Below are 130,284 nucleotides of genomic sequence, written 5' to 3' on the forward strand. Positions count from 1 at the left end.
TTAAAAAGGTTGATAATCATTGGTCAACCTGCCAAAATCCCTAGTAATGCTCACTTATTACTACCAGAGGTTGGCAACCTTTTGGACATGAAGTGCCATGTTTTAATTCAATTTTGTCAGTGTGCCATATCAACACTAAGACACCACATTGAAATTAAATATTTCCAACTGATTTTGTGTAAGGAAAAGTAAAACAAAAAAATTGAAACGACCAAACATTTTGTTTGATTGTGTTTGATACGCGTGTGAGGCCCCAGAGTTAAGAGTTTGAATGAATTATGTGCAGGATAGATGTGAGGGGGACTTCAAAATGACAAAATCTTATTGAAATCTAAATTTTAAAAGAAAAAGCCTCTCTCTCACACTTATGCCAGTGATCACCCTCCACTGTGCCAATGTTGGCACCCATGCCTACCCCAATATATCCTACCAGTATCCTTCATACTGCACTGTCCTACCAAGATGGCTCTGTCTAATCAGAAACCATATAGATCTTGGATATTGCTGGTTCGGCAATCGGCATTGTGCAACTTCACATTAATGATGCCCTCTACTACTCTCACAATTAAATGCATCTGTCCATTGCAAATTCTATACTAAAGACAATCAAAATCTTTGAGGGTGGCAGTTTCATATGCTGCTATGCAGGTGCTCTACACCTTGATTTTGATTGTACAACACGTGTCTATATTTGCAGTTATAGAGTGAGCAGAGGACATTGGGTGAAATTAAGTATGAATGTTTTCATTGTCTTTTGTTTTTGTTAACAATGACGATCAGTTGATCTTTTACAATCACATTTGAGGAGCTATTCTGATGCTCTAGTGAGTCTAGTCATTTGAATACCTTTCGTTTAATGGATTAAATTATTGCGTTCAATTGTGTTGTGTTGTCTTGTATTAACTTCTATTTAAATGTTAAACACAATAATTTAATTAATTAAACGAAAGGTATTCAAATGACTAGAGTCTAGTCATTTGAATACCTTTCGTTTAATGAATTAAATTATTGCGTTTAATTGTGTTGTCTTGTCTTGTATTAACTTCTTTTTCATTCTGTGGTTGTTTTTTCTTCCTTTATAATTTCAATCTTCATTAAATAATTCCTTTAATCGAAAAGTGTTACACTTAAAAAACGAAGTAAATCAGATTGATGTTGAGAACCTCACAGGCCTAGTACTGGGAAATCTATGCTTTTGCCTCTCCCTGGTGGACAGTATGACTAAATACACTGTTCTACATTTTCAACACTCCATTGCCCTTTACTACTTGAAGCCTAACATCCTTATTCTGGAGGGAACATTACCTGAAAATATCTGATCTACAAGCTTACAACGGAACATGTTGTGAGCTTGAAGGGTAAAAGTACAGTGCCGGATCTGTTCAACTAATATTAGCAGTTTAATAAAAGGGTTTAAGTTGACAAAACAATCGTGCTTTTGGGAGGTTATGCTGCAATAAAGCTTATAAAGGTAAAGTCGTCCTTTTTTCCTCCACACTACAAAAGCTATGTAGCATTTTATGTAACATTGTTCAAATGACTGAACAGGATTATCCAAATAAATAAATAAATAAATACACATCATTCTCAACACAGAGCAATGGTAGCTTTGTTTGTTAACTTCATAAACACAATATCACACAATATCCACGCAGTATTGTTGTTGGAATTCCAGTATGTCATTAAATCACCATAGTGCCTCTGGGATCCACTCAAAATCCAAGGTAGATGACTCATTCTTCTCTTCTACCAGCTACTTAGCAATTGGTTCTCAACTCTGGTCCTGGGAAGTTGGGACCAAGACTACAGCTACAGTAGTATTCAACTCAAGTACTCAACCAGATTTTATATTATTTTATTTTTATTTTATTTATTTATTTTATTAATCTAATAATCTTAATCTAAAAGGGTCCCTTTTTAGGTACTCCAGGCCAGAGTAGGGGTATTTGAAGGTTTGTGGAAGGAGATACATTTAATGGAGCGTATCTTCATATATGTTTTGTATAGGTTGATGACACAACTAATATGACACTAACAATATTTAGCAGAGTTCTGAGTAAAGTTCAACTGGGGCATCTGTGCTTAAACTATATACATTCTACATGCATGCTAAGGGACACATTCACATTTCCATCCATTTATATAGAAAAAAAATCACACCTGTATGAAGTGAGGGGCGCTCTTATCATCATACATCATCATCGCAGACTTCTTACCGACAGTTGAAAGCCTATACAAGATATCAATGTTTGTGTTACGCAATGTTTGTGTAATGTAACTAAAAGCTGGACATAGGAGTGGCTAGAGCCCCTCAAGGCCATCAAGCAGACCAGAGGTAGAAAACTGTCATTCCCTGATGTCATCGCTAGGGACGCATGCATCAGTAAGCAGGAACTGGGGAAGGCAATGAAGGACCGGGAAGTCTGGCGTGGCATTGTGAAATCCATGATCTCGACCGCGGTCGAAAAATGATGAGCGGCCCTCAAAAAACAACACACAAACTGTTGACGTCATGAATAGATCAGTGTCTCTCAAACGTTTTCAGGAGAGCCCCACCAGCCTCAGTTAAATGTTGCATTTGAATGGGCATCTAACGGAGTTCCCTTATCTCTGTGATCTTTCAGTCCACAGTGCTACATTACGTTTTTAAATCCGAACGGGTGGAACATCACAGGTTCCAATCCATTCAACGCAAGGACAGGTTGCATCGGGTGTGAACCCAGTACTGTGTATGATGTATCCTCTGTGTTCCACGTGATGCTGGGCAGCTCTCTTTTGGGTACATTAATTCTCGAATGAAATGTTGAACATAAAAAAGGACAGCCGATGACATGGAGTGCTGAGTAGATTGGTGTCTCTCTTACCAAGGAAAACAAATAAAACGAGAACCGCAGGGTGTTTTTTGGGCAGGCACACAGACAGCTCGCATCCTGGATTGGCACTGTGCTTTTAAATCTCTCTTTTTAAAAACGTTTTAAATAAATCCAGCCAAAAGCAAGTTTTTGGTGTGTGTGCGTTTTACTTGGTGGCTGCAGGATCAGCGTCGGACCGCATGCTGAAGGGTTCCAGGCGTTCGCTCTCGGGCAGCATGTTGTTGAGGCGCTCCATCAGAGGGACGGTCTGGTCGATGCCCATCTGGATGCGCCGCAGGATCATGGACATTTCGTTGACTTTCTGGATCTGCTCTGCATACTTGGCATAGCGCTTCTGCCGCTCCTGCATGATGCTGAACAGGGTCTCGACCGAAAGGTCCATCTGGGGGCGAGGGGAGGAAGTGGGAGGAATACAAATGCATGAAAGTGAAAAACGAGTAGGGACCAGAGAGAAAATAAAGACGAGAGAGGGGTCAGAGATGAAGAGAAAAAGAGGAAGGGACAGAGAGAGATGGGATTCATCGCCGTATAGGCATGAAATATAACTACCGTAGTCTAATTATTTTCATTCATCATCTCATTAGTTATACAGTGCCAGGAATAAAAACAACAGGAAAAATGGATAGCTGGTAAAGAGATGTATTTACCTCTTTGATCCTCTTGACCAGGGCGTTCTGGTCAAAGGCCACAGCCTCAGCACACTGGTGGAGGTGGTCCTGGTAGCGGACACACAGCTGCAGAACCTGACCTGAGTCCAGCCTCTCCAGGCATACACTACTTGGGGATGTCTGACCACTGAGCACCCCTGCAGAACAACCAAGATCAAATGAAGTCTCAGAACACTGAAATACACATGCCCCGCAGGCAGCTATTCCCAGTTCACCTATTCAGTATTTAAGTCCGACGTCATTTTGTAGTGCTAAAAGTCCGGGTCCAAGTGGCACCAGCTCCCGTCCGCATCTCATTGTAAATAGCATATCTAAACGCGTGAATCTTTTTACAATGGCATTATTTTTCAGAAAGGAAGCCATTGAGGGTTAAAATGGGTCTTAATGCTTCCAACTCGAGTAGAATTATTAATATTTTGTACAAGTGTCAATGACAACAAAAATATATGATGTGGAGACAATAAAGACTATTATTATCATTATTATTGAAGGCATTTGCTCTGTAAAATATTTCGGGGGCATATTTAGAATGTGTGCAGGCTTGAGTATGTTAAATCTAGTTTGCATTAATGAGGATTTAGTTGACACAATAAAATAAAATGGCGATAGTATTCCATGTGGGGCAGACGGCCAGATTTGGGAGAGCAGCGGAGCTTTGTTGTTGCGAGGAAAGCGGTAAAATGAGACTTTCGTGGTTGTTTTCGTCTCAGATTTAGTCCGACGTAGCGTCACAGTATAACTCTATGGGGACACAAAAGCGACACAAAAGTAGGACCCTGAAGTATCTTAGGAGGGGGCGCTCACGTCACAGCTAAAATACTGAATAGAGAATAGCAATGGGCGTGGTCTTCTGGACAGAGTGAAAAATCTCTCATAAAATTTTCCCCGTAGAGATTTACAAAAATATTTATATCTCGGTGCCATGTCATTAGTCAGAAGGTTCATTGTTCCGAAATTACTATCCCTACCTCTAACCCTAACCTAAACCTAACCGCAAGCACGGGAGGAAACCTAAACCTAACCGCAAGCACGGGAGCAGTGCATGTTCGGACTAACGGTACTTCGGATCTATGGGCGGTTCCCATTATTTTAAGCGTAGAATCAAGCCATCCAGGATCCTGGTGAGTCATGAGCATAAAAACTTTGATTCTGTGGAAGAAAATGTTTGAATAATTAATGGTGATATACTACGTGCATTTAATAAATACCCTTTGTTTAGCCGAGCAGATTTCATATTTATTTTGTCACAGAATCAAAGGTGTTATGGTTATGATTCACCAGTTCTTGTCGCCTCCAGCGAGGCGGACCACTCGGCCCACTTGGTGAGAACTTTGTTAGGAAGTAGTTAGGCAAAAAAACTGTTACGACGACGGATGGAGGCACGTCATCTCAAGCGTTCTTGAGCAACGAGAAGCACTGCAGAGCGAACCGCAGGCGAGCAATTTCCCGTGCTGAAGTCCGTTTGAGCCGACTCAGCACAAGTTCAAATCACAAGACCAGTGTGTAAAGTAAATGACTCTTTCTAAGCCATTTAGACCTGAGGACGCATCTGTGTCACATTAGCTTTTAACCACTTTAACCATTAACTTATAGCTGTTGAAAAATGGCAGATCTCACAAGCTTGTACTGTAGATCTGCTATTATTGAAAAATCTTTGAATCTATATTCTTACACAGCAAACGTTTTTAACTCAAGATGGGGGTCGGCTGCTAATATCGTTGCTGTCCGGAGGAAACCTCACAACTCCATTTTTGAGGTTTTTGTTCTCCATAAATCAGTGCCATTGAACACCCTTTACGCATTAGACAAAACCTCTTAACTCCATTGGACCCTCAAACTGTCTGCTAAAACAGCTAACTCCACCAACTCTCTCCTTCTAATGTAAGTATTGACAATATCTTAATTCACAATACCAACTTTGATGGGGCAGTATTGCATCGTTTCAAAAATATATGGTTTAATTAATTTCCTTAAAAGATTATATTTTTCATTTCCTGAAAAATTTACATTTTGTAGTTACGATGTTTCCTCTGGACAGCAGAGATATATAATTGTGGCGCTCCCTGGCATGAAAAGGTTTCACTGATAGAAACACACATTTTTCAGAAAACTGTCTCAGGTCTCAATGGGTTAAACACTCCACTGTTCCAAGTGACATTGCTCAGTGACTAAACAGTTTAATGTGACTGTACTGGGAAGTGAGAAAATTACTACACATGCAGTCTCTAAAGAAGTAAAGATAAAACAATTCAACAGACTTGGACATATCAAGCTACCTTTTAGAAGTGGCTGAAATGTGGGGATCTCCTGGAGTTTGATGACATCTGGGTCATTGTGTATGTTCCGCATGGACTGTGTCCCCTGAGCCACCACCACTATGTCATCCATCTTGGCCTTATGTTTGGCCGGTGAGGGCACCACTGCAAAGAGCACATTCATACAGTCCATCAGCATAGTTTACTATGAAAAGCTGAATCTCCCGTCAGTCGGTCGGTTGGTGGTCGACTACGTCTCCATATACTGTATGCCGAGTGGAATAGTAAGAGAGTGGCGACACGCTTTGATCTCGCCGAAAAGCGGGTGCCCATGGGCTATAGTTCCAAACATTGGCACTATTCCATTGAGATAGAATGAGCACTTCCGCATTCCGACACTGACCTCGTCAAACCCTGGATGTCCTGCCATACATGGAGAAGACTAGATCATCACCTAGATCTGCATAGCTGGCCAGCAACTTTACATCTGACCTCAAACCCTTAGATCTCCATATATGGAGCTGACCTGTTCTGACATTCCATATGTTGATCCTTCCTCTTTTCGATGTCTCCCTTTTGACTGACTAAACCTGTACTCCTACTTGAGAACGATGCAGCTAATGAACCTAATGATATAGGTTGTCATAGCAGTAATAGCACCCGTTTTAACTGCGTTTGTGCCTGTGGGAAGACTGCAAACTGCCCACTGGCAGAGCCTGATTGGTTGAGCCTCAATTGGCTGAGGCAGAGGCTGGAAATGGTGAAAGGAGTTGGCCTCATTAGGCCCACTGGCAGAGCCAGCGCCTGGCCCAGGTTAGCCCCACAAGCAGAACCCAATGGTAGTAAAGTTTCTGACATTTTTAAGACTTTATACCATGGGGTCCTGTTCCTGCGCCGGCTGCCACCTGGTATGCACACATAAATACATGTAAACACGTTCGGATAAATGAATCTGCATAGTTCGCACATTCAGAAGCCATCACAAGAAAAACAAAATCGTCAGAGTGCGCAGATCGACTTAATGCAGAGTTTGTTTATGTCCGCGTTCCAACAATCGCATTCGAAAAATGAAGTAATGTACAGGAACCCTACGTAAAGCCAAAATAAGTCCACATTTCATAAAAGCTTTATGGAGGGTTCCGAGAGGGGCTATAGGCCCAGGTGAAAGGAGTCTATATAGACTATTGGACCAGGGCTAATAGACTATATGACTATAGCTCTGATCCATAGCTCTAATGCGTGCAACGCATTAGACCTATGGACCAGAGCTAATATGACTATAGTCTAAATCTTAGGCTATATAGTCATGATCATGAAGTATACGAGCCGCGTCATCTGAAGTTGTGAACCATGGCCAGCAAGTACCCTGCCTCGCAGGCAGGATACAGGTACCGAAACATAAACGACGTTTTCTGCTTTTTATTACATATTTCTTAATTTTTATTTCTTTGCTTAAGTAATCAACAAAATAACAGCACTGGTAGGAAAATTCACCTGATGAGCTGTAATCGGAATGCTTGTGTTCCGACTCCCCGCTTTGTTCCGCTCCCATTGTTGTGACTTCTACTTCAGACGGTCAGCAGACAGACGGATGGATTATTTCCGTGCCTTGCAAAAATAGTTTTACTGCAAATATTTTAAACAGCAGAACCGAATCAAAATGTGGCCCAATGTAGACATAGCCCTCTGTACTTTATTGTCAAATACCCGACAAGCGCAGACAGTTGTTGTAGCCCTCATAGATGTCTTGTCTATGGTGCTGCTGCTGGGCAGGCTGCACACACTTCCGTACACAGTGGTCACGTGGAAGGCCAGTGCAAGCTTCACGCATGCTTCTTCTTCTTCTTCTTCATGGGGTTTTATGGCGGTTGGCATCCAAAAAGTTGCATTACCGCCCCCTTCTGTTACTCTTGCTTACTTATAGTCTATCCCATAACCCAGTTTCTTTAATAAACCTGGTCACCGTGCCTCTCCCCGTATTATCCTCTGCTGCACCAATTAGCTTATTAAAAGTGATTTCTTCAACTCCCCACCTTCTCAGCTCTTCCACCATTCTCTCTCTTTCTCTCTGATACTGTCTACAGTCCATATGCTCCACCGACTCCGACTCCTGACAATGTTCACATAGGCCTGTAGGATATCTTTGCCCATCACCTTCAGTGTTTTGTTTAACGCACTATGTCCCAACTTTAGCCGTGTTAATACTACCTCCTTTCTCCTGCAACCATTACTGTACTTTCTGCTTCCACCCACTTTATTTTGAATTCTGTCTCACGCATGCTCATGGCAATGGTTGAATTAAAGTCTTGAGAAAATATGCTGCTATATTTGTCCCAAAGTTTAATACTGCAAAAAAACCTACTTGTTTAAAACATGTGATATACATGTTTACAAAATGCTGTAGTGTACATACAAAATGCTATATTTTGACACTTGCTTTGTCAATGTGAGTGTATGTTTTCTAACTAAGTAACTAGTAAACTACATATATTTACCTGATATTTAAGCACTTAACTTAAGTATAATTTTGAGGTACTTACACTTTACTGGAGTATTTCCAATGTTTTACTCCACTACATACATATTACATAATAGAGACTAATATTGTAATTTTACTCCAGTCTCCACTCCAATTATCTGAAAACAGGCTATTTTGGCACGTTTGTGGGATTGTTTCAAATGTAGTTTCCCTGGTATGAAATTTGCGATATAAATGGTGTAGCCTACATGTACATCTGTAGTGTACACATGTCAAATTTGATGGTAAGTTTCTTAAAATTGATTCAGATCACCACGGCATGAGGCGAAAAAGAAACAATGCTGCCATCTTGTGGCCTTGGTTTCAAAACTTCAATTCTGAGTGAACACATGCGAGTTCACCTGCCAATCTGTGGAGTCAGGAAAGACACTGTTCGCTTTTTACCTCCCTTCTGATGATGAGTTCCTGTTTTGGCTATATAGAAGTGTATATTTGTATGTCTCTAAATGTTATGATGAATTGAACATGGTTGACCCTCTTGTAAACAAGCATAGTGCTTTATTAAATTATTGGTCATCCAATCACAGTTGAAAGTTTTTGTATTGAGTTGTGCTTGAAATGTACTGTAATTCTGGAAACTGTTAATAAATAATTCAATGTTTTCTTTGAAGATGCCATGGGCTTGAGTGAGATGGTCCACTGGCAGTTAGCAGTATTTCTTTAAGTACATTTTGATGCCAATACTTGTGTACATTTACCCAAGTAGATTTTGGGGGAAAAAAAATTAGTACTTTTTTCACCACTGCCCAGAATACACCTTTTTGTTTTTTAATCTTTATTGCTTCAATTTAAATCATTCAATAGGGATGATCATGTATTATCATACATTAGGTTTTAGATGCTTCAATATGGATGGTCGCGGACATGTTCCATGAGGTGTTTCAGGGCCAGCCAAGTCTCGCTGGCGGTGGGAATAATCTGATTGGCTGGCAGGATGAAACCATAGCGTCCGGTGTCTCTCAGCTCAAAGGCATAGGAGTACTTGATGCCCAGGTTGTAAGACCAGTCAATACTGCCACCACTGGCTTGATCTGAAATAATGGAGGAGAGAAAGGAAGAGAAGGATTAGACGTTTCTATTGCAGGGTACGTTTGGAGATTCCCACTGAGCGCACTGGTGTGGCCTCTTGTCGTCCGTTTATTCAGTGCACTCTGTGCGTTGTCGTTTGAAAGTCTAGTGCGCTGTGCCCCGGGTTGTGCTGAGTGCCCGCACTGACCGACCCTATACTCAGAAGTTGGGGTTGTTCAGTGTGAGTGCGTCACTGTGGTGTCTCGAGCGCTCCCTGGGAACCATACAACAAGTGTTCATTTAACACATTAATTTAAAACGCCCAGATTTAACTGGTCGTTCGTAAATAAGCCACACTTGCGACGGTGCGCTCTGTGACGTGACCGGCCACATTCCCGGTGCGCATATCAGAACGCACCCTTAATGTCCTATGAGGTACATTGAGAGTTTCCCTGCTTATGAGATGTCATGTGATGTGATCTAGCTTGCCCACTTAGCATATTGATTGATCTAATTATCTACGCACCTTCTGTACCTGTACCTGTACCTATACCTACCCATCTGACTATGTATTTACACTGTACCTATCTAGCTATAATTTTCTTTGTTTAGTTTTTGCAGTGACTTTGGAGCAGAGTCTTCAACTCTTCGTGATTTGAGTAACTCAATGCGGTATAAAGTTCCATCTATTCTAGACAGAAACTACTTACAGATGATGTTGCAGATGCTTCCAACCTTGTATCGGGTGCCATAGAGGGAAGTGAGTTTCTGAACTGCTGCCCTGCCAACGGAGTCCTACAGGAGAACAATAAGGTTTGGGAGGAATGCATTGCAGAGGACATTAGAATGTATATTTTCGTTTGTTGGAAGCCAAATGGCCATAGCTTGGTCACAATGTTCATGAACATTCATTCAGCAGGCATGCAGTATATGCAACCTGTACCCAAGCAGTAGCGGCTTAGTGACAAATGGAGAAGCAAAGAACAATAGCTAGGTGAAAGCTACTGTACAATGACAATGATGTCCATCTTTAAAAACAGGCTGCCATACATTACAGTGGAGAAGATGTACATTGTACAGTATGTTGTTCTTACCAGCTCAGGCTGGTCAGGCACAGCTTTGCAGGAGTAACCATAGGGGTACATGAGCAGCTGGGAGTAGGCATGGACAGAGATGAAGGCCTTGAAGTTTCCATGGTTCTTTACCAGGTTGACCATATTTTTCACCTCGATCTCAGAGTGGGCAGATGGGCCGTGGTAAGCCTCGGAGCAGGGGTTCCGACTGGCACCGGGACCTGGTTGCGGCGAACCAGAATCGGGATCACAATATGAACTGGATTCAGAATCATAAAACATTGCCTGTGCCATGTATGAGTTCACAAAAGGAATTTAATTTGTGTCTCATTTAAATTGTGCATGTTGGATTATTGAAGTAGACTATACCACTGGTTCCCAAACACTGAGTCTGGACCCATTTGTGGGTCGCGGACACATTTTAACCTTTAATTATTCTTATTTCAAAACATTTTCAAAAAACATTTACAAAAAAGCAAATATGTTCATGAATTCAATGATTTTCTTTACAGTAATTTCATGAAGAAATACAAGAAAAATCAAAGCAATAAATTTGAAAACAAAATAATGTCTAAGAAAATAGCCGATGCATTCTGAGCTTGTAGATCTGCTATTTTCACTAGTTTGGGTCACGGGCAAACGTCTAATTTCTCTTTTGGGTCTCCAGCTAAAAGGTTTGGGAAACAAAAAATGCACACTAAGTGGTTGGGGCAATATTGATAAATGAATGAAGCCTATTCAGTGTGGTAATAATTTTTAAACCACCTTTTCAAATTTGGTATAAATGTAATTTTCAGCTCATTTTATGTAAGTGATTGTGTTGTACCAACCACCAAAGCCTGCATCCCAGTTCCTGTTGGGATCCACTCCAACGCAATAGGAGCCAGAGTTCTTGGAGCGGGTCTTGCGCCACATGCGGTCCTACACATCACATGACACGTTTTCATTAGTCAAGTTCTACATCTTCTCTGGCATGTAAATTCCCTGTTCACCTCTTGAACCCTAGTGACACTACCAGCAAGACGCCTACGGGCGAGAAGAAGCGTGCAAGCATCCGCCTCGTTGACGGCAGACTGCTGGGCGAGCTCTGGCGCTTTGGCATGGGGGGTCAGATCAACATGGAATTAATTCTGTACTGGCCATATAAGGAGAATGTCTTGAGTGTAAAAGGTTTGATGAGGTCAGATCAACATATGGAATGTCAGAACAGGTCAGCTCCACTCAAGACATTCTCTTGAGTGTACAGGGTTAGATGAGGGCCGGGCCTTAATTTTCGGGCCTGTTGAGAACTCTAATTTTTGCCGGCTGCCAGGCGCAGCTGCACTAATAACTTTGGGGCAGGCCTGTCTAGAGTTTGAATGGACAGGTATCAGTCAAAAGAGGAAGGATCGGAATGTCAGAACAGGTACACATATCCATATATGGAGATCTAAGGGTTTGAGGTTTGAGATCAGATGTAGAGTTGCTGGCCAACATTGATGACATCAGGGATCTCCATATATGGGCTTAATTGCGACATACTATGACATAAGGGATCTCCATCCCTGATGATGTCACATGATGTCATGAGACCTGGCAGTGGGCACCATATGGGAGCATTCCCATGTATGGGGATTTTGAGTGACTGACTGACGGGAAATGTCGCAATTAAATACATGGTGGTTGAAGGTGGTTGCACACTGGGTGTGTTTTTCGGAAAACCGACGGAAAAACGCCACTAAAAGTCCGAAATCGCGTCCGGTGTGCAGGGACCTTTAGGTAATAATCTTTTGGAAAAACAGTCTTGAGTGAATAAAGGCCTATTCATAGTCCAGTTTTCGGTGACCGAAACGGTGCTTAGAAAAAACAGAGAGATGTGTTGTGTGAGCGGTGACCTCTGCGGCTCAGTGACGTCATATTGTAGTTTTCGGTGGTCACCTCTTCACCTAAAACTGGACTATGAATAGGCCTTAAGTAACACCAAATACCGTAGTACTGGTGCATTGTCGATTCGGCCAATAAGTCTGAATGAGTCATCATAGTGTTGGAGTGCCCATTGGCCATTGCACCCGTCCCTTTCATGCCCATATATGGAGATCCCTGCCCGCCCTCCCATAAACCAATTTCACTATAGGTCCTAGGATATATATTCTTTCTTTTATTGCGAACGCAGTGATTGCGAATGCAGTGAGCACTTACTATGAGACCTAGCAGATCATGTCTGTCTGTCTGTCTGTCTGTCTGTCTGTCTGTCTGTCTGTCTGTCTGTCTGTCTGTCTGTCTGTCTGTCTGTCTGTTGTCTGTGTGTGTCCCCCCTTTGTGCCCATATATGGAGCTGAGTGATTTGTTTGTGATTGATGCAACACACTCCATATTTCGACGTATAGCTGCTTTGGGGACTCCTTATATGGTTATGGCTAAGTTAAAAACGTAACTTAAAAATAACTTAACTTAAATATGTACGAGCTGCGTTCGCTTCCCGCGTTTGCGCGTCTTACTGGTTGCGAACGCAGAGAGCACTTACTATGAGACCTAGCAGATCATGTCTGTCTGTCTGTCTGTCTGTGTCCCCCCCCTTTGTGCCCATATATGGAGCTGAGTGATTTGTTTGTGATTGATGCAACACACTCCATATTTGGACGTATAGCTGCGTTCGCTTCCCGCGTTTGCGCGTCATACTTGTGTAACCTACGTTGCTGTGCGTGTAAGCATATCCATCAGGATTAGCGAAGATGAGAAGGTAGATGTCCATGTTGTTCAACAGAGAGGTGATGGAGGAGTCACTGCTGTAGTCAGTGGCAATCTGGATGGAAACATCATGGGTGGTTATTCTATTTTCGTTTGTTAGTGATCATTGTGAATTATTTTACAATACATTCTCAAGCCCAAATTACACTACACTTGGACATGTAGAAACCTAAACTAGAAAAGGAAAAGATTACATAATCTGTAGCTACCAGTAGATATAATATTTCTGCTGTCGGGAAGAAACCGCCTAACTCCAAAATGTTCATTTTTCTGAAAATTATTTATTTGTCAGGAAACAAAGCAATACTGCCTCATCTAAGTTGGTGTTGTGACTTGACTTTATATATTAAATTACTTGCATGAGAGGGGGAGAGGTGGATACCTTTGTTTTGTTTTAACCAACACACACAGAAGTAAAGGGTGTTTTCTTTGTTTTCTTTTTTATAAATCAGTGCTGATTTATATGCTGAGTTAGGTGGTTTCCTACCGCTATAATATTTTATGACTGTGAAAGTGCGAGGGAACATTTACACCATTTGGGCCCTACATAACCATATTTTCCATAGTGTCAATTTGGGGTGCATACTTAGTTTAGACTAGTCATTGGTTAGACATGGGTTAAGGTTAGGTTTAGGTGTGGTTTAGGGTTTGAGACAGGTTGTAGTTGTAGGACTAATGACTGGTCTAACCAATGACTAGTCTAAACCAAAAACTGTCTAAACTAAGTACTGCACCCGTCAATTTGAGTGAATAAAACACTGTAAACACCCCAAGGTTCCCAGTTCGAACACGGTGTGTGAATGTGTGTGTGAATGGGTGAATGTCATGCTCAATCTATGTAAAGCGCCCAAGGCACTATATAAATGCACCATTTACCATTTACCCTAAAAGCATCATGTATTATATGAGTTATATTTACTTAAGTATTTCCTGTTTATTGAATTGGTCCTCCCATTCACCTTGTTGGCAGTCCAGATCCCAGTAGCCTGAGACACCCACTCCCTGGCGTGGATTCCAGTGTCAATCCAAATGGCAGGACGCTTTGTGCCACCAGTGCTGAACTGTACAGACAGAGAGAGATTGTACTGAGAGTTTGAGTGTGTGTGTGTGTGTGTGTGTGTGTGTGTGTGTGTGTGTGTGTGTGTGTGTGTGTGTGCGTGTGCGTGTGCGTGTGCGTGTGCATGTGCGTGTGTGTACGTGTGTGTATGTATGTGTACAATTCTGGGGCTGGAATTAAAATCAAATCAAAACAATTTCCCTCGATGATACATAATGTATCTTTATACGCGTAAGTACATATGTTTAACATACACATATTTATTTTGTGCACGCAGTTTACTGGTGCTCTATCTCTCTATCTCACACACACACACACACACACACACACACAGTCTCATGCAGACATGCACCCATAGACGTAAGCACACACGCATGCATACACAGAAGTTACAGTTCAGGCAGTAGACAAACACACACAACATTTTCTCTAGTCTAGCCCAGCATAGATCTGTGGTCATCTCCTACCTTAAGCACACACATAGGCCAGTAGATGTGTAGTGGTCTCCAAACCTTAAGCACACACATAGGCCAGTAGATGTGTAGTGGTCTCCTACCTTAAGCACATACATAGGCCAGTAGATGTGTAGTGGTCTCCTACCTTAAGCACATACATAGGCCAGTAGATGTGTAGTGGTCTCCTACCTTAAGCACATACATAGGCCAGTAGATGTGTAGTGGTCTCCTACCTTAAGCACATACATAGGCCTGTTCTCGTAGCTTCTCCCGATCTCCTCCTTGGTCACAAGGTTAGGATGCTCAGCCACCAGCGTGTCCATCCAACTGTAGATCTGCATGGGACAAGCCCGGGGGAGGAGGTATTACAGAGAGACGGTCTTCAACAGGGCGTCTGGGACTAGGACGTTTTTTTTTCTTTTTACATGAACCACTTGAAACTTCCGTATTCTGAGGAGAACTTTAGCCAACAATTGCTGATCTACAAGCTCACAGTGCTTGGCGCTGTGAGGCGTTGTGAGCTTGTAAATCGGCCATCTTCAGCAAAGAGGTTAGGTGCGTGCGTGTGTGCGTTAGTGTGCGTGTAGAAGTGCACGTGTGTACATGCATGTGTGTTGACATACAGTCTCCAGAGGGTGGTATGCTCCAAAGTTCAAGCTGCGGGAGCTGCGTTCCATCATCTGGTTCTTCTCCATCTCTGCCCTCTCCTCATCGAGCACCTCCTACACGTCACACATACAGTCACCAACATATTCATATTGACTCTGTTGTCTAACTCCACACACCTAACTTGGTGTGTGGAGTAAATTAACGGGCTTACTGTAATAGTGGAATTCACCCCTTGTCAAGTCCCGCCCGTGGTTCTGCCCCTCTTCGCACACATTGGTTGCCGTTTTGTGTTTTGACAAAAATCCTTTCTCTCCATCCACTACTATTGAAATAACGTGTATTTCAGTTGCTTCGTATTGATAGTCTGTGCATTCTGCATTATATTAAACTTGGTGTCAGTAAAAAGGAACACCACAGGGGAAGCATGGTGACTGTGCATGTCATGTTTGTTTTTTCCCCAAAAATATGTTTTAGCAAATTCAATATAAACAAGGCGGAACCAGGGCGGAACAAGGCAGAAAGAGCCTGCTGGTTAGTCAGTCAGGGACCAATCAGAAGGCTGACAAATGGTGAATTAGGAACGTTCCACAACAGTTTTTTGAACATTGATCACTAAGTAACACAGGGCAGGGTGTAACATTTTGTTTTATTCACGCATAAATCAGTAGCCTGTGGTCTGTGATAAATATATAAAAGATGTGTAAAAATCTAACCCTCATGTGATAGCACAATGCACTATATAGAAATAGAACGTGACGTCAGTCACACCATTGAAAGTAATAGCTGAAAACCTCATTCTTGATAGCAAATAATATTTGTCTCTACTGCAGTTGTTGCAGTAGTTACCAGCTAAGTGAAAATACAGGTAGCCTAAAAACATAAAATGGAACATAATGAAAGACCTGAAGGTTGCTGATGACAACAGAGAAGGGAATGTTGTGGGCATTCAGGTAAGCCTTGACAGCACTCAGACTGGAGTAGGGCACACGGATGTCAACTGGCAGCTCGGTGGAGACGGGATCCAGCCAAAAGTCCAGCTGGAAGAACAACAGGATCACAGAGGGTCACAGCTTTGGCTGGATCAAATATATATATACACAGTTTAAAGTTTGGCATTCAAACATGGGGCTAAATACGTCTTTTCTTTTTGCATAGTTGTGTCTGTACAAGTTCTGTGTATTCCTGGTTGTGTTAACCTGACTCCACCAGATGGGGGCGGTTGAGTTCACAAGTTTGTGAAACAAGTGTGAAGCAAGCTTCTTCCATAAGTGTGAGTGTGACTGTGACTGTGAGTGTGAGTGTGAGTGTGAGTGTGAGTGTGAGTGTGAGTGTGAGTGTGAGTGTGAGTGTGAGTGTGAGTGCGTGCAAACACACAAGTCCGATTTCAATAATAGCGAAGAAAATAATCTACAAGCTGCTGCGAGCTTGATGTGGACATCTTGAAAGTCTGTAAAGAAAATTGAGAAATTGCAGCGTAGGCCTACTGTACCTCCCAGTAGTGATCATCCTCCATAGCTTGCAGCAGTTTGATGTGTTCCTCTGTCTCCACATTGACCCTGAGAACCTGGTCCCTGGGGAACACACACATACAGCAGTGGTTCTCAGACTTTTTCATATCAAGGACCCCACAATTGACATTTGAAAAGATACGCCAGGGACCCACAGAAGAGAAGATTTTTACGGCTCTAGGAGTGATTCTCAACCAAAGGACCGATCAGTTTGACATGCATTTAGGCTACAGAGTATGGACCCCCTTTTAATGGCATGTCTATCTCTGGGAAAATAACTCATACTAAAATCACTAAAATCAATGTTAATTGAACTCTGAGAGGGTCCATTTGGTTCCATTCGTACACTCTCAGAGTTATAGAGACCCATAAGGGTCCATTTGGTCCCAAACTATCATTTAGCTGGGGTCCCTCTGGAACTCCCTCAAAGACCCCTGGGGGTCCCCGAATCCCACTTTGAGAACCACTGGACTACAGCATCACATATATGCCTTCAAAGGGACAACTAGGAACTCACTTTAACTTGACAATGACATATCCAGGGGTCATCAACATGTCCGTACACGGACAAAATGTGTCCGTAGCAAATTTTTGATTTTCTTTTTTACACACCATTATAATGTTCTTATTTTGATCATAAGACCCAATTAGTGAATGACTGTCAAGTCTCCAGGTTTTCTTCAAGGTATGACACTGATTTACTATGATATTGGTTCCCAAAGTGGGGTCCGGGGTACTTGAGGGAGTTCCAGGGGGGACCCAGCTAAATGATAATTTGCAACCAAATGGACCCTTATGGGTCTGTAACTCAGACAGTGTACAAATGGAACCATTTGTACAATCTCACTCTCAGAGTTAAATTAACAGTGGTTTTACAATATAAATTGGGTTACCAGAGATAGAAATGCCATTAAATCAGGGGTCCGTGGCATAATGTGTGTGAATTTGGGGGTCCATGAAATTAATGTGTTTCGGAATCACTGCTAGAGCCGTAAAATGTTTTCAAATTGGGGGTCCGTGGCCTAATAAATGTTCATTTGGGGGTCCTTGACACAAAAAAGTTTGGGAACCACTGTACTACGACACTATGTATGGCACATTAGGAGTCCAACTATAGTACTAGTGGTTCTCAAATGTCTTATTTGCAAAGACTTTACAGACCTGTTATGGTCCATCAGGACTATAGCTGTTTATGTGTTTCTGCTAATATTGTGTTTGTCCGTGGCAATAAAATGTCCACCACAAGCCAGCATGGTGATGACCCTCATTTGTTTTGGCGTGGTTGCATTATTTTTGATACATCAAGCAAAGAGAAAGGTGCGATACAGAAAATAGGATCAGATGTGAACCTGGATCAGATGGACTATGCCCTTAATTTAATACAGTTTGCACTCTTAGCTCTGAGCCACTGCGGGGGTAGTGAGCCACTGCGGGGGTAGTGAGCCACTGCGGGGGTAGTGAGCCACTGCGGGGGTAGTGAGCCACTGCGGGGGTAGTGAGCCACTGCGGGGGTAGTGAGCCACTGCGGGGGTAGTGAGCCACTGCGGGGGTAGTGAGCCACTGCAGGGCATCCATCAAAACTGATTATCGTCCTGACACGTCACATGCTACTGTACTTAAAGTATAATGAAATGTAGTACATTTGGCCTTATATTGGTTCTTAATGGTACCCCAACATTTAGCAGCTGTCAAAAATTCCCCTAGGGTGGCTGAATACTAGAAACCAATGTAGGATGTGTTAGTTAGACACCATTACAAACACATTGGTGAAGACATTTCTTGGTAAGAAATGTATTCCCAGATTGTATTAATTAATATCCTCTGACAGGATAACCACATCAATCAAATACCTGAAACAAATAACTTACCCAAAGAAGACCCTCTCACACTGGGCAGCCAGCAGAAATGCACACAACACCACAAGGCCTTTCATGTTGCCTCGTAGAATGTCCAGCCTGTTTGGGAGCCCCCGGCAAGCCAAGCAGTGCCTCTTATACTGGAGTTTCCAGTGGTGGAAAGTACAATGTACAATGTTGAGGTATTTGTACTTTTCTGGAGTAGGCCTATTTCCAATTGCCAGTACTTTTGCTTCTACTCCACTACATCCGCAGAGGCAAATATTGCACGTTTACTCCACTACATTTATTTGAAAACTTTATAGTTACTTTGTAGATTTTGATTTTGATTATTGTTACAAAACACACATTCCATTCCCTGAAGAAGGCAACTTGTTGCCAAAACGTTGGAAAAATAAAAGTTTTGATGGCATCGTGACTACGAGCTGTAGCGGCCTCTCTCCTTTCTCAGACAAAACACACATTAACCACTTCAGCTCTATATACATGTACATTTGAAAATATCCGATCTACAAGCTCACAATGTGTCGCGATTCGTGAGCTTGTAGATCGGCTATTTTCAAAAGATTTTTATTCACTCGAAAACTTGAAATGGGACATTCTGCATATAGTGAGTACTTTCTGCTTTTGGTACTTTAGGTACATGCCAATATGTTTTACTCAAGTACATTTTGAATTCTGGACCTTTACTTGTAATGGAGTATTCTGTAAGTTCCACATTGAAGTATTGATACTTTTACTTAATAAGTAAAACTATTGAGTACTTTTTCCATCACTGGTAGTTTCTTAACACCATGTGGTCCCTTTCCCAGGGCAGCACCTTCATTCTGCTGATAGTGACAATGACACAACTCTCCTGTCCAGTGGAACCTTTCATTCTGCTGATAAGGACAATGACACAACTCTCCTGTCCAGTGGAACTATATGTGAAATTAGGGAACGAACGTACCGTTTTCGGCTCTATTTGTCTTTCCAATTGCCAGCTGCAGATAGTGGCGTTCTCCCATGCATGCAGACATCATGTGGGCAGACACAGCAGATATCTGTCCCTACGTTCACCAAGGGACACGAGACATCATTATTAGATTAGATACAGCAGATATCTATTCTTCACTTGTGCAAAGGACGAGGGACACGAGACATATTTATTTTCAAATGGCCAAAGTATAAAGGGCTGAAGTGGTTTAAACCCATTATCCCATTTTAACAGTTTTCTGAAAACCCTGTCAGTGGTGCTCAACCTTCTTCATGTCAAGGGCCCCCAGAATTATCTGTATTTGGCTGCAGACCCCCATCTGAAATTATTTTTGTTCCACTTTTATTTGATTAGTTGATTTGACCCCAGAGTCCAACCCATTGATGCTGAGTTCCAAGCAGGGAGGCATTGGATCTGGCCAGGGATCGAACCCCAACCTCCCAGTTTCAGGACAGACACTCTAACCACAAAGCCACTGTCTGGTAATTTAGACATAATATACTCAGTTCCGTTCGCTTATTCAGTAACCCACATGCATACATAACTAATGTATAACATAACTAGCATCCATAAAAACAAATAACTACAATTATACTTCATACTATAAGATTTCAAAGTAAGACCATATGGAAGAACGTGGTTTGATGGCTCTTGACTGCAAGTGGAGAGCCACATGGTGGCACTCCAGTACAGCATGAATGAACACCTACAGTGCTATAGAAATTATTCATGTGGGCTTTTCTTATCTGTATTTATTTTTTGCTATTGTTAATGTCGATGTTGCACAGTATTTTTAAGGACCTCACACACTTGCATTGCGCTGCTTGTTGTACCTGCATGTAAAATGGGCTCATGGGCCAGCTCAACGGAGCAAAGGAAGGCATTTGCATGGAGGGCACTGAACCAATGTATGGAACTCCGACCTCCCCCGTCAAACCAAACTCAGCTTCTTCTATGCAACGGTAGAGTCTGTTCTCACTTCTCCTATACGGCAGTGAATGCTAGACCCTGAAGCCAACCCTGCAGTAGTCTCTAGGTGGGTGCTACACCAGAATGCTGTGTGCAGTACTTAAATACAACGGCTATCATGACATTACTATGCTTCAGATGATGCATAACGTTTTATATGTCAGTATTCCAGTGGGTAAGTGGAACGGTCGCCTAAAAACACACACGCCCCCATTGTTTCCGCGGAACGCTCGCCCCCCAGAGACGGAACACTTGCCTTCTGTTGTTGCCATCTGTGTCACCTTATAGCTTTTGACCACTTTAACCATTATTTAAAACTTTAGCTGTTGAAAAATAGCAGATCTTTAGCTAGCTGTTGAAAAATAGCAGATCTACATGCCCCTACAAGCTATGAGTTTGTAGATCTGCTATTTTTGAAAAATTGTGAAAATGTACCGCAGATTCAACTCACAAAATTTGAGAACAAAGGTTTTTTCAGAAAACTGTCAAGATTTAGAAGGTTTTTTTTTAGAATCAGCCCCCTGCAGGTCTCAAGAATGGGCTTAGGCCTTAGGGCAAACAAACAATTGTTACAACGATGGAGGCACACCGTTGGACTTGAGAGCCATGACTCACCACGGAGCATTCCGCCTGATCATGAATTACCTCGCTTAAATGCATGGCAAAATAATGTACCCCTATACAGTACCATCCACCAAGGTTTTGAAAACAGAAAATGCATAGCTTATGTGTCACCTCTCTTCTTCCTATTTAATAACATATTTGTACCAGACAAGTGTTTAGTGGGAAGGTTAGATGGGGACATACAGTAGGAGTTGAGTGAGGCCTCGATCTCCACTTTTCTTCTTCCTCCGTCCTACTGCATTTAGTGAAACTTTAATGGCCTCGATGAAAGTGACTTTACATGCAAATATGGCTTTTGGAGTGCGTGTGTGTGTATGTGTAATTTTTCCTCTAAAAGCTACATGAACAAGGCAACCTCCAAGAAGCCTGTTCCACATGGCTTCCTTGGACTCTATAAATAGACCCATTTACATTGCATTTCATGGCTGAGCTTACTCTCAATATTTCAGAGACCCACAATGGCAAATTGACTATTAATCATTTATCGCTCACTTGTTCGTCTCATTTCGCCCACAGCATATGCTTAGACATCACAATCGATCAATCAAAAAATAAAATAAAATAACAACTTTATAATTTGGTATGTTACAGATGTAAGTTTTAAAACATTGTTTTTTTTTTGCTTTGAAAGAGACTTGCACGTACATCTATAACAAGGTTGCTGTGTCTGTGTGTGTGTCTGTTCCTGGTTTTTAGACAGCTGGTGGATGGAAATGACGCTAGTACGTGGCTTCAACTTGCATTCAAAGTCACATACTATCATTTCCATCCACCAGCTGTCTAAAAACCCATAAAAGACGCCTGGACTAGACATTTTCTGACACTTTAAGTGTGCTTACAGCGACAAGCTTTGTATGCCGCACCCTGCCAGTAGGTTATGGAAGTTCTTTAATGGCTGTTTTTCTCCATCATCCATACATCATTTTATGATAGAAGTAAATGGGGTCGAACGTTGCTCAAATTAGGAGTCTGAGTCAGGCCTGAGGATGAGGAGGAATGAGGAGACATGCACAGAGCATGAACAGATCAGGTCTTTGATAGTGTTTGAGGAGACACTGGCCAGGTGTCTCCCCTTCCTCTGATTGCCTCTGGCTCCACCCTACAATCCAGCACTGTGATAGAAACTGGTTTAATAGGCGGTAATCACTCAAACACAGAATCCTGACAAAAGGCCCAGGCGGGGCCGGGCCGTCACATACATTATCAATTAGACAATATATGACTGATGACTCTCTGTGGCTTCAGTGCTGTACCTCATGAACTTCACCCCCTCACCTGCAAGTTTTTTTCTTTCTTTCTTTTTGGCTGAGTGTAGATAGACAGGGAGAGAGAGAAGGGGAGAGACATGCAGCAAAGGTTAATGGGACTCAAACACGTGACACAGTGTCAGGCCAGCGCCTACAGTATGTGGCATGCACCTGGACCACTAGGCCAGCGGGCAAACCAAGTTTTTAGTTTTACCTCATGTAAATAATAAATACATACCTGCTACGTACGGTAACATTTTATGACAATAGAGGGTATGCATCTGACATCATCATACCTGGAAGTTATGCAGCAAAAACTACTTTCTGGCCTTGACAGCACATACATCCACACAGAAAAGTCCTATCTGATTGCATTAAACGACGCTAAACTCACTTTACCATTCACTTTATGCATGCGCATACCCTCTATAAAGTTAATCTGATTGTTGACTGTAGTCCGAAAAAGAAGGTGTAACGCAGAAACCTGTGGCCTGTAGAATGATGTTACCATAGGTGCGCGTCGCTGTTTGATGACGATGCGTATAGTGGTCCTAATGGGCAAAAGAGGTGGCTGAAATGTGCCCGAATAATGGTATTTTATATTAACTCCTTTAACTGTACAATATGTGAAGACATTGAGGGCGGGATAATAAGCCCAGACAAGGCCGAGTACTTTAATCTGTCTGTGGAACTTAAGTGTCGAGGCAAATGGAGTGCTGGTAAGCTAGACCCTACAACCAGACACGACGTCGACCCTATTCTGATTCTGGTAGTGGGATTCTGATTCTGTACAAGCTGGTCACATGAAGTCCGAGATCCACAAATTGGAGCTAAGTCTACACTGGACTCTGGAGCCACGGCAAGTCTACAGTATGTGCATTGCAAGATCTGCATTATTTACTTGTTTTTACATGGAAGAAGAAGAAAACCCCCTCTTTTTTGGTGTGTCAGTGTGTATTATCGGACTTCAAAGCATGAACAGCATACAGCACAGCCAAGTAGAAAAATACACAAAAGAAGCTTGACAAACAATTATTTTACTATGTCTTGAAAATCCCGTAAGGTACAGTATAACTAGGAGGCAGCATATGCTATACAATGATGCAATTGCAACTGTCAGCGCTGCTAGTGCAGTGAGTGCACACACTGGAAAGTGGGAACAATTAAAACCAAACAACACAGGTCAATGTGACATGACAGGTCGAGTACCTGCAGTGATTATTAGCTGCTGCCAACTAGTGGTAAGTGGACATACAGGATGAGGCCGAACAATTGACAAGGCTGATTGGAAGGCTGCGATGCAATGCAATATTACTACTACTACTACTACGTTTTTACATTTTTTTGGGGGGGGAGGCCCCTAGAGGCTCGAGGCCTGTTTCAATTGAAACTATTGAAACATATCTAAGGCCGCCACTGCATACAGCACATGCATCTAAAAACCTTTCTGTTTGCCGCTGCGTTTTATTGAGTTGATTCTTTATTCTTCCGTGTTGCAATTTTTTATTTATTTTTAAACTCCTTTAGTTTGCATGGTATTCAAATGTTCTTTTATAGTGTTTGTTGCTCTGTGTCCTGAATAAAGTGTTTTGTTTAACCTTTTTATGTAGTTTTATGTAAATCCCATTGCATTGCGTTGTTGTTAAAATGTGCTACAGTATACAGTACAAATAAACGTTCCTTGTCTTGCATGTATGTATGTATGTATGTGTCAGTGTGTGTGTGTGTGTGTGTGTGTGTGTGCGTACATGCTTGTAGTATGCATTAGCAAGCGGGACGGCACACTTTCATGTGGGTCACTTGGATATGCCTCGCTCAGCTGACCCTGCCTTCTGTCCACTCCGTTAGGACAATCAGTGAGGACAGGGCTGCTAAACCATCTGCGTGTCCTCCTAAATGCTATTTAGACGAATATTGAATTCTACCGTGCCCCTCACTCACTGGCTGGCATCTATAATGTAATATCGCAACGGTGGAAGAGAGACATTTTGTTTAAGAATTCCTACCGAGGAGTCCAGAGGACAGTCCAGTCAATAGTTGTAAACATGACCTCACTTATGATTATATCGAAATGGAAGAAAGTTATTGTAACGGAAATTCAATTATATATTCCTTTTAGGTTATTGATTTATTATTCATAGAGTATTCATCTTAGTTCAGTTATCTTTTAAGTAAATGACTGTGATAATTTGTCTTATTTAGTAGTTTAGTAGACTGTGTAGTACTTAAGCAGCTATCCGTTGGTAAGCAAGCAGCATGCTCATACAAGGTCAAGTAGCTATATGTGGGCAAGCAGCAGATCGACCCAGACAGCAAGACAACAAGTTACAAAGGTTTTATGAACGCAAGGAGAATGTTTCATCAGTATTCTGAACTATGGCCTCAGCATATAGCAGTGGGCCTTTCAACTCAAGCCAACACGCTGAGGAAGGCTTGACACTGAAACGAGTCTGTGTTTTGTCTGTCCGCGCTGCACAATGAAATAAATGTACCAGAAGGACTTCAGAGTGCTGGCTGTTTCTCTATTACAGTGATTCTTGGTGTGCCGTGCACCCGGTGAACTGCATTATTTAGACTGAGAGTGCTCGTTTTTCTATTATTTTATGGGCCTTTCAAGCCGCCTGGTATCAGACCTATGCTGGCCGTAGAATGAACTCTTGTTATGGGCCGTGCCCGCTAAGAATTATTTTGTGAACATCTGTTTTGAGCCACGTGTTCTCGTGCAGTTTTATTTGGGCATCCAGAGTTGAAATATTTTTAAAGCATTTTTAGCAGAATGCATTGCATTTTAGCTGGGAAAACAAAAAAGCTTTGTTGGATTTTGAGATATAATTTAGTGCAAGTATACAATCTGTAGGGGTTTATCCTATGTGGAGCATGAAGGTTGAACACAAATAAAATAAATAAATAATAATATATATATATATATATTAGTGGAGTTGTACACGTTGCAGTGACATCATCTGTGTTACGCTCGTCTTTGGGAAATAAAAGTCGACTCTCCCAGGACAATTATTATAAGATATTTCAGTAAGTACAAGTCAGCACTTTAATCATCAATGTTATGTTGCGTAGGCATTCATTCAAGGTGATCCGCCTTAATTCCATTAAGATAAGCTCGGAAACAAAATAAAATAACCATGCAATGAGTTCCTCTTTAAGCTGTTCCACCACCCACTCAATGCTAAATCTTTTTTATTTTTTGTATTATTATTATTTTTTGTGCCAATTATCTAATGTAATCCTGGGCGCTATTACCGCCAACCTGGGGGGACAGCGGACTGACCTCATGCCTCTTTCTATGCATGAGGAGTCCAAGCTGCTTCTACATTATGCAAATTTGACACTTTTATACACTGCTTAATTAATTATTAATTAATGAATTAATTATTAATTAATTCCTTCACATCCCCATAGCCAAAACCTTTTAGAAAAAAGTCAGCCTTTCTGTCTCTCATCCCATGAATATTACTCAGGCTAAATGGATTAGCATTTTGTCTTGGGTAATGGAATACATTATCCTTCATATTTCTCTCTCTCTCTCCACTGTCCATATCATCCCATAGGATATCTGTATTACATAACGGTCAAAGAAAATATTACAACATGCCAGGGAGGCCTCATGGGTCCAGCGCAAAAAATAGCAAGCGAGGCGCAGCTATATTTAGCCACATCTCTCTAAGAATAGTGTTTCCACACGCCTCCAAAGTATCCCTGCATGTTCTTGCTAGCGTTGCTCCTTCCCTGCTGTTTCTGAGGGGAATAGACAGAAGCAGAAATAAACCCATTAAGACCGATTCTACAAATGCCTTCTAAATCAGTAGTTCTCACGTCACACAGTGCGACTAATGACGGTTGCCACATTGCACACATGCACATGTTCTAGAACTGTGGCTAGGAAAATGTGCTCAGTAGAGCGTGAATTACAGTGCCTCCCTCCGTCTGTCTGGGGCATGCCTTGACACTGTTTGGGGGTTGTTTGTTGTGTATGACCATTCACAGGGGCAATGGGGGGGGAAGGTATATGATAAAGGATATGTCAATTATGCAACCAGAATGCCAGGCTGTATATGGAGACAAATCTGTGGGCAATTCAATTTTCATTATAGTGCCAAATCCAAATCACAAGTTGTCTCAAGACTACATACAGTACATGCATTACGTATAGAGCAAAGACCAGACATTGTCCCACACTGGGTAAAACGTTCTGCGACATTGGCAATGACAAAGCTGGTAGAAACGTCAAGCAGACCCCGGCTCTAGGAAGGGCGGCCATCTGCCTTGACCGTGGAGAGAGAGAGAGAGAGAGAGAGAGAGAGAGAGAGAGAGAGAGAGAGAGACAGAGACAGAGACAGAGACAGAGACAGAGACAGAGAGACAGACAGACATACATGTATAGCCTATCCTGTAGCCTGGAGGGATGGTTGGTCTTGACAACGTTGGGGAGGACACTTAAAAACCCTCTGTTCCCTCTGGACAAACATGAGTTCCTGGGCCTGCTGGCATGATGCGCACGCACGCACACAGGCCTGCTGGCATGATGTAAAAGAAATGTGACACTAATTGGCCTAGTAGTTTTCAAGATTAGCCATGGACAGGTACACACACGCAGGCACGCACACACACACACACACACACACACACACACACACACACACACACAGACACACACACACACACACACACACACACACACACACACACACACACACACACACACACACACACAGTACACACACACACAGTACACACACAGTACACACACACACGGGTGAAAACCCAACTGCATTAATTTCTACCCCTGCCTCATCAGATTTAGCTTTTTATTTGACACAAACATGGGGGCTTTGATTTCAGTGTCTACATCTATCATCTATCTCCCCGTTTTGTGTCAGTCTCTACTTTTTCTTTCGTGTATCGTCGTCACATGTCCAGCTCAAGGGCTACACACACCGTCTGCGAACGCCGCGCGTCAAAACAGCCGCCTCCGTTATTTTCAATTAACCTATCCCACACCGGCTCCGTCCGACGCGCGTTCACGCCTCGCCTGATGCTCCGATACGCCACCGTTCTATTTTCCAGGCATTGCCGCGCGGCAACGCCTGTGCCGCGTCACTGCGCACCCGATGTGTGTAGGGCTTCAGTGTCGCAGAGCCACGCTCTTGTCTCTGGTCCCACATGGAAGAGGCCAGCCTTTGAAGGAGGTCTGTACAGAGGACAGGTGGTGATTATGTGGTCGGCAGGCAGTCTGCTCAGGCTCACCACACTCACATGCTGGTCTGCCACTCCTTGATGGACGATTTGAAGCGACCAACCCCAGTATGGAGGACAAATGAAGACAGGGCAGAATTGCTTTGATATGAATATTTATTTAAGAATTGACATTTGTTGCAGAAATAATCATCAACAGTCAATCTTTGTGACTTCCCACACAGTAAAAACCTGTGCTGACCTGTGACAAACCTCAGAGTGCAATACAGGTATCACCAAAAATAAATGTATTTAAGAGTACTTTGCTAAAACAATCACTTCCAAACGAAGTCAAAATGACACAACCTTCCAATCACACTGACTGATCACTAGCTTTGCTTTAGTTTATTGACGGTCCACTCAACACTCAAATGCTGATATTTTTGATAAGTGAAAAACATGCCAATTTTGCCTTACTTGCGAGTCATTGTAGCATGAGCTAAATAGTGGTACTGTAATTGTGATAATTACAAAGTTACACAGTTTAAATGTAAGTTTTAGACATTAACGTTTACTCTGTACTTTAGTGGCAGTTTTAGGAATGCTCTTATGAGTATCTGTCTCATAAGAGAGTTGAGTTGCTACTGTAGCATCAACCAGGTCTCACAAAAACAAGAGGAAATAGCAGAGATTGGCAATTCCGTACATACTAGTGAAAGCCACGCCTCCGGTCAAAACAGTAGTAGTGTAATATGTGCGGATTTTGAGGTTTTCTAGGCGTGTATTTACGGAATTGCCAATCCGTGCTATTTCACTGTGTTTGGGTGAGACCGGGCTGGCAGCATTACTGTTTTGATATCCAAAGTGTTGGCTTAGAAAACAAATTGATTTGAAATGAGGTAATTAAAATGACTGGCGTACCAGCTTCCACTTCCAAAGTACGACACTATTCATTCCAACAGGGGTAAGGTTGTCTACCCAGTGTGCCCACCACTGTGGAGAATCCTCCAGTTTGATTCACCCTCCCCAGACCAAACAGTATAGGGTTGGGGACTATAAAAAGATGGGGGAATTTGGAAACAAAATAAACCAAACCAAAAAAATTATGATTTAACACTATGCCAGTCAAAAGAACATTTTTTATAAAGGAATATTGTTATAAAACAATATTCTTCTGCTCCATATAATATTATTAAGCCCCATATTGAAATGTGTCTTGGAGCCACTGACCTCAAGGGCAGTAAGCTTTCTTTGAAGAACTAGGATGGTGACTGAATGAGGCATTAATCCCGTCTGGCTGGCTCGGCAGCTTGTTCTGTGTAGCTGGGAGCTCACATTATTTCAACCAGTGGAGCCACTCCTCACACTGTAGTGTATACTGTAAATTATAACTCGTGTTTCAAAGAATACAAATACAAATAACAACCTAAATATTTCTTATTTTATTATGAAAACTGAAGGATGTAATAGTCTGATAAAGCTGAATACACATTTATAGGGACCAAAATATAGATTTGTAAAATATAGATTTGGGACAATGTTTTGTATACTGTAATTTGTAAGATATGCATGAAATATATGATTTTGTGGGAATGTAGTAGTTGCAAAATATAATAATAATAATAATTCCAAGGCATTGCACAATTCTGAGATTGATCTGTAAAATAGTTTTAAGGCAGAAATGACCTTTCCTAGTACTCTGAAAGAAATACACAATAATGTCATACAGTACAATTTGTTTCCACTGGTGCATCGTTCATTTAGAATAAACGATACATGCAAACATGATGCATGCTATATTTATATATATGGTATCTATATATATTTAAAAATAACAAGTAGGATATTCATCATCATGAGCAAAATCACATTTGAATATTGTAAACAACTGGTGATGACAATGTGGGCGTGCCAAGGTGCTCATTTATCCAGTGTTGATTTCGTCGACAAAACTATGACGAAAAATGTTTGTCGACTACCTTTTTTCACTGACGAAAACAATATAAAAACTAAGCTACGATGACTAAAACTGAGACTAAATATATTGACAATATAGACTAAAAGTCATTGTGTATTTGGTTGCAGGCTCAAAATAGCTGATATACAAGCTCACAGCGCGTTGCGCTGCAACGCATTGTGAGCTTGTAGATCAGCTATTTTCAGCATGCAAAAATCAGGCATTACGACACCATCAAGGTCTGCAAAAAAGCATTTTTGTCGACAAAAACCAACTGTAGATTTAGTCGACTAAAATCATATGATATTTAGTCAACTAAAACTAGACTAAGTTTCATTCCAAAGACTATGACTGTCTAAAACTAAAATCAAAATGTGCTGTCAAAATCAACACTGCATTTATCCAGGAGGAGCGAGTGCATTCTCCGGCACCGGCCAATCAGCCGTGGTGCTGCCGGGGGAGGGGGAGGGCCGGTAAATGGTAAATGGTAAATGGTGCATTTATATAGCGCCTTTATCCAAGGCGCTTTACATAGATTGTGCATTACATTCACCCATTCACACACCGATGGCAGCGAAAACCATGCAAGGCACCAACTAGCACATCGTAGCAATTAGGGGTTCAGTGTCTTGCTCAAGGACACTTCGACAGTAACTCTGGGGGAGCCCGGGTTCGAACTGGCAACCTTGCGGTTCCCATCCAGGCACTCTACCCCTGAGCCACCGCCGCCCAGGGCGGCACCTGCCGGGGAAGGTGGGGGGGGGATTATGACGCTCCGTTCCGCGACAGTGCCGGTCCATTTGGTGGCCGACACCACAACTGCAGAGACATGCGCTGCCGGTTGAAAATCACCCGTGTCTTCCCTGTGAGGTTAGGGTTAGGGTCTGGGTTAGTGTGTTGGACTGATTCCGCCGACAAACACTGCCTGTTGTCGGTAATTGGCGGCGACTCCGCGGTTGATGCCCCTGCCGGAAAATGCACTCGCTCTCCATCCATTTATAGACGAATCCATGGAGGGGTGCCCTGGGCGCGTCCATAGCTGTGGTTAAGTGCAGCTTTACAAAGCAGCACTGATTGCCTACACCTGGCCTACAGGGCACTGCTCCATGGATTTGTCTATAGAGCATAGCAGTGGCGGGGCCATTATGTGGTCTTTCCACTGAGTCCATTTTATGCTTTCATGCTTATATTTTTGTCATTTTTTATTGTGTTTTCTTATTTATATTCTGTGTTCTCTTGCCTGTTCTCTGTTTTGCCACTGATGTACAGCACTTTGGTCAACCTTGGTTGTTTTAAAACGTGCTCTATAAATAAAGTTTGATTTGATTTGATTTCCACAGATAAAAAGAAACATATTTCTTTCCCATAGAGATCAGGGAGGAGAAAGGAACTGGTTGGAATAACGTGTTCCTTCCACACGTTAAGTCCTACCGGGGAAACTCCCCCTGTCAGGTGATAAGAAGCGGCCTGCTCACTCCTCATGCATTGAAGGAAGCATTGCAGGAGCTCAGTTCGGGGCTCTCCCCAGGTTGGTAGAGGGAGAGTAGCGCCCAGGATTACAGCTTAGGCAATTGGCACTAGGTTACAAAATGGTGGGATAAAAATGTATAGAGGAGGGGAAAAAAAGAGATTTCCGAAAATATGTATATGAATTATTTTAGCCTGGAACCAAAAGATATTTGAAAACTGCAAAAAAAAAGAAGATATTCATTGAATATAGTGTATAATATAATTTAATATTCAAGTATTTTTGGATATATAATCAAATGCTGCAGATGGCTTGGTTCCAGTCTTAAAATAATTCATACAAATATATTCGGAAATCTCTATGGAAAAATGAATGGGGTTTCCATCTGTGGCACAACAAAATGGACGTCACTGCTATGCCCTATACGCTACAACATGCCAACACACACCCTCGCCTCGTAGTTCCCTCCACTACAAATAGTTACTCCTACACTACAGCGAACAAGTGGGGATGGCTGTTACAAGCCACATTGCAATTACATGTGACAAAATATCTGTCTACTGTATATATACAGTATGAACCCCTTTCCTCGCGCGCAACTTCACAGGCTTTCTCTGCGATGAGCATTTATTTATTTCTCCCTGAGGGCGAATCCACACACGCCAGAGATTAGTTCATGTGTCTCCATAATATACACCATAATGAGCACACGAGTATGACTTGGATTTTTAATAGTGAGTGTGGGGGTATTTCATAAAAGATGAATGTTCTGTTTGCCTAAAACATACTCTCTTTACTGCCAAACACTGTCTCCCCATCCCCTAGCTTCTCTTTGTTATATAAGTTTCATGCATGTTTCATATACAGAATGTATACACCGTACAAGCGAGTGGGTGTGAGATGGGGTTGACATCTTGTTGTGATAAATAAATTAAGCAGTATTTTTTTCAGCAGGACCACAAAGTCCCTGAAGTTGACTGCACTTCATCCTGACAAGCAGAATGATCCAGTTTGATCCGCCACAAACTAGTTTGATCTGCTACTACCATCCAGTGGTCAAACCAGTGCTACACTGTGCAAACCATCTGTACCAGAAACCCAACAGTTTTTAAGTTGCTTGATTCAGTATAATTTAGATATTTGATATTCACTTTACACATTCCTATACAAACCCATCATAACATTATAACGTAATAGCTGTGTTTTTGAGGGGCGCTATCCCCTCCTATATTCACCCCTGAATTTACCATGATCCACTATTTATTGTAATTAAATAAAATTCAGGCCTGTCGTTCATGATTTAAATATGATTAACTCAGATATAAACACGTATAAGGCCTGTTAGTCATGATTTAAATATGATTACAGGCCCTCTCATAAAAAGACAAGTAATGGCACGCTAAATATCTGGCCAAAGGTAAGCAGCATTACAACATGTATACATGTACAAAGACACCCATAAAATGCAAATAACTGTATACAGTGTATAAATGTGTAAGAAAGGCTTTTGTTTCTTCACCTCAATTAAGCAACACCAATAAATAGAATATACTTTTGAGGCGTACATAAAAAAAAATGTAAACGTTCCCTTGCATTGGCTACTTGACAGTATAAAATACTGCTGTGGTTTTGTAGCTCACAGATGCATTGTACAATGAGTAGAAAAGTACGGGGCTGTCAGGTTACAGTGGTCATATCTGTTCTTAAAATGAAATGGTTTGTGCTTTGTTTGATGTATAATGTAATGTTACATCTTGTTGTACAGTTTGTGTTTTGTACATGTTCGCGTCCACAGGGGTCAGTTGCATTCAGTGTCTCACCCTGGAACTTATTGGCTAAAAGTGACAGTGCTTAGTTTGGGTACTACAACTTCAACTGTAAAAACAAGAAAGGAAATGGAAAGAAGCTACAGTACTGTATATATGCTAATTAAATTGCGAAATTTCACGTCCATTAAGCTACAATTACAGGACTACTGGAACAAAGAAATAAAACAGTGCATGGAAAAGAAATTCAACTTAGCAATGATTTCACATTGATCTGAAGTGACTCATATGCATTTACAAAAAGGTTATAAGACCAGCCATTCTTCCTCGGTCCCATGGTTAACCTTTTTTTAGGTTAGCACAAAGTACTATATTTCTCCAGAATCTCCACATAATAGTTGGGCACTATTTTGTATGATGCGAGAATACGTGAATGTCATGTTGTGAGAAATAAAATAACACGCCACTGACATGTCGTCAGTTCCAACAATTTTTGGCAACTCTGACACATGGAGTGAGAGGTAGAGACTCAACTAAGCTAAATGAAATGCTTCTTGAAACAAGTGTTGATTTCGTCGACTAATACTATGACAAATTCGTCGACTACCTTTTTCCACTGACGAAAACTAAATGGAAACTAAATGAAAACTAAGACTAAATATATTTAGTCTTACAATTTGGCCAACAAAGAAAACATTTTACACTTGGTTACATGCTGAAAATAGCAGATCTACAAGATCGACGCGTTGTGAGCTTGTAGATCGGCCATTTACAGCAAGTGTAAAACCAGTAATTACGACGGCATTAAGGCCCGCCAAAATAAATTTTAGTCGACTAAATCAATTAATTAGACTAAAATCTGATATTTAGTCGACTAAAACTAGACTAACTAACTAGTCACCTGGAACTAACATTCCAGGTGACTAAAATGTGACGAAAACTAAATGAAAACTATTCAAAAGACTATGTAATAATAAATAATAATAAATAAATAATAAAAATGTACTATCAAAATCAACACGGCTTGAAACAGCATTATTAAAGCAATGCCAAGAAAACAACACAACACACAGTCATTGGTGGTGTAGAGACTAGAAACTTGGTGTTTTTGACTCATGGGCTTGGAGATCTGTGTTCCAGAACCTCTGGTGGAGACCAACGGTATACTGTGTTAAAAAGAGAATATAAGGCTGGTGGAGTCCCTGCTGTAATAATAATGATCCGACAAGACTGCTGCTCTCCCAAGTCCCGTTTGGGAGAGCAGAAAATGACCAGGAAATGGTTCGTACATGGTGGGGATACAGTTATGGTCTTAGTTAGGAGGGGCGTGGTCTGGGTTTAAATGCAAGGTGGCAGTGCGTGTGTGTGTGTGGATGGGGGGTGTTGGGGGGTTGATGACACAGCCCTGAGTGCAGGACAAGAGTGCATGCTTTATAAAAAAACTATCATGCTCCATTTAGAAATAACAACAACAACAACAACACACTGCACACGCCATTAGGAAGGATGATGTGGCTTCCGGTGGAAATGACCTCTTCTTTACAAGCTCAACCACCAGTCACCAAAACATTTTTTGATTCTGACAGCTTCCCATTCCCATCAAGCGGCACAAAAATGCCAGAAAAAAATGCTCATTTCAGTCCTCAAGTTTGTAAACATTTAGAGAGAGAGAGAGAGAGAGAGAGAGAGAGAGAGAGAGAGTGTGACCTGGGGCAGAGAAGAAGACTGAAATAGAAACGACTGATGTACAGTCTCTCAAGTAAGGTTTTTACATTGCTTCTAACCACGGGTCCATTTGGTTGAACTTGGACCGCTGGCTGACCTTTGAGAGGACGTCCCGGTCCCACCTCCATAAACCAGCCAAGCAGCCACTTCAGTCAAGAGTGTCCACTTCATAACGTAACCCACAGTAACCCACACGACCAGGTGGAACGTGGAGAGAGAGAGAGAGCGAGTCAAAGGTTCTGCTCCTCCCAGATCCACTAGGCAAAGAGAAGGAAGAAGTAGCAGAGCAGAGTACGGCCACACGGGGAGGATAGGACTTGTTGGCGTTCAGATACGGCTTACCCGTCTGGTGAGGAGGGGGTGCACGGCGGGGGTGTAGGGAGGTGGCAACAGGCCTGGTTTGATCCCCCTGGTCCTCATGTAGGACAGGAACTGGTCAGGGATCTCGGCCAGGACCTCCTTGGCCAGACGGGCCATGCTCAGGATGTGATTACCCCGCCGGTCGACGTAATCCCTGAACGGTACGAACTGGGGGGAGGTGGGGGGGGGGAGGGGGGGGGGGGCGGAGGAGAGGAGAGGAGAGGAGAGGAGAGGAGAGGAGAGGAGAGGAGAGGAGAGGAGAGGAGAGGAGAGGAGAGGAGAGGAGAGGAGAGGAGAGGAGAGGAGAGGAGAGGAGAGGAGGAAGTTTTGGATTTGATTGATTGATTGAAACTTTTATTTCATAGTATGCAGAATGTGTACATTTCAAACAAAAGCACAAGTCAAAACAAAAACAATCCATGATTAAGCATTACACAGTTTACAACAGGGTCCACCATTTTCAATTAATCAGAACATTTAGAGACGTACAAATATACACTTCTATAAAAAACAAGAAATCATCAGATAAAGAAAGTAAAAATGGGAAAAACATGTACAGTATGGGGAGAAAGGGGTGGGGGACTCAGACTTTATTTACGGGGGCAAATTTCGATTTGCAGCCGTCCGTAGGTGCCCTTTGAGAGCGGTTTTGAAGGAGTCAAGCGATTCACATGTCTAAATGGCTGTTGGTAGGGCGTTCCACATTTTAGTGGCATAGGAAGCTAAATGAATTCAATCCCTTGTTTGGGCCGAATCTGGGTTGCACGTGGTTTGCTGAACTCCCTCTGGATTGGAGAACAGGAAAGGAGTTGCGGGAAAGAGAATGCGGAGATAGAAAATGTAATGAACACTCAGGGTTTTAACAGTGCAACAGACGGTACGTAGTCCTTGAATGTGACCTTTTCTCCTCATTAATCACAGCACTTCTGCTGTGTTCTCTGCAGACGTAGCATTCTGCTGACTGAGCAACCACACTGTCATCAGCCCAATTTGAGCATGCCTGCATGGCACTGTGCCAAAAAAAGTGGAAAAAGTACTCAATTGTTTTGCTTAAGGAAAAGTATCAATACCGTAATTTAGAAACACTCAAAAAAAGTCGTCTCATTATGCAGAATGTCTCATTTCAAGTTTTCAAACGTATAAAATCTTTTTGAAAATATGTGTCGCATCGTGACGCATTGTGAGCTTGTAGATCGGCTATTTTCAAATGGCAGAAATGTATATAGGGCTGAAGTGGCTAATGTATGTTTTGTAATAATAATCAAAGTAACTAGTAACTAAAGTACAAGTATTGGAAATTGGAAATACTCATTTTCAACACAGAATGGGGGGACTTTTTTTCCACACAACAGCTCTAAGGTATATTAATGTCATAGTAAAATGTTGAAAAAAGCACATACTTAAGTAAATGTACTTAGTTATTTTACACCACTGACTTTTACCTTAACGATGTCCCTCTCCACGTATATCTTCCCTGGGTCTATTTACCTGAACGATGTCCCTCTCCGCGTATCGCCCCTGGGTCTATTTACCTGAACGATGTCCCTCTCCGCGTATCGCCCCTGGGTCTATTTACCTGAACGATGTCCCACTCCGCGTATCGCCCCTGGGCCTATTTACCTGAACGATGTCCCTCTCTGCGTATCGCCCCTGGGCCTATTTACCTGAACAATGTCCCGCTCTGCATATCGCCCCTGGGACGAGATCCTCTCCTCGTCGCCGTCCAGCTCAATCATCTCTGAGGGAGAGAGACAGAAAGAGTCATCGGTCATATAGAGCACACACTCACAGTAAAGAGTCATTGGTCATATAGAGCACACACTCACAGCAGTGTTGAGTACGTCGACTAATACTATGACGAAAAAACTTCGTCGACTACCTTTTTTCACGGACGAAAACTAAATGGAAACTAAGGCAAGCTGATGATGACTAAAACTAAGACTAAATATACGAACAATTTTGTCAACAAATAAAAACTAGACTAAAATATTAGGGAGGGACTAGTGGACAAGAGATCATTTTAAGCTAATTTAAGATCATTATCAAGCTCACAACGCGTTGACAAAATCAACTGTAGATTTAGTCGACTAAAATCTTATGATATTTAGTTGACTAAAACTAGACAAAAACATTCCAGGTGACTAAAATGTGACTAAAACTATTCAAAAGACAGACTAAAACAAAAAATTTGCTGTCAAAATCAACACTGCCCGCACGCACGCACGCACACACACACACACACACACACACACACACACACACACACACACACACACACACACACAGCAACTCTGTCACTGCGTAAACATGACACAAGGTTAACAGGCCATATGATTAAAGCTTAGAATCGCTGAAGCTTGCATGCTATTTGAAGGGGGTGGTAGAGAGAGAGAGAGAGAGAGGGAGCGTCGAGTGAGCATTACATTTCCACATTTCTGTGCAATGTTGTCAAAGCCATTGATGTGAACGAACACGCAGGATGTCGCCAAGCGTGAAGAAGGGTTGTAAGCCGGCATGCTATTGGACAGGCAAGGCAAGCTGGGTTGTAAACCGGCATGCTATTGGACAGGCAGGCAAGCGAGCAGTGATGGGCAGAGGGAAAACACGCTAGAGTCTGTGTAGTGTATGCTAGTGGGGTGTATGAGCGGAACGGCAGCATGCAAGCGTGCACATTGGTCCTGTAGGCATGCATGATGAACACTGCATGGGGCCTGACTTTAACAGGCTAATTACTTAATGAGTGTAGTCTTCGTCCCCATAACAGAATGGATTCACAATTGGGGAATTGTTCCTATTCAGTCAACACATTCAAGGGCAGGTGTGTGAGGTCACAACAATGGAAGGAAGCATAATGGAAGAGGGGTCAAGGAAAGAAGGATAGAAGAAGAACCTAGCCATGTGTGAGAAGAGATAGCAGACTCAGAGAGAGAAGTTGTGGGATTACCAGATGCAAATACATGTACTGTTTGCACACAAACACATGCTCGCACTTAGCATGTGTACATGTGTACATGTGTACATAAACCCACACAAACACACGTGCTCATGCCCAAACATATTTATAAATGGAGGCGGATGCATATTTGCGCACGCACGCACGCACGCACACACACACACACACACACACACACACACACAAGCACATGCATGCTGTGCATGCAGCACACACTTCACATACCATCAAATTCTGCTGGTCCAACCCCAACAATTATAATCGACATAGGCAGGGAGGCAGCCTTTAAAAGAGAGGGGAAATAATGAATGCCATGGAAGATCCACTGGGGAGGCATGAGGCCTACTCACTCTCCTCCTTATCTAACCTATGGCAGGAGGACATACAATACAGAGAGCTAACCCAACACATTACCACAACTTAACGCATTTAGGACGGGAACGCATCCGTGTCACTACATAGCGTTTAACCACTTTAACCATAATCTTTAACTTTAAACCTACAAGTTGATAGTGCGGCACCGAGTGCCGAGCTACAAGCTTGTAGATCTGCTATTTTTTTTAAAGATTGTGAAAATGTGGCACAAATCTTTGAATATATGCTTTCACAGCAAACGTTTTTGACTAAAATCTTTGCTTCTGGGGAACAAAATGCCTCAAATCATACAATTGCCATCCAAGGCGTAAGAAGAAATGGCACCTTTTTCACATTGGCCTATTATAGCGCCACCAGGAGGCCACAACCTGCCCTGGTGGAGACCTGTGCCTGAGGGGCACTTTATCTAGTTCTAACTAGTTCTGGAAGCAGCCCCGCACTTCTACAGTACAGTAACAGTGTCTGCATAGCAGCCCCGTGTTTAAATCTACCCATAGTTGTTGTTGCCGGTTTTATAATAAATGATTCAAATTTCCCTCGTGCCCTGAGCTGCGGCCTTCTTCCACTGCCTTGTAATATCGTTTTTATTAGATCCACAGCCGAGAGGGGACAGAAATACGACAGTAGGTGGTGGAAGGGAAATAAATGACTTTTTTTTTTTACATTTCATAAACTGTGTCATTATTAGATGGAGGCACGAAGTGAAGAGATGCAAAGGGTGAGTCTCCTCGGGCTATAGTACACGATCACTTTTTACATTTAAAATGATTGGACAGTATTTCAGATGAAATGGGGGAGGGGGGGTTGGTGATTTCACGCTGGTCCAACTCACAGCGGCATCCACACATAAATATCATTAGATGCAATAACTTTGATCACTCCAATTAAAACAGAGAGTCATTAAGGCGTTAAGTCGTCAGCATAAGTGGCAGAGATAGATAGAGAGAGAGACAGAGAGAGAGAGAGACAGAGAGAGAGAGAGAGAGAGAGAGAGAGAGAGAGAGAGAATTGGAAGAAAGTGAAAGCAAATGAAACAAGCATTTCCTACGTTGACGATGGACTCCTTGGTCTGTGCCATGTCTGTGATGACGCCGTCTGAGATGATGAGGAGGATGAAGTATTGGGAGCCGTCCGTCACTGCTGACGCATACCTGACATGGACAATATGGTGAGAGGTTAAAGGTGAAAGGTCAAGGGCTGACCCAGTACCTGGGAAGCATCAAAGTGTCATTTTAGATCTTTAGCAGCACATTAGTTCTCAAAATGTACTTTGGCTATTCAAAAATCACACCCGTGTGAAGTAAGGGGTGCTCTTATCATCATCATCAGCCATTCGATTTTTGTTAAAAGTTCATAGACTTGGCTGCCATGATGTAATTTCAAAAGCCAGGCAACTATATATTTCTATGGTTCAAATCTACTGTACATGTAGAAATATCAAAGGTATGCTAATATATTATTTAGATACGTACATGTGATAGAAGAAGTAGACAAAATATGTTATATATTTTAAATTAATTTAATAAATTAAAGGTGTCAGAATACAAAGACTGGACATCTACTGTTGCACAAACTTGGACACATCATCAGTGTTGTAATCTGGAATCATGTTGGTGTTTCTGGGTCTTGCAACAGACAACCTCCTCCAGGCAACCTGACCTGTGTCCAAGTGGCATGCTACAGCCCCCACTTGTCTCTGTCCTGTGTCCTAGTGGCATGCTACATGGCCCCCACTTGTCTCTGTCCTGTGTCCTAGTGGCATGCTACAGCCCCCACTGTCTCTGTCCTGTGTCCTAGTGGCATGCTACATGGCCCCCACTTGTCTCTGTCCTGTGTCCTAGTGGCATGCTACAGCCCCCACGGTCTCTGTCCTGTGTCCTAGTGGCATACTACAGCCCCCACTTGTCTCTGTCCTGTGTCCTAGTGGCATGCTACAGCCCCCACTGTCTCTGTCCTGTGTCCAAGGGGCATGCTACACTACAGCCCCCACTGTGTCTGTCCTGTGTCCTAGTGGCATGCTACAGCCCCCCCCCCCCCGTCTCTGTCCTGTGTCCAAGGGGCGTGCTACAGCCCCCACTGTCTCTGTCCTGTGTCCTAGTGGCATGCTACAGCCCCCACTGTCTCTGTCCTGTGTCCTAGTGGCGTGCTACAGCCCCCACTTGTCTCTGTCCTGTGTCCTAGTGGCATGCTACAGCCCCCACTGTCTCTGTCCTGTGTCCTAGTGGCATGCTACAGCCCCCACTGTCTCTGTCCTGTGTCCTAGTGGCGTGCTACAGCCCCCACTTGTCTCTGTCCTGTGTCCAAGGGGCGTGCTACAGCCCCCACTGTGACTGTCTCTTGGAGGTTCAGAGACAGTGCAGTCTCAAAAATAATTTGTACAATATATTTTAGACCCTGGAATTTTGCCATGTACAGTATATATTCTAGGGTCACAGACAGGTCATTTTCAGTGAGCAACTGAAGCATTACGGCCTGAGCTACTATAATGTGCTTAAATAATAAAATAAAATAAAGATTTTTGTAATGACCCCCCTCCCCTGTTTAACACTAAAGAAATTAGTGTACAATAATGGAGCTATTTTGTACAGCGTGGGTGGCAGTCAAGCAAGTGAGAAAGACAGAAAGGATTTGAAGTGTGATAAGGGGTGTCAGAAAGTGCTTGTTGTTAAGATTTTATGGAACGCAGCATTTATGAGGAAAAACTAAATTATGGAATAAAATAGGGAAAATAAAATAATAAATCAAGTAAAAACAAATACGCACTGCCTGAAAGAAGATGTTGAGCAATTTAGTAAGTAAAATAAAATGTCAAGCATTGTGCCCATCCCCCAAAAAAGGCCAAAGTGACATGCCTGAACGACTGGAGACCTGCCGCTCTCACCCGAGAGTCAGCTTTGAGATGCTGGTGAGGGAACACATCTGCTCCACGCTATACCTGCCTCACTAGACACGTAGCAGTTTGGTGGCCGAAAGTGGTATTGCAGCATTGAGCGGCACCATACGTGAGTCGTGAACACACGCTATGCTCCATACGTGAACGATATGTTCCATACGTGAACACACCAATAATGCATTTACACAGGATTCATTCTCCACATCACAGGGCAGACGTTTCAGCTATCCAGCCTTCATCAGTGTCTGATGAAGGACAAGCACTTTCATCAGGGTGACATCAGTGTCACACTGATGAAGGACAAGCACCTTCATCAGGGTGACATCAGTGTCACACTGATGAAGGGGCTAACGCTCCGGTTCGGTCTCTATCCTTTTATTATTGCTCTATGGTGTGACCCCGTCGGACCTGTTCTACAATGTTGATTTAAGCTGGTAACGCACCATAAATCGGAGCACGGTGGTCATAAGAAGGTTATGTGGATTATGTGGTCGTCATACACTGACATTACACCATGTAAATAATGTAGTTGTTTCTTGTTTGATCTCCTTTCCCCCCTTTTGCTCCCCATTCTTCTTCTGTTTCTTACTTCTATGACATTGGTTTTCAACCAGTGGTCCTTGAGGACTAAATGATGGAGAGTTGGAAACCAAATGGACCCATATAGATCTTTAACTCTTGAGAGCATAAAATGAAACCCATACGGGTCCATTTGGTTTAATTTTACGCTATCAAGATTTACATTATTCTGCATCGACTGCATTACTGAATCTACAAGAAGTCTACACACAATTAGAGAATATAAAATAATTGTTATCTCTCCGAATGGTACCAACATCAATACAGCATGGAATTGTGAACAAAATCTTATCCAACAACAACACAATATTATTTAGTTTTGGGCCTGAGAGGATAAATGTGAAAACCACTGGGCACACACCTGTGATGTGACAATATAGCAGAGTTACCCTGTAGAAGTGTACAATACTGTAATATACACGAACTATCCACGCTTTAGCAACATTACATAACGTATAAAAGGGTGTACAGACTGAGACTACTGATGTTGGCAGGTCATCATTCCACTGAGATTGCAATCACAGTGTCTGTCTGGGAGACAGAAATGTATCACTCTAATCATATCCAGGGTCTAACCTTTTCTCATAATGCTGAGGCACTGCTGCAAATTTCTTCTAATCTCACACTCAATGAGTCGTTTTTTTTTCCATTTCTCTGCAAATAACAGTGGGAGGAAGGTGTGACATTTAACTGTTGTTTTGTGTGTTGCTATTTCTTCCACCGAGCGTGGGAACTTCGTTCTATTTTTTCCCTACTCTCGGATCAGGCAGCAGCACCTCAAGGCGAGCACATCAATCAGCGTGGCAGACTTTGGGTCATACACAAAGACATCAATGATCCCCCCCCCCAAGGGGGGTGGTGGTGATTGTAGTCTACTGTGTGAGTCCACACGGACCAGAGTTTGTATCGATTCCTCCTCGGGGGCTGCAGAGCTATTAGCACATTTATTTCAATCTCCGTCTCATTGCCTGTGGGCTCGTGGGGGTCGGCGTTGGAGTATAGCTCGGTCACATGGCTGGGTGGTATCTAATGAGACCCTATTGATCTGCTAGAGTGTTACGGGTGGGATTGGTCTGGTGTTTTTCTACTGTGAATTTATTACACCTCTGTGTAGTGTTGTTTAACACATTTTTGAGTGGTGCAACGTACCACTCCTATAGGGAGCTTTTGAGTGGTGCGTGTCTCTGTTGCGCAGTCTAACACACACACACACACACACACACAACCTCACCACGCCTCTCAGACATTATAAAATACAAGGTAACCTCATCACGTCTCTCAGACATTATAAAATACAAGGTAACCTCACCATGCCTCTCAGCCATTATAAATACTGTAATATACTGTATAAAATATACATGCTAAAATCTATAGATGCTTTTCGGTTTTAATGGGTTAAGTGTGCATGTTTAGTCTCATGTCAGTTTTATGGCATATCTACCTGGATACATGGTTGATGGCAGGAGAGAAGTGATATCTACCTGGATACATGGTTGATGGCAGGAGAGAAGTGATATCTACCTGGATACATGGTTGATGGCAGGAGAGAAGTGATATCTACCTGGCTACATGGTTGATGACAGGAGAGAAGTAATATCTACCTGGCTACATGGTTGATGACAGGAGAGAAGTGATATCTACCTGGATACATGGTTGATGGCAGGAGAGAAGTGATATCTACCTGGCTACATGGTTGATGACAGGAGAGAAGTGATATCTACCTGGCTACATGGTTGATGACAGGAGAGAAGTGATATCTACCTGGCTACATGGTTGATGACAGGAGAGAAGTGATATCTACCTGGCTACATGGTTGATGACAGGAGAGAAGTGATATCTACCTGGCTACATGGTTGATGACAGGAGAGAAGTGATATCTACCTGGCTACATGGTTGATGGCAGGAGAGAAGTGATATCTACCTGGCTACATGGTTGATGACAGGAGAGAAGTGATATCTACCTGGCTACATGGTTGATGACAGGAGAGAAGTGATATCTACCTGGCTACATGGTTGATGGCAGGAGAGAAGTGATATCTACCTGGCTACATGGTTGATGACAGGAGAGAAGTGATATCTACCTGGCTACATGGTTGATGACAGGAGAGAAGTGATATCTACCTGGCTACATGGTTGATGACAGGAGAGAAGTGATATCTACCTGGCTACATGGTTGATGACAGGAGAGAAGTGCGTGGGTCCATAGAGACGTACAGACTTCAGACTCTGGTAATAAGCCTCCATCACCCCCTCAATCCCACTGCAGTACGGGTTCTGGGGATTCCCATTCTAAAATGAAGAGCACAACCAATGTTCACCATGCAAGCATTTGCACTATACTGCGCTGGAAAAGTTCATTTGGCCAAGCATTAGGTAAAAAAAAAGGAAAAAAAGGAAATCAGTGTACATAACTAAATATCCAGACAGATCTTTTCACTGAAATGAAACACAATTCATTTACTATTTTGTTGTTTTTAAAGATGAGCTGAAATGGTATATTGAGAGTATTTCATTTCCGTATCCTAGTAAAACAAGGGCTGTGTCTCAGTCAATCACGCAGATGACGGATGCGACCTATAGCTTCTTTTTCTTTTCAGTAATCAAATATCTCAAATTACAATACACAATTTAATAACAGTGCAAACATGCCTCAACAACAATACAAAAGTAAGGAAATACACACAAACATTAAATATTATTAGTACAAAAAGAGAACTCAACACCAGAATATGTGAGCATAGAAGCATCACCAGAAATCCCCAGTAGCTATAGGCATTTTAATGCCACAAGGGCATTAAAGGGTCTGTAGGTTAATACGAAGCAACTGAAAAACACCTTTGGTAGTGAATGGAGAGGAAGGATTTTTGTCCAACCACGAAACGGCAACCAATGGGTGCGAAGAGGGGCACAACCACAGGCAGGACTTGACAAAGGGTGAATTGGTGAATCTTATAAAAGGAGGAGGTGATAGAGAATGTTTACTCTTAAGGTGACTCCACACCAAACAGTATGTTCAGACTAGTCAAAGACTACTTAAAACTGTCAGATTGAAACAAACAAGCCTTTTTAATCAGCACAAACCAGTCAGCCCATGCAAATTAGCCTGCAGCGCTGCTTCGCAGTGTTGCCAGTTCTGCTTCTCTGTGACTTTGGTTTTCCTGCACCATCATAAAGCATGAAGCATAAAATGAACCAGAAATGGACACGTACGGGTCCATTTGGTTTCATGTTACGCTCTCAAGAGTTAAAGATCTATAAGGGTCCATTTGGTTGCCAACTCTCCCATCATTTAGCTGGGGACCACCTGGAACCCCCTCAAGGACCACCGGTGGTCCCCGGACCGCTGGTTGAAAACCACTGCCATAAGGGCGATTTCCACTGCAGACATTTTTACATTTTGATTGTGAACAGCTTCAACAGCTTAAGGTAACAACATTGATTGTGGATCTGTTTGATTCAGGTGTTACTGTATGCCAGCACAGACAGCTGCTGCACAGTTAACTTCATGCTAGCAACCTGGCACACACTAACACCTAAATGAAACTTAACACACCCACAATTACTGCTATTGAATTCAGCTGTAACATAACATGTCCATTCTTTGACTTTTACACACACATTTTTATTCATGCAGTCCGGGGAAATGCTTTCTTCTTCTTATCAAGATGAGTGCTTGTCTGCTTGAGCTATACTTTCAAGACAGAAGCTAACACAGCGTGGACACAAACATCTCATTTGAGGCTCCCAGATGCTTTTATCCATTATAATTACCCCACAAAGGACTCAAGAAGACATCGTCTCGAATGGCTCCAAGTGAGTCTGTGTGTGTGTGTGTGTGTGTGTGTGTGTGTGTGTGTGTTTATGTATGTGTGTATGTATGTGCATGCTTTCCAAGGAGAACGGCTCAGCTACACACATGCACGCACACACACACACAGACGGAAGCTCAGACAAATACAGACACACACGCGCACACACGGCCTGTTTTCAGAAACTTTTCACAGCAGACTGTGCCCTCTCTTCCTCAAGCACAGTAGCACACATTCTTTCGCACACACTCCTCACTCTAGTGCTGCGTGGCTGCAACTGTACTGTAGATTAGATGGCCTTTACACTGTGGGAGCTGACTCCGTTAAAAGCTTAATGCTTAGCTTAGTGCATATGCAGCTTGTCTCTTTGGAGGACCCTCTGGGGAGGCTGTTACCCGATGCAGAGCAGCTGGAGCGCTTACAGCCAGTGCCTACGGCATAACATCTGGACACAGGGAGAGGTATGGAGCTGGGGGACAGGGCTGTGGGTGGATGGGACACGACAGCAACAAGACAACATGGTTTTGGGCGGGAACCCTTTTTGGTGTTTCAAGCATTAGCTATTGAAAAATATCAGATCTACAAGCTCAGTGCCGTGCTACGAGTTGTATAACTGCTGTAACTGCAATCTTTGAATATATAACGTTTTTGACTCAAATTTTGGCTTCTGGGAGGTCCCTGGAACAACATATTTTCAGATGGGGGTCGGCGGCCAATTACATATAATTCTGGGGGTCCTTGACATGAAATAGTTTGAGAACCACTGACAGGTTTTTCAGAAAACTGTCACACACACACACACACACACACACACACACACACACACACACACACACGCATCCAGGCGCACGCACACACGCAGACACAACAGACCTACCTACCTACTAAAACAATATAAAACAAGGCTCTGACCTTCAGTAGCTATGTGGAACTGGGCAGCTGGACTAGCCAGGTTTGCATAATGTATGAGTCATTAGTGTATGAAGATGGCCAGTTGGATTGAGCCATAAATGATGGATGGACTGATGATTAGGCCAATCAAGGAAATAAAAGGATTTTCCGACAGTATAACAGAACTGGTTGGATGTATGGAAGATACTGAACATCCAACCGTGGTGGATGGATGCTGGCATACGGATGGATGGATAACTAGCGAGGGGAAGTGGGTGGCAGAATACGTAGTTGATAAATAGTAGCAAGAGAAGGGTATCTGCTGCGCAGTGTTGATTTCGACAGCTCATTTTTAGTTTTAGTCATATAATCTTGAATAGTTTTCATTTAGTTTTAGTCACATGTTAGTCACCTGGAATGTTTTAGTGTTAGTCTAGTTGTAGTCGACTAAATATCATAAGATGTTATGTAAGTAAGACTAAATAAATAAATATGTAAATAAATCAAATGTAAATCAACAACACTGCTGCTCTGCTGCGTGCTCCAAAAACCTATCCGGGTTGGACAAGGATGCACTGTCATTGGCCAGTAGCCACTTTGAGTGGCTGTCGAGGCAAACGCTCTCGCCAGAACATGATTTACTATTCTGTCCTTTATCAGGTCGCAACTCCAACGGTCGGCTCAAGCGAACTTTAAAATGCTCGACGTGGAAACTCGCTCGCTTTAGCTCGCTCTGTGGTATCTCACATGGCTTACTGTATCTATTTATACAAGTGAGAAGTGGTACCCATACTCATTCTTTGTGCTCTATCTCCGACCGAACCACACTTTCACCACACATCTCTATATGCAAAATAAATTCGCCACGCTCCCCGAACTGACATAGGCTATTTTTTCGCCGTTCAAGTGTCTCATTTACTCTGCAAATATTACTTTTATGAAACACGCTGTTATTGCTCAACGTCAACAGCCTACGTCACAATCGTCATGTTGGCGTCTACCAAAATCGTCATGTTGGCGTCTACTACGCCAACTACGTTCACTTAACGGGGCCAGTCTTTCACAGTGACACACATGTTACATGAACCACGCGCCCGGGATGGTTTCTACCCCTCAATGTCGTATTTGCTGCGCCCTTGGCTGTTGCCACAACACGCGAGAAACAAGGACTTTAACCACGCTACTTGCATACACTGCAACTCGCTTACAATTCGCAAACCTGGCAACACTGCCCTCTCTTACCAGCCCCGCCCCCACACTAGCTTGACTATGTCATCTCGCGCAGCACAGAATCTGCTCTCGCGCAGGACATTGATGAGAGACAGAAGGAACAGGAGAGATTATACGATCGCTATTTCGCTTATTCCATCTAAATCTCTTTATTTACAAAATAAATGACTCGACGATTCCCTTAGTTACATCAACATTGTTCTTTGGCATTCATCGGATTGTGCCCAAATATCACCCTTACACCGATCACTTTGCCTATTTTCGCCACACAGCCAATTTACTTCCGCGAGCGGCCGGCCCATTCCGCCCATGCGAATGCATGGAGAGAAAAAAAAGACGAAAATCCAGCTGTATCGGAGCAGTGCCACACACACACACAGTCAGTCACACACACACACACACACACACACACACACACACACACAGAGAGGAGTTGACAAGTGAGAGAACGAGACGGCTGTTGCGTTTCACCATGGCCAGTGCTGTTGTAGACAGCGACGACGATGATACACGGAAATAAGTGTGGAAAAGAAAACGAGTGCCGTATCCCAAAGGCAACACGTCAAATATGGGCCAGCATCTTAGCAGACATCACAAAGAAATCGATCTGTCCAACGACGATGGTACAAAGACAACAACACAGCCAACTATATTCTTATAGAGAAAAGCTCTCAGCTAATTCGCCCCGTGCAAAACAATTAACGCACGGAGTTGCGGTCTGCATAGCTGCAGACATGCGACCACTATCAGTGGTGGAAAACGCTGGCTTTCAATATTTAATGAGAGTTGCAGAACAGCAGAACCACGTTACAAAATGCCATGCAGGTCACACATGTTTTCACTCCTAAAATGTATAAAACTAATAATACATGTGAAACGTTGCCCGTTAAAATCGTTTTGTGTAAAAGATCGTCAAATATATGGCCGTTAGTACTGTTAATTCAACATCCGGTGAGGGGAGGATACGGATTGTGTATGGAAATCAGCGCATACAGTGGGTGGGCTTTAGACCGGATGTAAGCCACATCCACTAAATGTACACTAAATAGAAATAGTATAAAATACTGCATCAAATGGTGTAGCCTACTGCAGCTATTTATAACCAGGTAGTGTATAAGTGAAATTGAACACTTAAATTAGTATTTAATACTTGAACTAACAACAGATGGGTCTATATACTATTTGTCTTTTTTTTTTTTTCTTTCTTTTACTTACTTAGAGCTTAACAAGAATATTACAAGTCATCTCATCTTAAAGAAACATTTAAAAAATGTTAGGGCATAAAACCCAAAGTTGTTAAACCTTTTATTATTCTCATTCTGATTTGTTATTTATAGAAAATAAATGTGACTTATTGGGAAACAAGTGTTTTTCTTTACAAACCAAGATATTGGCCTAAATTATAATGAACTAGAATTTCGCCCCCCTTCGGGGGGCTCAATCCTAGTGTCGTTGCAGCGCAATATGGGAAGAAGGAAATTGCGGGAATTGACAGACTCCACTTCATGTTTCAGCTGTGGTTTTAAACTCAGTAGTGTGCCCTGCACACAGCGCACACTCGCAATTGCAGCTGGAGGGCGACGCGACACACACACACACACACACACACACACACACACACACACACACACACACACAGAGCGATGTGTGGATAAATCACTGAGATTTGGGAAATGTGTTCAGAAGTACAACGATTAAGCACGCACAGGCAAATGTCAGAAGCATCTGTTTCGGTTTCCAAACAGGAAGTTGTAAATGTGCTTATTAGACGGAGGCAGCGTGATGCTGGCATCTATTGTGATGCCAGCATCACCACATTTCACATAGAAATATAAGCACCCATTTACTCGCTTAGCGGAGACTGTGGGGTGGTAGAGGACATCTCCCCGGACGCGTGGGTATGTCCAGATAGTTGCCTCGCGGAGGCCTCTTTGTCCAGTGTCCATTCTGGGTCTGGAAACGGCACTTTTTTGAGTGTTGACCCCAATAGAAGGTCTGCTGCTCTGAATTTTACACCTCTCCCGCTTAGCGGAGACTGTGGGGTGGTAGAGGACATCTCCCCGGACGCGTGGGTATGTCCAGATAGTTGCCTCGCGGAGCCGTCTTTTGTCCAGTGTCCAGTCTGGGTCCGGAAACGGTAATTTATTTTGCATTGACCCCAGTAGAAGCTCTGCTGCTCTGAATTTTACACCTCTCTCGCTTAGCGGAGACTGTGGGGTGGTAGAGGACATCTCCCCGGACGCGTGGGTATGTCCAGATAGTTGCCTCGCGGAGGCCTCTTTGTCCAGTGTCCATTCTGGGTCTGGAAACGGCACTTTTTTGAGTGTTGACCCCAATAGAAGGTCTGCTGCTCTGAATTTTACACCTCTCCCGCTTAGCGGAGACTGTGGGGTGGTAGAGGACATCTCCCCGGACGCGTGGGTATGTCCAGATAGTTGCCTCGCGGAGGCCTCTTTGTCCAGTGTCCATTCTGGGTCCGGAAACGGTACATTTTTTTGCATTGACCCCAGTAGAAGCTCTGCTGCTGTGAATTTTACACCTCTCCCGCTTAGCGGAGACTGTGGGGTGGTAGAGGACATCTTCCCAAACGCGTGGGTATGTCCAGATAGTTGCCTGGCGGAGCCGTCTTTTGTCCAGTGTCCACTTTATAAAGTCCATGCACTCCAGTGAATAGCATTTATCCATTTAGATAACTTTTTTATGTTATTTAATTACTTATTTTTACACAGAAACATAATGTGTGTCTTTACAATAACTGTAATGTAATAATAATACTAATAATGTAATGTAAAAATTATTTAATTAACGAATTAAATAATCTTATTTTATTCTGAAAGCAACCGGATGTCTTAAATCTGCTAGCTGTCAGACCGGAAGTTCTAAATTTGCTCATAAGACGGAGCCTTAGACGGAGCCAACTCGCAGGCAGTGCGAGAGGCTGGTTACAGGATTCTATAGGTCAGCCGTTTTGGTGTGACACACACGGCTTCCACATTTAGCTTCATACTGGGTGAAAGTGTCCTTCCAAAAATTATTATTTCGCTCGAAATTCTTATTCACAATGACATCGAGTTGAGGTGTTTGTGTTTTAGGGTAATTGTTGCATAAGCGCTATTTCGCACTATTTCTCCCTCCCCTCCCCTGTGTCTGAAGCAGCTAGCATGGAAGCTATATGGATTATGGAAGCTTTCCCTCCGATTGCACACAACCATGCCGTTATCCACGCGTCCATCCGATTGCTTTTAATGTAAATGTCCCATCCACTGAGCAATAGCGATATAAGCGCCTTATTCATTCATTCGATTCATTTGGGTGTGGGGCTGTGCAGTGCTGTGGGCAGCCTTTCTGACGGAGGCTCGGAGCTGCTGCTGCTGACGCTGTTCGAGTCGCATGGAGCAGTATAGAGTAGGCGTGGCGCAGCATTAGAAGGGCGCAGCAAATGCACGACATTGAGGGGTAGAAACCATCCCGGTCGCGTGGTTCATCTAACGCGTGTGTCACTGTGAAGGACTGGCCCCAATAAGTGAACGTAGTTGGCGTAGTAGACGCCAACATGACGATTCTGACGTAGGCTGGTGATGTTGAGCAACAATGGCGTGGTTGACAAAAGTAATATTTATTCAGTAATTAAGACATTTCTTTCAATGAAATGTAGCCTATATGTATTCTGGGAGTGTGCCGAATTTATTTTGCATATAGAGATGTGTGGTGAAAGTGTGGTTGGGTCGGAGAAAGCTGTTGGATAAACGGCCATGTGCTTATGTACCCCTGTCTATTAGGGTAGCAGGATTATTATGATTATTATTATTAGTATTGTTATTGTGATTATTACATGGATTATTGTTGTGATGTGAGCTTGTGGCTGACTCACTATCTAGAAAATAAAAACATGGCACTTCATTTAAAATAGGTTACAGACCCCTGTTATATGCGCTTGTTTTGGGATTCTTTTTAAAGACCTATTTACTTGTTTCTATGAGACATGGCAACGCCAACAGCGCAGCGAAAGGCATCCACGTCTTTCTCTTGTGAAATGCTGAGATTAGAAACGACCATAATTATTTCATTTCTCAACCTTAAAAAAAAAATAAAGACATCTCCATAATCCTTGGGAAGTGTGTGTAGCAAAAGTAGTCGGCATTGTCATGGTTGAAAGTATTCATGCAACACTGACGCTGTAAGCTGTGTGATGCTAACGCGCTAACACCGTTAGCATGGTCTGTGTTGGTCAAAGGAAAAAGGATAGATATGAAACTACTGGCCAAAGTGTCATACAAAACACAACACCTAAAATCGGAATGTGATGGTGACCTATTGAGCACAAACAGACAATCATGATTTGCTTGCTGGACCTATAATTAATTTATGTGCATTACATTTCCACCTCGCACATATAAATGAAAAGCAAGATGGATGCTAACGCGCTAACACCGTTAGCATGTTCTGTGTTGGTCGGAAAAAGGATAGATATGAAACTACTGGCCCAAATAAATGTCATAGAAAACACAACACCTAAAATCGGAATGTGATGGTGACCTATTGAGCACAAACAGACAATCATGATTTGCTTGCTGGACCTATAATTAATTTATGTGCATTACATTTCAACCTCGCACATATAAATCAAGCCACAGTGCAGTCAGAGAGTAGTTCACAGGTCACACACAGGAGCAGTGAAAGGGGGAGGGGCCTTCGGATGGCAGTGTAGAGTAGGCACGACATTGAGGGGTAGAAACCATCCCGGTCGCGTGGTTGATCTAACGCGTGTGTCACTGTGAAGGACTGGCCCCATTAAGTGAACGTAGTTGGCGTAGTAGACGCCAACATGACGATTCTGACGTAGGCTGTTGAGGTTGAGCAAGAATAGCGTGTTTCAGAAAAGTAATATTTAAACAGTAAAGAAGACATTTTTGGCGAATGCAATGTAGTCTATGTCTTTTGTGGGAGTGTGCAGGTTTTATTTTGCATAGAGAGATGTGTGGTGGAAGTGTGGCTTGGTCGGAGATAGAGCACGAATGAACGGCCAGGTGCTCATGTACCCCTGTCTATTAGGGTAGCAGGATATAGCCCTCAATGCTGAAAAAGAAGGTTTTAAAAAAATAGATTGCAAAAATTTAATCGAACATCGAAGCAAATCGTGAGCTTCAAATCGAAAATTGAATTGAATCGTGGACTAGGCGAATCGTGATAGCGAATCGAACATCCAATCGAATCGTGAGCTGCAAATCGAAAATTGAATTGAATCGTGGACTAGGCGAATCGTGACAGCCCTAATGTATACATACGCCTGCACGCACACACACGCACATGCACGCCTGTAAGGCCCCCCCCCCCACACACACACACACCAACATGCGATTCATTAAATAACTATTTCTCCGCACGCGCGCACACAACATTATTCACGTGAAGCCTACAGGGAATTACCGACGGAATGTATATACACACACACACACACACACACACACACACACAGTCCCGGCTCACACGCTTAGAATTTATAGATGCGCGATTACATAACAGCTGGGCGTCATTATAGCCACACACGTCTCTAACTTGCGGTCACAGTCGCGAAACTTTTCAGTTGTGTGGTACTTTTATATTGATTTAACTGCAACAGAAAGTTCCCATCTCCCAGCCACGGAGCTGAAACAAAAAGCAACACTGTTTGTTTCTGGCCAGTGTTGCCAAATAAGCGATTAGTAAGTAATGTAATTTAATTTATCAGCGATTTTGGGATTATTTTTGTAGATTGAAAAAATATTGGGGGTCCTTTGCTCTTGCCATGACAATGTTTGAGAACCACTGCTCTAAAACAATATTAGACAAAGTTTCAGACACAAACACATTGCTCTCTCTCTCTCTCTTCTCCTTTTGTATAAATTAAATAGGCCTATTCATGATTCTGCTTATAGAGAAGTAGCCTATGTTAGTTTGTTTTATGGACTTGAGAGCTACTTTCAAAACCACCAGCTCAACATACCCACCAAATAAAACTATCATCCCATTGCTGCAAATAGTGACAAAATGTAATTGAGGGGCCTTTCATATAAACGCACATGGAATGGGAAATAGAGGGGGAAAAATGCAAATCGTAGGCTTTTATTTTTGTTGGTATTTCACTTTGCTACTGATGATTGTAAGCAAGTATTGCATTGTGTGTTTGAGCTGACAGGCCCTTTTTGATGTCAATCAATCAAGTCATCTCAGGTCATCTAAAGCGGCAGATGCAAAAATCGTTTTTTATATTAAAATTAAATATATTTTTAGTGCCATGTCATGTGGTCTACCTGCAAAGCCTTTGTAGATCCTGATCTACCATTTGGGCACTTAACGTCAGATCAGGGGTTTTTCTCGGCCAGCGCCAAAAATGCTCCCCGAAAGCATAATCGCAGCAAATACCGGCCACTGTGTACGAGCCTTAACATGTTGACTACACTACACTACACATAATAACTAATAACCCGTTTTCAGCTTAAAGCAATTATATTTCATTGAAGCAACTCCTTAGCATTGTTTTCATACCATGGATGTGATAAGAAAATGTATCAAACATAAGGGAAATATTAAATAGTATCGGGTGTACCAGTTTGGCCTTTTCTTTTTTTTCAATGGGGCAATACATTGATTAAACAAACGTTTGTTTGATTGATTGAGTTGTACAATGTTATACAACCCTAAACTACTTTTACAATACACTACACAATACAATACAATTTCAGAACATAGAATATTGGCCAATATGTCAAATATGTAAATATTACATATCGCATTGAATGGAAGCGGACCATTTCTAACACATGTTACAAATGACCCGCTTTTGCAAGTTTTCTTTGCAGTTGCTTACAGACCAGAATGAATGAGTCTATTATACATGGGAGAAGTGGTACCCATACTCATTCTTTGTGCTCTATCTCCGACCGAACCACACTTTTACCACACATCTCTATATGCAAAATCAATTCGGCACGCTCCCCGAACTGACATAGGCTATTTTTGAGCCGTTCAAGTGTCTTATTTACTCTGCAAATATTACTTTTATGAAACACGCTGTTATTGCTCAACGTCACCAGCCTACGTCAACATCGTCATGTTGGCGTCTACCAAAATCGTCATGTTGGCGTCTACTACGCCAACTACGTTCACTTAATGGGGCCAGTCTTTCACAGTGACACACATGTTACATGAACCACGCGCCCGGGATGGTTTCTACCCCTCAATGTCGTATTTGCTGCGCCCTTCTAATGCTGCGCCACGCCTACTCTACACTCACTGCTTGCAGCAGCAGCACTCGCTGGGAGCTGGGTCTGCAGGCGACCGTGTGTGTGCGTGCGTGCATGTGTGTGTGTGTGTGTGTGTGTGTGTGTGTGTGTGTGTGTGTGTGTGTGTGTGTGTGTGTGTGTGCGTGTACACGTGTGTGTGTGGTGTGTGTGTGTGTGTGTGTGTGTGTGTGTGTGTTGCATCTTGGAGCTGTTAATTACCCATGACCGTGCCCCCCCCTTGCGCAGCAGGCTGGGTGTCCTCGGGGGCCAGTGATAGTAGTGGTGGGACGGGACTCCAGTGCGAAATAGCGCTTATGCAACAATTACCCTAAAAACACATACACCTCAACTTCATGTCATTGTGAATAACAATTTCGAGCGAAAAAATAATTCTTGGAATGACACTTTCACCCAGTATGAAGCTAAATGTGGAAGCCGTTTGTGTCATACCAAAACTGGTGTCCTATAGAATCCTGTAACCGAACGATCCTCTTGCATCTGGGCTGAGGGAGGCACTGCCTGCGAGTTGGCTCCGTCTAATAAGCACATTTACAACGTCCTGTTTGAGAGCTAGCTAATTTAAGACATCCGGTTGCCTTCAGAATAAAATAAGGTTATTTAATTCGTTAATTACATAATTATTACATTACATTATTAGTATTATTGTTACATTACAGTTATTGTAAAGACACATTATGTTCCTGTGTAAAAATAAGTAATTAAATATATCTAAATGGATAAATGCTATTCACTAGAGTGCATGGACTTTATAAAGTAATATTCACACTACTTTTGGATTTGCAGGCCTGCCGCCACGGGGGGGGGGGGGTAAAGGGGTGTTTGCCCCCCTAAATCAACCTCTTTGCCCCCTTAGATCAAAAGTAGAAAAAACTCTATAGTTACAGACAAAACAATGGTACATTTCCAGCCATTCAATTAAATTCCCTTGCTTGAAAGGAAGGAAGTAAGGATGCATCTTAATACAGGATCCAGCAGCATCTTAATGATCTCCCATCTAGAACTGGAAAAACAACATTCCTCACCTATAGGCCATCCTTGGGGTGGGGAGGGGTGCTACTGTAATTGTTGCAGTGGTCAGGGTGCTTAAGTGGGCAGATACTGTAACTAGCCAGGGGTGCTAATGTCATTGTGCTGGGTGTGGTCAGGGTGCTTAAGTGGGCAGCTTAGCTACTGTAACTAGCCTATTTATTTGTTTCTAAAAATGTCAAAAATTAAATATATATTTTTTAGATTTGCCAATTTTGGCAGTGCCATTGATTGATAAGTTGCAGCATTTGATGTGTGTAGTTCTTTATCCCTTTCTCAAAATTTATACAAGTGAAAACATGTGAGCAAAAAGATGTGATCACCTGTAAACTCACTCATTTACAAACAAGCTCACATCACAACAATAATCCATGTAATAATCACAATAACAATACTAATAATAATAATCATAATAATAACAATAAGCTTCTTTGTAAACTCACTCATTTACAAACAAGCTCACATCAGAACAATAATGCATGTAATAATAATAACAATAATAATAATAATCATTATAAGAAAAACAACAATAACACTAACAACAGTACAGTACAGTACAGTAAAGTACAGTACAGAGGACAACATTACAGTACAGTGCCATACTAAGGAGTGCAGTACAGTATTATAATAACAACTCCCGCAATTTCTTTCTTCCCATATTGCGCTGCAACGACACTGGGATGAGGCCCCCGAAGGGGGCCGAAATTCTAGTATATATACAGTAGAGTTATGTATTTAGGTCTAGTCCGCAGTTGTTGTAGGCGAGAGGCCGAGAGGCACTTTGTTGGCCACAGAAGCGGGGCGCTGTTATAAGTGGCGGCAGTGGCTCAGGGGTAGAGTTGCCGGATGGCAACCGCAAGGCTCCCAGTTCGAACCCGAGCTCCCCCAGAGTGTCGAAGTGTCCTTGAGCAAGACTCTGAACCCCTAATTGCTCTCGATGTGCCTTGCATGGTTTCCTCTGCCATCATTGAATGTATGAATGTGTGAGTGAATGGGTGAATGTAATGCACAATCTACTGTATGTAAAGCGCCTTGGATAAAGGCGATATATAAAATATATAAAGAATTTTGAATGTCGCGTATCTGCTCAGTCCAGTGAGACAGTGGACAGATACATGGACAGATAGATCGATATATCGATTCATAGATAGATAGGATGGACGACACAGCGAACAACAACAAAAAACAGGCATCTCCTCACCAAGGCGAACTCATGTGACACGCGTCCGTCAGGTGGTAGTTTGGCACCAAAGCCCAGAGCTGGGAACATCTTGTCGCTGTCATAGTCCTGGATTATCTCGCCCACGGCCCTCAGAGCCATGGCATACGCATTCAGCTGGTACGGGCTCATGTAATGCAGCGACGTGGGTTGTGATGGGTTGCCTGGCATGGGGACAATATATTATTTATTTTATATTCATCTTTTTTTGCTGAAGAAGAAAATGTGGCACTGATCAAATCAGTCCAGCGGTTTACATCAGTGGTGGTCTGTGGCTCAAATGCTGAATAAATGAGGGGCCTTGATATGAAATAAGTTGAAAACCACTGAGGGCAAACACTTATAGATGACGGCTAGCCTCCGGCATCACAGAGATATTACACAAAAATGATAGAACATTACAGTCATTACTCATCTCGAATGGTGACAGTTCTCTCAGAAGCTGTACTATAACTGCAAACTACAAAATTGCCTCACCCACCTGCATTGAGCAGAGGAACTCCTGTGTGTGAGTATTACATCTCAGCATTCAACCCCATAGTCCCCCCCGAGAATCAAAACACAATGCTTTTGAGCACGGCTAACACATAGGGCTGTAGGGCTAGGCAGGGGGGTGCAGTGCCCGGTGTCAAGTCGGTCGGACCCACAGTTGTCCAGAACCGACCGGGCTCTGGACAGGGTCCCTGCCCAGGGTCCATATATGGAGCTGGCTTGTTCTGACATCATTCTGACATCTGCATAGACTCTATATGGGCATAATAGGGACACAGGTATAATATCTGGGTGGGGCATTCATTTCCAACTTGCATCGATCCAAGTAGGCCAGTACCCAACGGGCACCGCTGTAGAGGCCCTACGGGCACCACTCTAGTAACTATAATTAAAGGCAATTGAAAGGCATTTGAAATTAAATAAAAATGTAACTTTTCAGGATTCAAATTCAAAAATAGCAAAACAAATCAGGATTTCAATTCAAATAATAGCAAAAATAGCCAATCTACAAGCTCAAAACGCATCGCACTGCGACGCGTTTTGAGCCCCAGGGGCCAGCTATTGATGTATTGATTTTATTTGATTGTATTGTTGATGCTATACGTTTTCTTGACTTGTACAGCACTTTGGTCGATGACAGTCGTTATTAAATGTGGTTTATAAATAAAGTTTGATTTGATTTGATGTCTCGTGACCCCCGCCCCGGCTACAATAACCTTAATAAAAGAGAAAATACATCATACAGTACATAAATTCTGAAACACTCTTAAGGGTTAGTTCCAATTTTTCGACTTAAAGCTGTAGGAAGTATAGCCATTATAGTGGTTGCAAAGATATTAATGTATTATTGACCTATTTCTGCCATATAGCAAAACTTTAGTTCAACATTGAACCCACTGTCACATGGAACTATGGTATTGTGCTGCTGCTGGCGTAGTGATACTAGACACAAAATATAGTTCCACGTGAGAGGGGTCAAACAGTTGCACTAGAAATAGGTCAACAATACATATGACGCTAGTTTTGTGGATTAATTTATTTCCTATGGGTGGCCCCCAGACCCTCACCAAATGACCGGAACTACAGCTATTTAAGTCCAAAAATCTATTTCCATTTTCCAGCCATTCAGTTGCAAAAAACTAAAAACAAAATAATCTGGCGACCCCCCCAAAATAATTTGGCGTAAATACGCATACGCCTGTAAGAGTAGCTCTTGCCCATGTAGTTAATGGGGTTCAATTACCACCAAGCTCAGGAACCTATAGTCGAGTGCAGCCTGTGCAGCGCCATGTGACTGTCTGTCTGGTCAGTGCCAGGTGGTGAGGACAGGCTCCAACAGCCCAGCTCCACTGACCTATAACACAGGACCCAGGGCTGTGTTCTTCTGATCCCCCCCCCTGCTCTACTCCCTGTACACCCATGACAGCATGGCCACGCACAGCTCCAGCCTGGCCATTGAGTTCGCAGACGACATAACAGTCATAGGCCTGATTACCAACAATGATGGGACTATCTTGGCGTTCGGCTCTGCTACATTTTTCTTAGATATACAATCAGTAAGACGAGAAGCGACTTGGTCCCGTGCACGCATCCTGACGGCAGACTGCTGGGCGAGCGCTGGCACTTTGGAATGGGGGGTCAAATCAACATATCCTCCTGGGTGACAGCTAGGCCGGATTAACAATGGAATTTACTGGAGCTTAAGCGACAGGGCCCGCAGGAGGGCCCTATGTGTGCGAGACTATTTCAAATAGGTACATCTGTTGCTTCCGTCGAAACCGTATTCATAGGTCACCGATTGCCACATCAGAGTATGGGTCTTTCATAACAGTGTATACACCTACATAGAATGCAGTGTGCTGAGTATACAGTATATGCTAATAGTCCACGGCGAATTTTCTTTAGGAAAATTAATGTGAATCAACTGCAGAACAAACATAATAAGAGACATAATAAGTGAGGCATTACATGAATGTTCTCACAAGCGTATAGCTGTAAAGAAATTGTGTTCCTGACTTTATGATAACAAAAAAATTCAACAATCAGACAAAATTGAGATTGATGAGAAACATATAGATTGCTCATCAAGGACATCTTGTAATTAAATCACGAAAGCTTCTGCGCTGGTGTAATTCACTCTAAACATAATGTCAGACACAAGGGCAGAAATTGCTGCTCAAGTCACTCACCATTTGATGCTGTGAAATCAATTGCCACTGTGAAATTAATCTGAGTCCTGTAAGACAAAATCAAGCACAAAAGCAGTGGGGAGTGTGTGTGTGTGTGTGTGTGTGTGTGTGTGTGTGTGTGTGTGTGTGTGTGTGTTCGGTGTGCACATGCGTGCGTGCGTGTGTGCATGTGTGTGAGAGAAAGAGCGACAGAGAGAGAGAGAGAGAGAGAGAGAGAGACAGACATGGAATTATCAATCAAGATAAATTACAGTGCACACAGCGGGCGGTGGCATGGCAATTAAACCGCAGGGTTAATGTCAGCTGACATCCTGCCAATATCAGAGCTACAGTAGACATGATGTAAACATGATAATCCTCTGTATCAATATCAGAGCTACAGCAGACATGATGTAAACATGATAATCCTCTGTATCAATATCAGAGCTACAGCAGACATGATGTAAACATGACCAGTAAGACGCGCAAACGCGGGAAGCGAACGCAGCTCGTACATATTTGGGTTTTGGACGTATAGCTGCTTTGGGGACTCCTTATATGGTTATGGCTGAGTCATGGTGACACAAATCACTCAGCTCCATATATGGGCACAAAAGCGGGACAGACAGACAGAAAGACAGACATACATGATCTGCTAGGTCTCATAGTAAGTGCTCAATGCTTTCGCAATAATCCTCTCCATCATCTCCACTACATTAGCACTATAACACCTCATCTACACTGCCAGCGATGCGAGCGAGCGATGAAATCTCATTAGAAGTCGCAATTTTCACTGCGACTGTCCTGGCGTACCACGAGTGACAACGCGCCGTGCAGCGACGTCGTCCACACCTCCTATATTCGCTCGCAGGGTCTCTATTTGAGCGAGGTTTCGCGGCCCCAAATACTTTTATTGGTTGAGATCTACACGCTACTATTTATTGGTTATTTGACCGACGCTCCATATCAGGACAGTTTTTCGCACGTCGGAACGCTCGCTCCTTGCCTGTGTAGATGAGGTGTTAGCAGTGATGTACCCAGGGGTGGTCTTTTAGATGGGTCCCACAGGGACATTTTGAGTCCTACTTCAACGATGTTACAGTACAGTACTGAGTACAGTATTGCATCCCAGGACCCCTGGGTTTCCTACAACTGGAGGTCTGAAGAAATGGTGAATCACATCTGGATGATGTCATCAAGATGTGATTCACCATGTTGATGATTTTTGTTAAACATTTTTTTCAAACAAACACAGAATGGTGGGACTTTTTTATTATTATATTATATATATATATTATATATATTATTATATATAAGGTATATTAATGACATAGTAAAATGTTGAAAATGAGTGGAATGCCCCGGATTGAAAATGTCCCGGATTGAAAATGTCCCGGATTGAAAATGTACTCAGATAAAAGTACACAAGTTCAAATGGGTACAAAAACTTGAGTTTAGAACATAGCAGATCTACAAGCTCACAATGCGGCAACATATCGCGACACATTGTGAGCTTGTAGATCTGCAATTATCAAATGGCCTAAATGTATATACTGTAGGTTTGAAGTGGTTAATGTATGTTTTCAAATAATTGTAGTAGAGTAAAAGTCTTATACTCAAGTAAAGTACCTCAAAATACTACTTGAGTAGTACTTGAGTAAATGTACTTAGTTACCACTGATGGAAGGGAACACATAACTGTAGATACTGTAGCACTGGTGGGGTTGTGAAAGTTCATATCGAAAATGTGATAAAGTGCTTGATAACATTTTAATAAAATGAATGGATTCAAGTAAAGGTCAATGAAATCTAATTAAATTTCCACGGTACCAGAGAAGAACAGACAGACATACAGCTCATGCTGAACTAACTTACCCGCCTTTGATGTAGTCTAGAAAGGAAAGCTCTGTATCCACTAAGCAGGACAGAAGTGTGACCTGTGAGACACATTGATATATATATATTATTGTTCATGTGTCTTCTTTTTTCCTAGGCTATATTCAGCTATTAGTGTAGATCTTTGTCTTAAACAAACATTAAATTCCCATTGACAATCAATGGAGAATTTACGTCATGATGTACGGAGTTATGGAGATTTGTGGCCTAATGCATAGGAAACTGGCTGGGTCCTTGAAATGAATAAATGAATTACTGCCCTGAGTTACATGTAAATGCCCTAATCTGCAATGGTATTATTGGGATGCTAAATTGCAATCTATTACAGTATATATTATTTTGCATCTGAAATGTCACCTGCTTGGTTGGATTTAGAATCCTGTCCTGTTATATATATCTGTGTGGCTTTCACACTAAACGGTTGACATTTCACACACATGCAGGATGCCGTGTATGCGAGCGAGACCGACACAGGATGCCTCTCTCTCTCCCTCTCTCTGCGTGCACGCCACACAGACAGTAGCCTCGGTACCCAGGCTTTCATTTTCGTCGGCGCACACACACAGGAATAGCCAGGCTACACAGGGCGAAATGTTTGTGATAGCGTATAGCCTACGTGCGCTATAGCGAGACAGGACGTTATAAATCTTGATTTTTATTAAATAACTGTCTCTCTCCGTATGTGCGCACGCACGCACACAAACACACAGAGTGCACAAGGTGCTAGATATTCAGAAACGGTCGGGAGCGCTTTTATCGGCACTACTGTATATCTTCTCGCAGAGACATTACAGATTGGACAGAGAGGGATAACACATTCCTCCGCTAAGACCAACAAGTAGGGGTTTCAGTGACAGGGACGATAAACATGGGGGGAATGGAAAAATAAACTGGTATCAGAACTCTTGAGTATGTTTAAATTGGTACACACAAATCAATTTAACTGTGAGATATTGTGGAGCTGCTAGCTACAGTAATAGCTCACCGTTCCTGAGTTTTGGTACTTTTTCTTCTTCTTTCTGTTCTTCCTTGGATTTAGCACCTGTGAATAGAGCAAGACCTCAAGGTCAATCCATTGATCAATAGTCGAAGATAGTGTAACCAAACCCACAGACTATTCACTCTTTTCTTTTTGTCACATTGATGGCGTGATGCCAGGCGATAAAGGTAGATCATGGGAACTCAACATACAAAATGGAAAGTTTTTCCTTTGTGCGTGCGTGTGTCATTCAATCACAAATTTACACAGAATGTTTATTTTTTCTGCATTTTTCTGCATTTCCCTGTGCGAAACTGTCTCACTGTATCATTCCCAATTACCCAGTTTCAATCTGACATCCCTTTTGGGCATATGTCATTATAGGCAAAACATTTCAAAAGAACATTTTCAAAAATGCTAATAATAGCAGATTGTTCTGATCTGGGGCATTACAGGAGCAGAGCCACTCTACCAAATACAACACAATAGCATTGCAATTAATGGTTTTCAGATTGAAATGATAGGATGTTCTAGTTACAGTACTGTACTGTATATACTGTATAATATATACTGTACAGTATGTATGATGGAGTGCACCACAGACCGTTGTAAGCTGTGTGTGTGTGTGTGTGTGTGTGTGTGTGTGTGTGTGTGTGTGTGTGTGTGTGCGCGTGCGTGCATGCATGTGTGCGTGCGTGCGTGAGTGTATGTCCTTTGTACAAGGTGTTCTAGTACTTCTGTTTATACAGACATAAATACATATTTCAAATGTGTGTGTGTGTGTGTGTGTGTGTGTGTGTGTGTGTGCGACAGTCAGAACATCACCTCGTACACGTGGAACTGTGATTGACAGCTGGCTATCTCTCTGTAGCTGGTGCTGAACTGTCCGATAAAGTCGTGACTGGGAAAGCGAACAGACACAAGCAAACGAACACAAGCATACACGCACACAAACACACCCACACACACACACACACACACACACACACACACACACACACACACACACACACACACACACACACACACACACACACACACACACACACACACACACACACTATATCAGCCCTTCAGCCCTATATACATTTCGGCCATTTGAAAATAGTCAATCTACAAGCTCACAATGCGTCGCAAGTCTTGTATAGAGCTGCTATTTTCAAAAGATATTTATACATTTGAAAACTTTAAATGGGACATTCTGCACAATTTATACTTTTACTTTTGGTACTTTAAATACATATTGAAACCAATTATTTTGTACTTTTACTCAAATACATTTTTAATTCCGGACATTTACTTGTTGTAAACAGAATAGTTCTACATTGCAGTATTTATACCTTTACTTAAGGAAAACAATTGAGTAATTTTTCCACCACATGGAACCTATAGAGGGTAAGGGTATGCGTGTGACACCATCATACCCGGAAGTTATGCGGGAATGCTTCCTGAGTGTCAAAAAACTACTTTTCTAGCCTTGATAGCCCATACATCCAAACAGAAAAGTCCTATCTGATTGCATTAAACGACATTAAACTCACTTTGCCAAGTCACTTTGCCACTCGATTTCCCATTCACTTTATGCATGCGCATACTCTCTATAGACAGAAGACGAGACTATGAACGAGAGAAAGGGAATTAACACTGCCTCACCCTCCGTCTCTGTCCCAGTCATAGACCTCCACCTTTATACTCCTAGAGAGAGAGAGAGAGAGAGAGAGAGAGAGAGAGAGAGAGAGAGAGAGAGAGAGAGAGAGAGAGAGAGAGAGAGAGAGAGAGAGAGAGAGAGAGAGAGAGAGAGAGAGAGAGAGAGAGAGAGCGTGGGTGATTCCATTAAAAACCCAATTATCACCCCCAATTTAGAATCTGCGCTTAAAAAAGGCTAGTCGCTCATCTGTGGAGAAGAATGATTGGGTGCTCTGAAATGGCCACCGCCACACATTAAAAGGGCCGTCTGATATTGGGGGATTTTACAAGCACATGGGATGGAAGAGATCCGGAGACACAGATCTGGATAACTTTGTCGAGTGACATCGTCGCACCACCACAAAGTATATATTAGACAAAAACTGAGTTTTTGTCTGTCATGTTACTCATGAGTTTAGTTTTTGTTTGTGGTGCCATCGCCTTGGGTTGTCTCCTTTATTTTATATCAGGACCAAATAGCGCTGGTTCTAACCCTGCAAACAGGATGTTTTACATGCTACACAAAAACATATAGTTAATGCCACCATATTGAGGAGCAGAGGTGACAAAAACATATAGTTAATGCCACCATGGGGTCAAGAGCCTTCAGCCGCTCTGCCCCTCACCTCTGGAACTCCCTCCCCCCTGACATCAGAAACATGGACTCTATCACCACTTTCCAAACCCACCTCAAAACCCACCTGTTTAGGCAGACCTGTCTGCTGCAAGCTGTGTTTTTGTTCTGCTTTTAACTGTTCTGCTTTTAACTTGTACTGTTTTAACCTGTATGTACGGCGACCTTGAGTGCCTTGAAAGGCGCCTTATAAATAAAATGTATTATTATTATTATTATATTGAGGAGCAGAGGTGACAAAAACATATAGTTAATGCCACCATATTGAGGAGCAGAGGTGTCAGAAAGCGCTACAGAGGTACAATAATATCCCTGCCAACTGAATGTTCGCCATGCTAAAATAAGAACGCTTGAACTAACGCAATACTCATCGTAAGTCATTCTGGATAAGAGTCTGGTGAGTATCTTGCATATCTTGCATCGGACATTTCAATATTGACTCAGTGGGTTCCAAGTCCAACTTGCATCTGTGTTTTGCCGCAGACCCTGACACACAAAATGTTCCTGCCACACTGTTGTGCTCATTGTAAATCTGGAGACAAACACGGTTTGAATATAATATGTGAGTGTAAGTATTGACAGTGACAGATTTGATACTGTGAGTAATGCCTTACCTGTCATAGTCTCCATTACACAAAGCTCTAACAGGGATTTTGAAGGCCTGCCAAACTGGATCCAAAGTGTTCTTCACCACCTCTGTCTTGTGGCAGATGGTGTAACTGCGATGCGGACACACACGCGTGCGCGCACACACACACACACACACACACACACACACACACACACACACACACACACACACACACACACACACACACACACACACACACACACACACACACACACACACACACACACACACACACACACACACACACACACACACACACACACACACACACACACACACACACACACACACACACACACACACACACACACACTGAGTTACAAGGTTTCTACCCGACAATAACAACATGCAAAACGCCTCAATTTGTTTATTTACAAGGACCGTGTGGACCGTTTACTATTATTATTTAGAACAATGCAAGATAACTGAAGCTCTGACCTATTTGTGTTTCTTTTCATGCTGAAGCTACCACCATGGTGTGTGTGTGTGTGTGTGTGTGTGTGTGTGTGTGTGTGTGTGTGTGTGTGTGTGTGTGTGTGTGTGTGTGTGTGTGTGTGTGTCTATCGCTGCTGTACCCCGTGGCGTACAGTACAGTAGCTAACATTTACTGGTTCAATACATCTCCCGCCGCACAAAGTGTTAAGTGCAACCAACCAGGCCCACTCCAACCTCTCTGACCACACAATGTGTACTCTATCTCCTCCACCCTTTTGTTAACATGTTTCAGCTGCTTCCTCCTTTCATCAGTGTCCAGCCCTTTGACTGGCGGCCAGCTCCTCTGTTTGTTTTGTTGACGGCTGCACACTATGATATGTTGTAATGCTGAAAGTGTGTTATGTAACTTCCAAGGCACTATTCTTGTATATCTGTGGGTATGGTCAGTTTCTGGAGCGTGAAGTGAATATGATCTTGTTCAAGTGTCTGTAAATGCATTTACTTTTTTTTCCAGCAGCAGTGTGGAGGGAATACAAATCCTGAATTAATCCTTTGAATTTATGTTGATGTATTGTTGATATTCATTTTGTATTAGGGCCCCAAATCACACGTGTTTTTTGACTGGGAAGTCATATTTTAACAGCAGAAACTGCCTGTCATAATTTCACCTCCCTCCCTATCTAAGTATTGGACAGTATTAAGATGTTGATATTGATTTTGCATTCATCTTTAGGACCCCAAATCACACGTTAGAAAGCATGAGTGTCAATTGCAAACACAAAGTGTTTTTTGACTGGGAAGTCATATTTTAACAGCAGAAACTGCCTGTCATAATTTCCCCTCCCTCCCTATCTAAGTATTGGACAGTATTAAGATGTTGATATTGATTTTGCATTCATCTTTAGGACCCCAAATCACACCTTAGAAAGCATGAGTGTCAATTTCAAACACGTGTTTTTTGACTGGGTAGTCATATTTTGACAGCAATAAAACTGTAAATAAAAAATGCCAAGTATTGTATTAAAGATTTTTCGACCCTAAAACATGATCATCAGGTATTATTATTATATAAGAAGGAAGAAGTTTTTCAAAATAGTGTACAGTATTTGATAAAATGTCATTTTTATGTTTACATGCCTGGTGGGTGGTGATCCACCTGAACTGAAGCCACACCCACAGCTGTTGTTGTATGAGGGATAAAGGGATTATATTGTGATATATCACTGATATATCACTGTCACTATATCACTGTTTTTTTCATTGGGGCCTTTGACTGCCAATTGGTCTAGTGAAGTACTATCAACTTATAAACACATGTAAAACTGGAAAAAATACAAAAATCACAGCACTCCATCTTTAAGGAGTGATGTCTAGATTGTCTACACAAAGCACAGGAGGTTCGGGGGGGTTCTTGTCAACTTACGAGCCATCTTCGTTGCTTCGGTAAAAGACAAGGAATGGGTCTGATTTTCCAAAGAAGTCTTTCTTGTCCAGCTTATTGCCACAAAACTGCAACATTACAGACTCCTGCATGACAGTGTAGAAGCCAAAACACACACACATTATTACAGCGTATATATTGTATCAAAAGAGTAACAGCAGCGTTCTTCCCAAGAGACACAGTAAGGTTTATTACAACCCTCTCATCTGGAGATGACAGATAAGGTACCAATTATCTCATCCGGAACGACATCTGGAGCTTTTTATCTGGTCTAGGACCCATCATCTTATCTACAGTCTTTCTCCCCTACACTGTCTCTCTTTCAGCTTTCCTATTTTCTGTTTCTCCCAAACGGGCTCCCTCAGATTTCTTGATGTCTATCACTATCACTACTGTGTCCGTTTCAGCATATCCACTATTTGTCTCCATCAATAATGTCTCCCTTACTGGCCCCAAGCTGTCTCCCCTCCCAGCTTTCCTACTGACTGTCTCCCTCCCAGCTTTCCTACTGTCCATCTCCCCCAAACTGTCTCCCTCCCAGCTTTCCTACAATCTGTCCCCCTCAAAGCTGTCTGCCTCCCAGCTTTCCTACTATCTGTCTCCCCCAAGCCCCCTCCCCTCCCAGCTTTCCTTCCATCTGTCTCCCCCAAACTGTCTCCCTCTCGTCTTTGCACATTCAGTGCTTAGTGCTAAAAGTGTGGTAGTGTGTAAGTATAAGTGAGAGTCCAGGCGTGTAGGAATAAACTATTTATTTGTCACTTTATTTGTCAATTTGCCTAATGCCTTTAAACTTTGTCATATCCTTACCCTGCAGTTGTTCAGCTCTTCTGCTCTCACTACGATGGTGCCACACTTCTTTCCTGGCATTCCACTAGGAAAAAACAAAGAAAAGGGATATACTTTCAAACATTTTCCAAATGTCCAATTCAAGTACAGGTCTCACAGTGCACAGCTTTTACCATCACCATGTTGTTACAGTACATCCATACAATTCAATTCAGAACTCATACGGTATATTTCTAATTACGATGGGATATGATGGGATGTGACCCGAGAGTACCTGCAATGTGATGCGATGCGAGAGGTTGCTAGTAAGAATATCTCCATTTGGGAGAATCTGGGTTCTGTGTCAGGTGAAGGGCTCTTAAGTCATACTGTATATGCAGGCAACATTTCCCTAACCCCCACGAGGGCCTCGTGGGGGTTTGCAGGGGTGGGTAACCGTATAGTATTATAACCACAAGTAACTTAAAATTTTGTACTTGTACTCCACTTTTTTCGTTCAACAAGTTTCAAAGGGTCATATCTTCTTCAAATAATTTCCAATTTCAATGAACAATACATCATGCAAGCTTACATTCTGTAGTTTCATAATATGTAAAAAACTGAAAAATCACATGGCGCCCTTGTGTCTCAAACAAACCACTGTATCCGGTCACATATTGCCTCTCCCACCTCAATGTCTTACACTTAACAAACTAGAACAAGCAGCGCTTAAAACACTGTTACTTCTCCCGTGACATAATATCTACTGCAGCGTTTCTTCACATCTCAGTTTGGCAAAGGGTATCATTCAGCCAAAGACGGCCAAGTGTGGCCGAACAACTAAAAATAGACCCTGCCAAAGGCCACAACCGCTGGGAATGAGGGAGAGGGTGGGAGGGGGCGTAATTTAATTTTTATAAATAGTATGCAGCAATGGGTGGGTGGAGGTCTGCAATAACACAGCAGGGAAAAATCGATAGTAGATTGAAGTGAGCCTTTGAAACCTCCCCCTTCTCCTCACTGACCACAGACATGGAACCGAGTGGGGTCTCTGATGCTTGGGGGAGCATTCCCCCACCACAGACATGGAGGGGGGGGGGGGGGGGGGGGGGTCTCTGATGCTTGGGGGAGCACTCACTTAAATTAAGTCACATAGTGAGCAGAGGAACAGGGGAAAGAAAGAAAGAAAGAAAGAGAGGCAGAGAGACGCAAAAAGAGAGCACTAATGAAATAGTACAGTGATAGAGGGCGAGTTTTTAAATTGTATTGTAATAGCCTTTATTGCACAGTCAAAGTAGTTCACACAAGCTTGATGCTTGAGATGAAGCATTTCCAGGGGCCCTTCCTTTAAGTAAATTTCAATATTTATATGTAGAAGAATTGTTATTTTGATCAACGTTTGTCTGTTATTTATGGTACCAACATCAATACAGCATGGAAATACAGCACAAAATCTTATCCAATGACAAAAAAATATTCTAAGTTTTGGGTCTGAGAGGCTAAATGTCATCAAATGGTGGTCCCTGGCTCAAATGCAGAATAAATAATGGGCCTTGATATGAAAAGGGTTGAAAACCACTCTGCTAGAAGATTGCACTGCTCCATACTGTACATACTGAACTGTACAGTGAATGCTTCAGTGCCCGTTTGACATCACATGCTAGAGATGACAGAGGAATTGTTTTAATCACATACGTGGAATGTGATGCATCTTTATCTAACCAACCGTAATGTATCCCTTTTTTCCCCTCTTTCGATTCCCGTCTTCATGCACTTACAATTATTCATCCATCTCTTTCTCATATCCTCTCTCTCTCTCTCTCTCTCTCTCTCTCTCTCTCTCTCTCTCTCTCCCTTTGGTCTTTATTAGTGCGATCTGCATCCAACTTGCTGAATACAACTGAAAAACTATTGCCTTGCCTTTTTTCATGTAAATAAATGTAGACTGTATCTAGGCTTGGTTTGAAAGCAACAAACCGGCTGCGCACGCACGCACGCACGCACGCACGCACGCACACACACACACACACACACACACACACACACACACACAGTGAATAAGTCTGGGTCTGACGTGATTATGTAACTACAAAGTGGCAGTGGATTCTTACATCATCTTCCCTGTGTGTGAGTCATTCATCATCAGGTCCATTCAGCTTCAACCCAGCTTCAAGATACACACACACACCCATGTGATACTGTCCCGTATGTGGTCCAGAGACAATAGATATGTACATACTGTACATTGTACAGTACTGTCATTTTCCTTGTGTGTGTGTGTGTGGGGGGGCTCTGCCAGGCAGTGTTGATTTCGACGACTAACACTATGATGAAAAATGTTCGACGACTACCTTTTTTGAAAACTAAGGTAAGACGACTAAAAGTAAGACTAATATTGACAATTTCGTCAACAAATAAAAACTAGACTAAAACATTAGGAAGGAACTAGCTGGACAAGAGATCCAGTATAAGTCATTTTACACTTGGTTGCATGCTGAAAATATCATATTAAAAATATGCTATTTTTCAGCAAGTGTAAAATCAGGTCAAGTGTAAAATCATTACGACGGCATAATATCTTATGATAATAGTCGACTAAAACTAGACTGAGACTAAAAACATTCCAGGTGACTAAAATGTGACTAAAACGAAATAAAAACTATTCAAGAGACTATGGGCTCCATTTTCGTTCGATCTTTCTAAATAGCCTACACTGTTTGAGGATTTAGCAGTCTAAAGTTGGGATTTTGGTTACCTGTCTAAATCCCTAAAACACCTCCGTTACCCGTTATTAGGCATGTAACGATATATCGTATATAGATATATATCGATATTAATCCCGACGATATGAATCGATTCATTGAAATAAAAAAAATCGATGCATTATGGTGTGCGATGTGAAATGTGAGCTTTAGTCATATTCCATATTCAAGTGCTTTTGGAGAGAAATGAGAGTCACTTTCAGTAGTAGAGCACTGTAGAGGAGAGCTGTGTCTGTGTCTATGACTGCCCAGGTGATGATGGTCGTTGATGCTCATCAAGGAAGGCAATTATGTTTCTGCACTATCGAAAGTAATGCTACTTCTTTTGCAATGTAGTTATATAAAAAATGTGAAAAAAGCTCGGGGGGGAGATCAATTCTAAAAATAAAATAAACTGTAATTTTTCTGGAAAATATTTTTTGTTTGAAATATTGTAAAAAATCGTATTGTGAACATGCCTACCCGTTATAATTATGCATACAGTAGGTGTGGTTTGGGCGTTACAATAATTAAACCAATCACGGGTCCACGTGCCATTGCCTTTAAGAGATCCCATATCCGTTGCCCGTTATGCCCAGTTCTATATTGCTTCATAGCCTTACGGTCTGTGGAAGAGTGACGTGCTGCTGCACATATAATCACCCTCCTACCCAGCTGAAGCATGAGGATCAATAGCATACATACTGATGGTGTATGTATACCGGTTATCACCATGTGAGATCCAACCTATCCTCCCCCATCCTTGGACACCATGGTGTTGAGGTAGATGGTTTGTCAAATGGATCGCAGACAATCTGCCCCCCTACCCCCCCCCCCCCCTACCCCCCTTAGGAGATCAGTAAAGTCTTACATGCTAAGAAGATGTAGAGGGCTTTGCTTTCCACTGGGTAGCTTAAAAGTGCTAATGTAACCTATGACCACCTTAAGGTGCCTATGCAGTAACAATCCCTTTCCTACAGCATCACCACATACCTCTTAACCTTTGGGTAAGCTGTCCCTTTAAGTTGCAGATTGTTTACCATCTTGGGCTTGTTTACAACATTGACATTCACTACATCTGTTTTGCTATTCATCTCTGTCAGAGACAGCCACAGACACACGGACAAAGCAGGTACGCTCTCACAACATCTCTTGGCTCATATTCATGTCGCGCTCTGTTTCACTTCAAAGACCGCCATACATGCCATCTGAAAAAAAGGGCTCATGCTGAATTTCAACTAATCACTGTCAAATGAACCAGAATTCCAAATCTAGTGCTGAGCCATTTGGTATTCATGGCAGAGGATGATGATTATGTGATGCTGACCATGGTAATGAAATGTAATACAAAGCATATAAAACTCAAAGGCCTGTATTTTGCGTGTCTTAAGTACCAGGTCTTATTACTTAACTTAAGACCTGGAGGCGTGGTCAATGCTCTTTGGCCACTCAGAATATCCAAATGGCATTGATCACGCCTCCACGTCTTAAGTTAAGTAATAAGACCTGGTACTTAAGACACGCAAAATACAGCCCTTAGTGTTTTACATGAACTCTTTTTTTGCCAACTACATAAATATTCGTATGCTACCCCCCGCTAAGACTTGTTCATGAGTGAGGGGAGGACGCAGCAGGAGATCAGCCGGATAATCGGAGCAGCAGGGGCGGTATTATTGCAGTCGCTGTACCGCACTGTTGTGGCGAAAAGAGAGCTGAGCCAGAAGGCAAAGCTCTCTGTCTACTGAGCAATCTTCCTACTCTCACCTATGGTGTGGGCCCGAAATGAGTTTTCTTAGACGGGTGGCTGGCACCTTAGAGATAGGATGAGAGGTTCAGTCACGCGAGAGAGACTCGGAGTAGAGTCGCTGCTTCGTCGCTTGGAAAGGAGCCAGTTTAGGTGGTTAGGACATCTAGTAAGGATGCCTGAGCCTGAGCACACACACACACACCCCCACACCCCCACACCCCCCCCCCCCCCCACACACACACACACACACACACACACACACAGGGAGTCTGCACTGTGCTCCATCATTCACTCTCTTCTTCTTCTCTCTTTCTGGTCTGTGCTTAGCGCCAACGCTCCAAAATAGAACCGAGCTCTGTGAACTCACGCGACAAAAGGTTTTGAAGTGTTCACCTGACACTCCGTCTGATGCTTGCAGAAGGCCAAGAGCAGTGGTTTCGATCACAAAACATCATGATGGTGTTAGAGAATGCTTGTCCGACAGCAGAATAGATCTCACACACTGGAACCCCTCACCATCAAGGGATAGAGGTGGAGCAGGCAGACAGCTTCAAGTTCCTTGGCCTTCATGTGTCAAAACACCTGGGCTGGAAGGAAAACACTGATGCTACAAGGACTCGTCGAAAAAAGCAAGGACTCGTCAAAAACCACTTCCTGGTTGCCCACTTGCCCAGGATCTCTTCTTCTGCTGTAATATTTTGCGCGTATTGCTTATTTGGGCTTGATTCCTAATGTTTCACATTTCAAGGAACCCCATGTAAATATGCAATTGTCCACGGACATCCATCTGAAAATATTTTGTGCCAAGGAGGACCCCCATACAAGATTTGGGCCATAGGAGGCCTTTGCTACGTATGTTTCACCAGTTTCACGGGATTATGGTGTGTCCTGTGCATCACTAGCCTGATTATCAGACAGTAGCTTTCTTGAAGCTTCAGTCTGACATTGTCTCCTGTCTGAGCGATTTCAAGAGGGAGGGGATTAGAATTTCCCTCAACCAATAGCCATTGTTGTTGTTTTTCCCTCCTTCCTCATGTGTGTTGCGCTGTGTGATGACGCTGAAAACGGGCCTCGGCGCTGATTGGTTGTTCGTTAGACCCACCCCCACCACCGATTCTCATTGGATAATACATTTTTGTACCGAAGAAATTATAGGTTCACAGTGCAACACCAGACCAAGAGATGCAGTCCACTCAGAGATTGGGCGGGGTCTTTGGGCTGGATCCAGGCTAGTGCATCACTACAACAAGGGACGTTACCCATGGGAATGTTAGTGTACAGTATGTGTGTGGGTGTGCATATAGGCAATGTCCGGGTGTTTATATATGCATGTACTGTACAGTATGTGTATTGTCTGGTGTGTGTGTGTGTGTGTGTGTGTGTGTAAATGAGTGGTACTTACAGTAAGGTTTTGTCCATGCGGCTGCCCATGGAGCCTACTATCTCACCAAGAGTGCAGAATGCCTGGCCCAGAAAGTCCTACACGCACACACGTATGCACACACACACACACACGTATGCACGCACGCACGCACACATACGCACACACACACATGCACACAGACACAGAGAAAAATATTAATGTCAGAAGAGAAACAGTCATTATTGTCTCCGCCAGGCTGAATGCATGGCTGAGACTATAGGTTTTGCCCCCTGTCCGTCCATCGGTGTGTGCGTCCGTCCGTCCGTCTGTCTGTGAACAGCTAATCTCTGGCACCATTGGTGATCACTGAAAAACTGTGCGTCGCAGTCCCGCCCCTTTCATGACGACGCCAGGCCCAGGAAATAATTCTCAATGCATTTCTCCCATAGACATTTCAAAAGTATTTATTTAAAGACCTTTTAAGCATCGTACAAAGCCAACTCGAGTCGTGACAAATCCTGAAAATAAACACAATATCCTGATTGCGTAAGATTGGCATCTAAAGTTTGCAGGAGTGTTTCGCTTTGAACAAAAAGCCTCAAATCATTAATCATTAACAACACAGGTACAAGAAAGACGTTCTAAATTGAGAATTCTGATTAAAAAAACATGCAGTAATCCTGGTCTCTAAAACTACCTCCCCCTGGCCCCCCTGGGGCGCCTGATGGAGGGGTCGGAATAACGAAATTCTCCCGTCAGGTGAAAAGAAGCAGCTTGGACTCCTCATGCATAGAAGGAGCAACATAAAACATATCTAAACATGAAATAAAGTTCTATGTAAACTACAAAATTAGGGCTTTCATTTGGTATATAGATCGTGTGTGTAGGCCGTCTCTACGGAACGGTATGAAGCGAAAAGGAAAGTTCGGACAATAAACCGCATTTGCTGCTATGGGGTGATCATGAACTGAAAGAGCAAATGGAAATGGAATCGCGCACAAATAACTTCTTTGACTATACAATTATATAAACACAATGGACACAAGGAAGTGGCAGGCACTCGACTTCTGCTGATTATAGGAAAATTACAAAGAGATAGGAGAATAAGGAGAGATGAGGCAGCCTACTCTGTGCCTGCAGACATCTCCATTCAGGCGTGCGCGGCGTGCCGTGTGCCGCTCTACCAAACTAATTTAGCACGGCTTACGGGGGCTTTTAAACTCCACTATCGACTTCCCAAATGTATGTGACCAAAATAGCAATTATGGGGAAAGCGTGCCAACACGCCCATGACCACTCCTCTAGGCGCAAATACCGGTGTCGGCAAAAGAGATAGCGGGTGACGCGGGACGAAAATACCTTTAAGGGACAGAGAAAGCTCCTATATTCGTAATTTTCGGGCAGCGGCTGAATTGCGGGCCGCGCTGCGGGTAAAGTCTGAGACAAAAATGGAGCCCAGAATCTCTAAATACACTGAGCTGGTCGCTCACATGCAGCAAAATTTGACACTGAAAATTATTGCTTCCATATGTCTCGTTTGTGCACAGTAAACAGTAAACACAACAAATATCCCCTGTGTTAATTTCACTTGTAAACATTTAAATTTAAATTAATAGAGGATGTGTCTCTAATAAAAAATAAAATAAAAAACAGTGTTTCATTAAGTGAATACGTGTTATATGCTAATTTCAGAGGCCTTCAACTACTGGATGAGCAAGATGTGCTGACAGTGCTGTACAATGTGTTACGTAATTAAGTAATACATTTCCAGTATCAATTAGGGCAGTTATAACTAACTTGATGACTTGAAAACGAGAAGAAAGACCAATAACATTATCACATCATCATTAAGAAACAAATGCAGATGTTTAACAATAATTTAACTCTTGAAGAAAATGAATTAAATTTCACACTCTCAATTGTTAAAGATCTATAAGGGTCCATTTGGTTACCAACTCTGCATCATTTAGCTGGGGACCACCTGGAACCCCCTCAACGGAAAAAAGGATTCTCTAAGGCATGGAGACCTTTTATAGAATACTTTAATGCCTGCTGTGTTATTTTTTTCCCTTTCTTTTTTTTTAATGTTTTGTGATGTATGAAGAAGAAAAAAAAGGTGACACGATGTGCAATGACCTTGAGCTTAGCCATATGTTATTTAATTGTCCCCAATAAAAAGCTATATATATTGTGGGATAAAATTGGGCTATTTATTTGCTCTCTTTCTCCATCTCTTTCCACTACACTAAGAGAGCAAAAATGCGTTTAAATAATCCATGAGAATAAAATAAGAAAAAAAACGACAATAGAGACATGAACAAACATGAAGGGACATGCAGTTAACCTCATAGAACCCATGAGGATACACAGACCTTAATTAGACCTCACCACTGCAATCTCTCATTCCATCATCTTTCTGATCCCCTGCAGGCATGTGCGTGTATAGTATCGGCACAGGGTATTAGGAACCGCATGCCAGGGAGAAACATCTGCTGTTGTGGGAGGAGTGGGAGGACGATGCCATCCTTTGAGCCTTGGAACTTATATACTGTAGCTGTCAAGTCGAGATACTGTATACGAATGCATTCATTCGCTTCATGTTATTTATAGCCGGGATGAGAGAGAGAGAGAGAGAGAGAGAGAGAAAGATCTGTTATTCCATATCTCAGATCCCCCACATCCGCAGTGATGACAGGAAGCAGCCAAGCAGCCCATGCAGTCCTTCTGAGAGTAAATCGCTGCCCTGACAGTGTTGGTTGTGCTCAGTGTTAGAGCCCCCCAAGGGCAGGATGGGGTTGGGGGTCTTTGACTGAGGGAAAGCAGTAGGGGTGTAACGATATAGTAACTGCATCGAAATATTGATTTTAATTTAAAATATTGAAGAATATCGATATGTAAACAGCAAATATCGTATATCGTTTGACTTGTACTCCACATTTGACCCATCTCTTGGAGTGGTGAGCTGCAGCCAAGCAGGGAGGCATTGGGTCCCATTTTTACAGTTTCAGGGCGGACCACAAGGCCACTATGCCGATGCCACTCAACTGTTTCAATCCTTCCCCCCTCTGCTACCCAGGTGGAAGAGCGCATCACTGCATGCCTGGCTGACATCTCACAGTGGATGTCTTCTAACCACCTCAAGCTGAACCCAGACAAGACTGCTATATTAACACTTATATGTTATATACGTATATAACACTTCACACGGGTGTGATTCTTGTAATTATGGAGCATCAACACCTTGCCGGTGGTAAATTTGGTAGTGGTAAATTTGGTATATAGTCTTAGAAGATATGTGTTGTCTCAACCGGATGTTGATTCCTCACTGGACGATGAGAAGCACAGGCCGGCGCCATTAGGGCGACCGCTATGCGCCGAGAAATATGCCTTGTTTTGTTGAGAAATGCCGCCTGGGACGGGGATTTGGAGATAGAAGCGACTGAAAGCGTGGGTGCGCACGCGTGCACGCACATGCAGACCAAGATGGCGGGGGATGTGTTAAAAAGGGCCCAGGACGCATGTGTTCCAGGGGCTTGAAATCCAATGGTTAGTCCCACAAGGGGGTCAGGTAAAACTCAGAATCTGAATCAGAAGCTTATTATGGTCTGGGCTGTCAAATGATTACAATTTTTAATCAGATTAATCACAGCTTCAAAATTAATTTAATCATGATTAATCACCATTCGGTGATATTTTTCGGTAATATTTTTATTCCAAAATAAGCCATGTTTTCCTGTATATTGTTGTGGAAATGGAATGATAAATGACAGAAAGCCGATATACATTTGTTAACATACCTATCTAGTATTCTGTTTATTTAACAAATCAACAAATAACAATGTTATTCTTCTTATTAACACAGAGAGGAACAGAATTTGAACTGTTTGCATGGGGGTTTGTAACAAATAACTATAATGCTCTCAGGCAGACAAAAAAATAGGAGCTCCGTTACTTTGACGCATGAGCATCAATATAAATAAGAAATAAGATTAAGGCAAACATTGGAACATTCTTTCTGTAACAGTACAGTATTTTAACTTTTTTTTTTAATCAAACCAAAAGAACATGGCCATCACAACATGGCCTACACATGTATGTGGCCCTCTTATCTACTCCTGCTTCAGCCAGTTGCTCAGGCACACCAACTTGTCCACATTTTCTGAGAGTAAGGCTGCCCTTTTCTTGTTCACAATGTGACCTGCAACCGAGAAGAGCCTCTCACATGGGACTGAGGTTGCAGGAGTGGCTAGATATTTGCGGGCCAGCAGGCCCCTGCATGAGATGCCCACCACTGCAAGGGGCATTTCTCCGTGCTAATGGGGGGCTCTGCCCTGTACCTGTGCATGTCTCTGTCAGGCTGCATCCCTTCGTCTGAATCAGAATCTGAGTCCATCTCCAGAAGAAGGCTAATTTTCTTCTTGGGTGGCCCATCTTCATCAGTGTGTGGAGATGCTCTGGGTGGTTCTTCACGCAGCATGCGTCCAAGTGTGGTCCACACCGCTTCTCTCTCCGTCTTAGGCACACTCTTTAAGCCTTTAAAACGTGGATCCAGTGCTGTTGCAATCTTGAGCCATTCATTGTTCATGTTTCTTTGGCGGGAGGCTAGGTCTTCCTTGATCTTCTCTTTAAATTTCACCACATATGCAGGGTCCTCATCAGAGACTTCCATCTTGCGATGCAAGTGGCAGAGTGCTGGTAGTACCACAGAGCAGGAAACGTAGGTCTCCCCACCCAGAAGCTCAGTGACATACCTGCAGAACACACACACATTTCGAATATGCCAATAAAACAGAAACAATTCCTTGCATTTCACAAGGAAAAACAATTAAAATAAATAAAAAAAATAGCAAGAAGAAATAAAAGGAAAATTAAAAAAGAAAGAAATCTAAGCATATCCGAAAAGTAGATTAACGTTTAATATTCATTTGATAAAATTAATTTCAGACTACAATGAATGGTCACATTATGATGAGTAAAGACAGGCTTACCGGCAGGGCTCCAGAAGGGTCTCCAGTTTCTTGAGTTTGTCCCATTCTGCGTCCGTCAGCATAGCGAGTTTATGGTTCTGTTGATCCAGGGTTGCGATTACAGGTGCTTTGTTGCGGACGAGTCGCTTGACCATTTCCAACGTGGAATTCCAACGCGTTGATACGTCCTGGACAAGGGCCTACTCCTTCGATCCAAGTGACAGTTGCTCTTCAGTTAGCTCTGCTGCGTTTGCGGGGGTGTGCTTGAAGTGGCCAACAATTTTGCGACACTTGGCTAACGTGCCGACAAATCCGCTGTCAGCAAGACTCACGGTGATGCTTCTCTGTATGATGTGAGTGGTACAGGGAATGTGATCGTACGGTAGAATGCGAGCCGCAGCAATCATATTGCGTGCACTGTCAGTCCCTATGGTTGTAACCTTTTTTTCAATTTACCACTTGCGTGCTACAGTTTGGAACTGCTCTGCACATGCCTCCGCAAAGTGACGTTCTTCTGTTTTCATTATAGTTAGTGCAAAAGACTGCAATTCCCATGCTTCAGTGATTTGATGTGCAGTTACTCCCAGGTAATTTGTATTATACTCACTGACACACTCACTCACTTTTGCAATTGTGTTGGTTAATTTATCGGAGGTGGACTTGCTTAGTGCCCTGTGTTCATTCAGGTTGGTCTGACGCAAGCCATCCGAAGCTGCCCCAACAAATGCATGTTTCGCGTTGATATGGTACTTTAAGCTTGAACAGCTTCGGTGAAAAATCAACTGCTTAGAGCAATGCGTGCAAATGACTGCTTGCTTATTTATTGTTCCATCTTTGTTCTTTGCAAACACAAAACCATCCATAGGCCCAACCTTTTCTTTGTTGTGTTTACTGTTTAGACCAGCCGCCTTCCACTGCAGAACTAGAGCGACGCGGTGGGTTGAGTCAGTGAATGGAATTATGGGATTTAAGCGGGCCATTAACATCCTATGGCATGATTCATGAGTCTGAATCCATTCCAAGCATTAGTTTTGCACACAATACACTCCTTGGGCTAAAAACAGCCATAGCCAGCTTGCCCAAAATGTGCTAACCTCATCACATTTGTGCTGACCTCATCACATTTGTCTTGACGTCTATGTCCATATGATGTGTGATTCAGCTAAACCAGCTCATAGAAAACCTCAGCATATCCTTTCACATTAAAACTTGTAAAATGCAGACAAGATTATTTTGTTCCCACCAGTTGTGGAAGCATCAGTGATGCTTGCGGAACTAAACTATGTCTCGTTCCTGACCTTATCACTGTCGTGGCAATAATCACGTTAAACCACACCCTCTCGTGTGATATTGCTTAATTCATGCATATGTCTGGATCTTTGTAGGCAATAGTCACTTATTAATATGTACCTGTAGGCTAGTTATGATAATAAAATAATTTGTTCTAATAAATGTAACTTTTATTCAGTCAGAGAATATTTTATAAACATCCCTCTTGCCGTTTAATCACATTCACAATCAAGCAATTGGTTTGGAACTGCATGTTGCTTATTATTGCTTATTGGGGGAGGGGGGAATGTCAATTACACTTTATGGAATGCACTCATTCTCGGCCTGGCTGGTAGACAGGATGATTAGGCTATTAAATTACTCCTGTGGAGAATGCTCATGTGATTTGATCACCCCAGCCATAGACTCCAAGTCTATGGCTGGGGTGAACTTGGGAGCTTCCCCTGTGTGCAGTTCTCAAGCTGCTTGGCAGAGAGGAGAATGGAAAAAAAGCAACAGCAATAGTTTGGGGGAGCAAGATGCAATATATGAATTTCAAATTGATTACTCCGACACCATTCCAGCTTGCACAGTTAACATTTTGCCAGGTTCGATGAACAAATTGATAGTTCTGTAGTGTTTGAATCTTCCAAATGTTTTGAGTACAAACAAAATAGTTTTCTGACAATGAGCCCTGACTGACAAAGCAGATTTTTACTTTGATATTTGTCAGTAATGTTTTTGCCGACATTATTCTGAAAATAAGTGGATATAAAAAAAAGAAAATGATTCAATATATAATGGGGAATACACACATATATAAAATAGATTCCATCAGTATTTTCAAGCATACGTGCATGTGTCTGTTGTTGCCGGTATCATTGACACCAATTGGAGCTTTACAAACGCATAGTACGCATGCAGTAAATTCCATGCATTGACGCGCCTGGTGTAGCGCCTCGGCCGTTAAGGGAAGGAGAGAGAATACTCACATGTTTAGAAAGATTGTCGCTCTTGGAGTCCAAATCATACCTGGGGAGACATAGTAGACAGACAAGGCACAGCATTGATTAGTGTGCTTAATGTTCCCTGTTTTTCTCCATGTGTGCATAGTCCTGCTACTGTATGGTCTGTTGTATTGTCTTGCATTATATCCTTACTGCATGTATTTGGGAAGATAAGCAATAGTCAATAAGTAGACAATAAAGACAACCTGATGAAAAGCAAAGCAGCTATGAGTAAAACTAAGAGTAATTACGGTATTCACTAAACTTAACCGGGCACCAAACAGTGTGGCTGTTTGGAACTGACCAATATCTTCAGAGCACCATATTCTAAAAAGAAAAAATACAAATTAAGGGGGGGAGGGTTTCAAATTTCTTTGAGTTATTATTAATGCCAGAACTCATGAAACAATGGATTAACACTAATTATTCACTATACAATCTTGCCACACTAATTGAAAGCCATGCGCCCGTTTATACATTCGCCTTTGTTCGCTTTCTCCTACCAAACCACTCCGTTTGCACACATCTCTCCTATCATGAGCAACTGTACTGTATATGAAAGTTTTTATACAAATAATCATTACTTTACTTTCTACTTTATTTTATGGCCCGTATCACTGATTACAAATTAAGCAAAAAGCTAACAACACATGTTTCACAGCCACTTACTACAGTAGCCCTGTACTATTGCATTTCTATGGGTTGTGGGACCATAATTGCATATAAAAATTACATTTACTTCCAATTACTGTAGTGGCAGTAAAACAATGATAACATAGTTTGTTTGCAACTATGTATAATTTTAAGTACTGCAATGTATAGAAAGAACTACATTTGACTTGCAGAGGAGGCTGACACTGAATTCTCCAACACATACAAATTACAATCATGAAACCTTTGACTAAGCATTGATTGGGGGTATGATGTGCGATTCAGCTAATCAGCTCATACAAAACCTCAGCATATCCTTTCACATTAAAACTTGTAAAATGCAGACAAGATCATTTTGTTCCCACTTGTGTGACTAACACCTTGTGGAAACTGTTAGACTGATGCTAGGATGATGAACAGCAAATCAAGCCTCTATGGAATTGGTCTGAAGAAGACGCGCTAACTCCTCAGCTGTGTTACATTTCTGTGAATGTGTTACTGATTATGTGCACTGTATGTCGTGTATGAGTGTGTTATCTCAAGTGATTGTTTGCAAGCATTATTGCAACTTTGAGGAAGTGTGTGTTTGAGTAGTATAACGGTGTGTGTTTTAATCACAAGTTACCATACTGTCTGTTACACTTGAATCAGTAATTAAGCGAAGCTATGAAACGGCAAAGTTTAGTTATATCCGTACAATGGTTGTGTGTCCGTCAGAAAAAAAGCAGCGGATTCCACCCACACCCCTGCCTCACCACAGACCCCCTCACCCCCCAATTCATTTTTTTAACGGATTTGCATAAATGTGCCATATTTTGAATAAAAATGGCGATTTTCGCCGTAAAGCTACACTTTTGAATGTCTGCACAGATCAAGGGTGCAACGCTGATATGCTTCCGTGTGTGTGCAAGTGCGTCAATTTAGATGGTTACGGCTTGTGGGGGCCGCGCTGACTAACTGCACGTGGCATGGAATACCAATAGCCGCCACAAGATGGAGGCAGAAAAAGAGTTAAACACAACACACAACCACAACCACAGCGGGAAGAGTGTGAATAAAATGCATTCAGGTTGATGAAAATGAACAAATCCATGAATAGTATACAGACTGTATACTATAGTATAATACAGTTGATTCCGAAAGGGCATTAAAGACTGAATTCGGTGAATATTATCCAATTATTCGCCACACTTGGTTAAGAAGCCACTTTCACCCAGGGCTTTCCACTGGCTTCACTGAGCATTCAGAGTTATCATTTCAATATTCAGAGAGGCGACCTGGAAAGCTGCCAGTTATAGGGGATGAGATTTAAAGGGACTTCCAGGCATGAGCAGCTTCCAGGGAAGGCTTCTAATAGCCAGATGTGAGGACTAGAGTGGCTTCAGGGTGGGCTGCAGAGTGACTGCAGACCGACGAAGAGAGAAGAGGAGGCCACTTTATGGCTCAGTAGTTTGTCCAGGAGGTCTGTGGTGCTCCAGGGAGGTTGGTGCTCTCTGGTACTGTCTGTGGATTGCTCCAGGGAGGTTAAGAGCTGACTGGAAATGAGGGAGTTAGGGGGAGAGCTGTGTCTGTCTGGGGAGTGTGTGTGTGTGTGTGTGTGTGTGTGTGTGTGTGTGTGTGTGTGTGTGTGTGTGTGTGCGTGTGTGCATGCGTGCGTGTGTGGAGACATGGTGGCAGCATGGACTGGTTTAGGGACATCAGCCCAGGAGATAGTAATAGGCGCTGATGCTCGCCCACTCACAATGAACTAGCAGGGTTTTTTTTTTACGGGTCCAAAATAACACACCAGAACTAAAACAATAATTTCATCTTACTCAGTTTTTGAGATATCACGCAGGACACAGGTGTATGGCTCTTCAAATGGAATGTAAATCATTTACAAAGAAAAGCTTTTGTCTTGCATTTATGTGCACTTGATTTGAAAAGGGCCCATTTATTTGTGCAGGTACAGTATAATCTGTTCCCATAGGTTTAACCTAATCATCACGCAAGTTACAAAGCACTTCAAGTGTTTCTCATATTAATACAACATGAAACCGAATCATGCATACATATCTTGGGTATTATTTGGGGATTTCGATTCAAGTGGACCCGTGAAGACAGGGAGTCAGCCAAACTGCAAACACAGCACACACTATCCCCATCCCAAAAGACAAACAATACTCTCTCTCTCTCTCTCTCTCTCCCCATTCCTTTCTCTCACCCCCCGGCCCCACCCCCTCTCTCTACATCTCTGACAGCCTCTCCCTAGTCAGGGGATATTAATAAGATCTGGGAATAAATATCCCACCAAGAACTTTCTTCACCAATGTGTTTGTAAAGGTGTCTACTAGCATATCCCACATTGGTTTCTATTAAACTACCCTAGGGGAATTTTTGACAGCTGCTGAAAGTTGGGGTACAACCATTATAAGGCAAAATGTTTTAAATTTCATTATGCTTTAAGTAGCATGTGCCGTGTCAAACTAGGGTGTTTTCATGATTCTGAATCCATTCCAAGCATTAGTTTTGCACAAAAACACTCCTTGGGCCTTAAAAGGCCATAGCCGTCATCACAAATGTGATGAGGTCAACACATTTTGGCACATTTGGGCAAGTGGCTATGGCCGAATTTAGCCCAAGGAGTGGAATGGGTTCAGAATCACAAAAAATAAAACACAAACAGCAAGCCATCTCTCCTTGACCTAATGTCTGCCCCCCTCCCTCCCCCTGGGTCGAGCAGTGTCCCTGCTGACACTGACAGGCTAACCGCTAAAACAAACAAAAGAGCCTAATCCATATTTCAGGAGTTTATTCAAGTGCTCGCCTCAGTGGAGATTATTTAGGCCTCACTCACACCTAAAAACATTTGTCTTGTCCGTGTCTTCTGTCTTGTCCGTGTCTAATGGCCGCCCCAATGCATTTTCAATGGAAGTCACATGGTGATGCGGAGGAGAGAAGAACATGTGAGCCGGCGCATGCGTGAGCGTTCGGCAGCGTTTGACAGGAGCTCCTCTTAAACCGGTCACCTTTTAATCATTTTTAGATTTATTTTACCAGTCATGACACCTCAGTTTTTTAATCTATGTATCTTAATGATCCCAGCTATCGGATGCATAGATCAGGAGATCAGTTATTGTTTTATGCTGCTGACGGTCTCGGTCTGGAAAGACACCGGCATTAGCCCCGGGGCTAGTTTGACAGCCCTTTGCCAATCTGAACTGACGAGAGATAATTTTCTACATTTGTTTGATCTCCTACGCAACTGTGGTTTAACATTCTTCATCTCCAGACCCATCCCCACTTTTGGCCACTCCGACGAACAGTTTAGCAGACTGACCTTTAACATGTCTGCCGCACTTATGACATTGGCATATCATATCATATCATATCATATCATATCATATCATATCATATCATATCATATCATATCATATCATAACAATCAGCCATCAAACAAAAATGTTTGGTCAAACCATGTGACTTCTATTGGAAATGCATTGGGGCGGCCATTAAACACGGACAAGACACAAGACGGGTGTTATTTAGGTGTGAGTAAGGCCGATTCATACTCCTATTTTAGAGCCGAATAGTCGACGGTTCGGGGGGGGGGTGCAGGTACCGTCCTAAAGTCGCCTCTTCGGCGCTACTGAAAATTTCTGACGAGCCGAAATCATTTCGGCACTACAGCGGTAAAATAGGAGTATGAATCGGCTCTAAGCACCTAACCAGTAACCACCTGGAGTGAACCTCAGCCACGATGAAGGAAATCTTTTACAGTCCGGCGAGCCTTCCCACGTCCGAAACGGTCGAGAAATTACAGAGTTACCGTGTTGCAGCTTCCCGTGCTCGGACAGACACAGGGACACATACATACACACACACACACACACACACACACACACACACACACACACACACAAACACACACACACACACACACACACACACACATACATACTAGGACAGACACACATAGCTGCGTAATGGAGCGGAGGCACCGCTCAAAAACACATTTGTGGATATTATTAGGCAGTGTGTGTGTGTGTACTTTTACTTTTTGCTGGTGTTGTGCATTTTCTATCACAAACCATGATAACTGAAAAGAGTGGACTGGACAGTGTTTTGTAAGTAGACATAAAAATGGCAAATGTAACAGAATGTTACATGACATTACAGCTGGCTGCTCCCTCGACCCTGCTTGTCAACAGGACCCAGTCGTCTGTGTAATTGGCGATGAAAATCCCTCGCTGAGCCAGCCTCGGTGGACTTTACAAACACCCGAGGACTGAGAGTCAGGTAGAACTACTAAGTACTTGTATTGTCTTCCCCGAAACCAGAAATAAACTCCTGGATACACCATCTCAAGCAGGGTGGCACATGTTTTACCTTCACACTCGCAGACTCTCATGTAGGCCCAAAATGGGACCTCATTTCTAAGGTACTTGAGTACTAGAAACCCACTTGGGTTTGATGAGGGGCGGGATTGATGAGGCGCCACCTCTCTTCTCACACTCTTGCTAATCAGTGATGAGAATTCTCTCTGAAGTATCTCGGCAGCCTCCCTGCTGGCATGAGACAAGATGGGCTTCGCTGACGCCCACGACATTGCTACATTGCTTTTGGAAAGAACTTGGGCCTCATGGCCCTTCCCTATCCTTCACATGTGTTACCGATGTTACTATTGAAGGCTCTGTTCAATTCAGGTCCAGTGGGTCTCAAAGTGTCCTTGAGTGGGTTCCAAATGGCCCCGTACGGGTGGGTAACTCTGAGAGTGTACAAATAGCGGGTCCATTTGGTTATATGTGTACACTCTCAAGAGTTATGGGGGTCCTTGAAATTAAAAGGTTTGAGAACCACTGCACACTAAATGGAACAGAGCCTTAATTAGTATCATGCACAAATTATTTTAAAGGTGCCCACTTTTTTTTTTAATACAAAATAATATTGACTTTTTATGCACTTTAGTAGAAGGTTTGGCAAAGTGTCTAACCCACACGCAGCCAAAGTGAGACATACAGTATTTAGCTACAACATTTGAATTCAAAGGGAAATGTTGGCGGAATGCATGCTATAAAAACTAGTCTTTTATTTAGAAGGGAGAAGAATTTACATTTCCCCCTCAACACAGGCCATGAATATTTCAGTCTCAACTCAACTTTGCACTGCAGATAGCAGCACTATCACCCACGCCTGACTGACACACACACACACACACACACACGCACGCACGCACACGCACGCACGCACACGCACACGCACACGCACACACACACACACACACACACACACACACACACGCACACACACACACACACACACACACACACACACACACACACACACACACACAGTGTATAATGTGTAACCATTATACACAGATGTGTGAATAACTCATCTGCATGATTCTTGTAACTTAGCAGACATGATTAAATGCAGGGTTATCTGTCACGCATCTCTATCTCGAAATGTGGTCTGCATGGTCACAACTGTCTGTGTAACAGCGCAAACTTTTCACCCTATATTTAATACTGTACATATAATACAACATTAAATCTTTAAATGAGGATTGAAAAAAAAGACTCATGTGGAGTTAATTTAGCTGTACTCAGCACCATGGACAGCTCACAGTCCATGTTGTTCAGAACCATTGACAGAGCTCACCTTTCCACTGTACTAATGCGAATCTGTGTGTGTATTTATATTGTTTCAGTTGCGTTGTTTTTTTTTTTAACTTTTTACTTATTTATTTTTACTGCATTCTAATTTTCACAGATGTAATCTAATGTATCTATTGCACTGGAGCTGTTGGACAAAACGCAATTTCCGTTGGGCTTAATAAAGTATCTATCCATCCATCCATCCATCCATCCATCCATCAGCACCATGGACAGCTCTCAGTTCATGTGGTCTAGAACCATTGACAGAGCTGACCTGTCCAGCACTACCCAGCACCATAGACAGCTCCATATAGATTGTATTATGGCTGTACTGTACAGTGTGCAGTGAATGGGCATTGATGTATTCACAGTAGTGGCATGTTGGATATCAAAAGTGTGTAGTGTAGAAGAGGCTGCTGCAGGCATGCAGCTGTTCTGTGTCTGTCACAGAACAGTCAAACAAACTCCGGTGGCCACAACACGGCAGCCATTTACTCCCCCATTCACTACAGTCATCTCGGGAGAAACTAACGCGCTCCCTGAAACCTGCTAAGCACGGGGTCACAGACACACTTCCACGCGACAAAGCCATACGCAGATTACGAAAATGTTTAAGAAAACAATGCAACTAGTGCAACGGGAAATATCTGTCTCTATTTTTTCAAAGATAGATAGAAATATACTGTGTAGCGAATACCGGTATTAGAGTCTATACACCCCCCCACCCATAGGCTACATGCACCTAATTCCATTAAAATAGCAATATCTATTTCACTGTTGTTTTTCTTCCTTCAAAGAAATGTACTGTGTAGCTAATATTAGAGTCTATATCCACCCAATGTTACAGCACAACATGCACAAATGCGCTCTGTGCATAATTACTAAATGAATTACTAAACAGAGAATACACAGTGGCAGAATACCTGAGCACCGTGACCGACCCAAAACAAAGAAAAATCTTAACTAGGTACAGACTCAGTGAGCACAGTCTCGCGATCGAGAAAGGCCGTCAAAGGCAGACCTGTATCCCGAGAGAAGACAGACTATGCACCCACTGCACACAAAATTAAGTGGAAACCGAGCTACACTTCCTAACCATCTGCCCATTGTACCAAGACATCATAGACTTCTGATGTCTTCCCACAGATTACTTTCCACAGATTACAACCACACACGGAGGTTTTGAAAACATGACCAATGACAAAAAACTCCCATATCTGCTGGGCGAAATACAACAATGTGCAAACACAGCAGCAAGATTTGTGAGTTGCTGTGATAGGAGAAGGATATCAAATGGAACACAACCACCCTAAAGACTAATCATAGTGTATATTCCTGCACTATACCTGCATCGATTGATCTTGGTACATAGAATTTGATCTATTGTAGATTCTGACCTTCAAATGTACATCATTTTGTTTTGATTGTATTGCCGTATTGTTGTATTGTTCTTTCTGCTTTGGCAATGTAAACGTATGTTTTCTCATGCCAATAAAGCCCTTTGAATTGAATTGAATTGAATTGTGTGTGTGTGTGTGTGTGTGTGTGTGTGTGTGTGTGTGTGTGTGTGTGTGTGTGTGTGTGTGTGTGTGTGTGTGTGTGTGTGTGTGTGTGTGTGTGCGTGTGCGTGCGTGTGTGTGTGTGTGTGTTTTGACTGGGCAGAAGAGCGGGGAGGCGGAGGGAGGGGGGTGCGCTGCCCGGAATGATGTAGAAACGAGTGCTTTGCTGCCGTCCTTCAGTTCACTGCAGTGAGGACGGGGTTACGTGTGGGTCCAAGGTGCTACTGCTACCGCTAATCACATGCGGCAAGTCCCATAAAACGCTACCAGTCGAAAAGCTGTGAGGAGTAACTTACCAGAAGTCATGTAGCCGGCAACTTGTTATTGTTGACAGTACCTGCATTAATTATGCTGTGGACACTATAATATAATAACTAATGTAATAACTAATGTACATAACTATAGCTCATAACTAACACACGTTGAAATAATGTGCCGTTTCTAGTTGTTGATATTGTTACCACATTTTGCTCAAGTCACATTCTTTGAAACTAGACCTGTACGGGCCCGTCGACCACCGGCCTACTAGAGAACGATGCAACTTTGGAACCTAATAATACCTGTTGTCAAACTTATCATAGCACCTGTTTTAACTGTCTGTCTGTGTCCCACATGGAGATCTCTGTTTTATCTGCCTGTCTGCCTGTGTCTGAAGAGGGCAAACTGACTGACAAGTGGACTGGTTAAGTAATCAATTGTCAGGTGTGGGGTTGCCATGGCAAACAATTGGCTGAGGCAGAGGCTGGAAATTGCACAGGTGAGGGGATTTAGGCTGATTAGGCCCACTGGCAGAGCCTGAGCAGAGCCTTTTGTGGTGGTTCTGGAGAACCGTGGGTCCGACCGACTCGATACCAGGCACTGCACTCCGTGCGGGGGTGTGGAAGTCGGTGGGGCTAACGGTTCTCGAGTTACGTGCATTACAACAGTACACACACACACACACACACACACACACACACACACGCACGCACGCAGACACACAGAGACGTGGCGCATTTATAGTAGGATTATGCTGTGTGAGCATTATAGAGTGTTTAAAAGTGATGATCAATGTTTGCTTATCAATAAACAGATTAAAACAATAAATAAAATATAAATATAATAAACAATAAATACAAATAATAATAAAACACCAAGTCACCAATGTGATTCTGTACTGTGTATAGGTTTCATTGGTGCACATAATAGGCTGCCCTCCTACTGGTCAAAAGCAGAGGCAGAATTTCAGTTTGAAGAGACATTAAAAGACATTACACTTAAAAGCATGAAAGCTGACCTATTAAATGTCCCAACCCATGACCTACGGTATGTTTGTACAAAGTTTGTAGACGATAGTGCTACTAGCGTGTTGTGAGGAGGCGAACGGATAAATGGATAAATTACAAGTGTACGCACACATGAACATGAACATAAGCAGACATAAATTCATAGGCCATCTGTTTACTTACAGGTCAAAGCGTAGATTCTGTCTCTCTTCAAAAAAGTAGTCGAGAATGAATTTGCGGACGAAGTCTGGGTTCAGAGTGTTGTCTATGACCTCTGTTCTGCCAAACTAGAGCATAAGAGCACAAGACAGAGGAGAAACTATTAAACAATGGCTCCAATTCAGCATGCATTCCATATACCATATATCATATACTGTATCATGGTAGAGAGGTATCTCGAAGCCATTGAAAACAAAGCTGCAGACCTCCCAAAACAAGCTTGTGGTTACTACATCTTACCTCCGCCCACTTTAGTAGCCTGGGATGGCTAAGAGTGGAGGAGACACATTTGAGTTCATTACTGATATTTTGGGATAAAATGTTCAATTATTCTTAACCCTAGAACACTAAACACGGGTGATTTTCACCCGGACAATTATATTTTTGTAATTCTCATAATGTTGCTGATGTCTGAGGTGGGTGGGTCTTTCAGTACCTTCATGATGCTCAGTGACATCATAGAAGATAGGTTTGTTTCCCTGCCCACAATGCATCTTGATCTCATGCGTCACATGATGATGACAAACCACCTTCAGGAAATGACATTCGATTGTACGGCAAAACACAGTATGTGTGTTTTTTTTTACAGACGGCTGTGGTTAAAATGCTCCACCACCACCCACAGCACCCCCTCACCCCCCGCCCATAGCTTCTCTGCTGTACTCACCTCTCTCCACTCCCGGTTGGCTATTCCTTGAGTGTACAGCACACAGACTGTTGGAAAAAAATAACAAGAGAGGGAGTTGGTGAGCAAGAGATGGACAGAGTGGGAAAAAGACCCGAGAGAAGAGACAGAAATAATGAAGAGAGGAGAGTCCGCACACAGGTTTGCTCCAAGGTGTTTGCTTTTTATTCAATAAACCATAAATAAGACACAACGTTTCGGCCGTGAACGGCCTTCATCAGGTGATAATCGGCAGTATATGTGACAACTCCCTTTTAAACCCAGTCGTCACATCACGTGACTGATGACGACTGCATGGACAGGTGATTCACTAACACCAATATGAGAGACAGAAATAAAGCAGATAATTAGACAAAGCAATACAGAGGAAGGGGAGACTGAGAATATCATGGAGAGGGAAGAGAGAGAGTAAAACGGAGGGAGAAAGAGAAACGGGCTGAGAAATAAAGGGGGACAGAGACAGAGAGACGAAGGAGAGAGAAGACATTAAGAAGTAGTTAATAGTGAAGCCAGAGACGTGGCCTGAGGCCTGAGGTCCAAGAGCAGAGGAGAAACTCCCCTAATTAAATGTCACTATACAACTCTGCCACTGCCATGATATTTGACAAGGAGCTGGAAGGGACGACGAAGCACTGAGCTATCGGGGAGGAAGAATGGGGGTGGGGAAGCGGAAATGGATTTCAGTGTGTGTGTGTGTGTGTGTGTGTGTGTGTGGGGGGGGGGACATGCTGAGGAGCCTTTCCTATTGACATTCAAGTGCCACTGAGGAAGAGATGTTTTATTTTTTATTTTCTTTGCTAGGGGACACTGGCAAGGCAATCAGTTGGCACTGAAATGGCATTTTGTTGACTTTCATTTGCATTCATAGAAAAGCGCCATAAAAATGCAATCCATTATTATTATTATTATTATTGTTATTATTATTCATGCAGCCTTCGCTGTATCTGCAGTATGAGGCCCCATATATACTATATGACATAATTATTCTGTTGATACAGGTGTATTGACACAAATAGTTTTGACTGTTCAATGTCGACAATTACACAGCAACAACACCTCTCCTGTAGTCCCTTAGGCTTCACAATATAGTGTCTTTACCTCCCAGGCTGATCAGCGAGAGCCCCCGACAGCAGACCCCCCCCCCCCCCCCCCCCAGGCTCCGCCAAACTTTGTTCAACTCAAATGTCATTGCATCTCTGTATGTATTTATAATTTTATTTTACAGACGGCATGGGTGGGTGGCCGTGTGCCCCCCTTGCCTCTGGGCCCCCACGCAGTCGCATTGTCTGCGTCGCGCTGGTAACGCCCCTGGGTCCGGTTGACTGACACCTGGCGGTCGGTCGGAGCTCAGAGGTCCCCCTGAGGGTGGAGGCCCGTTTCAATTGACACTGGTGAAACATAGCAAAGGCCTCCAGTGTGTGTATGCAACTTGCCTGAGCTCAGCTGTGGATGTACAGTATGGGCTTTTATCTTATGATGAGTCGCTGGATGACACATGGTGTCTGTGACGTGTTGTGCGGAAGAAAGCACCACATCAATGAGAGTCCTACAAATAGCTGCAGAATGTATTCCCTTCGCTCAGGAGGACGCTCGTCTGTCCCTACCTGCACATTTGCACAAACAAACTCCTTTTATTCCAGTGGTTCTCAAAGCTTTTCATGTAAAGGACCCCCAAATTGACACTCATTAGCCCGCGGACCCCCCATTTGAAGAGATATGCCAGGGACCCCCATAAAAGAAGATTTGTATGGCTATAGCAGTGACTCTCAACCCGTTTTGACTATAGAGCACCGAAGTCTGACGTCAATATCGGTAGAGGGTGCAAATCCACTCGTTCAAGTACTTTTTGTTTTATGTTTTACACTCCGTCCGTGTGTCTCTAATCTCTGGCACCATTAACGGTGACGGACGCAAGCACACACACACACACACACACACACACACACACACACACACACACACACACACACGCACACACAGAGAGTGCAAAACATATAGCCTACTCTCTCCCCATGCCTTTGGCCTGGTGGAGCAATGAACACAAGCTGCAACTAAGCATCAGAAGCTAAATGCAGGGACGTAGCTGACCATTTGGTTGCCCTATAGGATATTTGGCTGCCCCCCTCCCGACGAGAGCGCTGTGTTTCCTCATTCAGATCGTCTATTTTCACTGTTTGCGAGGACGCATACACGGCTGCTCGTTATTATACTCGGTCGGGGCCATGGAGAAAAGAATTATGAGGGTCGGCTTGGCACTTTTTGGTACATTTCGTTGCCCCTCTCGGTGTGTTGCCCTACACGCAATGCATATTGCGTGTATACGTAGCGACGCCATGGCAGTTAACAGTACACACATAATGTATAGGGTGACCAGATAAAAACAGTTAATTTGCAGGACAGCAGGAAATCTATTGTGGGACAATGTGTCCATTGCCTGGACATTACAATTACCATTTAGGCGTTTAGCAGACGCTCTTTACGCGATTTACAGTAAGCCACATTGGGACAATAATAATAATGCTTGATTTCATATTGGACCTGTATTATAAGCGTATAATAAATTCTAACTATCTCTTTACTCTTTAGATTTAAGGTAAGACAAAACTCATCTGTAATGAGTGTCGGTGACAAGCCTTTTTACAGTGTCCATGTGCATAGCCTCCTCTTCTCAGAAGGCTTATGAATTAATTAGCAAAAAGAACACCCATTTTCCATAAAACATAAAACAGCTGCCAAGTGGTTGGTTGTAAAACAGAACCCCTGTTGTCAATTATGAAAGCTCTCTAAAGTGACTATCACGCAATTAGCTTGCGGTTGCTAATGCTAACGGTAAACAGGTCCTGTTGACCTGACCAAGATGGCCGCTCCATAGAGCGTCGCAGTCCCGCACCCTTTCATGACGATGACAGGCCCAGGAAATAATTCCCCATGCATTTTTCCCATAGACATTTCAAAAAGTACAGTATTTGAAGATCTGTGGGTTCTGTAAGCCTCAAACCCACCCGGCTATGCAATACCCGTTGGCCACTCATCTGTCTGTGTCCCTTTTATGCCCATAGATAACTAGATATATCTGTCTCTCTGTCCCTTTATTCCTAATTTTCCTATGAAGTTCTGTGTCAGGCATGCCCAAATATGGATGGATGGATGGATGGATGTGCAAAGAAATTAACACTGTTGGCATCAATCCAATGCAGTACAAAAAGCATTCATAATAATGTTAGTAGTAGCACCCGTAAGGTGCCAATAATAAAAAGCTGTAAGAAAAATACAGTTTATGTACAGTCACTCAGTCAGTGAAGAGTTCATATTATTGAGGGGGGACTATCTCTTGTTTAAAGAGTTCAAGAGAACAATGACTGAGGGGAAGAATGTGTTTCTGCCTCTGTGAATGGGAGGGGTGGAACAGTTTGTTGTTGGGGTGGGAGGTATCCTTGATGATGCTAAGGGCCTTAGACTGGCAGCACTGTTTGTAGATGGACTCAATTGATGGCAATGAAGAGGGTATAATACGCTGCACAGTTTTCACCACCCTCTGCAGTGATTTACCGTACACTCTGCGACAGTACAGTTTCCATACCAAGCTGTAGTACAGTAGGTCAGTGTACTTTCCATGGTACAGCGGTAAAGGTTTTCCAGAGTCAGATTGTGATGTGAGAACAGGCCAGCTCCATATATGGACCCTGGGCATGCTGTACGTACAGAGACATGGTGCATTTACAGATAGATATGCACATTTTTATTCACTTCACTGACAATACATTGCATTATGCTATAGCAGCCAGCCATAATTTACAGCTAAGTTCTTTGATCATCCTGTCATGTTTGTTCCTCGAACAGGCTGATTATTATTATCCTTTATTTAAAAAAGAAAATAAACAGAATTGTGAGGACATGATCTGGGGCTGCAATGCTATATATTTTTTGGATCAGGCCGCAAGTGGTGTGTGTGTGTGTGTGTGTGTGTGTGTGTGTGTGTGTGTGTGTGTGTGTGTGTGTGTGTGTGTGTGTGTGTGTGTGTGTGTGTGTGTGTGGTGTGTCTCCTGAGGCAGTCTAATGCTGTGTGACTCTGTGAGTCCAGTGCTGTCAGCAGAGCCCAGACATGGTTGCAGCTCAAGTGCCTGCTTGGATCAACGTACAGCTGGCCTGGGCCAACCTCTAGAGCGATGTCCTAATTACATACTGCTGTGTTGTACTGTATATAATACATATTGTAACGGACTATATGAAGCTAGAAAAACCTGTGTGAAGTGAAGGGCGCTCATATCATCGTACATCATCATGACGTAAAATACACACTGACACAATGCCTATTTGCTCAGACACTATGATGTCAAATTCTGCTGATGTTGGAGAAAACTATGAACTATGAAGACTGTATAACTACAAATGCCCACCGGGCACCGGTAATACAAAAAAAGTGTCTATAGTCCTTTATCTGCTGGAATGAGGGGGAAAAGCCCTTCCTGAACTGAAAAGTCTGTTTTTTTCTACGCCTGCTCGTAAAGGGGGTGGCCTGGTGATCCAGGACGAATGAGAGTTGGCTAAATCTATAATACATTAGATTAATGTTTTTAGAATAGAATTTGCTAACTTTAAGAGTGATCCCATTTCAATTTGTCATTTTATTCCCTCTCTCTCTCCCTCTCTCTCTCTCTCTCTCTCTCTCTCTCTCTCTCTCTCTCCAGATCACCTGGTTTCCCTCATTCATGCTGTGACGAATACAACCTCTGGCATATGCAAATGTACCCTGATGATTCACACATGGACAGTGTGTGTGTGTGTGTGTGTGTGTGTGTGTGTGTGTGTGTGTGTGTGTGTGTGTGTGTGTGTGTGTGTGTTTGAGAGTGATTGAGATAGAGTGTGAGAGAGAGAGAGAGAGAGAGAGAGAGAGAGAGAGAGAGAGAGAGAGAGAGAGAGGCGAGAGAGAGGCGAGATAGACAGAGAGTGTGTTTGTGTGCGAGAGAGAAAGTGTTTATGGTTGGTTAATTAATGTTCATAACTTGAATATTCCTCGAATATGGGAAAACAAGCGTGGCTTCAGCTCAGTGTACACAATAGATGAGATTCTATATGAGACAGAATATATAAAAGATTTCAACCTTACTACTACTTTGTACTACTAGACTTTGCAGAGGAAATTATGTTTTAAAAAAAAGTCTTATGCAAATTGTATGCACATTTATAACAATTATTAAAATAATAATAATAAATTAATAATGTAATTTGGGGGGATATCTTTCACAATAATGAATGTACATGTTTTAATCTAGACATTCTAATGATCACAACAAATATATATTGCAGGCATTACAGGTGTGAATTTCTGCTTTTGCGGGGGGGTATTTATATGCAAATATCATGACCAATGGCATTGCAAGACTAAACAATGAACATGAATGATGATGTTTAGGTGAAAAAAGAACAGAAAAATAATAATTAATTAAAGGAGTGATTTGGGTGATTTGGAAAAAGGGGACACGCAACAGGCCAACAGCACGCACACCAAGGCCCGCCCCCGCTCGATCATGATTGGCGGAAGGCCCCTCTCTATCCTGATTGGATGACAGCTGGGCCACCTAGCCAAAAACGAAACCTACAGGGTTTTTTTTACCCCAGGGGTTAACTGGGGACAGGGAGGAACTCCTTTATATGGTCAGCACACTCTAAAGATTCACAACAAAACAAAAAAATAAGTGATATTTGAATTAAGTGAAATCACTGAATATACCTTTAAATAATTAAAATATAAATGGTTGTAATGTTGCAACGGCGGGTATTGCAGGGTTAAGGGGTCAAGCCCGAAGGGCTTCTATGGTCCCTTATTGTTTTTCTATTTACTCGTCTTCTTCTTCCATGCACCACTTTTTGCACTTCTGGCTTAACCAGAACTGAGAGCAGTGAATCTATGAAAGGAAACTGTGGGTGGAAGTATCTGTTGCTGATCTATGCTGTTAGTAAGATACTAAGATCCAAAGATACAAAATATCACACACCTAGCACCCAGATACTAAGATCCATACAAAAAAATCACACACCTAGCACCCCACAAGTATTGTCGACTTCGACCCGCAAGTGAGAAACTCAAAGTTTAGACACAGCCGTTTACAAAGCAGGGGCAATAAATTGATCCGCCCCAATATGGCTGAGGCTCTGACACACGAAAGCTTAGTGACAGTGAAAACAATGTATTACACACCAAACCCAGATAAACCAGTGACATGTGATATGTGAAGAGGTGTGTATATTTTCTATGGGTACCTCACCTATTAGGCCCTCGATAACGATAATATCACGATATTCAATATATTGCAAGATATTTCGTCAACGATATCTCACGATATCTGAAAATGAAAGAAATACCTAACCATAAAAGGCAAAGATCTGGAATGATGTACTTTTTCCAAAATCTTACAAGATTTTTTGTCACAAACTGGCCAGTACATGAATCTTCTCCTTCAAACAGTAAAACACTGACTGCAACTTTACAACGTGTCCGCAACTTGTCTGTCCACAACAATGGGTTACTACTAGTGATGCACCGAATATTCGTCCGCAGAAAATAATCGGCAGAAATTGGCTAAGATTCGCCCAACTATTTCCTATATTCGGTTTCGGCCAAGAATTTCCCTTTCGGTGCATCCCTATTTACTACTAGTAGTACTAGTAACTAACCAATATCACAATATTGAGAGGACAATACAATAATACAGTATATATCGCAGGAGGAAGTATCACGTGATACCGCGATATCGATATATTGGCACACCCCTAATATTTTCCTCTCAGTTGCACGGTTCGAAGTGTCAAAACCTCCAGTTTGGGAACCACTGGTGTAAGATGCATAGTGGGTGTGGGATTATTCATGTCTGAGTCAGCGTGTGCGTATCATGTAGCGTGTGTGTGTGGGCATATAGAACTGTTGCATGCGTGACTCCACAAGCATATTTATGTCGGCATGGTGTGTGAAAACGTGCCACCCTGTGACAGGAAACATATACTTACTCGGGTCCGACTTGGAAAATGTGTCTCTATCCAGGAGGTTTCTGAAAAACAAAGACAAAAAAAGATTAATAACAAATGACTCCACATTTCCATCGCCTACAGTATTGCAGATTTCACATTAGAGGACGACTTCAACACTTTTCAACCTATCTTTATGTAATTGGTCCTCACTAATGACTAATTTCTACTCTGTCTGTGTCTCATAGGAGGGCTGTGGGCAGTTCATCATTGATGGGGAATCCAAGCTAATAGAAAATGCAGGCTTTCTATTCCTGATGTGAAATGTGATAAGGAAGCCATCAGTATCGCAGTAAAAAAAACAGCACTCCTATGAATTGTGCTATTTTATCACGAACATTATAGTGAGGACCAATTATATAAAAAGTGGTTTAGTCGCAATTTAACATCACAGAGAATGTATGAAGTCAGTGAAGTGCTATTCTGAGTCTCCATTAAACGTCAGGTTACGTCACTTACTTTATCTTCATTCCCTATTCACTCTGACTATTTACCCACTTTTGTTGCGAGTCATTTGTACGTTAACATCAAGCGGCCTGTGAAAATCCAAATGAGGGCCCACATTCATATTTCAAGCATTACAGAGAAAACAGATGGGTTGGGACCTATTTTTCACTTTTTATACTCCCTGGGCACCAGCAGCAGCCGTGTGCTGAAGAGAACGCCATCAAATTTACATGACTTCTCCCGCGGCTTTAGCAAGAACAAGGCAGAAATGCGCGTTGAAGGAGTGCCATCGTCGAGCAGATGCCCCACGCCAATGAGAAATTTGTGCTGTTAACGAGCATCGGAGGAGATTACATTAAATATTCACACGGATGTGACAGTGTTTGGAGAGCCAGGGGGCTGCATGAGAATCAAGGAATCAAGCTGCTGGGAGGAGTTGGGGGTTTCCAATGCCATAGTACCATATCCAGTTAAATGGAGTTAAGCAGGGCTAGTTATTGCTACTACTGTATGCCCCCACCCACCAACTAGGGATGGGAATTGTCGATTAAGTAATTAATTAATAATTGATGGGGCGCCCGCTGGCCTAACGGTCCAGGCTCACGCCACATACAGGCTCTGCCCTGACTGCGTGTTGAGTGTTCGAGTCCCGTCCCGTTCTCCCTCTTTCCTGTCCGTCTTCACTGCAAGTCTGTAACTATCAAAAAAGGCACAAAAGCCAAAAACAAATCTTTAAAGAATTTACACATTTTGATAACCTTAACTTTTGATTAACCGGTTAGTTAACCGGTTAGTAGAAATGTTATTTATTTATCTGAGAATCTTAATTTAAAACCAACCAAATGCCATTTTCGTGCTCATACCCAGGCACCCAGCCAGCCAGGCAAACACAAAGCTACTTAATGAAGTGGTTGCACCACTTAAAAACAAATGTAAATTGAATTGCAGTATATGAGCCTGACACTCATCACAGACAATTAAATTACTGTCTTTATGCACATTATGTCAAACATTCAGGGTCATTCATTCAAGGGTCCCCAAGGGGTTCACCCTCTCTTCACCCCTACACCAAATCTCTTCGCTGAAAATCACAACGCACTGAGCTTATACAGATGTTCCATTTTCGCAGAATATTCGCCTATAGTATGACTTGCCCAGTATACGGAGGCAAGGATGCATCTGTTAACCAAATCTACAATGTGCTAGTTGAGCTGTAATCGCTTAGCTGCAGGCTAGATATATTATCATGTGTGAAAGTATATCTAATGTTATGTAAGCTATGTAGTGGTTGGACAGAAAACTGAATATTCTCTGTGGGGACCGGAATTTGGATGAGGTTGAGATTGTTGGAGAGTAGACCAGCCAGGGGCTAATGCAGTAGGTGGTCCTCGAGGTCCAGGACCCATGGTACTTGGTGGACCTACTAGCGAATGAATTATTTATTTGGCATCCTATCTAAATTGGATAACAATTAACTTTGTGGTAGAATAGAAAACCAACACTAGTACAAGTAAGTCGGGAGCAGCTTATTGTCAGTGTCAGCCGGTAACACGATTTAGTCTGTCCCCAATGTGCTAGACCCCTGGGAGATGGATTGCTTGGAGGTGGCGCGCCAGACTTACCATCAGCTCCCAGTACTTCCCACACAACTTGCCGTACCCAAACCGTGCTACTCATATGCTGAGTTGGTGTTGCCCGGGATCGAACCCATGAACTTGTGGTCCAAAGACGAGAGCTCTACCGACTGATCTATAATATACTATATACACTTATTTTATAACCTGAAGAACAACCTATTGACTGATATACACAGGGATGGCTCGTATGTACGTATGGGCAAGGGGGGCTGAGCCCCCCCTATCTTATGGAGTAAAGATGAGAAATTATTATTAAAATGTTTTAGAATAGATACTTTTATATTCTGGTATAATCTAAAGCAGCAACAGCATCAAATAGTTACAAGAAAAACACAAAATAGGTCAAAATGGGCAGATTTTTTACAGCCCAAAATGCTTCCATTGGTTTTCATTGCGTTGAATGATTGACAGCTGCCAAGACACGGCTGCTTGGTTTACTTGCCATTGGGGCTAAAATCTCTCAGCCCCAGAGCCAATAGAGGGCTGTGCTCAGCCCTAATGCCCGCCTCAGACCGTGAGGTCATTGGCTATTGACCAATCACAGCACCTGCTCGTGTGTGGTTGTTTATGATGTGAAAGAATGGCGGGTGGAAGTATATTAAATGAAATAAGTTTATTATTTACTTTATAATCCGTTTTGTCCCGTGTCCGTGGAGGGGAAAATGAAGTTAAGAGACTGGGAGCATATCGTCCATTTTGGATCATATAACATAAGGAAAGGATACGAAGAATACATTTTGTGAGTTTGAAATTCTTGCTTGGGGCAGACAGCTGACCGCACACCCGACCCACAGAAAGGTAGAGTGGTCTGCGTCATTCATCTCACAAAGTTAAGAAACATAATCGCTGGTTTAACCACATTGAAAGTGGCTCGAGCTCTCATTGAGTTAGGAAGAGAGAGAGAGAGAGAGAGAGAGAGAGAGAGAAAAAGAGAGAGAGAGAGAGAGGCTGTGTTTGTGTGCGTGTGTTAGTGTTGTTTCGGTGCCGTGTGCGTGCGCACGTGCATGCATGTGTGTGTGCCTTGCAAGTTGCTTGTTTCGAAACGGCACCGACGCGCGCGCGCAACGCAACTGTTGCGTGCACTGTGCAATGTGTACTGTTATTATTAATGACAGTATAAGAGCAGCTATCTGTACATACAAATACAAACAATGTTCAGTGGAGTGTTTGTTGTGGGCATGCACTTCTGTTGTTGTGGAGCATTTGCTGTAACAAAGTATAGGCCTGTAGTAGTGTCATTGCTGTACTTTGATATCTGGAATATGATGCTATTGCTGCAGGTTGAACTAGTTGGGTAGCATAGTGTAATAGATTTTCTGAGTAGCACTGCATGGGTACTGGGTTGTTGTGGAATGTGATGCTGATGCTGTTGTTGCTGTAGACCAGTATTCTGTGAACATGCTGTAGTATAGGGTGAACAATGGATAGCATGTTTTTGTATTGAGTTGTACTGTAATTCTGCAAACTGTTAATAAATCAATCAATCAATCAATCAATCAGCATATACTATCGTATATTGGCCCGTAGCATAAGATTTCTTAGGCAGCCCCTCCAACCAACATCACCAAGAGCCGCTACTGGATATACAGCCTATTGACTGTATATTCACTGGTTACAGATCAGCTGTGGATAGTGGATGAATCAGGATAGTAGGTAATCCATAAATGGTCCAGTCAGGGGGAAGGGGGTGTAGTTTCCCCCCAGCCCGTGACTCCAGGCCCAGGGGGCCCGAGGCTGTCAGATAATTGATCGACGACCACACAGCGTTACACAGTCACTCATGACAGATACACATTCAAAGTGTTATCTCTCAGGGCGCTACAAATATATCTACACATCCTGCAAGTTCACGTAAGAAATAAAACTAGTGTTGACTAATCATTACAAGTATAGCTCTTATTTTGAAGAGGAAGTCTGTTCCTGCCTACCTACATGACAGACAGTTGTTTTTCCAGATCATAATATCGCCGGGAGGGAGGGACTGACAGACTGTAAACATTGATTAGAAGTGATGGTAGTGGTGGATTGCTTTCATATTACCATATGAAAGCAATCCATATGAACCATATGAAAGCCATGATGCTGCGCATCTTTGACTTGTGTACTGTACACACTTTGGAATATACGTTTTGGGAGTCCGGTTCGGCGAGGCCCGATTGTGCAGTCACCCCCCCCCCCCCCCCCCAGCCCGGTACCGGGTTGTTCCGCCTCTGGGTCCGGTGGAGCTGGTCTGTGGGCTGTATACTGTACTAGACATTATATGATACCTGAATACCCTTTGTTTAGCGGTTTTCATTTTTCTTTCTGCACAGAATCAAATGTGTTATAGTCATATTTATGAAGTTTATGTCTAAAAAATGAATAGAAGATTTTTCAGTGGGTCCAGAAAACCACACCCACTGCTATGCTCTATAGACGCCTTATCAGACGACATCACGCTGATAAGCACCAGCATGCGTGCGCAGGCCGGCAGCATAATAACCTTGCCTCTCATAAGATGCAATGGAAAAGTTCTAACTGCGCTCACGTGTAAAAAATGCCCCATCACACTTTCACTTGCTTTTTTTCTCCCAGTGTGGAGGAAGAATGATTAGGATTTGTATTGTGATCTCTCACTCTTGAAATATATTATCCATTGCTTTATTTTGTGTGTGAACAATAATAGCAATTCAAAGCAGTTGTCCTCAAAACCAGACCTACATTCGCTGACATAAGAACGGGAGGTGCGCTCATGATCACGGCAGCAGAGCCTTTTTGTGCACGGCTGCATGCACGCCTGCGGCCCATCAAGTATAATTTATGCTTTGCCCCACGATGGTGTCGCGCACGCAGACCTCTATGCTCACAACATTGCGATGTGAGCTTGTATATCAGGTGTTCTCTGCGTGCAATACTGTTGCGCAATGAAGTATACATTTTTCCTAGGGTGCACCTCACTAGCCAACACACAAGAGGAGGTTGAATGAACTGAAACCAGCGCTCCCCAAAACAACAGGTTTGGAGATCTGTTGGGAATTTATTACATGAAACAGTCGTGCGACCAGTCTCAATGTTTGTAAACAAATAATTGGTCTATGGAAAGAGAGGAAGGTTTGCATTCTCATGCTAGCTGGAGGGAGACTGAGAGACGGTGGAGGGTGCTGTTTGACAAGCAGCCAGGGTCTTTAGGTGGCTGATGGCTAGTGTGATGTGTCTGGATCAGGCTCCCATGTGGAGCCGATCCCAGCATGCCCCAGATGGTACTACTGTATTCCACTAAGCTCAGCTGGCTGAGGCACGCAGAGAGATAGCGCCATGCTTGTACACCCACGACCCTTCCCTGGCTATACAGACCTCAGACGTGATAGTGACGAATGGAGCTGTGCAACCCGCACATAAAGACTGCCAAGCTCTGGAATCTCACACAGCACCCGAATGCAAACACAAAGAGCCTATGTAGTGCAAAGTCATGCATTCAAAACTCACTCTTTAGCTCACAGATTTAAATAAGAACCATAGAAAGTACTGTTCCTGAAGAAACAGTGTGGGATCGCTAAGAACGTTGATAGTATGATATTGATATATATTGATAGTTTGGAGGAGAGTGAAATTGTAGAAGGTGTCTAGCATTTGAATGGACAAAAGAATGAGTGAGGGGCACTAATATATTAAAGTCTAACTCATGTTGATTAGGTGATGTAATGATGTCAAACAAACCGTGCAAACACAAACATTAAACGCCATTAACAATAAAGAGACAATATGACGTAAATGACACATTATGAAATTTTACAAAACAAACATTAAAACTGTGCCCCTCAAAAACACAGCACCAAATGGCGAGAGAGTTACATTCCAACAAGGAATGGGGGGAGGAGAGAGAGAGAGAGAGAGAGAGAGAGAGAGAGAGAGAGAGAGAGAGAGAGAATCAATACATTCTATTGTGCAATTAAAAGAGACTGCTGAATGTTCAGACAAAGTGAGAGAAATGATTAATTTGAAGCACAGGCAACAGATGTTTGGTTATATTCCAATCTAGAGAATGGTGAGGTACCCACGTCAAAGGGGACGAGATGTGTTGATAGATACACGGAACATATTATCAGTGCATGTATTATTTACAGATGGATTCAATCCTGACCAAAGGATGCAATGATGGGCAGATGGTGTAAAACGATCTTGGCAGGAAATAACAAGCACAGTTACTATGTTTGGTCCTAAATGAGTGTTTCTCATTGTAAATCAATGCACGTTCTACACGGATATCTGCAAATTGACTGCTCCTCAGGTCACAGGTCAGTGAGGTCACACACGTATACATTCTCAGTTCCGCGGGTGTACAGTGTCTTACTCAAGGACACAGAATGAGCCTTGCCTGAACTACTGCAACCCCATAAAATGTCTGGCTGAGCTAATTCTCATAGTAGGTGAGGGCCGTCTCACCTGCCCTATGCTGATCACATGCAGCATCATAAAAAAAAAAAAAGAACACAACACAATTTTCTTCCACCCCACCCAACCCAATCAATTTCAAATCTCAGCAGTTCCAACCTAAACACGGCAGCTCTCGGATTCGGTACGTTAACCCCATAAGCCCTACGTTACATTGTATGACAAATAACGAAAATAGTCCGTCTACGAGCTCACAATGCATCGTGATCAGGCACATTGTGAGCTTGTAGATGTGTAAAATAGGGACGGCAGGTTGAAAGTGGTAAAATAGGTCAGGGATCTGCAAAGCCAGTAGAGGAGATGAGGCTTGTCTGGACATTCTCAGAAGGAAAGAAAGAAAGCTTGTGACTTCTTTGCATTTAGGACAGAATCAGCATAATAAACATTAGAATAGTGCTCTTCATTAAATCAATATTCTCTAACAGGGCATTAATGTAAATAAGATATGCCACCACTTATTTATCACTTATTAAGATATCCATCTGACAATGTCAATGCTCCACAAATTCTCTGGCCCTATCCGATTAAAACACCACAGGCAGAACTTTCATAGTCCGTATCATTCGACTGTAATCGGCGTCCAAAGTTAGTGGGAGGGGCCTGTTTTACAACAAATGACACAAATCACCAGCGGAATGTCCAATCCACCCCAAAATTCATTCACATATTGAGGGTGGTTTAACCAACGGAGAACCCAAAGCAATTCCAGCTATTCCAATTGTAAAGGCAGATCTGCCTTCCATGCCATCAGCGCCCATTTACTTAACTGATTACCTAAAAAAAGGTGAGAACTCCCACAGCCACAACACTAGAGGGAGCGTGAATAATGATCTGGTGCGGCTGGTGCCACCCACTTTTAGAACAAATATGGGTATTGGGTAAATTCACCTTCCACAACACTGCCACCTCAGGTTTGGAATTCCTTGCCCTCTTCCCTCAAAACTAGAAAATCACTGGTTTCCTTTAAGAAAGGACTGAGAATTCACCTGTCACTATCATCCGGTCAATAGAAGAGAAGATGATTTCCCCATAGCCTCGGAAACCCAGATGTTTTTATTTCCAGGGAGAAGAAGAAGTAGCGCAAACGTCGATCACTCTCTGCTGATTTCTGATTGTCTGCACCTTTGTTAAATTGATGCACACGCACACCCGTACACACACACTCCTCTCTCTCTATGTCACTCTAATTGCGGGAGCTGCCTATGCCATAGAAAGCATAGGTGGACCCCAGGCTAATTTCCCCACAACTCTCCCCCCCCTCCAATTCATTTCTATTCCAATCTGTACATAGTGTTTAATGTTTTTTGAGATATTTAAATTGTTATTATTGTTATTGTGAATGAATAATGCATGGGACTCGAATGGCATCAAGACCGCAAGGTCTTTCTTCGGTGCTGTCCTTTTGGACAAAATGTGCTTTAATGTACCCTGCACTGTTAGCAACTTATTGTCTAAAAACATTATCAATCAATCAATCTATATCCAACTGACAATGTCAATGCTCCACATTTACTTCATAAACAGTAATTAAATGTTACTTGTGCTCAATGGCTGAAACCTACCCTATACTATAGACATCACTGACACATTTACATTGTCCATTGTAATAGAGTGATGGATATGTGACATATACTCTATTGTCTATACTCTGCACTACACAAACCCAATACGCCCATATACAGTATAGGAATGACACTATTACTCAGACTGTCACATGAACCATGAACAAACCCGATATGCTAATATCGGCATATATGGATCTGGTTGTCCAGAGCCACAGATCCGACCAGGGGGGGTCGTTCGCTGTTTGTTTTCATGTAGCTACGAAGACTGTAACCAATGGATGAGCCCTCCAGTCTTCGGAATTTAATTAACTAACTTTAATTATGAACTAACTTTATTACACAGCTTGGTTGAAAACTTGATTCTGATTGGTCAATCGTTGAATTCAGCTGTGTTTTATTTCTGGATAATGACCGCTCCGCTCTATAAGAGACCGCTGTCTAATCAAAGCCTTGATTTACTGCTGAATACACACACAATGTAATTTACAGCTAAACATTGCTCTCAAAAATGTTTTTGAAAACATTTGAGCAACAAATAGATTCTAAAGTGGATTATATTGGATCAACTCAATTCCTTGTTTTCCAACTGCTGCTGCAGAAACAAAGAATCGTATTTAATACTTTCATTAATTTCGTAAGAAGGAATACCTTGTTTTGTTGTGGCTCAATTTATGTATTAAGTAGCCGTGTAATAAGCGGGATGATGCATGGCTACTGGCTAGGTGATCATATATATATAAATCATATATCAAATCATATGATATGAACCACCTCCACTTCACGTCAGTGGTTAATCACCATGTCAGTGATTTATCTATCAACAATGACCACTCAGCCATACATTATTATCCCTTACATAAGGACTAGCTGGTTAAAGACTAGATTGTAAATATTAAAGTAATTTTCGGACTGTCTATTTAATAAGGGACATTCACGCTCATAGGCCTACTCGTGAAAGTTAGAAGAACTAGCCTACATGAAACATTGGATTGCATAAACATCACTTTAGTAATAAGGAAGTCACATATTGTAACATATTATAGATAATAAATTATAGTATACGCATAGAGCTCTTCACGGGTTCAAAATGATGGACCCAAACCTTAATGGACCCCTGAAATTGGTTCTGAGATCTGAGTGTAGCTGACATAAAAGAATATATATATATTTTAAATAAAAAAGAAAGAGGCACCCGCGCACTGGAATTACATTAAATTGCATGTTTTCACATCGATGAATAAAGTAATCCATGACCGAGTCCATGGAGGTTTGATGCGTTTTGTACGTGCGTGCTCTCTCAGCTTTCACGCTAACTGATGGGGAATAACTTTGTTCCCCCATAATTTGCGCTGCAGTGATCTGATCTGATCTGATCCCGGGTCAGCTGCAGTCACAGCAGCACTTGATATAGCAGCCCGAGCCCCTGCTGTTTCCACACCTACTATACAGTGTATACAGTATATGTGTGTGTGTGTGTGCCATTTTAGGTGTCAATATGATGTAAATATATTCACTGTGGAAACTTGTTTTTTACTTAAACCATACAGTATACTGTAATAAGAGAAGAACTGTAGTGACAATATACATGCGTTGTGAGCTTGTAAATGTGCTATTTTCTGTGAATGTTCGCCTCAAGAATAGGGAAGCATCTACTAGGGTTCATGTGGTTATAATCAAGGCCCAAATGAAGAGCCTCAATATACCAGATAGACACAAACTGTCTACAGCCCAGTGCAGACCACCCAATCTCCTTACAAATTGAATGGGTCAGTCGGCTGGGACTGACTGAAAGTGATCAATACAAAGTCCTTTGATGGATGTTAGAAGTGAGAGATGTTAGTGTGAGACACCTACCCACCTACCCATCTTCCCTTTCTGAAGCCCAGCCACTCCTTTCCGACAAGGTGTGTTAAAAGTGGTTGTTAATAAAAGAAGGTTTTCAATAAATAAGAAGGCAGAGAAATCCATTTCTCTCTACATTAGCTATGTTTTTCTCAGAGCAAGAGGGGAGGCTTAGCAAAGCTGAGAACAAGTCACGACATCATACCACCCCCATTCATGTTGGACTGAATACTGCACAAAGCAAGGAGCTTCCAATTTCCCTTTCCTTTATGCTGTCCTGTTCGACTAAAAACTGAAAGTATTTATTTGCAAAAAGAAAGTACAAAAAATTGTCTCTGTGAACTGAAAATGATGCTGAACATAACCCTCTTTCTATGATTTTGATGGAATTAAAACAGTCATCACCTTTACCATACCATGATAAAAATCACCAATTGTCCATCTAATTAGATCAGTCCCTTGAAAGCTTAATATAAGAAAGATTTTGTTACATCAGTCAACAAGCAGTCCCAAAGCATAGAAGCCGGTATGGTAAGATTGGCTGTGGCTTTTGTGTGAAAGTGATGGACCAGCTCTTCTCTCTGGAGTAACTAGTCAAAGCTATGTTGCCTTCTGGTGCTTTAACTAGGCCAAACTCATTAGTGCAGCCACTTAACCATAACCCCCAGTGCGGACCTCCCAGTTATCTCTCAATACAGCCTGTCCAATTTGTACCTGCCACCTGATGCTGTTGGTTTAATTCTCTCTGCTCCGATTCGCTTAAAGGCACATTTCATTAAACAAATAAACACTTGATTGATGCTCTAAGGCCTGATTTACACTGGCAGCCAAATCCAGCCTGAATGTAGCCTGAATCAGATCTGTCACTTCAAGATAGAAATCCGATTTGCTTAAATAATTCTGAATGTCGACAGGTCACATGGAATCCGATTTTTTCAAAGGTGACTTGAGTCACATCCAGAGGTGGTTTAAAATCTGATTTAAATCCGATCGGAGGAGATCTGGCTCAGTGTGAATGCAACGACCACATGAAGTGACCCAAGTCACATGTCAAACTGTCCAAACGTCACTTGCAGCGCGACCCAAGCGCTACTGACGTGACGTCATTACTGAGCGTGAGTATTTCCATTTAAGTAAACAAACAAGAGACCAACCAAACGAGACCAAAAGAAAGAAAACAAGCGAGAGGACAGAAAAGAGAGAAAACAATAGTGCAACACACGTTTTATAGGAATGATGTCACTTCATTATGTCAGCATTAAGCGGACGCTGGACAAACAGTGAAATCTGTACCAAAGTCCTGACGTCACTCGCTCATCCCCTGGTCCAGGGTCGCAGAAGTTTCATTTGAAATAGTCTCATATAAGCATTGTGGTCCAAAAATAAATAAACTGTCTCAGTGATATTGTCAGTATCGTTACAACAGTCAGTCACTCATATTTGATACAGTCTGTTTCTAGCGAAAATGTTAATTTGGCGGCAGTAACATTCTTGTAAACACACACACAAACAATGCGTAACACAAACATTGAAGACAAAGGTGAGGACGCAAATTCTGATTGGCCGGAATGAGATGATGTACGATGATAAGAGCGCCCCTCACTTCACACGGGTGTGAGGTTTATTGCGAACGCAGTGATTGCGAACGCAGTGAGCACTTACTATGAGACCTAGCAGATCATGTCTGTCTGTCTGTCCGTCCGTGTGTCACGCTTTTGTGCCCATATATGGAGCTGCTTTGGGGACTCCTTATATGGTTATGGCTGAGTCATGGTGACATGAGTGTGATGGCGTGGTCCAACTTGTGCCCATATATGGAGCTGCTTTGGGGACTCCTTATATGGTTATGGCTGAGTTAAAAACTTAACTTAAAAATAACTTAACTTAAATATGTACGAGCTGCGTTCGCTTCCCGCGTTTGCGCGTCTTACTGGTTATTACCCATTGCATCCAATCTGTCATTTTCTCCCTCAAACATGGATGGCTTCTTTAACGCCTGGAAAGAATTAGGTCTAGGAAATATTGGTGATCTTTATGTATTATGTCAGATTGTGTCAGCCAAGTATGACTCGAACAAATTCTAATTAGGAATTACACATTTCTGACACTTGGGACTCCAGTTTAGAGCACGTCCATACAGTACTTGCTCTTTAAATGCTAAACATTGTCTAATCCAATTTATAGTCCTACATACATAAGACCCTTTTTAAATTTCTAATTATTTTAAATAAATGTCTATAGACAGAGGAAACGTCTGTCAGAGTTTGCCTAAAGCAAAGATATTTTAGTTTACATTGCGTTTAGATTATAGCATCATTGGCCCCTGAAGTAACGTGAGAATCTGACAGCCCTTCAGGCAATGAACTCAAACATCACATCACAAGATGCAACAAACAGAACAGACAAATATAAAAGATCATTCCAACACATGCATGTTCCAAAAAGGCAGTAACCCAAAGGCAAATAATCAGATTAACTGCTAAATTACTACAGTATGTACTGTATCTGTATCCCTTAGTGCTGGTTTTCCCCTCCTACTAAAAGTACCTAGTCACATTCACCCTTCCTCACACCCATTCATACACTGTCACTGACAGCAGAGGCAGCCATGCAAGGTTCAATATCTTGCTCAAGGACATTGAAACGTTGATATTATTATGGGAGGATCAAAATGGATAGCAGTGTGATGAAAACTACCTGGGCATACATACTTGGTCCCTGATTGGCCGAGCGACGCCACCGACATAAACAGCCAATTACAGTACTTGTGCAGTCTGCTTGCGCAAGTAAAGACTATGACTAAAACTAAAATGTAAATTTGCTGTCAAAAACAACACTGCTGGATAGTTCCACCACCTGAGACAGTGCCTCTTAGGAAGTGAATTAAACCCGTTTGTCCATCAAGCGTCTATGTGGGAAGGCAGACAATCTTCACTACTAGAGGACCAATCAAGAGCACCGAAGTACATGAACCCGCAAATCTACGGGTTCATGTACTTTTTATTTGCATTGTAATCCCCATAGGGGGATTTTAGATCGCCTCATATAATAACTGTGTTTGAAAAATAAACATGTCATCCAGGCCACTTCACTCATATGGATATGAAGAATCAACAACACTATTGTTACTGCTACTGAATTAGTTACACTAGCCCTTACCCCTTGTGGACACAGGGGGTACTGCGCCATGGGTGCGTTTTCGCATTGTTAATTCACTTATAAATTAATTATTTAATGTTTGTGTAGGACAAATATACCGATTTGCTCGTCCACATATGACGTAAATTCTCCATTCATTGTCAATGGGAATTTAATGTTTGTGTAAGACAAAAATGTACACTAATAGCTAAATATAGGAGGCCCCTCAAAAAAAAGTGCAGCTGGGCTTTAACATTGTGCGCTAGTTTGCACTTCCACATTTGACCACCAATATTTGGGTCCATTTGGTTTCATTTTACGCTCTCATTTTACGCTCTGTTATTTTTGATCGTTTGCCTGTTGTCTCTCCTATGGTACCACTGCCACATCTATAAATAATGCGCATTGATGTGAAAAGGGTTGAAAACCACTGATATATAAAATGCATTATAGAAACAACTCAAAGTCCTTCACATGATTGCTTTCCAAAGCAGTGGCCATAGGTTTGTTAGAAGCTGTAGTAATCCCCATATCAACATAGGAAGAGATCTTCGATTGTTTGGCAATGTGAGGCTATTTCTGTATTAGTAGGTAGGTAGCCACCTGACACAGAATGATAGACCAATACAGTATAAGCACCCATGGACCATCATATATCATATCCTCAAATATTCTATTCAGCAACACACAATCCAAGACTGATGCCATGAAGAGTAATATAGTATTGCTAAGATCGGGACATGGAGCAATAGTGATGGACATGTTCACACCCTTTCACTCCATTCGTGTGTGTCTGCGTGTGTGTGTGTGTGTGTGTGTGTGTGTGTGTGTGTGTGTGTGTGTGTGTGTGCGCGCGCAGGGGGAGGGCTCCAGGCAGCAGCTGATTGGGGTTATCTCCTCTCATTGATGTACACTATAATAGGCTGGAGCTAATCAATCTGTCAGTTCGCTTCCTCATGAATAACCTCAGGTGACATGTCTGGCAATAAGCCTGGATTTACTGACTAAATGAGGAGGGTCTATATCGGAGGTAAAAAAACATCAGTGAATATTTGTGTTCACATAGATATACCCACTAAAAGATTTATCCACCTGGATATCCATATTCAGGCTAGGTTACGGCTGATGTCCTCAATAATGAACCTCTGACAGGCACTTGGGTGGCAGCGGCGCAGGCCTTACTGCCTTCCCACCCATTGTGGGTTTGGAACTTTGCATCCACTGTGATGCATCCATCTGGCTACAACCACAATAGGCCCGTGTTTGGGAGATGGATCAAAAGCGTATTCCTATGGGCTGGGGCGGGCCAGGCAGCACCTGGCTGTATATTCCTATGGGCTGGGGCGGGCCAGGCAGCACCTGGCTGTCAGCCGGGAGTGTTGCGTTGGGGGGCGGAATGAGTACATCCTCCTGGTGCTAGGGCTCCTCACTAGTAGCAGGTGAGTTTTGTGTGTGTGTGGGGGCGGGATCAGTTGGCATAACACAAAATTGGGGAGGAAAAAGGGGGGTGAAAAAAAAGAAGGCAAGAGCTGTTTTTATTTGTGTATTTTATTGCCAAAAATAGATTTTGGGGACTGATTAGCTCTGGTCCATAGCTCTAATGCGTTGCATTTAGAGCTATGTTACTCTCAACTTCCGCTGCTCGCATGAATGCAGACCAGCCTCTCGTCTTTAGCGTAAATAAAAAGAAAGTTTTTGCTACTCACCAAAATAAAGGCGGGTTGTGTCTAGAAAGTCTACTTTACTTAGTGGGAGCACTTAGAGCCACCCACCACATGCATAAACGGTACTTTTTGGCCAGAAAGAGATTTATTTTCACTGGAGGAAAAATATTCTCTATTAGGCAATTCTCTGGGCAATATCGGTAGAAGGCGCAGTGGAGTAACTAAAAGTATTTTTTTTCCCGGTGGAAACAAAATCCCCTTTTGGCCAAAAAGTACCGTTTATACGTGTGGTGGGGGGCTCAGAGTGCTCCCACTAAGGAAAGTAAGCTTTCTAATGACACAACCCGGCGCCTTTGTTTTGGTGAGTAGCAAAAACGTTATTTTTATTTACGCTAAAGACGAGAGGCTGGTCTGCATTCATGCGAGCGGCGGAAGTCGAGACTCGAGAGTAACATAGCTCTAACTGCAACGCATTAGAGTTATGGACCAGACCTAGGGACTGATGACTATAAGCTGCTCCTCAGAGGGGTTGCATGAGTATAGCAAAGAAAATGCCTGTAGCCTATATGGTTGAATATTACAGTCACACTCTCTCGGTAACAGGTATGGTCGCCCCTTTTCCATCTCGCCCCACTACTCTACCTAGCTGTAAATAACAAACATAATTCATGTTGGTGATTATATAAAAGGAAATACTAAATGAACTGTTAACGTGAAGTGCTGCATGATGACAGGGGTAGAGTAGCTGGTAGAACAGAAGGATGGGAAAATAATGGGAAAACCATGAGGTTCCCAGTTAAAACCGGGCTCCCCAAGAGTTAGTGTCGAAGTGTCCTTGAGCAAGACCTCTAATTGCTCCCGATGTGCAGCCGGTTGGTGTTGGTGGCGCCTTGCATGGTTTCCTCCGCCTTCGGTGTGTGAATGTGTCGTGTGTGTGAATGCAATGCACAATCTAGCTTTGGGTAAAAGTGCTATATAAATGCACCATTTACAACGGCGGAGTCTCCCATGACGTATACCGCTGCTGCTGCAGGGTACCACTACCACGCGAGGTTAGGTACCAGGCACTAACCACACTCTGTCTGGGGAAATGCACTTAAAAGTATAAAGAAGACAAATTTCCACACGTGGACAATAAATGAAACTAACTAACTAACTACAATATCTGACTGCAGCCTCCCTCTTCACTTTCTCTTCCTTGACAGTTTTCAGTTACTATTATTTCACGAAGGAAGGACGAGTGAGTGGTGGAAGCTCCAAAGCTATCGCACAAACAAAAAGGGGCACATAACATAACATTCCTTTAGTGGCCCTGGGACAGCGTTAACTCGCTCAGTACAATCTCTACCCTTTCACCTAGCCGGCGGTACCGCCGTCCAAAATACAGGAAAGGGGCTACCCTTTCACCATTACAGCGCACGGACGGAATCAACAGACGAAACCAGACCAAAGATGTTGACATTCAATTCACATGAAGCCGCATGCTACATAGTACATACTCATTCACAATACGAATGCATGAATATTCCCAGAGTCAGACTATTGTTATAAACAGAACATAGCAGGCAGGCACATTGTTGTTGTTGTTGTTGTTGTTGTTGATGGTGGTGGTACTCACCTACAAGATACAGAGAGTTCAACTTTGGTGGCAGGTATGGCAGCGGTGAACGGGTCGAAGTCCCCAATACACGCCATATTCATTCAAGGTACCTATATCGTCGGAAATCTCCCTCTTCTCCTTGCAGTCCCTTTGCAGTGGCACGACTTGAGATGGAAGAAGAAATTGTCTAAAAACGTGTTCTCGTTCTGTCTATAATCGCCTCGGAAAGGAATACAGCAGCGTGTCCGCGCGCTCTGCGCGTCTCGCTCCAAGATGCCTCGCGCTCACATTACACTATAGTACATTGAGTGACAGGCAGCTAGGGAGGAGGGGCTGCTGTGTGTGTCGTTGAATTGAACTAAAATAAAAGTAGAGAAGAAATGTCGCCGTCCATTAATTAACGAAGAAATACTTCCGGTTATAAATACATAGCCAATTAATCCCATATACACGTGTGTGTGTGTGTGTGTGTGTGTGTGTGTGTGTGTGTGTGTGTGTGTGTGTGTGTGACTTCTTACCGACAGTTAAAATCCTATAGGCCTACATTTCAACATATCAATGTTTGTGTTACGCAATGTGTGTTTACACTATGATGTAAAATTGTCAATTCATTGTCAAAGGGAATTTAATGTTCTGTGTAGGACAAAGTTTGTGTACACACACTAAAAGCTGGACATAGGAGGGGCTAGTGCCCCTCAAAGATCACACTTGTGTAAACTGTGAAGTGAGGGGCGCATAATCATACATCACATTACGTGCTCAGCCAATCAAATCATCAAAATGTCATTCCGGCCAATCACTTTTGGACTTTTCTGCCCTCACTTTTATCTTCAATGTACTTTGCTCAGCCAATCAAATCATCGCTATAGGCACCCATTGCTAGTGTCTATTACAACTGCTGTCCTAAATCCTTTAGACCTGTTATTGACCTTAATACTGTATACCAACCTTGAAACGTACCTCAGTTACGTCACCATCAACAGCCAATAAAGGGACCACCATTCCTACCCCGACATTTATTTATTTTTATTTAACCAGTAAAACCACATTGAGTCTCTTTTACAAGTGGGAACTGGAGGCAGAAATAAAATTACACTTCAATACTACATCGTAAATTTAAGATTCAAGATTGATTCAAGATTGATTCAAGATTGCTTTATTTTGTCATTATTTCCAACTGTAGCAGCAGAAAAAAACGAAATTACGTTTCTCCTAGTTAAAAAGACAGCACAGGCTCATACAATAATAAATATATCAGTGCAAGACAATACTCTGAGTATAAATAAGACCTAAAAACTACAGGGATCCATAAAAAAGATAAAGATAAATAGAATAAAACCATTTAAAAACTTCATGTCCTATCTGCCAGGGAGGCTAGAGTTCAGGAGCCTGATTGCCTGGGGAAAGAAGCTGCTCCGCATCCTTTCTGTCCTGGCACTGATGCTCCTGTACCGTTTCCCAGAGGGCATAAGGGAGATCAGGCTGTGAGAGGGGTGGGTGGCATCCTAATGATGCCAGTTGCTCTCCTGATGCGCCTTTGCTGGTATATGTCTGCCAGGGAGGGCAGCGAGGTACCGATGATTTTGCTGGCTGTTCTCACCGTCCTGTCCAGCTTTTTTCTCTCCTCAGCTGTGCTGTTTCCATACCAGGTACATTTTGGAACAGCAAATAAAACATCAATAATACACATCAAAGTACCTATGAAATATCTACATATGGGGGCACGGTGGCACAGTTGGTAGTGCTGTCGCCTCACAGCTAGAAGGTCCTGGGTTCGATTCCTGCTCGGGACGCTGTGGGTGCTGGTGGCGTGTTTCCTCCTCCGCGTCATCAGTGCCCATACCCGAAGGCGGCGTTGGCGAAAGGGCCTTTCTGTGTGGAGTTTGCATGTTCTCCCCGTGTCCCCTAGGGTAGGTACCCTCACAAAAAACATGCAGTAATCCTGGTCACTAAACTGCCTCCCCCTGGCCAGCCGGGGTGCCTGATGGAGGGGAAAGGAACTGGTTGGAATAACATGTTCCTTCCACGCGCTACGTCCAAACAGGAAAACTCCCCCCTGTCAGGTGTAAAGGAGCAACTTGGACACTCAGGCATGAAGGAAGCATGAGTTCAAGTCCGTTGCTCTCCCCTTGTCCCCCATATATGGGGACTATAGGTTGGTGGAGGGTGTGTAGAGCCCAGGATCACATTAGATGATTGACACAGGGGTGAAAAATGGGTTACTAAATCGTGGGATAAAACATATATATAAAAAAAGAAATATCTACGTACACACACACACACACACACACACACACACATACCCAGGCCGATCACCAAACGTACAGTAGGCCCTACCTAGTCATCAGCCAATCCCTGATTGGCCAACGGACACCACCGACATACGCAGCCGATTACAGTACTTGCGTGCTCTGCTTGTGCAAGTAGAAATGTGCGAATTGATTTAGCCTAGGGTAATGGACCATGCATAAATCACTCAATTATGTAGCCTATTATTAAGGATGTAAATTGGATTATAGTAATTTTCAATTGTAGCACTTGTCTTCCAAGTCATTGCACAACATGTTTAAAAAATAAAGCAGGCACTTTTCTTAACAATAGCCCCTTCTGACAACAGGGTATTCACCCAACTTCATGTTGGCAGTCTCGGCAGTTGTTGTGTCAGGAGGAAAAGTTGATAGCCTATTAATGTAATTTCACGCAAGATCACTCTCAGTATGCCATTGCTGGGGGTTTAGACAGCTGCGAATGTGATGCAACTTAAAGCCAAAAGAGAAAGGGCCACCTGAGCCAACCCCTCAATTAACAAGTGACAGATTCTTGTACCAGACATGTGAGTTAAAATAGCCACACCTGCCTGCGTCACCATTATGAGCAATAGAATCGGTCGATCAAGCACCTGTTTGATTAGTTGAGGTGTGGTCGACGATCTGTCAGTTTGTGTCCAGAGGGTAACCTGATTGATCAGGTCTGTCATAGAACCCACCATGCAGGGCCGGTTCTAGGCATAGGCGAACCAAGCGGTCGCTTGGGGCCAGCACAAGCTAGCCCCCCCCCCGGACCCCCCCCCCCCCCCCGGCGTGGCAGGGCAGGGGGGGGGGCACATAATATTATGTTTCTTGGGGCCACTAAAGGCCTAGAACCGGCACTGCCACCATGCATGCACAGACAGACAGCATGCACAAGCATAGGCCTATTACCCGTCCCACCCCCCTACCCTGCTCTTCCCTTAACCGAAGAAAAAAGAAAAAGGGGAAAAACGATGGCCCTCCCCACCGGATGGTTTCAGTCCGTTCTATTTATGTTGTACGTCTACACTACATCCATGCATTTGGCTTTCAACAGTAAAACCAAAGTGACCAGTGGCCAAATTTGACTGAGGGACTGCCATTGGATCTTTTGGAATTTTGTTTCGTCATATTATGAAAGCAGGAAATATAGCTTCAGATTTTCATATTGGTTTTTCAGTTTGACCCACAAGTTTTGGAGATAGGCCTATGGTTTATAGAGTAATGTCTTGCAGAAAACAACGAGTTGAGAAAACAGGCCTGAAAGGTTCACTTCTGTACATTACACATAGCTATGTTTAAGCATTTATTTAATATTTACATGTCGATTTCAGCTCTGATATTAATTACAGATTATTATGTGTAAAGTCTGATATTAATTACAGATTATTATTATTATTATTATTATTATTAAAGTCTGATATTAATTACAGATTATTATGTGTAAAGTCTGCCTGTGCTATTAACTCATTTTGGATGAAAAAAATTAAAATAAATGCAGTTTTTCTCCTCTGATGAAAAGCTGAAGGCTGCAGGATGGCAGCCCCTCAAAATCTGGTCACTTTTTTAGCTCCTCATTCCATATAGGCCTAGCTCCACTCCATCACACAACGACAGGCAGTGGCTACTAAAACTCAGCACACAAGTTTGGAAACTTAACTTTGGTACATTATTTCTCCACTTTAATAATACCAATTGGTATTGTATCTTATATAATTAATTACTTAATCGTTGATTAGTCACCTTTATTTACAACAAGGTATAGCATGTAGGGATCGGACATTCCTGGAATGAGTAACACTGCTAAACGTGTGGGTTGCACCTCAAAAACAATTGCCAAAATGAAATATTATTCTGTTGGCATTCACTCTCTGAGTGCTGAGTTCATGTATTGTTCCTTCTGGTTTATATTGAGCTAAATCATACATCAGCATAGCATGTCTGATAGAAGTTAAACTCAATTGAGTGTTATCAAAGGTGTGGCATTCAACGTTCATTTGAATTATGTAACATGATGTGCTGTGTGTTTAAAATCAAAATTAATCAAAAATTAATAAATAAAAGTGTATACAATTAATTTTGTTATGCTTTTATTCTTCATGGGACTCCTGGGAGACATGAGACAGGAGCTGGATTTGAATTCAGGTCCTTAATGTGACTCACAAGGACCACTAGATTCTGTGGTGGGGAATAGTGTTTCTATGACATGCGGTTGTGGTGGGGAATAGTGTTTCTATGACATGCGGTTAGCTTTTCAGACGCCCTCTGGCAGAAGGAAAAGTGCTTTTGGATGTGAGCTCAATTAGAGGCCCCTCAACATGTGATTCCAAAAAATCTAGTGGCCTAAGGCATAAATGGCCGTGGCCTATATTGGGAGTTGGGTCATCCAAGGAATCCAGAGTTTCTTTATTGTGTGACCTGCGGTCCAATATTATCACTATATGCATTCAGAGACCACTACAAAATGGAGTATAGGGAGTGATTTCGGAAACAACCATTGCCTAGCTATAAGACAATAAGAAACACCCATACTGTGCATGAAATGAGCAAATGACACCTCTGACTGGAGGTGGCAGTATTGCTGCGGATTGGCAAGGACTCTTCCATTATACACAAAGAGGCAAGTGCAAAGTGCAAAGATCCATGCTTGAACAATTTGAATGGGGTACATTTAATTTAAATGTTTTTTTTGTATTTCACTCTGGGTAAACATTTGGCTTAAATACAGATATACCGTATGGAGGGCATACTGATACAGCAGGTAAAATAGACTTTATTTTACCTAATACCTGCCGGGTTGCGTCATTGAAGGTCTAATAGGATAGGGTATACTTTCAATACTGCATATTGAAATCTATTTAATAGAAGATATGCTACATAATAAAATGGAATGTCTGTCGATCAAGGCTGGAATGGTAATGCTACGTGACCAAACTTTAGTATATTATGCAAAGTTGGAAGAGAGAAATAAGCACGATAGGCACAAATTCAGAGTAATCCTCATTGGTGCAATACCCCATGGACTTCTCCGGAAGGCTGAAGGCAGGTGTCTGAATGATTAGGCATGGATAAAACCAATATTGACATTCCTTGCACTCTCCCATGCATGGACACCGTGCTGTTTCTTCCTGTCCTGTCTGTGTCTGGCAGGCATACATCAGTAGTAGGGTTGAATTTGACAGCTAATTTTGATGTAGTCTAGTCTTTTGACAAAAAATGTATTTAGATTTAGTCATATTTTAGTCACCTGACATGTTTTAGTGTTAGTCTAGTTTTAGTCGACTAAATATCATAAGATTTTTAATCTACAGTTGATTTAGTCGACTAAAATGTGTTTTGGGCAGGCCTTGATGTCTTGTAATGGCAGATTTTACACTGGTTGCATGATGACAATAGCTGATCTACAATCTCACAACGCGTTGCGCTGTGACGTGTTGTGAGCTTGTAGATCTGCTATTTTCAGAATGCAACCTAGTATACAACTGGATCTCTTCAATAGTCCCTCCCGAACATTTTTGTCTAGTTTTTATTTGTTCACAACAAAGTCAATATATTTAGTCATAGTTTTAGTCATCATAGCTTTAGTCAACAATTGCCAAGTCTCTGCTTTATGTAGGCTACAGAACAGTACACTGTGAAACCAAACTGTGCATCCTTAAAACCCAATGTAACAAGCTAAGAAACGGTGTAATTGCCATGACCAAATCAGCCAAAAGTAACTTTATCAATGATAAAGCCGAGGAAATCAAAAACAATCCTCGGGAGCTCTGGAAGCTACTAAACAACCAACTAGGCTGTGGTCAGAAACTTAAAACCAGGTTTACTAACATAAACATCAAATCAAATAACACCCTCATCACTGACAAGGTTGATGTAGCCAATCACTTGAACATCTTCTTTACAAACATTGCAACAATGCTGGTTAACAAACTGCCCTCCCACTCTGGGCGTTTTGGTGTAGAGCACATCAAAGGCTTCTACAAAAACCTAGGTGTTTGTAAAGATGATTTTAAAATGACAATGGTAACAACTGAGGAGGTACTTAAGAAACTGAGTGCCCTCCAACCCCACAAGGCCACTGGCCATGACAATATTCCCTCCAAATTTCTCAGAGACTCAGCCATTTCCATAGCTCCAGTCATCACCCACATAGTTAACCTCTCCATCAAACAAGGACAGGTCCCCAGAGATTTTAAACTGGCCAAAGTAACCCCCCTGTACAAAAAAGGGAGCAAATTAGAACCCGGCAACTACCGCCCTATTTCTATTCTAAGCTCCATCTCGAAAGTGATGGAAAAAATAGTCTATGAACAGGTTGAAAAGTATCTTGCCACTAATAAATTGTTGTACGAGTTCCAATCTGGTTTCAGAACATCCCACTCCACTGACACATGCCTTCTCTATTTGAGCGACCACATCAAACACGAGGTGGATGCTGGAAAATACTGCGGCATGGTCATGCTGGACCTCCAAAAGGCTTTTGACACCGTGAACCACTCCATACTGGTTAACAAGCTTAAAGCTATTGGTTTTGATAGCACATCAGTGAGCTGGATGCAATCCTACCTGGAGGGGAGAGAACAGATGGTGGAAGTGAACGGAACACTGTCCCCCCCCCTCCCAGTGAGCTGTGGCGTCCCACAAGGAAGCATACTAGGGCCTTTACTGTTCCTAATATATGTAAACGACATGACTTCAGCTTGTGACTGCAACTTGTTCCTGTTCGCAGACGACTCAGCACTGCTGGTCTCGGACAGGAACAAACTGCAGGTTGAAAAGACCCTCAGCTCTGAACTCGGTAGAATCTGCACCTGGCTCGCTGATAACAAACTATCCTTACACCTGGGAAAAACTGAATCCATTCTCTTCGGATCAAATAGTAATCTCAAAAAGGCAGATGGCTTCTTGGTTAGAGTTGGTGATGATATTATCACACGGAAGGATCAAATTACCTACCTAGGTTCCATCCTGGAGGCCAATCTTTCCGGTGATAAGATGGCCACCAACGTAATCAAAAAAGTCAATCAAAGAACAAGATTCCTCTACAGGATCTCCTCACTGGTCGACAAAAACACCTTGAAGACCTTAACAGGAGCCCTTGTACAAGGTTTCTTTGACTATGCATCCACCTCCTGGTACCACAGCACCTCAAAGGCCCTTAAAACAAGGCTCCAGACCTCCCAAAACAAACTGGTCAGGCTCCTACTTGGCCTCACCCCCCGAACCCACCTCACCCCTGCCCACTTTGACAGGCTGGGATGGCTTAGGGTCGACGACAGAGTACAGCATCTTGCAATGGGTCTGGTCCACAAGATTAGATACACCACCAAGATACCCATGTACCTGTCTAAATACTTCCTTAATGTAAACGAAGTCCACACCCACAACACCAGAGGGAGTGCAACAAACCATGTACAACCCAGATTCGGCACAAACAAGGGACTAAATTCTTTTCGCTCCTATGCGACCAAAATGTGGAACGCCCTACCAACAGTCATTAAGACATGTGAATCCCTTGGCTCCTTCAAAACTGCTCTCAAAGGGCACCTACGGATGGCTGCAATTCGAAACTGGCCTCTGTAAAAGCTGAATTTGTATCTGGATTGTACTATGTTTTTGTATGGACGTGGTGTTGGGTGCCTGCACATATGCACACATGGCATCAACGCATGGTGTTGTGTGCAGGCGCCCTACACTCTGTCTTTGTACTATGGATTGTACTATGTTTTTGTATGGACGTGGTGTTGGGTGCCTGCACATATGCACACATGGCATCAACGCATGGTGTTGTGTGCAGGCGCCCTACACTCTGTCTTTCGTTTTCTTTTCTTTTATCCCCCTGTTCCCCTCACTGTATATATACTTTTTTTCCCTTTTCGCTTCCTATATGATGAATTCCTGTTCTGTTCTTTAACTACATAGAAGTGTCTATTTGTTTGTCTCTAAATGTTTTGATGAATTGAACAATGTGGACCCTGTTGTAAACAAGTGTAAGGCTTAATTGGGTCGTCCACTCACAGTTAACAGTCTTTGTATTGAGTTTGTGCTTGAAATGTACTGTAATTCTGCAAACTGTTAATAAAGATTTCAATCAATCAATCAAAAATGAGTGCAATTCATGCAGAACGTAATGTAGGCTACTCCTGCCGAGTGAGAAGCAACATGACAGTTTGGCAACTGCTCAGAGAAAAAAAACTATCTATGTTATATTATACTGGGTATGCCTTCGCACGTGCACACGCACACACACACGCGCACGCACACACACACACACACACACACACACACACACACACACACACACACACACACACACACACACACACACACACACACACACACACACACACACACACACACACACACACACACACACACACACACAGCATCTTGGCAGTAGGCTATATCCCACTCTTTTGACAACTGAGAATGTAACATTCTCCATTCTAGTCATGAAGGCAGTCCTAGGAAATACTGTATCGTACTTCTGCCATCTTGTGGTAATTTCCACTCACAGCCACAATCTCTGCTGGTCACACATGTAATAGCATACATTGTATGTCACTTGAAACTGTGGTTCTCAATGCCACTCACTGATCCATACTGCTGATTTGCTATATAATAAGGGGTGATTGTTTTCCCAGGTTTAAATTAGTCTGTGATTAGCTTGTGGTTTGGTGGTGCTCTTTATGAACCAGACAGTGGCCTTGTGGTTAGAGTGTCCGCCCTGAAACTGGTAGGTCGGTGATCGATCCTCGGCCAGGTCATAACAAATACTGTAAAAATGGGACCCAATTCCTCCGTGCTTGGCACTCAGCATCAAAGGGTTCGATTGGGGGGTCAAATCAACTAATCGTTCCTGAGCGCAGCAGGGCTGCAGCTCACCGCTCCTTGGCTCCAAGAGATGGGTCAAATGCGGAGAACAAATTTCACTGAGGTAACGTGTTTGACTTTGACTGTATGCCCAGGACTAGAGTTGAAATCCATTGTCGAAAGTCATATGTATACTTCATAGTGTGCTTTAAAAATATAATAATAGCTTCCATGAGGATAGAAATAGAAAATGCAACACTTTTACACACAAATATGGTCCAACAAAACAGTGGCTTTCAACCAGTGCAGCAGGTCCGGGGGACCACCAGTGGTCCTTGAGTGGGTTCCATGGGTGGTCCCCAGCTAAATGATGTAGAGTTAGTATGGTAATCAAATGGACAAGAGTTAAATTATTGTTAAAAGTCTGCATTACTTCAGTCTATACAATTAGAGAATATAGAAGAATTGTTACTTTGATCAACGTTTGACTGTTATCTCTCCTAATGGTACCAACATCAATACAGCATGGAATTACTGGACAAAATCTTATCCAACGATAACAAAATATTCTTTAGTTTTGGGTCTGAGAGGCTAAATCTCATCAAATGGTGGTCCGTAGCTCAGATGCTGAATAAATAATGGACCTTGATATGAAACAGGTTGAAAACCACTGCAACAGTGCAAAACATTCACTCAAGTATACGTTTGTTGGATAAGTACGCTACAGGGACGGCACTAAGTCACGGCACTGGAAACCACTATCAATTCATAGAATGGGGTAAAAAATAATAATCAAATTTGATTAAAGAATTCTATTCAAAAAATTGTTGGCATGTTTAGCATACTGTAAGAAAGAAAGTGGCATAGTGATTTGAAGTAGGTCTACAGGTATACATGTCCTGCCCTGGGAAAACCTACAGTCGTCAATCAGGCGCAGCACGCAGGCAGAATTCAAAGGCCCTCTTTTCAGAAAAGATAAACTTACAGGCCTACATTACTACAGGAACTATTGAGAAAGATAATCTTACAGTAGGCTTACATTACTACGGGAACTACTGAGAACAAGAACTCCTTGTGGGGATCAGAGGGAGAGAGTAGACTACAAAACTTACAGCGATCGGGGGGTGTTCGCTAAACGCAGTTGTGGGGGTTGTTACAGTATTGAGAGTGAACAAACATTGTAACACATTATAGCCTACATGGTGTTATTCAGTTAAGCACTGTATTGGCACATACAGACAAGTAGTATTAGTATTGGTGTGGGAATCTTGATTTTTCTTGTTTTCTCTTTACAGTATAGTGCTTGTACAAAGACGTGTTTCACATACATTTTAAGCAACTGCTGAACTTAAGGAAGATGTATAAGAGAGAACATCTTTAATGCGGAAATGCATGTGTGGCCTTGGCTTCTTTTACTTTCCACATGAAACCGCTTCTGATATTTGAAGGGGAAAGGGGACATTGGTTCTGATTAAATGGCAGAGAAAAACAAGCTATACAATGACTATGAGATTGGGGTTGTGGGGGCCAGCTACTATACCCCCACTATGCAAAAACATTTTCAACTCTTATTTTCTCTGACAACTCATTTTCTCATCCAATCATATATTTAATTCCTTCAAAAGCGAGTAGGCTATGTTGAATGGTATGCTATACGGCTATAGCCAGTGTTGTAGTGGTACATTTAAAAGTGGCGGGACACATTTGCGTGCACGTGCGCAGACACACTATATAAACATGCAGACGTGTATAGCCTATTTAGAAACAGGGTTTACAATGCTTAACCATATCCATGAAAGTAAACGACAAGTCAAAAACTATAAAAAATAATATATATATGAGAGAAGTGGGAGCATGAATATACATAAGCTCAGTGTGTGTGTGTGTGTGTGTGTGTGTGTGTGTGTGTGTGTGCGCGTGCGCGTGTGCGTGTGTGTGTGTGTGTGTGTGTGTCATGATCCACATTCACAATTTATATAATAGCCTACTCTATTTTTATTTTAATATGTTATTTGGATGAAGATCTGGATGAACCTAACAAAACCTCGAACGATTACTTTTGCAATTTATTTTGGGCCACGCCCCCTTTTTTAGTTTAGATTGACTGGCCTATCAAACTTTTACTTGAGGACTGTCGGTGAAAATGTTCGTTTTGAACCCAAGAGCCATACCCATCTCCCAGCAGCAGGGGGCGCACAAGCATATTAATGACCAACAGGATCAATATTTATTTGACATGCGAGAAATTAACCAAACCTCGTTGACCCGGAAGTTATTTTCATTGTTTATGTTTCCTGTATTATTTTCAGTAAAGTTCTTCTCGTGGGGTTCTTCTGTCAGTAAAAGAACATAAAAAACAGCATTCGTTAGTGTAACTAAAGTAACAATGTGTGACATAGAGACGTTGAGGCTGTTCGTTAATGAACGACTGACCGCCGTTGCAGAGGACATATTAGCTGTGTTTGTCAGAACTATCGTACAATACCAACAACAAATAGATCTGCAACACAGACAGCTGGAGTTCCTCACTCCTCAAGTCACCTCTGATCTGCCAGGTTTGTCACAAATCATTACGATTTACCCTCGGTCTGGACTGGACATTTAAACTATAGGACCATCATACTAACAGTCATTTAAATAATGTATTTATACTTTGAACCGTATTTATTTATCTTATGTGTTGCAGGATGATATAGCTCATATACAATACAACAAACAATATTTTGAAACAGAAACTAACTATTCAACACAAACTGTAAAATGTATGACAATTAAAACAAGACAAAAAAAGAGACAACACAAACAACCAAATTATCATAAATGTTAAACATTAGAGGATGAAGTAAACTGCGTAGGTAAACATAATTTAAAATAAATAGGAAGTGGTAGCCGCAATTTGCAATACCCTCCATCAACTTAAGCATGTTTTTTGGTTTGTGATCTCCTGGTCTTAAATGACGTTAAACTCACCAACTTTGCAGCTGCAGTCCAAGCTTGAATTATCCTCTTTCAATCTGGTGTCGCTTGTTTATCATAAAAGTCCCCCGTAGACATGTTATGAGCTACTTTCTGTCCAAAATATTCCAAGAGTGACAATATCGAGCCGCCATTTTGATTTTTGCAACGTGCCGTAAAACAAGATGTGAGGGGGAGTGCTTGTTTAATAGCGTCCCTCCCTCCCTAGGGCGTCGGCCTCTTCTCTGGGTGTCTTACCTGCGCAGGTAAGATTCTATTAAACAAGCGCTCCCCCTCACATCTTTGAGAACAGTTTTGAAGGAGTCAAGGGATTTGCATGTCTTAATGACTGTTGGTAGGGTGTTCCACATTTTGGTGGCATAGGAGCAAAATGAATTTAGTCCCTTGTTTGTGCCGAATCTGGGTTGCACATGGTTTGTTGAACTCCCTCTGGTGTTGTGGGTGTGGACTTCGTTAACATTAAGGAAGTATTTAGACAGGTACATGGGATGGGTATCTTGGTGGTGTAGCGAATCTTGTGGACCAGACCCATTGCAAGGTGCTGTACTCTGTCGTCAACCCTAAGCCATTCCAGCCTGTCAAAGTGGGCAGGGGTTCGGGGAGTGAGGCCAAGTAGTAGCCTGACCAGTTTGTTTTGGGAAGTCTGGAGCCTTGTTTTAAGGGCCTTAGAGGTGCTGTGGTACCAGGAGGTGCAAGCGTAGTCGAAGAAACCTTGTACGAGGGCTCCTGTTAGGGTCTTCAAGGTTTTGCGGCTGTTGTAAAATTAGAAAAATGTAAGTGATCTTCAAAGTGAGACACTGAAGTTATAGCAGAGACGTGTGTCTATGAGGTGACAGTACTTCATTAGACACCCTGGAGTTGTTTTTATGGGCAATGGTGTATTAACTTTGTATTTGGGTTTCTTCCTGGAGGCTGAACCCTTGACAGTCAAACGTGCCAATGAAAATAAATTAATATAGTGACATCACATTATCAGCCCCTCCCCTAACCCCTTTATCATACAACTACAGCTGTGGGTGCGGCTTCAGTTCAGGTGGATCACCACGCATCACCAGGCATATTTAATGAACTGGTGGGGGTGCCCACATAAAAACGAAATTTTAACAAATACTGTACACTTTTTTGAAAAACTTCTTCCTCCTTATATAACAAGACCTGATGATCATGTTTTAAGGTGGGAAAAAAATCATGGCACTCCCATCTTTAATTATTCAATCAAAGGGCAAACGGCATAAACAATATTGGTTTAAAGTTACAAGGCTGCATGCATTCTGGAGCGTCATCTGTTGTGCATGCCAAGCTGTCATTCGCTGTCCCTTGTAATACTGTACTTTGTAATTGTATTATTTCCCACCACGGAGTAACCTTGTGTCAGTGTCACCGAAGAATCACTTTCTTATTTCCCATTTTGCCTCCTAGACTTCCTCCCAGTCTGTGAAGAGGAGAAATCACCTGAGCAACTGGAGAGGAGGCCTGATCTGCTCCAAGAGGAACCACAGCCTCCACAGATTAAAGCAGAATCGACGCAGACAATAGTACCAGTGAAAAGTGAATATAATGAAAACGGAGAGACGGAGCCTCTGGCCAGCACTTCAAATGAACACGTGAAAACACAAGCTGGTGTAGAGAACTGTGGAGCATCACAACTAACTGTTGCTGTGCAGCTCATCTCTTCACACTGTTCTGAATCTGACACTGACGACAGTGATGACTGGGAGCAGACCAGGGAATATCAGCCACAAGATCAGACCCACACTGTGGAAGGACAAAGATTTTCTTTGAGAAACGAGCTGTCCGAGGACCTGATATCAGGAAGACAAAGTCCATCCATGAGAGCCCATACAATGGAAAGAACATTTAGTTGTACAGTTTGTTTTAAAACATTTGCCCGAAAGGGAGATCTTAAGAGGCACACAATGACTCATACGGGAGAGAAGCCCTTCAGTTGTACAGTTTGTGGTAAAAGGTTTAATCGAAATTCACATCTTAAGAGCCACATACGTACACACACGTACTCAAAAAAGGTTTCTGAGAATGATTTCACATTCAAATAAGTATGAGCCATCTGCTCCGCTCTTTATTAAATATTCATTATTACTTGACAAAGTAAACGTTTTTCGAACCAGTTTGTTTAAATTAAAAAAATGCAAACAAGACATTCCCTCTTCTTTTCATATTTCTTTTCGTGTTACTTTTGACATTCACTCCTACCCCACAGGGCAAAGAGATTATTTTGAATTACCCCTTTGTCATACTTTCAAACACCTTTCAGGACACTGTAGTTTACATGATTTAGTTTGATGTTATTTTCTTTTGTGTTTTTGTTGTTGTATTGTTTATTCCCCTTTTTGTGCAGTCTGTTTTTATTTCTTTCTTTATTGCACAGCTGCTCCCTTTGACAAATTGTAATATTTTGTATTGTTCTTACTGAACTTTTAATGTGTTTAATGACCTCTTCCATACAGGAAAGGATTCCAAATAAGCCGACTGGCTTCTTCCTTTCCCTGCACAGTACTTTTGTTCTATATTGTCAGTTTTTTTATAACTGTGCTAAATAAATAAACTAAACTAAGTTGTCCAGTTTGTGGTAAAACGTTTAACCGAAATTCACATCTTAAGAGGCACACACATACTCGTAGCTTAAAGTGTATACATTGTGATAAGCGCTTTAGTTCAAGCCCACATCTGAAGAAACACATGAAGATTCACATGTGAGAGAAATCCTTAGTTTTAGAGTTTATGAAGGTTTTGGGTGAAATTTCTGATCTGAAATCACAGAAGGGTTCATACAGGTGAGAAAGCTTTTAGTTGAACAGTTTCTCAAGGAAGCCACCTGAGCTGACATATCATATGCAGGTCCATCTCAATGAATTAGAATATTTTGTAAAAGTAAATTTTCTTCCATAATATAGTTATTCTTGATGATTATGGCGTACAGCTCATGAAAATCAAAAAAATCCTATCTCAATTAATTAGAATATTTTATGAGAATTTTTTTACGAGAAACGTCGACCATCTGAAAAGTATATTAATTGTATGCAGTTAATACGATTCAGGGAGTTGTCTCTGTATCGTTTGCGATAGTCAGTCACTCATATAATTATGTGTGCCATAGCTAGCAGTGGGTGTGGTTTTCTGGCCCCACTGAAAAATTGGCCATTCATTTTTCCCACAGATTTACAAAAATATGTATTTATCAATTATTCTAAGCCTAGAATCAAGCCATCCAGGATCCTGCATGACCATAAAACACTTTGTGCGGGGAAAGAATTGAAAGGTTTTATGGTCATGATGACTGGCTTGATTCTAGGCTTAGAATAATTGATATAAATATATATTTTATTTTTATATAAATAATTTGAAATACTCAAGCAGTACAAATACCTCAAAACTATGTACTTAAGTAAAGTACAGTAAATGTACTTCGTTACTTTCCCCGCTGAGATTCAACCC

At 42.5% G+C, this 130,284-nt stretch overlaps 3 protein-coding genes across 3 annotated transcripts; all 3 read right to left on the reverse strand.

Moving 5' to 3' along the window:
* Positions 1 to 1,584: 1,584 nt before the first annotated feature.
* On the reverse strand, positions 1,585 to 7,528 carry borcs5 (BLOC-1 related complex subunit 5). The gene is made up of 4 exons (XM_080761526.1): positions 7,291 to 7,528; positions 5,818 to 5,961; positions 3,521 to 3,678; positions 1,585 to 3,255 (listed from the first exon to the last, which is right to left on the reverse strand). Exons 1-4 carry the CDS (start codon positions 7,346 to 7,348, stop codon positions 3,019 to 3,021), a joined length of 597 nt encoding a protein of 198 aa, XP_080617652.1. The 5' UTR covers positions 7,349 to 7,528; the 3' UTR covers positions 1,585 to 3,018.
* Positions 7,529 to 9,178: 1,650 nt separating this feature from the next.
* LOC308314771 (carboxypeptidase A2-like) lies at positions 9,179 to 18,711 on the reverse strand (the record flags this gene model as incomplete). Its single annotated transcript, XM_080762449.1, has 11 exons — positions 18,641 to 18,711; positions 16,754 to 16,835; positions 16,167 to 16,301; positions 15,279 to 15,377; positions 14,889 to 14,990; positions 14,103 to 14,204; positions 13,088 to 13,198; positions 11,247 to 11,337; positions 10,438 to 10,637; positions 10,054 to 10,138; positions 9,179 to 9,366 (listed from the first exon to the last, which is right to left on the reverse strand). The coding sequence occupies exons 1-11, from the start codon at positions 18,703 to 18,705 to the stop codon at positions 9,179 to 9,181; spliced, it is 1,260 nt and encodes a 419-aa protein (XP_080618575.1). The 5' UTR covers positions 18,706 to 18,711.
* Positions 18,712 to 34,877: 16,166 nt separating this feature from the next.
* On the reverse strand, positions 34,878 to 114,855 carry LOC308313517 (copine-8-like; the record flags this gene model as incomplete). Its single annotated transcript, XM_080760672.1, has 20 exons — positions 34,878 to 35,078; positions 36,575 to 36,648; positions 38,089 to 38,146; positions 39,287 to 39,389; positions 43,872 to 43,999; positions 57,151 to 57,332; positions 59,850 to 59,896; positions 61,704 to 61,765; positions 62,710 to 62,766; positions 63,529 to 63,604; positions 64,357 to 64,398; positions 65,638 to 65,742; positions 67,513 to 67,616; positions 68,338 to 68,401; positions 74,186 to 74,262; positions 81,375 to 81,414; positions 90,687 to 90,790; positions 91,390 to 91,436; positions 98,413 to 98,453; positions 114,773 to 114,855. 20 exons carry the CDS (start codon positions 114,853 to 114,855, stop codon positions 34,878 to 34,880), a joined length of 1,695 nt encoding a protein of 564 aa, XP_080616798.1.
* Between the last annotated feature and the right edge of the window lie 15,429 nt (positions 114,856 to 130,284).

This window comes from Protomyctophum bolini (genome assembly GCF_963924005.1).
Source record: "Protomyctophum bolini genome assembly, chromosome: 4".
Classification (NCBI taxonomy): domain Eukaryota; kingdom Metazoa; phylum Chordata; class Actinopteri; order Myctophiformes; family Myctophidae; genus Protomyctophum; species Protomyctophum bolini.

What these genes read in the sequence shown, in the direction of transcription:
- borcs5 (XM_080761526.1), bottom strand. Translation starts at nt 7,348, where the DNA reads ATGGGAGCGGAACAAAGCGGGGAGTCGGAACACAAGCATTCCGATTAC. An exon ending in TTCCGATTACAGCTCATCAG is followed by an intron (nt 5,962 to 7,290) that starts GTGAATTTTCCT and finishes TGCTCTTTGCAG; the next exon opens with TGGTGCCCTCACCGGCCAAA. An exon ending in TGGTCAAGAGGATCAAAGAG is followed by an intron (nt 3,256 to 3,520) that starts GTAAATACATCT and finishes CCTCGCCCCCAG; the next exon opens with ATGGACCTTTCGGTCGAGAC.